Source organism: Hordeum vulgare, chromosome 4H (genome assembly GCF_904849725.1).
Source record: "Hordeum vulgare subsp. vulgare chromosome 4H, MorexV3_pseudomolecules_assembly, whole genome shotgun sequence".
In the NCBI taxonomy this organism is placed as follows: domain Eukaryota; kingdom Viridiplantae; phylum Streptophyta; class Magnoliopsida; order Poales; family Poaceae; genus Hordeum; species Hordeum vulgare.
In genome coordinates, this window is record NC_058521.1 from 297141976 (window position 1) to 297286154 (window position 144179).

The following is a 144179-nucleotide window of genomic DNA, read 5'->3' on the forward strand; positions in this document are numbered from 1 at the left end:
GGATTGGCCGGGTCGGTTATGAAGAAGCATTTTGTCACGTGCTTAGCGTGTACCCATGGCTTATTTTTGGCGAGGATGTTAACGTTCACGGGAGTGCTCTTCCTGTCGGGTATAAACATGGTGGTTAATTACTTGTTTTCTCTTACGACGTCTGATACGTCTCCAACGTATCAATAATTTGTTATGGTTTTATATATTTTTTGGGACTAACTTATTAACTCAGTGCCAAGTGGCAGTTCCTGTTTTTCCATGATTTTGACCCCTTTCAGAGGAGATTTTGAAACGGAGTCCAAACGAAAGAAAATCCCTGAAAAGATGTTTTTGGAACGAAAGAAGATCGGGGAGCTTGGGAGCCAAGGCAGGGAGCCCCAGCGGCCCCTCAAGCCCCCACCCCGCGGCCAAGGGGGGGCGCCATCCAGGCTTGTGGGCCCCCTGGACGTCCCCTGACCTAGGTCTTTCGCCTATATATTCCCGTAAATTCCAGAAAGAATTAGGAGATCATCGCAATCACTTTTCCGCCGTCGCAAGCTTCTGTCTCCGCAAGATCCCACCTGGGGCACGTTCTGGTGCCCTGCCGGAGGGGGGATTCAGACACGGAGGGCTTCTTCATCAACAGCATGACCTCTCTGATGATGCGTGAGTAGTTCACCATAGCCTACGGGTCCATAGCTAGTAGCTAGATGGCTTCTTCTCTCTCTTGGATCTTCAATGCAAAGTTCTCCATGATCTTCATGGAGATCTATCCGATGTAATCTTCTTTTGCGGTGTGTTTTTCAAGATCCGATGAATCATGGATTTATGATCAGATTATCTATGAGTCTTATTTGAGTTTCTTCTAATCTCTCTTATGCATGATTTCATATCCTTGTAATTCTCTTCGAGTTGTGGGTTTTGTGTGGCCAACTAGATCTATGATTCTTGCAATGGGAGAAGTGCTTGGTTTTGGGTTCATACCGTGTGGTGACCTCACCAAGTGACAGAAGGGGTAGCGAGGCACGCATCGTGTTGTTGCCATCAAGGGTAAAAGGATAGGATTTCCATCATTGGTTTGAGATTATCCTTCTACATCATGCCATCTTGCTTAAAGCGTTACTCTGTTCGTCATGAACTCAATACACTAGATGCATGCTGGATAGCGGTCGATGTGTGGAGTAATAGTAGTAGATGCAGAAAGTATCGGTCTACTTGTCTCGGACGTGATGCCTATATGCATGATCATTGCCTTAGATATCGTCATGACTTTGCGCGGTTCTATCAATTGCTTGACAGTAATTTGTTCACCCACCATGATACTTGCTATTTTGAGAGAAGCCTCTAGTGAACACTATGGACCCCAGGGTCTAATCCACACCATGTTTTCAGCCTTACACTTTATACTTCGTTGCACTTTCCGCCTTCAGATCTCACTTTGCAAACAATCTTGAAGGGATTGACAACCCCTTTGAAGCGTTGGGTGCAAGCTTGTTTGTGTTTGCGCAGGTACTCTGGACTTGACGAGACTCTCCTTCTGGATCGATACCTTGGTTCTCAAACTGAGGGAAATACTTACTGCTCCTGTACTGCATCACCCTTTCCTCTTCAAGGGGAGAACCAACGCAAGCCCAACCTCTGTCAACATGTCAATTTCTAGCGCTGTTGTCTGTGGGATAGTAGAAGAATTTCTGGTGCCGTTGCCGGGGAGGAAGATCAAGTCAAGAACTCATCCAAGTAGGTATCACATACTTATCTCTTGCATTTATGTTGTTTGCCAGTTGCCTCTCGTTTTCCTCTCCCCCACTTCACCAATTTGCCTTTTTTGTTCGCCTTTTCGTTCGCCCTTTTTCTCGCGTGCTCTTTGTTTGCTTGTGTGCTTTCTTGCTTGCTGAAGTCACCATGAACGAAAACACCAAACTTTGTGACTTCTTGAATACTAATAATAATGATTTTATTAGTACTCCGATTGCTCCCGCCACTAGTGCGGAGTCATACGAAATCAATGCCGCTTTGTTGAATCTTGTTATGAAAGAGCAATTCTCTGGCCTTCCTAGTGAAGATGCCCCTTCCCATCTCAATACCTTCATTGAGCTTTGCGATATGAAAAATAAAAAAGATGTGGATAATGACATGATTAAATTGAAGCTTTTTTCCTTTCTCGTTGCGAGATCGCGCAAAAACTTGGTTTTCTTCTTTGCCCAAAAATAGTATCGATTCTTGGGATAAGTGCAAAGATGCTTATATATCCAAGTATTTTCCGCCGGCTAAGATCATCTCTCTCCGTAATGATATCATGAATTTCAAGAAAACTGATCATGAACATGTTGCACAAGCTTGGGAGAGAATGAAATTAATGATTAGAAATTGTCCCGCTCATGGCTTGAGTCTTCGGATGATTATTCAAATCTTTTATGCTGGCTTGAATTTCGCTTCTAGAAATATCTTGGACTCCGCTTCAGGTGGAACGTTCATGGAAATCACGTTAGGGGAAGCCACAAATCTCTTAGACAACATCATGACAAACTACTCTCAATGGCACACTGAAAGGTCATCTACTAGTAAGAAGGAACACGCTATAGAAGAAATTAACTCGTTGAGTGCTAAGATGGATGAATTAATGAATTTGGTTGCTAGTAGAAGTGCTCCTTTGGATCCTAATGATATGCCCTTGTCTTCTTTGATTGAGAGTAGCAACGCTAGCTTGGACATTAATTTTGTTGGTAGGAATAACTTTGGCAACAACAACGCTTTTAGAGGAAACTATGTTCCTAGGACTTTTCCTAGTAACTCCTCTAATAACTTTGGCAACTCCTACAACAATACTCATGGAAATTACTATAGATTACCCTCTGATCTAGAGAGTAATATCAAAGAGTTCATCAACTCTCAAAAGATTTTCAATGCGTCCATAGAGGAAAAACTACTCAAAATTGACGATTTGGCTAAGTGCGTTGATAGGATTTCTTGTGATGTTGATGCTTTGAAAGTTAGATATGTTCCTACCAAAATCAACATGGATGAAACTTTGAAAGCTATGCGTGTTTCCATGATTGAGAGCCAAGAAAGAACCGCCCAAATTCGTGCTAGACATGAAAGGCTTAAAAAGGCGTGTTCTCATGATGAGAATCACGAAGATCTTAAAGTGCTTGGTGTGACTCCCATTGAATCTTTGTTTTCTTGTGTCAAACCTAATGATTATGGGGCTGGATATGAATCCACTTTGGTTGAAAAGTGCCCCAATTATTCGGAGTCCATCTATCTTGATTCTAAAAGCATTAAAAGTGGAGTAAAAGACGTTAAAACTTTGAGTAGTAATGAAATTACTACCGTGGATTTCAAAGAATTCAATTATGATAGTTGCTCCTTGATTGAATGCATTTCTTTGATGCAATCCATGTTAAACTCTCCACACGCTTATAGCCAAAACAAAGCCTTTACCGATCATATCGTCGAAGCTATGATAAAATCTCTTGAAGAGAAACTTGAATTGGATGTCTCTACCCCTAGAAAGCTTCATGATGAGTGCGAAACTACCATCAAAATCAAAATCAAAAACTATGAGTGCAATGGTTTGTGTGATTTGGGTGCTAGTGTTTCTGTGATTCCAAAGTCTTTATGTGATGTTGTGGGTTTTAATGAGATTGAAGAGTGTTCTCTTAATTTCTATCTTGCTGATTCTACGGTCAAGAAACCCATGGGAAGGATCAATGATGTTCTTATTATTGCAGATAGAAACTATGTACCCGTGGATTTCATTGTGCTTCACATTGATTGAAATCCTCCATGCCCCATTATTCTTGGTAGACCTTTCCTAAGGACTATCGGTGCTATCATCGATATGAAGGAAGGGAATATTAGATTTCAATTTCCTTTAAGGAAGGGCATGGAACACTTTCCTAGAAACAAAATAAGATTGCCTTATGAATCCATGATGAGGGCCACTTATGGTTTGAGCACCAAAGACGACGATACGTGATTCTATCGCTTATATGCCTAGCTAAGGGCATTAAACAATAGCGCTTGTTGGGAGGCAACCCAATGAATTTATCTTTTTCTTTCTGTTTAGTTGCGTCTACACTTCCATAATTCTGTTGTGATTGTGTTTTTTGTGTTTGAACCAAGCAAAGCCTTTATGACTAGTCTTGGTAATGGTTGTTTGATCCTGCTGGAAAAAGACAGAAACTTTTCGCTCACGAGATGATTTTTCATTTTTATTCAGAAAGATTTTTTGAGTTGATTATTTTTCTGCTGATTGATATGCTTTTTTCCCAGGCCTTCGTAATTTTTCAGAGTTTTTTATGTACCATAAGTATACGAAGTATAAAGATTGCTACAGACTGGTCTGTTTTTGACAGATTCTGTTTTTTGTTGAGTTGGTTGCTTGTTTTGATGAAACTATGGTTAGTATCGGGGGTAATAGCCATGGAAAAGTGAGAATACAGTAGCCCATCACCAATATAGATAGAATTCAAGTTTGCTACAGTACCAAAAGAAGTGGTAGTTTGTTTTCTTGTACTAATGTTATCACAAGTGTCTGTTTAAGTTTTGTGTTGTGAAGTTTTCAAGTTTTGGGTGATGTTCTCATGGACAAAGAGATAAGGAGTGGAAAGAGCTCAAGCTTGGGGATACCCAAGGCATCCCAAGACAAATTCAAGGACACCAAAAAGCCTAAGCTTTGGGATGCCCCGGGAAGGCATCCCCTCTTTCGTCTTCAATCCATCGGTAACATTACTTGGAGCTATATTTTTATTCACCACATGATATGTGTTTTACTTGGAGCGTCTTGTATCTTAGGAGTCTTTGCTTTTTGTCGTGTCAAGATCATCCTTGCTGCACACCTTTTTTAAAGAGAGACATGCACTTGTCGTGATTTTGCTAGAATGCTCATAGTGCTTCACTTATATCTTTTGTTCTAGATACTTTTGCTCTAGTGCTTCACTTATATCTTTTGAGGTAGATACTTTTGCTCTTGTGCTTCACTTATATCTTTAGAGCACGGCGGTGCATGACTTGGTAGTTGGCTTATGCTATGAAAGTAGTCCCAAATGTGCTAGGTACCCAAAGAGGATGCAAAAACCTCCATCTTCATGTGCATTGAGTAGAAAGAGAAGGTTCAATTCCTCTCAATTAGTTTTGAGACGTGGATTCGGTAATATTGAGAGTTATGTTAGTAGGGTATTGTGAATCTAGAGATATTTGTGTTGAAGTTTGTGATTCCTGCAGCATGCACGTATGGTGAACCGCTATGTTAGGAAGTCGGAGCATAATTGATCTACTGATAGTCATCCTTTGTGTTGAGGTCGGGATCGCACGATGGTTTACACCTACCAACCCTTCCCCTCAGAGTATGCGTTTAGCACTTTGTTTCGATTACTAATAAAAACTTTCGCAATAAGTATGTGAGTTCTTCATGACTAATGTGAGCCCACGGTATAGATGCACTTTCACCTTCCACCATTGCTAGCCTCTATAGTGCCGCGCAATTCTCGCCGGTGCACAAACCCACCAAATTCCTTCCTCAAAACAGCCACCATACCTACCTACTATGGCATTTTCATAGCCAGTTCGAGATATATTGCCATGCAACTCCCACCGTTCCGTCTCATGACTTGTGCCGTCACTCTCATATTGCCATTGCATGATCGTAAGATAGCTAGTGAGATGTTTCAACGTCATACGCCATGCTAGATCGTTGCACATCCCGGTACACTGCCGGAGGCATTTCCTATGGAGTCATCATCATTGTGATCTTTGAGCTGTGAGTAAATAAAAGTGTGATGATTGTCATTATTAGAGCATTGTCCCATGTGAGTAAATAAAAGTGTGATGATCGCCAAAGAGCCCAAACACACAAAAAAATAGAAAAAAAAGAAAAAAAAAGAGGCCTAAGAGCCCAAATGAAAAAAAGATAAAAGAGAGAAAAAGAGAGAAGGGACAATGCTACTATCTTTTTCCACACTTGTGCTTCATGTTAGCACCATGTGTTTCATGATTGAGAGCTTATTGCTTGGTCACTGCCATATGCTAGTGAGAATCTTAGTTTTATAACTTGGCTTGTATATTCCAATGATGGGCTTCCTCAAAATTGCCCTAGGTCTTCGTGAGCAAGCAAGTTGGATGCACACCCACTAGTTTTCCTCTTGAGATTTCACATACTTATAGCTCTAGTGCGTCTCTTGTATGGCAATCCTTACTCATTCACATTGATATCTATTAATGGGCATCTCCATAGCCTATTGATACGCCGAGTTAATGTGGCCATCTCCTCCTTTTTGTCTCACAACCACCCCACACTCTATTCCACCTATAGTGCTATATCCATGGCTCGCGCTCATGTATTGCATGATAGTTATAAAAGTTTTGAGGAAGTAAGAGTGCGAAAATAATTACTTGGCCAATTCCGGCGTTATGCATGATTTACATTAGTTGTCTGAGGATGATGGAGCATAGCCAGACTATATGATTCTGTAGGGATAACTTTCTTTGGCCTTGTTATTTTGAAAGTTCATGATTACTTTGCTAGTTTGCTTGAAGTATTACTGTTTTCATGTCAATACCAAACTATTGTTTTGAATCTTACGGATCTGAACATTCATGTCACATGAAAGAAGTTGCAAAGGACAACTATGCTAGGTAGCATTCCACATCAAAAATTCATTCTTTATCACTTCCCTACTCGAGGACGAGCAGGAGTTAAGCTTGGGGATGCTTGATACGTCTCCAGCGTATCTATAATTTTTGATGGTTTCATGCTATTATCTTGTCAAACTTTGGATGTTTTGCATCCCTTTTATATATTTTTTGGGACTAACTTATTAACTCAGTGCCAAGTGCCAGTTCCAGTTTTTTCCATGTTTTTGACCCCTTTCAGAGGAGATTTTGAAATGGAGTCCAAACGGAAGAAAATCCCCGAAAAGATTTTTTTTGGAACGGAAGAAGATCGGGGACCTTGGGAGCCAAGGCATGGGAGCCCGAGGGGCCCCACAAGCCCCCACCCTGCGGCCAGGGGGCCGCGCCATCCAGGCTTGTGGGCCCCCTAGATGTCCCCTGACCTAGGTCTTTCGCCTATATATTCCCATAAATTCCGGAAAAAATTAGGAGATCATCACAATCACTTTTCCGCCGCCGCAAGCTTCTTTCTCCGCAAGCTCCCATCTGGGGCACGTTCTGGTGCCCTGTCCGAGGGGGGATTCGGACACGGAGGGATTCTTCATCAACACCATGACCTCTCTGATGATGCGTGAGTAGTTCACCATAGCCTACGGGTCCATAGCTAGTAGCTAGATGGCTTCTTCTCTCTCTTGGATCTTCAATGCAAAGTTCTCCATGATCTTCATGGAGATCTATCCGATGTAATCTTCTTTTGCGGTGTGTTTGTCAAGATCCGATGAATTATGGATTTATGATAATATATGAATCTTATTTGAGTTTCTTCTGATCTCTCTTATGCATGATTTCATATCCTTGTAATTCTCTTCGAGTTGTGGGTTTTTTCTGGCCAACTAGATCTATGATTCTTGCAATGGGAGAAGTGCTTGGTTTTGGTTTCATACCATGTGGTGACCTCACCCAGTGACAGAAGGGGTAGCGAGGCACGCATCGTGTTGTTGCCATCAAGGGTAAAAATATGGGGTTTTCATCATTGGTTTGAGATTATCCCTCTACATCATGTCATCTTGCTTAAAGCGTTACTCTGTTCGTCATGAACTCAATACACTAGATGCATGCTGGATAGCAGTCGATGTGTGGAGTAATAGTAGTAGATGCAGAAAGTATCGGTCTACTTGTCTCGGACGTGATGCCTATATGCATGATCATTGCCTTAGATATCGTCATGACTTTGCGCAGTTCTATCAATTGCTCGATAGTAATTTGTTCACCCACCGTGATACTTGCTATTTTGAGAGAAGCCTCTAGTGAACACTATGGCCCCCAGGGTCTACTCCACACCATATTTTCAGCCTTACACTTTTTACTTCGTTGCACTTTTCGCCTACAGATCTCACTTTGCAAACAATCTTGAAGGGATTGACGACCCCTTTGAAGCGTTGGGTGCAAGCTTGTTTGTGTTTGCGCAGGTACTCTGGAATTGACGAGACCCTCCTTCTGGATCGATACCTTGGTTCTCAAACTGAGGGAAATACTTACTGCTCCTGTGCTGCATCACCCTTTCCTCTTGAAGGGTAGAACCAACGCAAGCCCAGCCTCTGTCAACGTGTCAATTTCTGGCGCTGTTGTCTGTGGGATAGCAACGTCCTTGGCCCATCGGACACGGAACATCGTCGTATCGTGCATTATAGCATAGTCAAGATCCCATATCTCTTCGACCCTTCCGTAGAATCTTTCAGTTGTGTCGTTGGCGTCGGTCACACATTGAATTGTCACACCGGAGTTCTGGTAATCACTGTCCATGTCTTTGGCCTCCGTATAAAATGTGCACCCATTGATATCGTAGGATTGATAGGTCGTGAGCTTGGACGCAGGGCCATGTGCTAAGGCGTGTATGAGCAATCCGGCTGAACTGCCCTCTTCGGGGGATTTTCAAGAACTTGATCTTTGTACCAACGCAAAAAATTAGCGTTGTGCTCTACAGTAACTTCGTCGTCCATCTTGAGCATCCCCTTATCACGGTTCTTCTTTGCGATGCTTTCTTTGTGTCGTGCCACATAATCATCTACCACGTCTAGGTGTTGTAGCACTACAAAGTTAGCCCTGTCAAAGTCATTCCGTCGTTTCGAGTTGTCCACGTGCAATTCCCTCCGGCCTCTGTTGTGACCATCTCCTTCGAGGTTCCCATCATGCTTTTTGATGGGAAAACCAACAACAGGGTCTCCGACGCTTATATAATTCTCGCAAAAGGATACACACTCATGCGTCAGATACCCCTCGACGATGCTCCCTTCAGGACGGGACTTGTTACGAACAAATCCTTTGATGACCCCATTCATCCTATCGAACGGCATCATGTTGTGAAGGAATGTCTGCCCGAGGTCGATGATGTCGTCCACGATGTGGACACACAGATGCACCATGACGTCAAAGAACGCGGGTGGGAAGTACATCTCAAGCTCACATAGTATGACAACGATCTCTTCCTGTAGCCTTCGGAGCTGCTTCACACTTATGGACTTTCGAGAGATAACGTCGAAGAACTTGCAGAGACAAATAAGCGTGTCACGGACGTGCTTGTCCATTATCCCTCTAATGGCAATTGGGAGTATCTGCGTCATCATCACGTGACAGTCATGAGACTTCATCCCGCTGAACCATTTCTTCTTGGGGTCTAGAAATCTGCTTATCTTCCCACGGTAACCGAAACTGACTTTGATTCCCATAAGGCACTTGATGAATTGATCGATCTCCTTCGGACTTAAGGTGAAGCAAGAAGGGGGCAATAATTCTCCTCCTTCTTCTTGACTATTCTGCCCCTTTCCCCCTCCTCTGTCTCAGTCTCCGTCTGCTCCATCAACGTTTTATGATGGATGTATTTCCCGATCTTCAAATCTTCAAAGTCTTTCCTTGCCTTCAGCCCATCCTTGGTCTTCTCCGGCATGATCATCAATGTGCCAAGCAAGATTTCGAGGACATTCTTCGTGATATGCATTTGATCAAGGCAATGAGGCGTATCGTGATTGGGCCAGTACTCCAAGTCCCAGAAAACAGACCTCGTTTTCCATACCTTCGACAGCGGCTCTGGCGCCTTTTTGATCTTTCCCAGCGTGGGGCTTTGTTCCCTGTTTCTCAACAGCTCGTCGATTTCGGCGTTGATCCTCTTACGTGGAGATCCTCGAAGCTCAGCCAACCCATTGAATAGATATCCATGCTTTCTCCACGGGTCATCCTTCTTGAGCCATCTACGATTCCCCATGTACACGATTTTCCCAGACCCGCCATCTCTCGTTGACGTAAGCTGCTGAGGCGTTGTATCATGCATGCACCTCGTGCGTCCGCAGTATCCATGGCACACCTGGCCTGAGGTGTATCCATAACCGAGATAGTCGTGCACCGTCGTCATCAGCGTGGCTATCATATGCAAATACTCTCCTTTGTTGGCGTCCCATGTCCATGTTCGTGATTTCTATAACGTGTCTAGCTCCTCTTGCAGAAGCCCCATATACAGGTTAATACTATTTCCCGGTTGTTTTGGCCCTTGAATTAGCATGCACATGTGTATGTACTTTGTCTTCATGCACTTTCATGGGGGTAGGTTATATATCCATACAAACACGGGCCATGTGTTGTGGTTGGTGTTCTGGTTTCCAAACAGATTCATGCCATCGGTACTCGCACCAAGCATGATGTTCCTTGGATCTTCTTTATCAAATCCATATACGGTGTTGAATGCTCTCCACTGGCTTCCATCTACGAGGTGTCTCAGCCTCGGATCTTCTCCATCGTCGGGCTTCTTCCTCTCCACGTGCCAGCGCATAAGCTTTGCTTCCTTGGGATCTACGAAATACCGCTGTAGATGGGGAGTGATCGGAAAGTACCATACAACTTTCTGAGGAGCTTTCTTTCCAGCCTTCTTGTATCGAGAAGCATTGCACACCGGACAGTTGGTTTTTTCCACGTGCTCCCCCTGATAAATGATGCAATCGTTGATGCATGTGTGGTACCTAATGTGCGGCAAATCAAAAGGTCAAATGATTTTCTTGGCCTCCTCGACACTACTAGGACACTCATTCCCAGTGGGAAGGATTTATTATGTAGATACTTCAAATGCTCATCGAGGATTTTGTCTGTCCATTTGTTTTTGTCCTTCGTCTTTAGAAGTTCAAGCCTGAAACTCAAGCGGGTCACCTCGGGATCGCAACCGTCATAAAATAGAGTCCTCGAGTCCACTTCAAGTTGAGCCAGCTTGGCCTCCTCTCTAGAAGAAGCTCTCTCGGTAGTTGTACTCTTGCGAAGGAGGTCTTGATCATGAGGGTCTTGCATGACTACACTTAGTACCATCGAATACTGCGGCGTGACCACCGCCTCTTCTCCGCCATGTCTGGACTCTTCTTCGCCGTGTCCGGAATCTACTCCGCTGCCGTCATTTCCAGACTCTTCATGACCGACTGCACAGTATAACAAGCAAAAGGGTTATAAAATAAATATTGCATAAATGCTTCAAAGTCATATAAAATTTTGGGATGACCTTGCCTAAAAATAGGACATATTGAGTTTGCTCGAAATTCAGCGAAACGGAAATAAATCGACATTTCGGCAAAACGTGAGCAACTCGATCGAATGGCATGTCACACTCGCACAAATATCTCCATATATATATCCCAAACACACATATTCCCATTCTTTAAGTGAACAAATTTTTACTCACCTTTATATATCTCCCGAGAGAGACCGATCGAGTGAGATGATGAGAGAGACCGATCGAAAGAGCACGCGTGGATGGCTAAATAGCTAGCAAGATATAGTTGTTGGGGAGGAGAGGTCAATCTAGCTATCTAACTAATGGAGAGGGAGTTATGGTGGAGGGGGGACATTAATATAATGGAGGGGGAGTTATGGTGGGGAGGAGATGTGAGAGAAGTCATTTTTGAAGGAGAGTTATGGTGGAGGGCGACATTAATGAGGAGAGAAGAGAGCTAGGAGGAAGAGAGAAGAAGAGCAACAATGGTGTGGAGAGTGTGGAGAGGGGAGAGGAGGGGGAGAGAGGTGAAAGTGGGGAGAGGAGGGTTTGGGGAGGGGGTAAAAAGGTGGCAGCCTCAACTAGCAGTAGCGCTAGATATCAGTGAGCGCTACTGCTATTCTATTATTAGTAGCGCCGTGTCACAGAGAGCGCTACTACTAAGTGCGGTCAACTAGCAGCAGTGGTGCTGCACAACAAAGCGCTACCGCTAAGCACTTAGCCGTAGCGCGGGACTTTGGGCAACGCTGCTACTGCAGCTACCGTCGGTGACATAGTCTCATCCCACATAGTAGTAGTGTGTTTTTACAAAGAAGCGCTAATGCTAAGGTGTTAGTAGTAGCGGTCAGCTGGAGACGCGCTACTGCTAATTAGCAGCAGTGTTTTTTGTTTTCCAGTGCTACTACTGAGGTCCTGCCTATAAGGTTTTTCCTAGTAGTGGACTAATGTGTTTGTGAGTGTACACAGGTTCTGTAAGTTGCTAAGGAGTTTGATATAACCGATGAATGTTGATCCCTAAAAATGAATTTCTTCAACTAAAGACTTTGATGCTTTCTTGAAGATTTGAAAATGAAGAAATTGGTGCGACCTTGAAGATATTGATGTGAGGACTATGAATCTTGAAGACTTTTGTTTTCGTAGTTTCTTTTTCTCCTTTTGAGTCATAGGAATCACCATACTATTAAAGGGGGTCGAGGTAATACTAAGGAAAAAGTTGCAAGTGATACTCATAGAAAAAGTCTATAGATACCCTATCCTTTGAGTGAAGTCTTTGGAATATCTTGCATTCAATCAAGTTCTTCAGTGACAGAGATGATGTTTTTTCTGGTTTGTGAGGAAATTGTTCTGACTAAGTATTTAGGATTTTGACAATGTGAATTGCCTACTGTGAGGAATATGGTATCCCTGAGGAATTTGAGAGTTTGAATTCTGAGTTGTGTTGTGCTTAACGCCAGCTATCCCAAAGAATCTTATCCTTAGAACAATCATATCATTAGGGGAATTTATGGGTTATCATGTCGGGTTTGACCCTCATTATAAATAGTCGCCCCAAAAACCACTAGCCGGTTGGGTGCTCTAAGAGAGAAATAGACAAGTGTCATTTCAAAGCAACCCATCCTTCGAGGACTTTGAGAGAAAATTGTCAGTGAGGAAAAACACAAAACCCAAACACCTAAAACCCAAAGTGATTGAGGATCACAAAATCGATTTTTCATATGTTGAACCGATGCTTGTTACCTTTCAAGATTGTCTATCTTCCACACGGTTAGGCATCATGATCTTGTACATCCAAGAGGAAATTGTCGATTTTTGGGTGATCAAGTTTGTGAAGGTTTGGAAGTCTACCTTCAAAACTTACCACGAGTGTTTGGGCATGGTTCGTGTTACCTTGGCTCAAGGAGAATACGGTAAGGACTGTGTGTCATGGGACTATGTGTCATTTGGTTTAAATTCCCAGCTGCTCTAAACCACACGTACAAGTGTCACAATATTTGGAACTGGATTAGCAAATAATTGTCTTCATCGAGCAAATAGTTCTATCTCCTCAACCTTTCATTAATTCGGATACTTGTTGATGAAATTGATTATTACTGTTTGAAGACTTTGACTGAAGACTTCCTCAAGAAGGGCCAATTTGGAAAATCATCAAGAGGTGATGACAAGAGATCAGATTTTTCATCTCGTGACCACAAGAAAAGGACTTGCCACAAATGCAAGAAGTCTGGTCACTACATTGTTTATTGTCCTCTCTAGGAAAAGGAATCAAAGAAGAAGAAGTTCAATGATGATAGTTCTAATGATAAGAAGAAGAATAAGAAGTCTTCAAAGTCCTTAACTCACAAGAAGAGTACTTCCAGAAAAGCACGGGCACTTATTGGAAAGGAAATGGATTCTGAAGAAGAATTTGAAGAATATGAGGAAGTGGACGAATCAGAGGAGGACACTCTGGTGTGGTGAGCCTAGACCTTGCTACATCTTTCGTTAGTAAGTACATCTTTAACATTGACGAAAATGGAAATGCCAACACCTGTGAAGTCAGCGACGACGGCTTTTATTCCACCTACTACTTCATGGTAAAAGGTGCCAAGGTACTCAAATATCCTTCCATCTCTGGATCAAGTGAAGGTGAATTTGATGAAAATTTGAAAGCTAGAAGTTCCAAACTTGCTAATATTGCTACTAAACAAAACAAAAAATGCCATCAAAAGGATTCAAAAACTGCTAGATAAAAGTGATGACCAGTCGAATGAGGAAATGGATTGAACTCAAACTCTTATAGACGACCTTCAAAGTCTTCGGTCTAAGTATGATGACCTTCAAAGTCATCATGAAATTCTCTTAGTCAATCATGGGAAGCTTTCTTATGAATTTCTTCAAAGAAAGCAAGATGTTGAGAAATTCAAGTTGTCTCGGATCTTCTTCAAAGGGAAAATATTATTTGTTTGCTCAACAAATTAGTTCTGCTCAGGAAGAATTCATTCCAGCTTGTTTGAAATGCATCAAATGCGAAACTGCTAATTATTCACCTAAAAGTTCAAATGCTTTTACTGCTGCAAATTCTTCAACTATCTATGAGGTCAAAAATTCGACATGTGAGGATACCACAAGTGTCACTAACAAAAATGTAGGGTTTAGAGGAAGCTCAATGAATAGGGATCCTACTAGAAACCTGAGCAGTATCCCAAAACCGCATGTGTTGCTGCAATAGTACCTCATGTAGACCCATACAGTTTATCTGACTTTACTTGTGAATCTTCACATTCCTGTGATGAGTCATTTTAATCCAACTATAAACTATTCAAAAAATAGAATCGTTAAGTATTTGCCACGTATGTGGGAACTAACTACACGAACGGTCCTCCTATATGGAAAATCTGGGTTCCAAAGAGCGGCGTGGAACGTCTTCATGTGAATGTCCTCATGACAACACCCATGAAGAAAAGGAACCCAGATGAAATTCCTGATATCGAGCAAATTCTTCACATGGAACTAATTCCTCATATGGTCAAAAGTCTAATCATTCTCGAGTTAATGCATTTGTTTCACAAGGAAAATCTAAGGGTCTAAGGGTCATGAATATGTGCATTATTCTTCAAACCATTTTTTCATAACTGGTGGAGAATTTTCTCTTCTTATTCATATGAGTACTCTAACCCCCTAATGTGAAACATAGTGCACTAGCTTCCGTACCAGCCTTCTCGTATGGAGGTCATAGAATGATGAACTCTTTTCCACCCCTCCAATTGTGGGTGGTGAATAAAATGAAGTAATTACTTATCCATATTTAGGTCTCCAAACAAGATGAAACATTTGACGAATTTGCTAGCGACTTGAGAAAATGCTTGAAAGGACGCAAGCTAATCATGAAGAAATGAATCACTCATTTTGCTCGTCCTCATGTTACTTTAACTACTATATTGTTTGATGAAATTCTGTCTGCCAAATTTGATATCATATTCTTTGCTCTTAAGTATATGAGTTTGTAAGTTGCACTATTTCATGTGCAGGATGAACCACCTAAAGCCACTGAGTGGGTCCTCAACAATGGATGCACTAATCACATAACTGGTGACAAGAACCTCTTGATGGACTCAAGAGTTTCTCCATCTCATATGAATCATATCACCTACGCTAACAAAGGAACAAGCAAGGTATTGGGTCTAGGTAGGGTTGCAATATCAAAGGATCAAATGGATAATGTGATGCTTGTGGAATCCATCAGATTCAACCTCATGTCACCCTCAATACTTTGTGATCTTGATATGGTTATCATCGTTGGAAAATATTGTTGTCTATTCGTCATGGAATCTAACAAATACATAGTCTTTGAAGGCTTTAGGAGAGGAGATTGTACATTGTTGATTTCTCTACAGGTCCAAAGCCGGCCACATGCCTACTTGCATGAGCTTCGGAAGGCTAGCTATGGCATCAACGACTCTGACATGTTGGCATGAGGAACCTGAACACTCTCACGAAGAAGAAGCGCATCATTAGCATTCAGGGTGTAAAATTCCTCAATGATCACCTATGTGGGGCTTGTGAGTACGGAAACATGACCAGATCCAAGCATCCCGCCATGACTATGTTAACTACCACTCATCCCTTTGAATTGCTTCACATGGATCTCTTTGGTCCCACTCATTATGCCACACTAACCAATGTTGCATCTTTATATGGCTTTGTCATTGTTGATGACTTCTCTCGTTACACTTGGGTGCATATTATCTCGTACAAAACTAAAGTGCAGGAAGTCTTCAGATGATTTTATTCAAGGAGCGTGATGAATTTCAGCGTCAAGATCAAGCACATTAGGATTGATAATGGGACCGAGTTCAAGAACACTGGTCTCGATGACTGTCTTGATGAACTTGGTATTACTCATGAGCTATCTTCCCCATATACTCCTCAGAAGAATGGCGTTGTGGAGTGCAAGAACAAGAATCTTGTTCGGATGGCTTGCACCATGCTTGATGAATACAAGACCCCTCATCTCTTCTAGCCCGAGAGTGTCAATATTGCCTATCGCATCATCAACCAGGTATATATTCACAAATTCCTCACGAAAACTTCATATAAACTCCTCACTAACAAGAAACCAAATATGAGTTATTTCAAAGTCATCGGTGCTAAATGCTGGACAAGAGATCTTTATGAGAGTTCTAAATTTGCACAAAAAGCATATGTAGGTTTTATGCTTGATTATGGAAAGGAATCACACAGCTACAATATATTCAACACCTATAACAACAAGGTTGATGAAAGAGTAGATGTGCAGTTTGATGAAACTAATGGATCAAAAGAGAGCACATGCCTCGTGTGCTAGATGAAATGCCTCCTGAGGAATCCATTAGGTTCAAGGCTACTAAAGATAACATACCCACTAAAGAACCTCTATCAACTATGGAAGTCATCCTGAACAATGAATACATTTATGCTAGTGCACATGAGGCAAATGGTGCTGAAGAGAATGTTGTGACCCAACAAAGTCATCATCATGGTCATCCTAGAGTGGCAAATGAAATGCAGATTGACAAAATCCTCGATGACATCAATGCACCGGGTCCCCTCACTCGCTGAAAAACTTCACATTTGACTAACTTTTGTGTTCACTTTGCTTTTGTCTCTATCTCAGAGCCCACCAAAGCAGATGAAGCATTTATGGAGCCTGAGTGGATTCAAGCTATGGAAGAGGAATTGCATCAATTCAAGCTCAACAATGTGTGGGAACTTGTCAAGTGGGAAGATCCTCACAAGCATAACATTATAGGTACCAAGTGGATCTACTTCAACAAACAGGACAAAAATGGTCAACTGGTGAGGAATAAGGCTCGTCTTGTAGCACATGGCTACACACAGGTTCAGGGAATTGAATTTAATGGAACTTTTGCACATGTTGCTACACTTGAAGCTATTAGCATATTGTTTGCTTATGCTAACCATCACAATATCAGCTTATATCAAATGGATGCGAAAAATGCATTCCAAAATAGTAAACTTAAGGAAGAAGTATAAGTTTCTCTACCACTAGGTTTTGAAGACCCTAAGAATCCTAACAAAGTCTTTAGACTCAAAAAGGCCCTCTATGGTCTCAAGTAGGCCCCTTAGGCGTGGTATGACTCTCTGAAGAAATTCCTCATGAATAAAGGATTCAAACGTGGTTCACTTGACCCAACTCTTTTCAAAATATCTTATGATGATGTGTTATTCATGTGCCAAATATATGTGGACGATATTATATGTGGTTGTATTGATAAAGGTTACAGTGAAAAATTTGCCTACATAATTAGTGAACAATATAAAAGGTATATGATGTGAGAGCTAGAATTCTTATTAGGCCTCAATATTCATCAACAACGCAATGGCATGTTCATATCTCAAGAGAAATACCTCAAGGATGTCCTGTAGAAATTCGGCATGCAAGATTGTAAGGGCGCCAAGATCCCTATGCCGACAAACAGCCACCTCTGCACTGACAAAAATGGTAAATATTTCAATTAGAAGGTATATCGCTCCATGATTGGATATATATTTTATCTATGTGCATCTAGTGTTTGCATGTGCGCCCCTTTCCAAGCAACATCAAAGAAATCAAACCATAATGTTGTGAATCGTGTTATTTGATATCTTGCTCACACTATAATGCTTGGATAATGGTACCCCAAGGGCTTTGATCTTGATCTTATTGGATATTCTGACTCTGACTATGTTGGAAATCGCGTGGATCGCAAGTCAACATCACGCACATGCTGGTCCTCGTAGAAGGAGAACTACATGTCACTATCTCTGCATGGATCGAATAGAGATCACATTTACATTTGTCATCATTTTCTTCATGATCATGTGTTGAAGGACGACATCTTCATCGACCACGTGAATACTGAAGAACACATGGCTGATATCTTCACTAACACCTTGGATTAAAACATATTTTGCAAGTTGTAGTGTGAGTTAAATATCTTAGAATCTTTGAATGTTCTTTGAAAGGATACATATTCTAACACTTATGAAAAACTGATTACTTAGATGTGCAACACACAAAGTAACGTTTTTCTTCAATCAATGAATACTACCCCTCTATGTGTGAGGAAATTACTGAAGAATTAGATTCTTAGAACCCTACGACAATAGTACACGGTATTTGAAATCATCACAAGTCTTATATAGTGGTCACACCACCAACCATAGTCGAAACCCTTCAAGATTGAGTTTTTCATCAGTTTTGTAAATTCTTCAAGATATTAGAACTCCTCATGTATGCAAATTCCTCACAATTTTCAAATTCTTCAAACTTTATAATATATGTTCTTCATTGACTATATTTATTATTGGTCACCCTGGATGAGCAATAGTGAATCTTCACCCCCGTCTATTTTAACATCAATGCACCATAATTTTATGTACGGTAAATTTTGTATTATTTACTACGTAAAAAGAGTTTGTTAGAAAGTATATAGGTGCTGTAAAAAATAGTTTAGGTTATGTAATATTAATAACATAATAAAAGAGTATAGAATATAAACAAAATGTAATTTTTATTGTCTTATGGCCTATATTTTTGTTTTCTTTTACCTATGAATAATATGAAAGTAATTGTATTCCAAATATAATTTATTTATGAAACAACCGTGAAATTACCTCGGGTGAAGAATAACTTATTCTGCACCCTTTGTGATAAATAGTCTGTATATATAGTGGGTCTATTCTAATAACACCCCTTAAGACATTATTCTCATCACACTTTTCTTATTCTATGAATACTTCTATACTGCTCCGTCCATCTCACACGGACCGCATGATAACCCGATAAAACTACAGTAATCCAAGCCCAACCGTCCCACTCCACCTTCAGCCCCGCACGAACCCATCCCTCGTTCCCACCCTTCTTCCCCCACCACCATCCATCCCATGGCGCCCCACCATCACCCACCTCCGACGCCCCACCGCCTCCACCATGAGGGCGTCCCAGCCTGGTCTCCAGCGCCACCATACACAGCCCCCACCCTCACGAGGATGGAGCTCCCACGACGGATCCAAGCGTGGCCATGCTGGAACTCGTGCTACCGCCGCCCCACCCCCATCGTCCTGCTCCCCCGCCCCGTGGCTTGTACCCCCACCGGCTTCTTCCCTCGCCAGCACCAGGGCCTCCACCTCCACCAGCTTCTTACTGGTACCAACATCGCTTGGCCTGCCTTCATTCCCACTCACCACCTCTGCCACACCAAGCCGCTGCTCGACCAACTACCACGGCCGACCCACTAACCACTCGATTCGGCGGCATCCTTCAATTCCCCATCTCACACCTGTCTGGGGACGGATCCGGCAGGACCCTCCTCCAACTCCCTCTTCCCGCACCTGCCTGACGATGGAACCGGTGGTATTCTCGTTTCTTGCATGCCGGCGAAGGTGTCGTGTTCTCCTCCACCTCCCTTATCTTGCGCTATCTTGGATTAGGTTTCACCTATTAAATTTTCCTAGGGATTATTGCTATTATGGTGATTATCATTGATCCAAGTCCTTTATGTATTCTCTTCGTGTAAGAAGTTTGGCCTTCTTGTTTCATCCAATCAATCCTTGTCTTTGTTAGTGGTTGGTTGTCACCTCATTGTTCATATGGTTTTCATAAGTCCACTACAAGCTTGTTCTTTTTGTTGTTGGTTTGCAAACAACTCCGTTCAATTCTTCTTTCTACGTTGCTTGTCAAATTCAATTGTGATAGTAGTTGTCATTATGTTCTTCATTCTTTGTTACCAATGATCTAGTTTCTATTCTGTTTTTCAGTGGCATTGTGAGGTTGCTTTTTTTATATCAATCATCTCGGGTTATCAAGATCATGTTATTTCCTTGCTTATAAGTTTAGTTGTTTTGTTGTGAATCTTGTCAAGCTCTTTCCATATAATCAAATTTTTGTCATCAATTTCCTACCGAAGTGCTCCCAGAATTTTGTGTGAATTCTTGCTTGTTTCTCATGTCATTCTTCATCTCTTTGCAACCTTCAAGGATCGTTGGTTTCACTTCATTTGTAAAGAAGCAAATAAGTTTTACCTATTGCTCTTTCTCTTCCTATACCCCCTATCATTCTTAGATCTCGGGGCGAGATCTCTTGTTAGTGTAGGAGAGTTGTAACAACCCCAATGCAATTCTTTCCCTTCCTGTAATCTTCGTGGTATGGAAACTTTGTGATGGTAATGAGTTCGTGGATGCACCCAATTGTGTCATAATTTAGTGTGCATCATGGCATCTTGCATCATCTTTTGTTTGGCATGCGGTTTGAATTGTGAGTGCTTCAAGTGCTTTATAAATCTCTAGTGCAATGGGAAAAACTCTTCTGTGCTCTCCTAATTCTTTTGAGGCAATTCTTGTTTTTGGTTTTGCCTAAATAAAAATGTTCCTCCTATTTTAGAAATATTCTTATTATTTATGGGGCAACCCTCTGATTTTATTTTTTTATTCTCCTTTTGGTTTTTTTTCAAAATAGAGTCATTTTATATAAAATGGTTTTATTTTTATTCTTCAAAAAATGCTCAATTTATTTTTATAAATTGGAGCATGTTTTAAGGAGCCCAGAAGTATTTTTTTATTTTTGTTTATTTCCTTTTCTTTTGCCTCTAGCGTATTTCAAATCAGCTTTATTTTTATTTTTTTTCCATAGCCTTTTCCTTTTTTTCTTTTGAGAGAGAGACCAACCCAGCCCAGTCCGTAGCCCAGCCGGCCCAAGGCCCAGCCTCCCCCACCACTGAAACCCTAGCAAGCCAGCCCTCTTCCCTCATCCCTCGTCTCTCCCTCTCGTTCTCCCGAGCGCCGCCACCTTCTCTCCCTCCCTCGCGCGTCTCACCAGCCTCCTTCTCCTGAGCTCATGTCATGGCTGCTCGTCCCCTGCATCCGCCTCGTGCCGTAGCTCGACGCTAGGGACCCCGTGCTGCCCCGCCAGGGATGCCCAACTCCACGCCCCTGTGCTCCATGCCGTCGCCGTGCTGCGCCCCTTCGCCAGTAGCCGCTGACCAGCGCCGCCTCGGCCGCCCTGCCATCGACTGGAGTCTCGAGCTCGTCGCCCTCACCTGCCCAACGCCTCCCCATAGCTCGTGCGACCCCACCCCCATTGCCTCCTCGCGTCGGTGGCTGCAACACGGGCAGAGCCGCCGCTTGCGCCGCACAGTTGCCGCTGGTTGCTGCGTGCAGCGCCTCGCGTCCCATCCTGCAGCCCTGGTGCGGCTCACCCCTTGCTGCCTTGCCGTTGTCCTCTCCCTTCTCCTCCATCGCAGCTCCTCTGCTAGTGCACCTTCACCACCTCCGTGCGCACACCTGCTTGTTGCTTCTGCGGCCTACTTTTGTTGTTGCCTGTTGTTGCGTCCGCTGCATGCAGTTGTTGTCGCCGACTGTTGTCGTGCCTCCTTGCTGCCTTGAGATGCTGCTAGTTGGGGTTGGCCATTGGGATGCGAAGGTCATAGTATGTTTTGCCCGTTGGATTGGATCACGAAAGTGCAAGAAAACCATGTGCCTCTGCTACCGTCGCTGATGTGGGGATCCTGAATTACAAGTCGAGATCGCCGTGCTCAGTGATCCCAGTGACCAATGCTCACCGAACACAGATACCAAACAAAAGAGTCTTACATCCAAGTACCGATTTATTACAACACGTGACCAAATGGTCAAGTTCACAAGGCAGGGCCTAAGGCCAAATCATACTGGTACAACTAATAGCGGAAATCACAGGGGCTAAGTGGGTGCCCATGCCATCAAGCCTACACCGACAAGCATTCTGACTCAGAAGCGTCCTAGTTCACAGGGGCGTCTCTGAAGACGTACTCATCTCCAAAATCCGGTACTTCCATGTCTGGCCAATGATATAACCTGTGGCAAGCCACGAGTACTTTTGAATGTACACGCAAACAGCCCATGGTATGAACAATGAAAGTGAAGGATAACAATAACATGCATCTGGTGGATGTCTCTTGGTGGTAAATAAACATGATCACAGGTATGCATCAAGTTAAAGAATTACTTTTGAAGAACAGGTTACATATATCAATATATCTGTCGAGGGCAGAACCATCCTAGTTCACCCTATATGCCAAGTCAGTAAACTTGATGATATCATTATTTTCATAATAACTCCTTTTTCAACACAACTCACACACACTTGGTTTATGCGGCAACAACTGGACGTAGTTTAAGCAGGATTACACAACTGTCCTTGACCGTGGACACGACTATTCGAATAGTTTTACACTCTGCAGAGGTAGTACGTTGGACCCACGAGATCCAGGAAACTTCCTTGTCATCCATGACTCGCGGTATATAACATACCCGAGGTAAGTACTTGATCAATGCCTTTCCCCTAACAATACTACACAAAGAGGTCCACTCGGTTGGTACCCAGCCCACATGTTTTGTGTCTTACGAGCACCAACTCTGGACAATATCAACCATGCGGGGACCAACAGTTTGACTGGAACTCATAAAAATGGCATAGTCGTCCTACCTGGCACGCCCCCATCACGAGAGTGACCACACATCACTCCCGCCACTAGTAATGTGGCTGTTTGCTAGCACCGACAAGAGTAATCAACATAGCCCCGTCCCATAAGGGGTAACGTGGTCGTACTAGTAAGGTTGGGATGGTCGGCACATCATAAATCTAATCCCATTTCCGAAACCATACTCACACAAATACCGGGTGCACCACTTCACCAGAAGTGGCCACCTATCTCATCATCACCCTCGGCCATTAGTGCCACCCGACGGGGTTTTCCTAAACTCTTGATTTAGGCCAACAACATACTCATGCTACTATTACTCTAGCTTTAATTGTCAACATGATAATAGCGTGATCCTCAAGGGGTAGGATCAAGCTCAGTGCATGTGCTCCGGAGGAGCCATCGGTAACATCACCTTAGTGATTTACCGACACTTATGATCATATGCAATGGATATACTTGCTATCTTAACATGCAATATAACATAGGCCCAGTCATGGTGAAAGGGTTGCTTGCCTTGGTCAGCTAGGTATCCGGGGTCTTCGAGGTCTTCCGCTCTGATTCCCTCGTCACACGGATTTTCTATCGACGATAAAAGAATAAATAAGAAATAGCTCACTCAGAAACAGATCACAAAGTTATTTTAAAAATGTTCTTTATTACTGATAAATCTAAGTTGTCATTTTGAAAAATATTTGCCTCAAATTCTCATGAAGGAACATTTTTAAATTAAATAAATAGAAGCAAAACTATTCCAATTTAGTCCTTTCTATTATTGCAAACAGAATAGTTGTTTGTAAAATTCATCCAATCATCTCATTAAATACTACATGTTTTCAGAAGAATAACAGTGGAAAAATTATATTTTTACACTGGTTAGATATTTTTATAAAAATCATTGAAATCAGATCTTTAAAAATAAAGAAAAATGGGCTAAGTCCCCGGGCCTGGCTCGGCCTGGAACTGGGCTGGCCCAAGGCCAGCCGACATCATGCCCAGGCGCGCGCGCCGTCAGGTTTGAACCTGACGCGCGGGGCTCTGCAGTCAGTGGTTGCGGGCAGCGCACGGGAGGAGGCTGGGCCACCGACAGGTGGGGCACACCTGTCAGGGTCGTCTCCTACCTCTGGCCAGAGAGGAGGAGGAGCACGCCGGCGAGGCTGCCGACGTTCTCAAGCCCCAACAAGGACATGAATGGGTTCGGCATGACGCCACCTACTTGGTGGTGGTCGAAACAGCTACAGAGAGGCAGGGGTTCGCCGACGACGATATGGCCGCGGCGGAGGAGTTTCAGGAGGTGGTTGAGGAGGTAGCTAGGGGCACGGAAATGCTCGATAAAGTTGAGGGAAAGCTTCGTGAGGTCGAGGGGATCAGTTTGGTGGGTCGGGGAACGGAGGAGCCGACGTGTAGCCGGAGATCTACCGGAGCTCCGAGGCGGAGGGGCCTCGTTCGATCTCAAGCACCGGGGCTCTGCTAGCTTGCTGGGGTGGCTAGGGAGGTGCTAGTGGTCATGGTGAAGCTATCTGAGGGTTGCCGGAGCGAGGGGGAGGGCTATAAATTGGCCCGCGATGGTGAGCCGATCCGAGAGCGCCGGTGACTCACCGTGGCGCGTATGGGGGTGCAGAGAGGGGTTGGGGTCGAAACCACGGTCTCAGGCCATTGTTTTGGACTACCAGTACCATCTACTACAGAGGGAGAGAGGAAGGAGTCGAGCGTCCGTCGCCACGCAACCTTGGTCGGTTCTGGTGCGCGAGGGCACCCGTCGCACGAGCTCTAGTGCGGTAGAGGAGGGGCCCTGATGGTTGCTCGATGCAGAGGAGTTGTCAGGGAAGAGGTTGGACACCTTAGGGTAGGCTGGAACTATCCGAGAGCGTCGCCCCACCTCGATGGCTTCCTGTAGCGCGCCAGAGCATAGTTTTGGCATGCCATGACATGCTGGTGTGCTCTGAGGCACTTTGGATGTGTCTAGCATGTCCTGGCACTGGTTGGAGTGTGGCTAGCCGTTTGGGTCTCATGGGAGCTTCGGCTGGTCAAGGGAGACAAGAAATACTTGTGTTGTCAGCTTTGAACTGAAGCTTAAATTGGGGTTTTTGGCCTTTCTAGTATGAACCAGTGAGGGGCCAGTTGACTGGGGTTGGGTATTGATACTGGACACCTAATCTCTAAGTTTGGAGCAAAGGGGTTGGGTTTAACTATGGCTCAGAGGGCTTTTACCCATCTATCAGAAGGTGCTCGACAGTGGTTTGAGGGGGTTGCACCCCACCACTGGTGCTGCAACTTAGCATGTATGGGTTTAGTGCTAAAACATGGGGTTTCACCAAGTTTAAGCTCCATTGGACAAGCTTAGCTTTATAAACTTGAAAACACCTCTATATGACCAGATATGTCCCTTCCAAAGAGAGTGTGGGCAAACTAAGTCCCACAAATCCCATTTTTGGTGTGGAACCCTCATTTGAGGTATTAGGCACTCCTTCAAAGTTTCATCATCATTGGACAAACTTTCTTATGTAGAGTTGCACTAACTTCAATCTAGACAGAAGGGGTTTTAGGGTTATTTGGGGTCCTTAATCACCTTGGATCAAGGTGAAACTTTATGTGGACACCAAATATGGCTTAAGGATACCACTAGAATTTTCTAGGATTTTATGGAGAATATTTCCTTTGGTTTAAAGATACCACAGAAATCGTTTCCACGGTTTTATTCAAATAATTATAATTTAAAATAGAGTTAAAAATCTTATGTATGGAAAATATATGCCCTTCTGATCATCACCAAATTGAATCAGATTTTTCTAAGACAGAAAAGTATTTTCCCATGAAGGAATACTATTTTTGGCCTCAGAAATAGACATGAAATTAAATTAGGAAAACAGTTCTAAAAATAAATATTTTGTGGTTTTGAAATACTACAACAAGTTCAAAATCAGATTACCAACTTTGGGTTTTTAGAAATAATTCAATATTCTGAAATGGGGGTTTTTATCATCACATGATCACACACACAAGCATACAATGAAAATCATCGCACTCACATTATTAGTTTTGAAAAAGTTTTAACAAGCTCAGATTTTTGCATTACAGAGAAGTGATAGTAAGAATAGGGTGTCACAGACCTATCCCCCTTACAAGAATCTCGTCTCCGAGATTCCTAAGCTAGGTGCTAAAAAGGTCTAGAAACTCCGATCGGAGATAGTCTTCACGCTCCCATGTTGCTTCTGCTTCGGTGTGGTTGCTACACTGAACTTTGAAATACTTGATGGTGCGACTTCTGGTGCAACGCTCGGCTTCATCCGGAATGTGGACCGGCTTCTCGTGGTAGGTGAGATCAGGTTGAAGGGCAATGGCCTGATGGTCAATGTCCTTGTAAAGATCGGGATGATCCGGCGCATGAAGACACTTCTGAAGTTGTTACACGTGGAAGACGTTGTGCACACCCGAAAGTTCCGGAGGTAGTTCCAACTGATAAGCAACTTCTCTATGCCTTGTCGTGATCTTAAAAGGTCCAATAAACCTCGGAGCGAGTTTCCCTTTAACGTGGAAACGCTTGGTTCCCTTGAGAGGTGTGACATGGAGGTACACCAGGTCTCCGGGAATGAACTCCACATCCCTGCGGCGAGAATCCGCATAGCTCTTTTGTCACGACTTGGCTGCCTTTATATTCTCTCAGACAAGTTACACCTTCTCTTCTGCCTTGTGCAAAACTTCAGGCCCAAAAATCAGCCCTTCACCTGTTTCAGACCAGTTGAGCTGGATGCGGCACTTTCGTCCGTACAACACTTCGAATGGGTCCATTTGGAGACAGGACTGGTAGTTGTTGTATGAAAACTCAGTGAACGACACACAGTCTTCCCATTTGGCACCATGCGCCAAGACGCATGCGCGGAGCATATCCTCGAGTATCTGATTCACTCTTTCCGTTTGTCCGCCTATTTGTGGGTGGAAAGCGGTGCTGAAAGAGACTTGGTTCCGAGGGCTTCTTGGAACTTTTTCCAAAATCTTGAGGTGAATTGCGTGCCTCGGTCAGATACAATCTCCTTGGGAAATCCATGAAGGCTTACAATATGCTCAATATAGAGACTAGCCAACTTGTTCCCATCATAAGTGGTGTTGACAGGAATGAAATGGGCCACCTTGGTCAGATGGCCGACAGTGAACCATATAGAGTCATGGCCTCTGCTAGACCTTGGTAAGCCGGTAACAAAGTCCATGCCTATCTTGTCCCACTTCCATTCTGGCACGTGGAGAGGTTGTAGCACTCCAGCAGGTCACTGATGCTCAGCCTTGACTTGCTGGCACACGTTGCACTTGGCCACATGAGACACTATTTGCCTCTTCATGCCATGCCACTAGAATCTTTCTCGGAGATCTTGATACATGTTGGTACCACCGGGGTGAATAGAGTAGGGTGTATCATGTGCTTCCTGTAGGATCAAGTCCTTGAGTTCAGCCTTGTTGGGTACGCATAAACGTTTCCCAAACCACACCACTCCTTGTACATCCACCAAGAATCCTGGGGCCTTGCTTTCTTGAATCTTCTTCTTGATGCCTTCAATGCTCTTATGACCCTTTTGGGCCTCCTTGATATCATCAAACAGCGTTGGTTTGATTTCGAGGTTATCCAGGAATCCTGATTCTACTCGCTTCAACACGAAGTTTTCCAGTTCTTCATATAAGGTGGGTTGCCTTTCCTTGAGCATGACATTCAAGTTGCTGGTCTTCCGGCTTAAGGCATCAGCCACTACATTGGCCTTACCGTGGTGATATTGAACGTTGAGGTCATAGTGTTTGATTAACTCCAACATCTTCGTTGCCTCATATTCAATTCCCTTTGGGTGAAGATATACTTCAGACTTTTGTGGTCAGTGTATATTTCAAATTGCTTCCCCAGAAGGTAATATCGCCATGTCTTCAGGGCATGCACTACCGCTGCCAACTCGAGATCATGGGTGGCATAGTTCCCCTCATGCGGGCACAGTTTCCGTGACAGATATGCTAAAACTCTGCCATCCTGTATTAGAACCCCACCGAGCCCGGTCCTGGAGGGATCACAATATATCACAAACTCCTTGCTCATATATGGAGTAGCCAATACCGGGGCGGTAGTTAATCTCTTCTTCAATTCTTGGAAGCTTGCTTCACACTCCGGCGTCCATTCGAACTTCTTGCCTTTCTTCAAGAGATGAGTCATAGGTCGAGCGATGCGAGAGAATCCTTCTACCAACTTGTTGTAATATCCCGCTAGTCCGAGGAAGCTCCTAACTTCCTTCACATCAATTGGTCATTCCCAGTTGGTTACCGTAGTAATCTTGGAGGGATCAACTGCCAATCCACTTGCTGTCATGGTATGACCCAAGAACCCAACTTCGTTCAGCCAGAATTGGCACTTGCTGAACTTGGCATAAAGTTGGTGCTCTCGAAGCTTCTCCAACACTAACCTCAAGTGTTGCTCATGCTCTTCTTCGGACTTGGAAAAGATTAATATGTCATCGATGAATACGACGACAAACTTGTCCACGTATTCCATGAAGACCTTGTTCGTGAGGTACATGAAGTAAGATGGGGCATTAGTCAACCCAAAAGATATGACCGTGCGTTCGTACAGAACATACCGGGTTACGAACGCAGTCTTGGGTATGTCTTCGGGTTGGACCTTCAGTTAGTAGTATCCAGATCGGAGGTCGATCTTGGCGAATACCTTAGCTCCATTTAGTTTATCAAACAAGTCTTCAATCTTGGGGAGTGGATACGTGTTCTTGATCGTGACCTCATTGAGAGAACGGTAATCGACGTAGAGTCTGATAGTCCCATCCTTCTTGGACACGAAGAGAACAGGCGATCCCCAAGGGGACGTACTCGGACGAATAAACCCTTTCCTGAGTTGCTCATCGAGCTGCTTCTTCAATTCTGCCAGCTCTTCGCATCCCATCCTATAAGGCTTCTTATAGATAGGCCTTGATCCGGGTATGAGCTCAATGATGAACTCGATGCCTCGGTCAGGAGGCATTCCCGGTAGCTCATCAGGAAAGACATCGAGGTACACACAGACTATTGGCACTTGATCGAGTTCTACCTCTGATAGGCTGTTAACCCGTGGTACTCGAGCGGGTACTGGCTCAGAGACATACTTGACTTTGACCCCTTGGTCGCTTGTCATGGTAATGGCCCTGTTGGCACATTCCAAGATGCTTCGATGCTTGGCCAACCAATCCATGCCGAGAATTACTTCTAGGACTTGCGACTTAAGCACAATGAGATCCGCTGAGAAGCCCGTCCCATTGATAACTACTGCGACCTTCCTTCATCCTAGGTTGGTCCTCACTACTGCTCCAAGGGTTTGAATTACCATTTGCCCATGGAGCAGGGTAGGTTTTAAACCACATTTTTTCGAAAACCTTTGTGTAACAAAAGAATGCGAAGCACCACAATCAAACAATATTGTTGCTGGGGTGGAGTTGACGAGGAACGTACCCAGAATGCAGTCTGGGTCTTCCTGTGCCTCTTCTACGGAGAGATGATTAATCCGCCCCCCGCTGTGATACTCCTGATTGTGGGGAGCCTGATTCTTGCTTGGTGCTCCTTGGCCTTGATTTGGTGCATTGGGGGCACGGTGCGTCGGGCTTATTATTGGGGCACTGCCTGGAATAGTGCCATGTTTGCCCGCATCCAAAACAGGTAACTTGCGCTGGAAGATTGGTCTTGACTCCACTGTTGTTCGGCGGATTGATTGTTGGCTTGGTGTTGACTTGCTGCCAAGGTTGGTAGTTCTGGCGAAATGTTGGATACTTGTACTGCTGTTGCTGATAGTTGGGTCTTGCTAGACTTGACTGCCATGGGCGTGGCTTCGGGTTACTTGGTCCTGCACTACCCATTAGATTGCACTTACGGGTATCTTCCATAGCACGAATCTTGTCTTCCAACATAAGGGCCTTATTAACCAGATCATCGAAGGTCCATCATTCACAAACAACCAGCTGATACTCGAGTGACTGTTGTAGTCTTTCCATAAAGTGTTCCACTTTGGCCGCCTCAGTGTTGACGTCGTCAGGTGCGTATCTTGACAGGAGGTTGAACTTGTGCAAATACTCCTTAACGGATCCACTGCCTTGCCTTAAGGCTCGGAATTCCCGCTTCTTAATGGTCATCAGTCCGGGAGGAATGTAAGCAGCGTAGAATCCATCTTTGAACATAGCCCAAGTGATTACTTGCCCTGCTCGCATGATCTAAAATCCATCCCACCAAGCTCAGGCTGTGCCACCGAGACAATGAGAAACATAGAGGACCTTCTCATGATCATCAGTGCATTTGACCAGCGCGAGGAGGTCTTCGATAGTACGGATCCAGTCATTGGCATCCAATGGTTCAGTCGTCTCCGTGAATATGGGTGGCGTAGTTCCCATGAACTCAGAGAGAGTAGAGCGACCATTGCCATTCCATTCTGCGGCGGGTTGTTCACCAAGGTTTGAGCCAGCTGCTGAATAGCGGCATTGTTGGCTTGACGCTCCTCTCGAAGAGCTTGAAAGAACTGAGCCATAGTCAAGCTTTCAGGAGGAGGCGGTGGCGGTGGAACATCGTCTTGCTGCTCGTGGTGATCTCCAGCTTGAGCTTCCCCTCTGGTTCCCTGCTGCTGACCTGAGGAGGCAGAGCCGGGGTTGCAGAAGGAGTTGTTGCGAGTTGCATTCACCATCCTGTCACGGGAGTAGACAGGTCAATTTGCCGAACTAGCTGAAACCATAAGGGATGATGTTCTAGTAAAGAGGGGGTCTGGTGTTGTGCTAGTGTGAAAATTTTAAACCAATGGTTTTGAAAGAGCTAACACATTAGATTAAAAACAAGCGATGTAGTCGGTTACAAGTTGCCTAAAGCAGAATGCAACTTGCATCCAACATGCTCACACAACACTCATGGTTCATACGAACTGATACAAGAACTCCTATGCTCGGGGAGTAACTCCTAATTGCCTACATCACTAATACTAAGCGGCAGACTGCACGGTCTCATAAGCGGGTTCTACGGGATCTTCCTCTTCATCTTCATCTTCATCTTCATCTTCATCAGTGCTTCCCCTCTTTGAAGGAGTAGGGGAAGGAAGCGGACCATCACGGCGTCTCTTGGTTGGCGAGGTAGCGAAAATTTGGTGTACTCTTCCGCGGTCAGGCGACGACTCTGAAGAGGAGTGGCCTAAAGCGGTAGTATTCCTCCTCGGAAAGCAAAGCTAGGTGGTCCTACGGGTTCTCCTTCCTTCTTCACCTTGCAGTTCTTCATCTTCTCCGTGCGAAGCAGATCCTTGACTTGGTGCAGCTCTTTGTGAATCCTTGTTGACTCTTTGATCAAAAGGTGCATCAAAGTGTCGGAGGAGAGACTGAAGTAGGTCTGAAACCTCAGTGGTGTCCCGTCCTCAGAAGATGGGTTGAGTGTCCAACTCCCGTCTATCCCTTCCTTAACGAAGGGTAGGTGACGAGTAGCTGGCTCGTCAACCATCTCGGGAAGGATGTCGCGGAGTCGCACGAGCGCCTCTCGTGTTGTTGTTCTCACTGCCATCATCAGATCCTCCATCTGTGGTCCTTCAAAGAATCAGCTAGTCGGGGAGTCGTTAGCCTTCACTATCACGTCCACCCATGCTCGTGGTAGATGAAGATGGGCGTGCGGCGTACTTGGCACTTCTCGAGGCTATCACTCAAAAGTAGAGGAAAGCCCGTCTCCAGAAGCATCTCAGGTATGGCGGCCATCTACAAGATGTAGAGGAGAGGGTCAGAAAGTTTGTAGTGGGTGCAGAATCTCACGTTAAGGTCCATGTGCACTAATCGTCTCGGCTATCGTCCATCCTACCTAAGGCTTCCTATAGTCAGCATGGCTCTAATACCAGCTCTGTGGGGAACCGACTTACGAGTCGAGATCGCCGTGCTCAGTAATCCTAGAAATCAATGCTCATCGAACACAGATACCGAATAAAAGAGTCTTACATCCAAGTACCGATTTATTACAACACGTGATCAAATGGTCAAGTTCGCAAGGCACAGCCTAAGGCCAAATCATACTGATACAACTAATAGCGTAAATCATAAGGGCTAACCAGGTGCCCATGCCATCAAGCCTACACCGACAGGCATTCTAACTCGGAAAAGTCCAAGTTCGCAGGGGCTCTCCGAAGACGTACTCATCTCCAAACTCCGGTCCTTCCATGTCTAGTCAATGATATAACCAGTGGCAAGCCATGATTAATTTTGAATGTACTCGCAAACAACCCATGACATGAACAATGAAAGTGAAGGATAACAATAACATGCATCTGGTGGATGTCTCTTGGTGGTAAATAAAAATGATCACAAGTATGCATCAAACTAAAGAATTACTTTTGAACAACAGGTTACAGATATCAATATATCTGTCGAGGGTTGAACCATCCGGGTTCACCCTATATGCCAAGACACCAAACTTGGTCATATCATTACTTTCATAATAACTAATTTTTCAACACAACTCACACACACTTGGTTTATGCGGAAACAACTGGACGTAGTTTAAGCAGGATTACCCAACTGTCCTTGACCATGGACATGGCTATTCAAATAGTTTAACACTCTACAGAGGTAGTACGCTGGACGCACGAGATCCGGGAAATTTCCGTGTCATCCACGACTCGCGAAATATAACATACCCGAGGTAAGTACCCAATCAATGTCTTTCCCCTAACGATACTAGACAAAGAGGTCCACTCGATTGGTACCCAGCCCACATGTTGTTCATCTTACGAGCACCGACTCTGGACAGTATCAACCATGCAGGGACCAACGGTGTGCCTGGAACTCATAAAAATGGCATAGTCGTCCTACCTGGCACGACCCCATCACGAGAGTGACCACACATCACTCCCGCCACTAGTAATCGACGTAGCCCCGTCCCATAAGGGCTAACATGGTCGTAGTGGTAAGGTTGGGACGGTCGACACATCATAAATCTAATCCCATTTCTGAAACCATACTCACACGAATACCGGGTGCACCACTTCACCAAAAGTGGCCACCTATCTCATCATCACCCTCGAGCATTAGTGGCACCCGACAGGGTTTTCATAAGCACTTGATTTACGACAACAACATACTCATGCTACTATTACTCTAGCTTTACTTGTCAACATGGTAATAGCGTGATCCTCAAGGGGTTGGATCAAGCTCAATGCATGTGCTTTCGAGGAGCTATCGGCAACATAACCTTAGTGATTTACCGACACTTATGATCATATATAACATATGCTCAGTCATGGTCACAGGGTTGCTTGCCTTGGTCAGCTAGGTATCCGGGGTCTTCGAGGTCTTCCGCTCTGATTCCCTCGTCACACGGATTTTCTATCGACGATAAAAGAATAAATAAGAAATAGCTCACTCAGAAACAGATCACAAAGTTATTTTAAAAATGTTCTTTATTACTGATAAATCTAAGTTGTCATTTTGAAAAATATTTGCCTCAAATTCTCACGAAGGAACATTCTTAAAATTAACTAAACAGAAGCAAAATTATTCCAATTTAGTCTTTTTTATTATTGGAAACAGAATAGTTGTTTGAAAAACTCATACAATCATCTCATTAAATACTACATATTTTTAGAAGAATAACAGTGGAAAAAATATATTTTTACACTGGTTAGATATTTTTATAAAATCATTGAAATCAGATTTTTCAAAATAAAGAAAATGGGCTAAGTCCCCTGGCATCGCTCGGCCTGGAACTAGGCTGGCCCAAGGCTAGCCGAGAGCATGCCCATGCGCACGCACCGTTAGGTTTGAACCTGACGCTCTGGGCCCTGCGGTCAGTGGCTGCGGGTAGCGCAGGGGAGGAGGTTGGGCCACCGACAGGTGGGGCACACCTGTCGGGGTCGTCACCTACCTGTGGCTAGAGAGGAGGAGGAGCACGCCGGCGAGGCTGCCGACGTTCTCAAGTCCCAACAAGGACAGGAATGGGTTCATCATGACGCCGCCTACCTGCCGGTGGTCGGAACAGCGACGGAGAGGCAGGGGTTCGCCGGCAACGAGATGGCCACGGCAGAGGAGTTTCGGGAGGTGGTCGAGGAGGTAGCTAGGGGCACGGAAATGCTTGCTAAAGTTGGGGGAAAGCTTCGTGAGGTCGAGGGGATCAGCTTGGTGGGTCGCCGAATGCAGGAGCCGACGTGTAGCCGGAGATCGACCGGAGCTCTAAGGCGGAGGGGCCTCGGTCGATCTCGAGCACCGGCGCTCTGCTAGCTTTTTGGAGTGGCTAGGGAGGTGCTAGTGGTCGTGGTGAAGCTGTCTGAGGTGTGCTGGAGCGAGGGGAGGGCTATAAATAGGCCCGGGATGGTGAGCCGATTAGGGATCGCCGGTTTCTCACCATGGCGCGCATGAGGGTGCAGAGAGGGGCTGGGGTCAAAATTACGGTCTGAGGACATGGTTTTGTACTTCCAGAACCATCTTCTACAGAGGGAGAGAGGAAGGAGACGAACATCCATGGCCGCGCAACCTTGGTCGGTTCTGGTGCGCGCGTGCACGCATCGCACGAGCTCTAGCGCGGGAGAGGAGGGGCCCTGATGCTTGCTCTATGCACATTGATTGTCGGGGAAGAGGTTGGACACCTCGGGGGAGGCTGGAACTGGCTGAGTGTGTCACCCCCACCTCGGTGACTTCTTGTAGTGCGCCAGAGCGCAGTTTTGGCATGCCACTGCATGTTGGTGTGCTCTGAGGCACTTTGGATGTGTCTAGCATGTCCTGGCACTGGCTGGGAGTGTGGCTAGCCGTTTGGGTCTCGTGGGAGCTTCGGTTGGTCAAGGGAGACAAGAAATACTGGTGTTGTCAGCTTTGAACTGAAGCTTAAATTGTGGTTTTTGGCCTCTCCACTTTGAACCAGGAGGGGCCAGTTGACTGGGGTTGGGTAATTATACTGGCCACCTAATCTATAAGTTTGGAGCAAAGGGGTTGGGTTTAACTGTGGCTAAGAGGGCTTTCGGTACAGGAATTAGCTTCTTTGCCGTCTGCCACCACAGATGGCAAAGAGTAAATCCCGGACCGCAAAGAGAATATAACAGACGGCAAAGAATCTCACGACCGGAAAAATTTCTGCGTCAGCCTACGACGGCATTGTAGCTTCTTTGCCGTCTGTCTCCCCAAAGCAGACGGCAAAGAGATTTGCCGTCAGCTTTTCATAGGATAAGTCAGCAAAGTGGTCGAGACGGGAGCCGACAGGTATTGCCTCTGTTAGGGGCTAACGGAGGCTTTGCCGTGTGCCTCCCCTCTTCTTTGCCGTCTGCCTCCCCCTCCTCCTCCCCCCATCTCTGTGTCGTCTGCCTCCCCCCTTCTTTACCGTCTGCCTCCCCCTCCTCCTCCCCCCATCTCTGTGTCATCTGCCTCCTCCCTTCTTTACCGTCTGCCTCCCCCCTCTTCTGTGTCGTCTGCCTACCCCTCCCCCCCTCCTCTGTGCCCTCTTCTTTGTCGTCTACCCCCCTGGAAGCAGACGGCAAAGATACTATATGGCCAGCTGCTACTGCCCAGGTTGCACAGCTGGGCGCCACGTGGCACCTTTGCCGTCAGCCAGCAGACGGCAAAGGCCTTTACCATCAGCTGGCAGACGACAAAGAGCCTATATTGTCACATTTTTGTTTATTTTTTCTATTTCAGAGCACATATACATATAATTCATAGCACATATATGATAAATAGGTCACAACACATATATGATATACATATAAAGCTCATCAATGCCATTTGTTCATCAACGTACATCCCAGATATCAAAAGAACCAACACATACAAAGTTTCATCCATATATACATACATATAGTTGGACATATATTGTTAATCCATATATACATATACATATAGTTCCACATTGTTCATCAACTCAAATAAAAACGGAAACTAAAGCACTCCAATGCCAGCTTCCATGCATGTAGTACATCCAATCTGCAAAATGGGAATAAGAAAGTCAGAAGAAGAAGAACAACAACATATATATGACAAATAAGCTAAATTGAAGAAGAAAGAGAAGAAGCAAGAAGAGAACTAGGAGAAGAAAAACAAGAAGGAGGAGGAGGAGGAGGGGAAGGGGAAGGAGAAGGAGAAGGAGGAGGAGAAGAAGAAAAAAGAAGAGAAGGAGAAGGAGAAGAAGGAGGAGAAGAAGGAGGAGAGAAGAAGAAGGAGAAGAAGGAGGGCTCCTTCTCCTTCTTATCCTCCTTCTCCTTCTTCTTCTTCTTCTTCCTTCTTTTCATTTCTCCTCTTCTCCTCTTCTTGGAGCTAAATTAGCTAACTATGTCTTTTTGGAGCTAAATGGGATAATTATGTCATTATAGAGGAAAACAAGCTAAGTATATAATATTAATGAGAAAACCAAGGTTCTTATGCCATTTTGAGCTTATAATGTCTTATAGGAGCTAAATTGGCTAATTATCTCATTGTTGGGAAAATTAAGGCAAGGAGAATATGAAAGAGGAGAAGAAAGAGGAGGAGGAGGAGAAGAATAAATAAAGAAGAAGGAGGAGAAGTAGGAGGAGGAGGAGAAGGACTAGAAGGTCCTTGGCCTTCTCCTCCTTCTCCTCCTCCTCTTCCTCCTCCTTCTCTTCTTCTTCTTCTTATTTCTTTTCATTTTTCCTATTTCTTCTCCTCTTCTCCTCTTCTTGGAGCCAAATTAGCTAACTATGTCTTTTTGGAGCTAAATGGGCTAATTATCCCATTTTGGAGGAAAACAAGCTAAGTATATAATACTAATGAGCTAACCAAGGTTCTTATGCCATTTTGAGGTTATTGTGGCATTTTGGAGCTAAATGGGCTAATTATGTCATTGTTGGGGAAATTAAGGCAATGAGAATATGAAAGGATCGATATGGTTGGCTAGAGGGGGGGTGAATAGACAACGACCACTTTTTAATTAATCTTAACAAGTTAAGGTAAACACTATACGGGTTCACAAATAATATGACAAAGAGGTGACCCCTATAGAAGCTATCAACAAGACCTATTAAGACAAGTAAGATATAGTCATAAGTAAAAGCAAATACAAAGTAAAGGTTAGAGATAACCACAAGTGGAACCGATGGAGACGAGGATGTGTTACCGAAGTTCCTTCCCTTTGACAGGAAGTACGTCTCCATTGGAGCGGTGTGGAGGCACAATGCTCCCCAAAAAGCCACTAAGGCCACCGTATTCTCCTCACGCCCTCGCACGATGCAAGGTACCGTGATTCCACTATAGGTGCCCTTGAAGGCGGCGACCGAACCTTTACAAACAAGGTTGGGGCAACTCCACACAAAGCTTGGAGGCTCCCAACAAGACCACGAAGCTTCACCACAATGGAATATGGCTTCGAGGTGACCTCAACCGTCTAGGATGCTCAAACACCCAAGAGTAACAAGATCCGCAAGGGATAGGTGGGGGAATCAACTTTTCTCTTGGTGGAAGTGTGGATCTAGGCCTTCTCAACCAATCCCTAAAGAATCAACAAGTTTGATTGGCTAGGGAGAGAGATCGGGCACTTTTAAGCTTGTGGAGCAACAATGGAGCTTAGAGAGGTAAGAGATAAGGTTCCTCAGCTAGAAGAACACTTTATATAGTGGGGGGAAAATTCAGACCGTTTTCCCACTCTCTGCCCGAGATCCAGCGGTACTACCGCTGGGAAGGAGCGGTACTACCGCTGCCTGGCGGTACTACCGCTTGGAGCAGCGGTACTACCGCCGGGGCTTCCAGCGGTACTACCGCTGGCACCAGCGGTACTACCGCTGGCCCTTGGTAGTGCAAAAGCACTACTACCGCCGAGAAAGTCTTCGCAAAAGGGTCCGTCCACGAACTACCGCTAGGTAGGTGGAACAGGGCACCTGGAGCGGTACTACCGCTAACCTGGGGCGGTACTACCGCTAGCCAGCGGTACTACCACTGACCAGGGGCGGTACTACTGCCAGCCAACGGTACTACCGCTGACCAGGGGCGGTACTACCGCCAGCCAGCGGTACTACCGCTGGGGACCATTTTGCAGAGAAGCTAAGAACAAACCGGCGAGGGACGCTCCAAAGATAAAGGAAAGGGAGAAAGAGAGGTGTGCGTGTGCAAAGATAGATTCCACCCAAACCATTCCACTACAGATCCCCTCTTAATAGTACGGCTTTCCTATGACTCAAATAAAGAGAATCTAGGAGGGCGCCGTGCTTCCGTTCGAGAAGAGAGGAGTCGTGTCGTCTTGTGCCGTTGACGAGTGTTGCCTGAAACCTTGACACACACGATTAGTCCTCTACGGTACTGTCATCAATCACCAAAATTACTTAGGCATAAACTATGCCTCAACAATCTCCCCCTTTTTGGTGGATTGATGACAATACCGGATTTGCATGGATAATAATATGAGAGTACAAAGATAGAGATATATGACATATGACTCACAGCATATGGTGGAAATAAATCTAATCTCACACAAGAAAGATCATGTCTCACACAAGATAGCAAACGAAGCACACCAAGTTCAAAGCAAATCAAACAAGATAAAGCAAAGCAATGCAAAGTTCGAATGAAATCAAATCCCTAGACTCTTTCCCCCTTTGGCACAAGACACCAAAAAGGGGGCACACCTAATGCCACAGGTAGCTACTCCTCGTCTTCAGGATCACCAGACTCGTCGGTCCCCTCCTGGTCAGTCTCCTCCTCCTCTTGCGCCTCATCACCCGACCACTGGTACCCCTGAGCCTGCATCCAAGTGGCCTCAGGCGTGATGTCGTCCTCTGAGCCACTGGAGATGTCCACATCCAAGGTCCTGAGAACACGCTTATGCCTCTGGCGGCTCTGCTTCTGAGCCACATGTGTCTGATACTGACCCTTGGCCTGCATACAGAAGAGAGTCTTCATCTTGTCCTGCAGCTTGATAGCCCAAGATGGCATGGCAGACGAGCGGGACTGAGAGGCAGGTCCTCTACCAGCAGCTGTCTCTATATCAGTGTCCATGTGCTGAGAAGATGAGGATGGGTTGGCCCACCTGTCCTTGACGCGTAGCTTGATTGGGTCATGCACAATGTAGTCAGACTATGCGTAGAGCACCTCATCTGGAAACGCCTGTTGCCACTTATGGCAGATGTATGCAAACAGGTAAGGCCCGTAGATAGGGACCTTATGGTTGATGATGCAGTTCCATAGTTCTGTGAACATCACATCTGCAATATCCAGTTGAGCAGACTCCGCAGACATAGCCTCCTCACACAGTAACAACATCTCAGCCAAGGAGCCATGGACCTCATCGAAGTTACCACTCCGAGGGAAGAGGGTGTTCCGAAAGATGCGGTGCATGATGTCCAGGTGCTTGGGAAGCACCCCCTTCCTCAGATATAGTGTCTGCAGTCTGTCCTTTGCGAGGCCCTTATCAGAGGGGACTGGAGCGTGAGGACGCAGCCCAAGAGGGGTGTCAGCACCCTGAAAATCAACGTGCAGGAACTGCATGAACTCTGTCCAGGAACCAGTCATCTTCTTTGACCCAGTCATCCATATCATGGAGCGCTGTTCATCATGGGAGAAGTGAACAGTGACATAGAACTGAGCAACTATCGTAGGATCAAAATCCGTCCTGAAGGTGATGATGTTTTTGAGGCCCATCTTGTCAATCAAAGCAAGGGCATCACCAAAGTACTCTGTGTGCCGCTGAAGGTGTGCCAGATCAATCCACTGGACAGAGACATAGTTCTTCTTGAAGTTTGCAATGACATCTCGATATATCCGGCAATGGTCCTTAACCCAGACATTTTCAACCCCATCGATCTTCTCCCTCTCCTGGAGATAGTGGTTCTTGGTGCGAAATTGCAGAAAGTCCTTGGGAGACATTGTGCGGATATTCACCCTCTTGTCCTTATGAGCGACCTTCTTGAAGGACTTCTTCTTAGGGGGGAGACCAGACGTGGCAGACCCCTCGGGCGCCTCTGTGTTGCGAAACTGTTTGGATGCCGTGTCCCGTGGGGGGTTCGAACGGCGAGCAGAGCCACCTGTGACACAGACCACAAAGCAAAAAAGAGGTGACAAGAAAAGTCAAGGCAATGGATCTTGAAAGAGCAGAAAACGAATACATGCATTGCTAAGCAAAAGAGAAATAGAACGTGAATGCTTCTGGTGGTAGTACCGCCACCCTGGCGGTAGTACCGCTGGGGGTCATAGCGGTAGTACCGCTACCCCTGGCGGTAGTACCGCTGGGGGTTTGACTTTCAGATCTACACATATAAAACTCGTTTTCGAGGGCATGGACTGAATATGAACATTAAGGCGTACACCCCAGCCCTAATGACAAGAGGAACACATAGTAATACGAGGTACAAACATGCCTAGGCAAGAGAGAGCACGTTTCAGATCTAATCCAAAAGTTCAAATATTCGATCTAAGACGGTGAAATCCTAAACCATGGCAGCAATCATAACAACAACCATTGAACCTATACTCCCCTCAAAAATTTCCTTCATGCCATCCAATAACTAACCATAGGATCAACAAGATGAATCCAATCCCCAATGCTCCTAACCCTAGAACACGAAGAACAACCAAATAGAAGAAGGGAGGAGCTTTTCTTACCGGGATTCATGGCTTTGGAGGAGGAAGAAGAAGTGAAGCAGCCTTTCCACACCAACGGGGAGAAAGAGCTCCACGAAGTGAGATCCAATCGGGGGGTTTTCGAGGTAGGGGAGGGAGGAGCCGCGAGGAAGAAGAAACAGATTGAAAATCGGGCTCCCCCTCCCTTTATATAGCCCAAGGGGTACGGACAGCGGTAGTACCGCTAGGGTGCAGCGGTAGTACCGCTGACCTGGCGGTAGTACCGCTGGAGTGCAGCGGTAGTACCGCTGGGGCCTGGCGGTAGTACCGCTCCCCCTGGCGGTAGTACCGCTCCCCCTCTAAACCCTAGAAATATTCCAGCCGGCCGAGTTAGATTTTGAGCTCTAGCGGTAGTACCGCTACCACTGGCGGTAGTACCGCTGGGGTCCTGGCGGTAGTACCGCTACCCCTGGCGGTAGTACCGCTGGGGTCCTGGCGGTAGTACCGCTACCCCTGGCGGTAGTACCGCTGCAAATGTCGCAGCGCGGCTTTAAGAAAAGAGAGGGACTTGGGCATATGACAAGTGAGTAAGAAGGGATGACTTCCAAGAAAATGTACTGACTTGTCATTGTATATCCTCTCCTTTATACGCACGAGAGGATGGAGGGGCGGTGGCCGTGGCCACCTATGTTTGAGACAATGGTATGACACCGCGAAGAATTATCCTTGGGTTCATGACCAATGCTCGTCTTTGAAGCACAAGTACCATTTGACAATGGCTAAAGTGAAAGACTAGATTGATTTACGCATAATAGGGGGAGGGAGAGTTTATTGAGAGAACAACACTCCCCCTATGTCCATGCCTACATCTAGACCAAGATGGAATGTGAAGTGAGGTGCAATATGCCTAGTTTCAATCCACATTACTTGAATCAATGATATTTAGCTCATGCCTTAACTCCCGGAACCTTGCTTCATCAAGTGGCTTGGTGAAAATATCTGCAAGTTGCTCTTCAGTGTGAATGAAGTGAACCTCAATATCACCTAGCTTGATATGTTCACGGATGAAGTGATGACGAATATCAATATGTTTGGTTTTGCTATGTTGCACTGGGTTGAGGGAAATCTTGATGGCGCTTTGATTGTCACATAGAAGAGGCACTTTGTCACAAGTGACACCATAATCCTTTAAAGTTTGCCTCATCCATCGCAATTGTGCACAACAACTTGCAGCTGCCACATACTCAGCTTCGGTGGATGATAAGGAGACACAGTTCTACTTCTTTGAAGACCAACTTACCAAAGAGCGACCAAGGAATTGGCACCCTCCAGATGTTGACTTCCTCTCCACACAATCTCCAGCCCAATCTGAGTCAGAATAGCCAACTAGATTGAAGTTTGCTCCTTTGGGATACCAGAGGCCAAAGTTTGGGGTATGAGCCAAATATCGAAAGATTCGTTTGACAGCCATGTAATGACTTTCCTTTGGTGCGGATTGAAACCGTGCACATATCCCTACACTCAACATAATATCCGGTCTAGATGCACAAAGGTAAAGGAGGGATCCAATCATGGAGCGGTATACCTTTTGATCCACTGCTTTACCATTGGGATCACTGTCAAGCTTGCATCTGGTTGGCATGGGAAACTTGACCGGTTTGAAATCTTCGAGCTCGAACCGTTTGAGCATGTCTTGAGTGTACTTGGCTTGTTTGATGAATGTCCCTTCTAGACCTTATTTAATCTCGAATCCGAGGAAAAACTTCAACTCTCCCATCATGGACATCTCAAACTTCTCAGTCATTAGCGCAGCAAATTCTTCATTGAATGAAATGTTAGGAGAGCCAAAGATAATATCATCAACATATAGTTGGCATATGAACAAATCCCCTTTAACCCTCTTAGTAAAAAGAGTGGGATCAATCTTCCCAATTTCAAACCCACGATCTTGTAACAACTCAGTAAGGTACTCATACCACGCGCGTGGGGCTTGTTTAAGACCATAGAGTGCCTTATTGAGTTTGTACACATGATTGGGGAGCTTGGGATGTTCGAATCCCGGGGGTTGTTTGACATATACCAACTCATTTAAAGGACCATTAAGAAATGCACTTTTCACATCCATTTGTTGTAGTTTGAAGTTATGATGAGAAGCAAAAGCAAGTAGCATGCGAATAGATTCTAGATGAGCAACAGGGGCAAAGATTTCACCGTAGTCGATACCTTCGACTTGGGAGTAGCCTTGAGCCACCAATCTTGCCTTGTTTCGAATCACAATTCCATTTGTATCTTGCTTGTTCTTAAATATCCATTTGGTCCCAATGACATTATGTTCCTTCGTTGGTCGTGGCACTAAATCCCATACTTGGTTGCGCTCGAAGTTGTTAAGTTCTTCGTGCATGGCCATAAGCCAATCCTCATCATCGAGCACTTCCTGTACCTGTTGAGGTTCATAATACGAGACAAACGCGTGATGCTCACAATAATTCCAAAGCTGTTGACGAGTAGATACTCCCCTTTTTAAACTGCCAAGAACATTCTTCATAAGATGTGATTTGACTCTCAGCTTGTTCGCATTCTTGGCTGCTCGACGCTCCAAGAGTTCTTCATTAGATAATGGAGGTGCGTCGCCTTGTTTTGCTTGTTTGTTCTTGCGTCTTGAGCCGGTTGTTGGAGCTCCAGACGGGAATTGTGAGGCAGTTTCCTGATCATCTTGTCCTTTGACTTGAGCAAGATCATTGGTTTGATCTTGTATTAGTGGTTGCTCTTGATCTTGATCTCGTGTTGGTTCAAGGTCTTGGGGTAGTGCTTGAGTGGGCATATCACCATTGTTAGGCAATTGATCTTGACCGAGAGCTTGATCAACTTGTTGAGAGTCTTCTCTTTGTTCGTCGGAAGCGTGTGGGGCTTGTGGGGGTGATGGCTCCACTCGAGTAGAGCATTGTCCTTCTCCTTCGGCCACAAGGGGTTCCTCAATGGGGAGTATTTGACCAATCCCCATTTTTCTTATGGCTTCGGAGGAATTTCATCACCTATATCACAAAGACCACTTTGCTCCACTTGGGAGCCATTATTTTCGTCAAACTCCACGTTACACGTCTCCTCAATTAGTCCGGTGGACTTGTTGAGGACACGGTAAGCATGAGAGTTTGTAGCATAACCAACAAAGGTACCCTCATGTGCTCTAGAATCAAATTTAGCTAACCGAGCTCCCTTTTTAAGAATGAAACACTTACAACCGAATACCCGGAAGTACTTGAGGTTGGGTTTGTTTCCAGTTAGAATCTCATACGGAGTCTTGTTCAAGCCTTTGCGGATGTAGAGCCGATTGGACGCATGACATGCTGTGTTGATGGCCTCTGCCCAGAAGTTGTATGGAGATTTGAATTCTGCCATCATTGTTCTTGCAGCGTCTATCAAGGTCCGGTTCTTCCTTTCTGCCACGCCGTTTTGCTGAGGGGTATATGGTGCAGAATATTGGTGCTTTATTCCCTCATCACCTAGAAACTCATCTAGGGTATAGTTCTTGAACTCGGTGCCGTTGTCACTCCTAATCATCAAGATCTTTGCTTCATGTTGACGTTGCGCTTCATTGGCAAATTTGATGACCGTTTGTTGAGTTTCACTCTTCCTTTTGAAGAAATATACCCAGGTATATCTTGAGTAATCGTCAACAATGACTAAGCAATACTTTCTGCCTCCAAGACTATCAAATGTTGGAGGACCAAACAGATCCATGTGAAGAAGTTCCAATGGCCTTTTAGTGTAGATAAGAGTTATTGGACGATGAGCAGTTTCAGGAATCTTTCCTTCAATGCAAGCACTGCAAACACGATCTTTAGCAAAGCTCACATTTGTTAGTCCACGAACATGGTCCCCTGTCAAAAGACTTTGCAAAGACCTCATATTGACATGAGCTAAACGGCGATGCCAAAGCCAGCCCACGTCAACTTTAGCCATTAGACATGTCGCAGTCTTAGTGGGTCGCTTTGAAAAGTTTACCACATAGAGACCATTTTCGACATGTCCAACATAGGCTACTTTAAAAGTCTTGCTCCTTAGGAGGACCACACTGTCAATATTAAAGAATGTGGAAAAACCCATGATTGCAAGTTGACGAACGGAAAGTAAATTGTAGGCAAGAGACTCAACAAGCATGACCTTCTCAATAGACAAATCTTGAGAGACGACAACCTTACCAAATCCCAATACCTTTGACGAGGATGCATCAGCGAATTGGACATGGGTGGGCATATATGGAGAAGGATGCACATCCACCACTAAGTCCTTGCTTCCGGTCATATGATTTGTTGCACCACTATCGAGCAACCATGACACCCCACCGGAAGCAAACTCCTGCAATAGATCAAGGCTTGGTTTTAGGTACCCATTTTTTAATGGGTCCTTTCATGTTAGAGACAAGGGTCTTAGGAACCCAGATAGCCCATTCAATATCTTCATCGTAGGAACCAATAAATCTGGCATAAACATGCCCATCACTAGCACAACATAACACATAAGAGGAACTGAGTTTGCCGGCTGTGTTAGTAGTAGCGGCTTTGCCCTTCTTGAGGTTCCCATAGTCCACCTTGTTCCTGTTCACCTTCTGAGTCCCCTCACCCTCCTTGACAAAGATGTCCATGAGGGTGAGAGATTGTTTGCTCTTGTTCTTTCTTTTACCTTTTCACTTGGAGGTAAGTCCAAGTCCTTCCTTTCCTACAACACCCTTTTGAGTGCTCAAGAGGTCGTTCAGACTCTTCTCACCTTGTCTGCATGACACAAGGCCCTTCTCAAGTTTCTCCTTTAACTTGGCATTTTCTTCCACAAGATGAACATGCTCACAACAGGGGTTAGTTGCACAAGTATTATCAATTAGCACAAAGGGAGGACAAGTAGAGATCTCCTTGGTAAGCTTTGCTTGGAGTTGATCATGAGACTCTTTCAGAGCGAAATGAGCACCTTTCAAGGCTTTGTGGGCCTTGTCAAGTATGTCAAACTCTTCTTTGAGTCTGTCACGGCCAACCTCAAGAGCACACTTTTCAGATTTAAGCATGCGAGTAAGAACAACATCATGATCTAGTTTCTTTTGCATTTTAGTGCAGTCATCGTTATATGACTCCTCAAGAGCCAAACGAAGAGTGCGCTCTTCTTCTAGAGTACTAGATAATTCGGCAATTTAATCGGCATAGTCACGACTATGTCCATGAAGCTCGGAGATGCTCTCCTCATGAGACTCAATAAGGTCAGTGGCCTCACCCAGTTGTTCCAAGAGAGCAACAAAATGCTTCTTGGTTTCTCCCTTAATAGTGCATAGAAACTTATCAAGATCATGCTCATTAAGTTCTCCAACATCACTATCTTCTACACAATTTAACAATGAAGGAGCAGAAGTAATGTTGGTCTTAATTATAGAAGTTACCTGATTGGTACCTTTTTCCATGAGGCACTTGGTGATGTGGTTCTCGTTGGGGGCGTTGAAGAGAGACACCTTCTGGGAAGGGGTAGTGGCTATAGCAACAGTTGCCGTTGCCACTGTATCATCATCATCATCATCATCAGAAGGATACTCCTCCAGGGCCACCATTCCTTTTGGGTGAGGTTTCTTCACAAAGTTGTTCTTGATTGGAAATGATTTGGTTTTGTCTTTGCGAATGAGCTTGCCTCCATTGTCTTCTCTCTTCTCATATGGACATTCTGCCACGAAGTGACTCACGTTGCCACAGTTATAACAAGTCCTTACTCGTTGTTTGGGTTTGAAACCACTTGAGTTGTTCTTGTTGAAGGTTGGTCCTGAGTTCCTTTTATTTCCCCAGAATTGCCTTGATGCAAGAGCCATGTGCTCATGATAGGCATACTTTGTGTCTTCCGGGCAGCTCTCCTCTTCCTCATCTTCTTCTTCTTCTTCAAGCATTACTCTTGCTTTCAACCCAAGTTTGGGTGAAGTGGTTTTTGATCGGACACGAGCAAGTGCATTGTCGGCTGTTTCGTTCATGATTGACATTGCAATGAACTCATCCAACACTTCACTGGAAGACAAAGAGTGAAAGTCTGGCCGCTGACGAATGACAGATGACATGGCTTTGTTGAAAGGCATGATGGCTTTTAGAAACTTGCGTTTGACCCAAGTGTCATCCACATCCTTACTTCCATGATCCTTTAGTGCCACAGCAATAGCAGTCACCCTCCGATAGAGATCACGAGGGTCCTCTTCTTCCTTCATCACAAACTCATCGGCCTGATCAAGTATCACTTCATAGTTGGATCGTTGAATACTTGAGCTTCCCTTATACAACACCATAATATGTTCCCAACAATCCTTGGCCAATGTGAAGGGACGTAAGTGGGGAAGATCTTCAGGTGGCACAGTAGACTGAAGGATAAACAGCGCAGAGTGATTATATTGATTGTCTGCATCTTCTCTTGGAGTGAGGTTGCTTGGGTCATGGGGGTAATATCCTTGCTCGATAATTCTCCACAAGTTTGTTGAGCTGTGATTCAAATGAGACTTAATAGAAAATACCCAGTTAGCAAAGTCACCTTTCACAAGTTTAGGAGGAGGACCAACAGGATTAAGACGAGGTGCGAGAACGGGTCCTCCATAAGTCATGGGAGGTGGAACAGAGGCATGTGTTCCAGTCCCATCCTTTTCGTGAGGTGAAGCAGGTTGCATACCTTTAGCCGCTTCCTTAGAGGAGTTGGCCTCCGAATCGGAAATGGTGGGTTTAACCACTAAAGCCGGTTCGGGTGAACTTTTAAGACCATCAATTAATTCCTTAAGCATGGTTTTGACTTCGCTCGTCAAGGACGTCTTGAGGGCTGCCATAGCCGTATTCAAGTCGTCCCTTGTGACCGAAGTCAAGTCCATGCCCTCGGGTTGCCCATGGTTCACTTCCTCTTCGCCTTCCATACTCTTCGGGTGGTTAAACCCTTAATAAAGAGACGTGGCTCTGATACCAATTGAAAGGATCGATATGGTTGGCTAGAGGGGGGGTGAATAGACAACGACCACTTTTTAATTAATCTTAACAAGTTAAGGTAAGCACTATACGGGTTCACAAATAATATGACAAAGAGGTGACCCCTATAGAAGCTATCAAAAAGACCTATTAAGACAAGTAAGATATAGTCACAAGTAAAAGCAAATACAAAGTAAAGGTTAGAGATAACCAAAAGTGGAACCGATGGAGAAGAGGATGTGTTACCGAAGTTCCTTCCCTTTGACAGGAAGTACGTCTCCGTTGGAGAGGTGTGGAGGCACAATGCTCCCCAAAAAGCCACTAAGGCCACCGTATTCTCCTCACGCCCTCGCACGATGCAAGGTACCGTGATTCCACTATAGGTGCCCTTGAAGGCGGCGACCGAACCTTTACAAACAAGGTTGGGGCAACTCCACACAAAGCTTGGAGGCTCCCAACAAGACCACGAAGCTTCACCACAATGGAATATGGCTACGAGGTGACCTCAGCCGTCTAGGATGCTCAAACACCCAAGATTAACAAGATCCGCAAGGGATAGGTGGGGGAATCAACTTTTCTCTTGGTGGAAGTGTGGATCTAGGCCTTCTCAACCAATCCCTAAAGAATCAACAAGTTTGATTGGCTAGGGAGAGAGATCGGGCACTTTTAAGCTTGTGGAGCAACAATGGAGCTTAGAGAGGTAAGAGATAAGGTTCCGCAGCTAGAAGAACACTTTATATAGTGGGGGGGGGGAATTCAGACCGTTTTCCCACTCTCTGCCCGAGATCCAGCGGTACTACCGCTGGGAAGGAGCGGTACTACCGCTGCCTGGCGGTACTACCGCTGGGAGCAGCGGTACTACCGCTGGGGCTTCCAGCGGTACTACCGCTGGCCCTTGCTAGTGCAAAAGCACTACTACCGCCGAGAAAGTCTTCGCAAAAGGGTCCGTCCACGAACTACTGCTAGGTAGGTGGAACAGGGCACCTGGAGCGGTACTACCGCTAACCTGGGGCGGTACTACCGCTAGCCAGCGGTACTACCGCTGACCAGGGGCGGTACTACCGCCAGCCAGCGGTACTACCGCTGACCAGGGGCGGTACTACCGCCAGCCAGCGGTACTACCGCTGGCCGCAGCGGTACTACCGCTGGCAGTCCAGCGGTACTACCGCTGGGACCAGCGGTACTACCGCTGGGGACCATTTTGCAGAGAAGCTAAGAACAAACCGGCGAGGGCCGCTCCAAAGATAAAGGAAAGGGAGAAAGAGAGATGTGCGTGTGCAAAGATAGATTCCACCCAAACCTTTCCACTACGGATCCCCTCTTAATAGTACAGCTTTCCTATGACTCAAATAAAGAGAATCTAGGAGGGCGCCGTGTTTCCGTTCCAGAAGAGAGGAGTCGTGTCGTCTTGTGCCGTTGACGAGTGTTGCCTGAAACCTTGACACACACGATTAGTCCTGTACGGTACTGTCATCAATCACCAAAATTACTTAGGCATAAACTATGCCTCAAAAGAATATGAAATAGGAGAAGCACGAGGAGGAGGAGAAGAAGAAGAAGAAATAAAGAAGAAGGAGGAGAAGGAGGAGAAGGACTATAAGGTCCTTGGCCTTCTCCTCCTCCTCCTCCTCCTTCTCCTTCTTCTCTTCTTCTTCTTCTGTCTTTTCATTTTTCCTATTTCTTCTCCTCTTCTCCTCTTCTTGGAGCTAAATTATCTAACTATGTCTTTTTGGAGCTAAATGGGCTAATTATCTCATTTTAGAGGAAAACAAGCTAAGTATATAATATTAATGAGCTAACCAAGGTTCTTATGCCATTTTGAGCTTATAATGGCATTTTGGAGCTAAATGGGCTAATTATGTCATTGTTGGGGAAATTAAGGCAAGGAGAATATGAAAGAGGAGAAGAAAGAGGAGGAGGAGGAGAAGAAGAATAAATAAAGAAGAAGGAGGAGAAGTAGGAGGAGGAGGAGAAGGACTAGAAGGTCCTTGGCCTTCTCCTCCTTCTCCTCCTCCTCTTCCTCCTCCTCCTCCTTCTCTTCTTCTTCTTCTTATTTCTTTTCATTTTTCCTATTTCTTCTCCTCTTCTCCTCTTCTTGGAGCTAAATTAGCTAACTATGTCTTTTTGGAGCTAAATGGGCTAATTATCCCATTTTGGAGGAAAACAAGCTAAGTATATAATATTAATGAGCTAACCAAGGTTCATATGCCATTTTGAGGTTATTATGGCATTTTGGAGCTAAATGGGCTAATTATGTCATTGTTGGGGAAATTAAGGCAATGAGAATATGAAATAGGAGAAGAAAGAGGAGGAGGAGGAGAAGAAGAAGAAATAAAGAAGAAGGAGGAGAAGTAGGAGGAGGAGGAGAAGGACTAGAAGGTCCTTGGCCTTCTCCTCCTTCTCCTCCTCCTCTTCCTCCTCCTCCTCCTTCTCTTCTTCTTCTTCTTATTTCTTTTCATTTTTCCTATTTCTTCTCCTCTTCTCCTCTTCTTGAAGATAAATTAGCTAACTATGTCTTTTTGGAGCTAAATGGGCTAATTATCCCATTTTGGAGAAAAACAAGCTAAGTATATAATATTAATGAGCTAACCAAGGTTCTTATGCCATTTTGAGGTTATTATGGTATTTTGGAGCTAAATGGGCTAATTATGTCATTGTTGGGGAAATTAAGGCAATGGGAATATGAAATAGGAGAAGAAAGAGGAGGAGGAGAAGAAGAAGAAGAAATAAAGAAGAAGGAGGACAAGGACTAGAAGGTCCTTGGGCTTCTCCTCCTTCTCCTCCTCCTCCTCCTCCTTCTCCTTCTTCTCTTCTTCTTCTTCTGTCTTTTCATTTTTCCTATTTCTTCTCCTCTTCTCCTCTTCTTGGAGCTAAATTATCTAACTATGTCTTTTTGGAGCTAAATGGGCTAATTATCCCATTTTGGAGGAAAACAAGCTAAGTATATAATATTAATGAGCTAACCAAGGTTCTTATGCCATTTTGAGCTTATAATGGCATTTTGGAGCTAAATGGGCTAATTATGTCATTGTTGGGGAAATTAAGGCAAGGAGAATATGAAAGAGGAGAAGAAAGAGGAGGAGGAGGAGAAGAAGAATAAATAAAGAAGAAGGAGGAGAAGTAGGAGGAGGAGGAGAAGGACTAGAAGGTCCTTGGCCTTCTCCTCCTTCTCCTCCTCCTCTTCCTCCTCCTCCTCCTTCTCTTCTACTTCTTCTTATTTCTTTTCATTTTTCCTATTTCTTCTCCTCTTCTCCTCTTCTTGGAGCTAAATTAGCTAACTATGTATTTTTGGAGCTAAATGGGCTAATTATCCCATTTTGGAGGAAAACAAGCTAAGTATATAATATTAATGAGCTAACCAAGGTTCTTATGCCATTTTGAGGTTATTATGGCATTTTGGAGCTAAATGGGCTAATTATGTCATTGTTGGGGAAATTAAGGCAATGAGAATATGAAATAGGAGAAGAAATAGGAGGAGGAGGAGAAGAAGAAGAAATAAAGAAGAAGGAGGAGAAGTAGGAGGAGGAGGAGAAGGACTAGAAAGTCCTTGGCCTTCTCCTCCTTCTCCTCCTCCTCTTCCTCCTCCTCCTCCTTCTCTTCTTCTTCTTCTTATTTCTTTTCATTATTCCTATTTCTTCTCCTCTTCTCCTCCTCTTGGAGCTAAATTAGCTAACTATGTCTTTTTGGAGCTAAATGGACTAATTATCCCATTTTGGAGGAAAACAAGCTAAGTATATAATATTAATGAACTAACCAAGGTTCTTATGCCATTTTGAGGTTATTATGGCATTTTGGAGTTAAATGGGCTAATTATGTCATTGTTGGGGAAATTAAGGCAATGAGAATATGAAATAGGATAAGAAAGAGGAGGAGGAGAAGAAGAAGAAGAAATAAAGAAGAAGGAGGAGAAGGAGGAGAAGGACTAGAACGTCCTTGGCCTTCTCCTCCTTCTCCTCCTCCTCCTCCTCCTTCTCCTTCTTCTCTTCTTCTTCTTCTGTCTTTTCATTTTTCCTATTTCTTCTCCTCTTCTCCTCTTCTTGGAGCTAAATTATCTAACTATGTCTTTTTGGAGCTAAATGGGCTAATTATCTCATTTTAGAAGAAAACAAGCTAAGTATATAATATTAATGAGCTAACCAAGGTTCTTATGCCATTTTGAGCTTATAATGGCATTTTGGAGCTAAATGTGCTAATTATGTCATTGTTGTGGAAATTAAGGCAAGGAGAATATGAAAGAGGAGAAGAAGGAGGAGGAGGAGGAGAAGAAGAATAAATAAAGAAGAAGGAGGAGAAGTAGGAGGAGGAGGAGAAGGACTAGAAGGTCCTTGGCCTTCTCCTCCTTCTCCTCCTCCTCTTCCTCCTCCTCCTCCTCCTCCTTCTCTTCTTCTTCTTCTTATTTCTTTTCATTTTTCCTATTTCTTCTCCTCTTCTTGGAGCTAAATTAGCTAACTATGTCTTTTTGGAGCTAAATGGGCTAATTATCCCATTTTGGAGGAAAACAAGCTAAGTATATAATATTAATGAGCTAACCCAGGTTCTTATGCCATTTTGAGGTTATTATGGCATTTTGGAGCAAAATGGGCTAATTATGTCATTGTTGGGGAAATTAAGGCAATGAGAATATGAAATAGGAGAAGAAAGAGGAGGAGGAGGATAAGAAGAAGAAATAAAGAAGAAGGAGGAGAAGTAGGAGGAGGAGGAGAAGGACTAGAAGGTCCTTGGCCTTCTCCTCCTTCTCCTCCTCCTCCTCCTCCTTCTCCTTCTTCTCTTCTTCTTCTTCTTCTTTCTTTTCATTTTTCCTATTTCTTCTCCTCTTCTCCTCTTCTTGGAGCTAAATTAGCTAACTATGTCTTTTTGGAGCTAAATGGGCTAATTATCTCGTTTTAGAGGAAAACAAGCTAAGTATATAATATTAATGAGCTAAACAAGGTTCTTATGCCATTTTGACCTTATTATGGCATTTTGGAGCTAAATGGGCTAATTATGTCATTGTTGGGGAAATTAAGGCAAGGAGAATATGAAAGAGGATAATAAAGAGGAGGAGGAGTAGAAGAAGAAGAAATAAAGAAGAAGGAGGAGAAGGAGGAGGAGGGGGAGAAGGACTACAAGGTCCTTGGCCTTCTCCTCCTTCTCCTCCTCCTCCTCCTTCTTGTCCTTCTCCTTCTCTTCTCTTTCTCTTCTTCTTTTTGTTCTTCCTTTTCATTTCTCCTCTTCTCCTCTTCTTGAAGATAAATTAGCTAACTATGTCTTTTCGGAGCTAAATGGGCCAATTATCCCATTTTAGAGGAAAACAAGCTAAGTATATAATATTAATGAGCTAACCAAGGTTCTTATGCCATTTTGAGGTTATTATGGCATTTTGGAGCTTAATGGGCTAATTATGTCATTGTTGGGGAAATTAAGGCAAGGAGAATATGAAATAGGAGAAGAAAGAGCAGGAGGAGAAAAAGAAGAAGAAGAAATAAAGAAGGAGGGGAAGGAGGAGGAGGAGGAGAAGGACTAGAAGGTCCTTGGCCTTCTCCTCCTTCTCCTCCTCCTCTTCCTCCTCCTCCTTCTCCTTCTTCTCTTCTTCTTCTTCTTCTTTCTTTTCATTTTTCCTATTTCTTCTCCTCTTCTCCTCTTCTTGGAGCTAAATTAGCTAACTATGTCTTTTTGGAGCTAAATGGGCTAATTATCTCATTTTAGAGGAAAACAAGCTAAGTATATAATATTAATGAGCTAACCAAGGTTCTTAGGCCATTTTGAGCTTATTATGGCATTTTGGAGCTAAATGGGCTAATTATGTCATTGTTGGGGAAATTAAGGCAAGGAGAATATGAAAGAGGAGAAGAAAGAGGAGGAGGAGGAGAAGAAGAAGAAATAAAGAAGGAGGAGAAGGAGGAGGAGGAGGAGAAGGACTAGAAGGTCTTTGGCCTTCTCCTCCTTCTCCTCCTCCTCCTCATACTACTACTACTACTTCTTCTCTTCTTCTTCTTCTTCTTCTTTCTTTTCATTTTTCCTATTTATTCTCCTCTTCTTGGAGCTAAATTAGCTAACTATGTCTTTTTGGAGCTAAATGGGCTAATTATGTCATTGTTGGGGAAATTAAGGCAAGGAGAATATGAAAGAGGAGAAGAGAAACTTACCATAGTGGTCATCAAGGAGGAGAAACTCCTGGAGAAGGGTCGTGCGATGCCGCTCGGGAGTTATTCTGCACAATAGATATTTTGCAATGTCTCAGTTAGCATGATGACACTCAATTATTAATACTAGTTTATAATGAAACTCACCGTGCCAATCAAAGAGAAGACGGGCATCGGCGGAGGGACTTGACCGCTCTTCTCGCACAGACCCTGAAGAGTGGGTCGTATTAGTTAGTAATGAAACAGACATTACACACATGATTTGGCTAATGTGAAAGAAAACTTACCACAAAAAGCTCGTACAAGGCCCGTTGACCCGCCTCATTCCGGGACCTCTCCTCCTCAGTCAATCGTGTCGTGGTTTGGTCCCTCTCATCAAGAGCAGCCGCACTTGCCAATCTCTCTTTCTCAAGAGCAGCCTCAAGAGAAGCCTGGCTTGCCAATCTCTCTTTCTCAAGAGCAGCCTGGTTTGCCAATCTCTCTTTCTGAAGAGCAGCCAGAAACACCATTCCTCGTTACCACAGAAATGATATATGGTGACACACATAATGAAATGGATGAAAGTGTTCTTAGTTCGTACAACTAACCTCGATGGCAAGATCGACTTTTCGTGGACGACGCATTATCTCAGGACAGCTGCTCGACCGACGCGCCTTGATCTCCGGGAGAGTGAGTGGACAACGTATTATCCCATCTCCAATGGCTATCGAGCCATGGGGCCTCCCGCCACCAGATATCATCACCAACTCTGGATCCAAAGGTTCCTGGCTAGGGTTAAAGTCATCCCCTTTCGTAGCCTTCCCCGCGTCCTTGTATGCCACGAGCTTCTGGTGGGATGATATGTTGGTGAAGTTATTGGGATCATCCAGGTCAGACTCAGACAATGCCTTCGCCTTCTTGTACGAGGCAGTATGGGCCATGCCATAAAGGTCGTACAAGTGTGGCATCTCCATCTTATTGTGATGCGCCTAAAAGAGAGGAACAAAATATTAGCATGAAGAATGAATTGCATGAATCATGAAGCAAATCACATACCCAGTTCCGTTTGAACTGAAGTAAGTTGGCGATGCCTTGATGGTGTGGCACACCAACCATTTGGCTACGCCGATCCTTCGCATTCTCGTGGACGGCTCGCTAGCTGCCTGTGCACCACTCATCAACCAACGCCTCCCAACAATCTATCTTATCCGCACACCATCTCGGGGGCACCTCTAAGTTATTAGAAAGAATTTTCAGCGCTACGCCTATGAATGAAATCAAAAAAACTACGTATAAGGACTTAAGAATAGGTAATTACCTTCATGTATTGCTCCTTGTTCAGAAACTTTCCGCGGCAATCCTTCTTCTGCTTCTTAATACCACGCGTGGCGTAGTAATCTCGAATAGCATGCGGCCGAGCCTCGTGGCGCAAGTTCTATAGTAACCGCCTACACTCGGCCTCGAGAACCCTGGCCGCCTCCTCCTCATATCCATCCTCACACCTATAGAAGGTCTGCAGTCAAACGTGAAAACACCGATTAGTACAATAATTAGCTATATTGTTAATTTTAGATTCTATAAAAGGATAATTTACCCAAAAGCTCTTGATCACCATCTCGACCCTCGTGTCGCACAAGACACCATCTATAATCTCCTCCGGCGGGGCCTGCACAGCCTGGTAGTGCTCCCAGGAAAATCCTATTGTAGGAACCTGACCCTCACCAGGCAACGTGACAAACCCCGGGAAATTTGTCCGTCAAAGCACACCAAGGACGGAGTTCGGCCTACGGACTCCAAGAGGGTGTACCCATCCCCTGCAGTATGATAAGGTCAACACATTAGATATTTGAACAAACTTGAAGGCAAAAGCTAAAAAAAGAGTAAATGTACTTACCTATCTCCTTCAGGTTTAATCACCGGCCTCTTCTCGCGGGTAGCCGGCGCGACCGGGAGACGTGTACTACCACGCTTGTAAACGGTGGCCCCGTCCACCTGCACATCGCACTCACTATCCGTAAGCTCATCCCCGCCATCCCCGCCCCCGGAGCCACCGGGACCCTCGGTCCAATCCGACAACTCGGTACGATCCGGCCAGGTCTCCCATCCGGGCCTCTCCATGTCAGGTGAAGCCTCCGGAACCATAGTCTCGTGGGCCGAATGCACCTCGACCCGAGGCTCCTCCTGGACGGAGTCTCATGGGACGAATGCCCGTCAACACCAGGCTCCTGGAACGGAGTCCCCGTAACCTCCTCCGCAAACGGGTCGACCATAGTAGTCCTATGCTTGGGTGAATGAGCTGGTGGTGGTGGCGAGGATGGCTCAACAGTCCTCCTGGATCTTCCGCGGCCACTACCTCTCCCTGTACCCTTCCCCTTCTTCCCTACCCGACCAGCACCTCTCCCAATGGGCAATGCCGCCGATGAAGAAGAACCCACGGGTGGTGTCGACAGACTGTCTGCCAAGGCTCTACGGAGAGATAGGGGTGGAAGGGAAGTACCACCCCTCGTGCGAGGCCCTTGGGAAGAGCCCGTTGAGCGATCTGGACCAGCGCCCACCATCTTTCCACACCTGGTGACCTGCCATGATAAAGATTAAAAGAAATTAGTACAACATAAAAAAATTGAATAACTGACATGAATAATAATATGTACATGAATAATAAAGATTAAAATATATATAATTTAAGTTGTGAATCTTACAAACTAATAATCATCATCAATAAATGTATCATCATCATCACTATCACGCATGTCTTCATGAATGACGTGCTCGTCGGGTTCAATGGCGTGAAGTTGTGAAAGGCCTTCCTTTAATCGTTGAAGCATTGACAAGTCATCCGCATCAGTAACCTCTACGAGTTCCAGATCTTCTGGTTCCGACTCAGGGATGGAGTCGGATTCATTGTCGCTGTCTACTTCCATGTTCTTGGATGAAGCACGGCGGTTCTTGAAACGTTTCTGGGAAAGACGTGTTTCTTGGAAGAATTCTCCATCATATGTGTCTGGGTTAATGTGAGGTTCATAATCATGTTCATTTGGGAGAGGTGGTCTGACATGTGGCGGCACTTCATAAACAACATAACAACCTTCCAGATTCTTATCCGTTTGGCATGCCCAGGGTAGATAGAAAACTTGTGTCCCCTGTTGAGCCGTAATATAGACATCCGGAACTTCTAAATGGGTGTTTGGATTGATTTCGACTAGTCCTATATGTTCATGAGTCCTTCTAGTCTTGTTCGGCTGGAACCAATAACATTTGAAGACTACGACGTTCAGTGGGTTTTCACCATAGAATTGTAGTTCATAAATTGCTTCAACTCTTCCATAATACTCGATAACACCTTCGCCGATAGCAGAGACACCACAATTTGTAGATTTCCGGTCGGGCATAGATAGCTCTTTGCCAAAGGTACGAAATAGATACCCGTTGATGTTGTATTTCTCAAATGAACGAACCTTATAGTCAAAACCATTAGCGACTTGTCTCAATTCGGCGTCCATAGACTCTGAATTAGCCTACAAGTTTAATATGAATCGATTGTTGCATTAGCCGCAAGTTAGACCAAGAAATGAAATGGTCCATTATTGCTTAATACCGTTTGCTTGAACCAAGAGATGAAACTGGGATAGCCGCCTCCTGTCTTTGACAGAAGCTCATACTCTTCGACGGAATCATTTTCGATCACCGCTCCATCTGAGAATTTGGCGACGTAACGGTTGTTTGAAATATCCAGGAATAAGAGCAGTTCAAATGAATTAGAAGTTACGGGAAAATGTGTCGAGAACTCACTCGATGTACGGCCGCACTTCTGTTAGGTTGTTGAAGATATACAACGAAATGTTTCGCCATTCTTCCACATCTAACGTTATTGGTTTCGAAGCACCGACTGCTGCGAGCTTCCCTTTGAATAGGCTGAGGTTGGACCCACCTTTTTTAGGGTCTGCATCATTGTGCCGAGGCTTCGGATTATGAAAATGATGATTTTTGGCTTCGTAGTGTGTTGTCACAAAGTTTGCCACCTCCTTAGTAATGAATGCCTCAGCCATCGATGCTTAAATTCTACGCTTATTTTTTACATTTAGCTCGAAGGGTCTTTTGCATCCTCTCAGTTGCATAGCACCAACGATCTTGCACGGGCCCACCCAATCTTGCCCCGGTCGGTAGATGTAAAATCAAATGCTGCATTGGATTAAAGAAGCCCAGTGGAAAGATCTTCTCTAACTTGCACAACAACTCTGGTGCAAACTCCTCCATGTCTTCTACCACGCCAGGCGACAATTCTTTCGCACAAAGAACACGGAAGCAATAGCTCAGCTCCGCCAGTACTAGGCATTCATCCTCAGGAATAAAGCCATGTAACATCACCGGCATTACCCGCTCTAGCCATATGTGCCAATCATTACTCTTGAGACCAAAGATTTTTAATTTTTCAAGACTCGCTCCCCTCTTTAGATTCGTTGCATACCCATCGGGGAACATCAAGTGCATTTTGACCCACAAGATAATTTCCCTCATAGCCGGCCTTCCAAGATTGAACCAAGCCTTTGGCTTCAACCACTTCTGCTTTCCTTTGCCTTCTCGCATGTTTTGTAACGGTCTATGACATAGTGTCCCTTGATCGACTCTAGCCTTAGTATTATCCTTTGTCTTCCCATCTATGTCGAACAATGTACCAAAAATAGCCTCTCCGATATTCTTTTCAGTGTGCATCATGTCGATATTGTGTGGAAGAAGGAGGTCTTTGAAGTAAGGCAGATCCCACAAGCATGGCTTGTGAGTCCATGCGTGTTTTGAATTATACCCCTTGAAATACCTTGGATGCTCTCGATTAGGCTCGAGGGCGTTTAACTGATCCAGGATCTGTTGGCCTATGAACGCAGGTGGTGCCAAGTTTTTGACAACTTTACCTTTGGTAAAGTTCTTCTTGTCTTTTCTGAACTGATGGTCAGGATCCAGGAACTGTCTATGCAAGTCAAAGTAAGAATACTTCCGACCCTCCTGCAACCAATGAGATTGAAGAGCTGCCTTGCATTGGGGGCTCGTGAACCTTCCATGCACACACCATCCAGAGAATAGCGCATACGCTGGCAAGTCATGCATAGAGTACATGTACCACACATGCATTTTGAAGTTTTCTTTTCTAGCGGCATCGTATGTCTTGACCCCATTATCCCAAGCTTCTTCCAATTCATCCTTAAGCGGTTGCAGGTACACATTCATATTCTTCCCCGGATAATTGGGCCCTGGAATTATCAACGTCAGAAATATGTCCTTTCTTTGCATAATCTGCCCGGGGGGAGATTGAGTGGAATGACAAATACATGCCAACAACTGTGTTGGGTTGCCGTCATGCCGAAGGGATTAAAACCATCTGTGGCGGCGCAGACTCGAGGATTCCTTGGATCTTCCGCTTTATCCTGATGCAACCGATCTAAATGTTTCCACGCTTCCCCATCCGATGTGTGTACCATCATCTTATTCCCATCCGCATCTAGTTCGGTTCTATTGCCCAATTTGTGCCATGTCATCTGTCTGGCTGTCTCTTCGACCATGAAAAGACGTTGAAGTCTTGGTACGATTGGCATATACCAAAGCACACTAACTGCGATTTTGGTCTGCCTCTTCTCACCCATACCGTTGTCTACCACAAGATACCTGCAAGACTCGCAATTGGGACAATAGTCCAAGTGTGCATACTCCTTCCTAAATAAGACACATCCTTTCTCACATGCATCTATCTTCTCATAGGGCATCTTAAGTACACGAAGTATTTTGTCCGACTAGTACAGGTTTGCAGGCATGACATGGCCTTTGGGTAGGAAGCGTCCAAATAGTGTCATCATCGCGTCGTAGCATTCTCTTCCCAAGTTGAACTGAGCCTTCAGAGCCATTACTTGTGCAATTGCATCCAGCTGATAGAGCTCAGTGTGCTCATGGAGAGGATGTTTTGAAGACTCCAACATTTCATAAAAGGCCTTTGCACATTCCTCCATCTCATCTTCTGAATCCCGAGCATCATCAAAATCTTGCACCATGTCTTCGATCCCAGTACCATGCTCGTGCGTGCGACGACGGACCACCTCAACTCTTGTGCGTTGTATAGACTCACCATGAAATGTCCACACCATATAATTAGGCTTAAAACCCCTCCTTTGCAGGTGTTTAATCATTACAGCCTCTGTCGTCTTTTTATAGTTGCCGCATCCAGGACAGGGGCAATAGTTTCTTTCCTGGCCATTTGCGAATGCGGCTTTCACAAATTCCTTTGTTTTTACAAACCATTGTTTCGTCATCTCTTTCTGACTAGGGTGACCGGTATACATCCATGCACGATCACTCATCTTGCGTAGCTACTAAAGACAGAAGAAATATATTTATATATAATTTAGCATTTATATTCATCGGTTAATCAGGTTCGCCATTTTTATTACGTCCAAGCAACCTACACGCTAATAGGTAAAGATAGGTCCTAATCCCACCCGAGTATGTGTAGATTGGGTTCGTTTTCCCATGCTCTGCTCCGGATCCAACGCAAAATTTTGGCAGCACCTCCCCGCTGTTCTCCTGATACACGTCTCCGCAATAAACAGAGAGGATATGCACCCGGAGAACAACAGGGAGGCACTGACTAAATTCCGCATCGGATCCAGACCACAGCATACGGGAAAACGAATCCAATCTACACATACTCGGGTTGTCCATGGATAATGTTGGACAATTCGAAAGGAGGGTGGTTATAAATATGCAAAGATATGCATATTTATAGATGTCGCCCTTTCGAACGGGAGACGCATACTGGTCACGCATACTGATAAGTTAATTTCATTACCTAAATCTAGAAAGTTTCATCCGGAAACCGAGCCACAGTAAATGAAGGGGCGGGGAGGAGATGAAATTTGTACTGACCCATGAATGCAGGGGCAGAGCTCATACAACGCACGGGCAGGTATTCGCACAGCAAACCTCACAGCGACGAGACAACTATCACATGTAAATCCACCCGATCAACACAAATATTCTAATTATGTCATTTTAGAGGAAAACAAGTTAAGAATATAATATTCATGAGCTAACCAGGGTTTTTATGCCATTTTGTAGCTAAATGGGCTAATTATCTCATTGTTGGGGAAAATAAGGTCAGGATAATAAGATAGAGGAGAAGAAAGAGGAGGAGGAGAAGAAGAAGAAGAAATCAAGAAGAAGGAGAAGGAGGAGGAGGAGAAGAAGGAGGAGAAGAAGGAGCGGGAGAAGGTATTCTTCTTCTCTTCTTCTCTTTTCTTTTCTTCTTCTTTTCTTCTTCTCCTTCTTATTTTTGTCTTCTCCTCCTCCTCCTCCTCCTCTTCTTCTTCTTCTTCTTCTTCTTCTTCTCCTCCTCTTCTCCTCTTCTCCTCCTCCTCCTCTTCTTCTTCTTCCTATTCTTTCTATTAAGCTAACTAACTAACTAACCTAACTAACCAAGCTAACTAAACCTATCGCTAAACCTAGATAGCACTAAACAGCAAAAAAACAGAATCTACCACTAAGTAAGTAAAAAAGAATCGAGCTACCACTAAATACCAAACAATAAAAAATCAACTTCTTCTTCTTTTTTCTCTTCTTTTCCTTCTTATTTTTTTCTTATTCTCTTCTTCTCTTCTTCTTTACTTCTTCTCCTTCTTATTTTTTCTTCTCTTCTTCTTCTTCTTCTTCTTCTTCTTCTTCTTCTCCTTCTTATTTTTTCTTCCCCTCTTCTTCTTCTTCTTTTTCTTTTTTAATCTACCACTAAGTAACTAAAAAAGAATCTAGGTACCACTAAGTACCAAACAATAAAAAATCAACTTCTTCTTCTTTTTTCTCTTCTTCTCCTTCTTATTTTTTTCTTGTTCTCTTCTTCTCTTCTTCTTTACTTATTCTCCTTCTTATTTTTTTCTTCTCTTCTTCTTCTTCTTCTTCTTCTTCTTTTTCTTCTCCTTCTTATTTTTTTCTTCTCTTCTTCTTCTTCTTCTTCTTCTTCTTCTTCTTCTGCTTCTTCTTCTTCTTCTTCTTCTTCTTCTTTTTCTTCTCCTCCTCCTCCTCCTACTCCTCTTGTTCTTCTCCTCTTCTCATCCTCCTCCTCCTCTTCTCCTCTTCTCCTCCTCCACCTAACTAACCAAGCTAACTAACTAACCTAACTAAAACTACTAACCTAACTAAATCTACCACTAAAACTACTAACAATAACAACTATTAAAACTACTAAAAAATAATGTGGGTGGGGGTGGGGTGTGGGGGCTCACCGGGAGGGGCGGCTGTGGAGGGGCCGGGGTGTTGGGGGTGGCGGGGCAGCGCCGGGGGAGCCAGGGGCGACAGCGCGACGGTGGTGGGGCATTGGCAGCGGGGGCGAGGTGGGCAGTGGCGGGACGGTGGTGGTGGCGCGATGGTGGCGGCGGGGGCGACAAGGGCGGCGGTGGGGGCGAGAGGGGTGGCGGCGGGGCCGAGAGGGGCGGCGGCGCGATGGGGGCGACGACGCGACGGTAGTGGCGGCGGCTGGTGGGCGTCGTGGATTGGGAGAGAGAGAGAGGGGCGCGCGGGGTGGCTGTTATAGAGAGAGAGGGGCGGGGTGGGGAGAAGGAGCCGTTAACGGAGTTAACGCTTTGCCGTCTGCCTCCGGTCTCTTTGTCGTCCGCTAGCACACGGCAAAGAAGGGACTCCAGTTTGACCTAACCACCCCGCGGTCAGGTGGGCCCATCTACATCTTTGTCGTCTGCCTCTGGACTCTTTGCCTTCCGCTAGGAGACGACAAAGATGTGACTGATGGCAAAAACTCTCTATGCCATCAGCCTGTGCTTTGCCGTCTGTTTGCTGAAGCTGACGGCAAAGACACTCTTTGCCATCAGCTAGCAGACGGCAAAGACTAGGCAGATGGCAAAAAACTGTTTTCCAGTAGTGTTTTACCCATATGTCAGAAGGTGCTCAACAATGGTTTGAGGGGGTTGCACCCCACCACTGGTGTTGCAACTTAACAGGTTTGGGTTTGGTGCTAAAACATGGGTTTCACCAAGTTTGAGCTCTATTGGACAAGTTTAGCTTTGTAAACTTGAAAACACCTCTATATGACCAGATATGTCCCTTCCAAAGAGAGTGTGGGCAAACTAAGTCCCACAAATCCCATTTTTGGTGTGGAACCCTCATTTGAGGTATTAGGCACTCCTACAAAGTTTCAGCATCATTGGACAAACTTTGTTATGTAGAGTTGCACTAACTTCAATCTGGACAGAAGGGGTTTTAGGGTTATTTGAGGTCCTTAATCACCTTGGATCAAGGTGAAACTTTATGTGGACACCAAATATGGCTTAGAGATACCACTGGAATTTTCCAGGATTTTATTGAGAATATTTCCTTTGGAAATATTTCAAAAGGTCAAAACAGATATAAGTGGTTTCCAGGGTTTTATTCAAATAATTATAATATAAATTAGAGTTAAAAATCTTCTGTATGGAAATATATGTCCTTGTGATCATCACCAAATTTAATCAGATTTTTCTTAGGCGAAAAAGTATTTTTCCCATGAAGGAATACTATTTCTAGCCTTAGAAATAGACGTGCAATTGAATTAGGAAAACAGTTCTAAAAATAAATATTTTGTGGTTTTGAAATACTACAATAAGTTAAAAATCAGATCACCAACTCTAGGTAGAAACCAACCTTGCCCTCAAGGACAAGTAGTGCTACTCAAAGTAGGGTTTTACCTTGATCAGAATCAAGTAAAGTTTTTCTGAAATAATTCAATATTGTGAAATGGGGTTTTTATCATCACATGATCACACACACAAGCATACAATGACAATCATGGCACTCACATTATTAGTTTTGAAAAAGTTTTAACAAGCTCATATTTTTGCATTACAGAGAAGTGGTAGTAAAAACAGGGTGTGACAGCTAAAGACCCGTGTACTACTACGCCAAGTGTACGACTACCATCGACAAGATCGCGAGTACCACTACTTCCATGACACCCATGACGACATGTGTACAGCTACTTCCCGCGATTACTCAAACCGCTCCGATATGCGCGCTTCGAAGGTATACCGTTGGGACGATGTCGTGGACCGTATGCATGTGATGTATGAGTTGAACTGTATGATTGCACCATATATGTTGCCCGTTGCACGTTGTCTCTCTTTTGCTGTGCACCCAACACATGGGAAACCGGTAACCGCGATCACCCCATTATCCTTTGGCATGACACGCACACGCTCCAATTCGTTGGCACCGGTATCTCATCGAGTTAACGGGATTGGAATTTCCTTGGCATCATTTCCGTTCTGCCGCCATGGTTCCCTTTCTTTCGCCATGGAGACACATGCTTCATATTCTTCTTGCCAGTGTTGTTATGAACTCGCATGCATGTCGCAGTCATGGTATAATTTCATGTGTTGCATGTTTCTTGTAACCGTAGCTCCGTTCAATGTTCCCGTGTTAACCGACTAGGATGACATGTAGAATCACCTGCTTCACCTCTTGCCATGTCTAACAACATTTAATATTGTCGTGTAAATAAATGGGACTAAACTAAATAATTAAACGTGGAGTTTCGTCGATACGCAACTCGTTGCATATCGAGGTTCACTTAATGTGTAGTGTTTGCGTGATGTGAATTGGCATGCCATGTCTTGCATAATTGAACTGGACATGCATCATATTAGGGTGTGCATCATATCGTGCTTGTATTGTGGTGAAATTGTGTGTTGATTCTCGTTGGAGCACCCCTGCAGGGTTAAATCTTTCAGAAAGCCATGCCCGCGGTTATGTGGCAACGTGGAAACTTTGTTTAACATCTGGTTCTAGATAACTCAAAGTAAGCTTAATTAAAATATGCCAACTCAGTGCGTAACCGTGGCTGTCTCTTTCACGAGCTCCTTCTCCAATCAAGGACATGGTGGGGTTATGTCTGACATAAGAAGGTGTTCAGGATCATTCATTTGATCATCAATAGTTCACGTTCGTTATGCGTAGATCATCCCCCTCTTTATTCTTGTACTCGTAAGTTAGCCACTAAATAAATGCTTAGTTGCTTGCGGCAGCCTCACCACTTTACCTTACCTCACCCATTAAGCTTTTCTAGTCTTGATACCTTTGGAAATCAGATTGCTGAGTCCCCTATGGCTCACATATTACTACAACACCATTTGCAGGTACATGTAAAGAGTTACTCGACGTGAGCATGATGATTGTTCTATTTGGAGTTTCTTCTTCTTCTTCTTCTTCATCAATCTAGGATGGGTTCCGGGCCGGCAGCCTGGGATAGCAAGGATGGACATCATTCTTTTATCGTTTGTTTTCATCTGTAGTTGGACCCTGCTCTTATTCATGATGATTATGTATGGTACTGATGTGACTCTGATGTAGCTTGTGGTGAGTGTAAGCCAATTCCATATACTCATGTTTTCAGTACATGTACTTGTAATGATATCCATTCTTGCGAAACGACGAGATGCGCTTCTATCCCTGTCGAGGTCCTAGTGCCAAAAATAAGGATAGGATCGCATTTTGGCCGTTACAAGTTGGTATTAGAGAAGTACCGACCTAGGAGCCCCCTTGATTGATCGAACTTGGCCGAGTCGAGTCTAGTAAAATCTTCTTTGAGTCTAGTTATATATCGGACAGTAGGATTCTTTTTTCTCCTCTTCTATGCTCTGGTGAAGAATTCCGGCGTAATAATTTTAGTTCTACTCCTCTTCTCACTCAAATTTTTTTAGGATCACGCGGATATTTTTGGATTCTATATGATGTTGATGTGAGAGAGTTCTGTCTTGGTGCCTCCTTTCTGACTTGATTTCTTCCGGGGAGTTGAGCTCCAGGGGATTCTCGAGCACATCGTTATCATTCAGATTTCTTAGTATCTCAGGACGAAGGATGTTCAAAATTGCTTCAATACTAGTAGTGGCGAGAGGAGTCCAGCTTCCCCAGTATTGGTGCAGATAGGTCCACATGTATCGCCCCACTTAGTATCGTTGTGATTACGAGGGTCTGAGATAGATGAAGTTCCGAGGTTCTGGTTATGTGTTGACGGATGTGATACACTAGACGGGTTAGTATAGGAGTTGTGTGGTATATTACTCCTTGTATCCGTGGACCAGATTGCATGACCAGAAATTTCAAGAGTTCTTAGGTGGGAATTAAAGTAGCTACTTATTGGATAATCTTCCAACAGAAGCATGATGTGAGGTTGGGGTTCGAAATCTAGTGGATTCGTTTGTTCATGGTCGTCTTACAGCGGTTCTCATTGTGTATTAAAGAGTACTTGTAACTTGCTACGACTCGGGGATGCTTCGTATGTTATGTGCACTGCCTTGTACATGATGTCTACTCTAGGATCGAGCCCGTGCGAATCTGACCATGAAAATATCGGGCAGAATCTCTGTCATGAATTTGTTCCGGCTTTTTTCGTAAGCCTCATCCTTTGTTTTGTTGGAGTATGGTAATTAGAGTTGCTTCGATGTCAAATGGTGATTTCATAACTTTCCAAGAGTTGTTCTCATATTTCTATGGGAGTGCTTATTAATTATGTTCCTCAATCAAGTTGTCTTATCAATTCTTTTGAACCAGAGTCGTCATGTCAATTCTTTTTCAACCGGTGTGCTTCTCTTCAAGTAAATTCAATCTTCTCCAATATTTGCAAGATCAGTCTCTCATTTCTTTCCGGAGTTCATCTCATCTGTCCCAAGTTGTCTTTGTTTTTCCCCACCGTCCCACCCCTTTTTGTCCAATGACTAAATTGTCATCCAAGTGTCTTCTTTTCATTGTTGCTTCCACTATATTTTATTTTCTTTGTTTCCGGCGATTCATTGTGAAGATTCTTAGGAGTTTGAATTCATCATTTCTTCATGTTGTTTTCTTACCCGGTGGATTCAATTCAAGCTTTCAGTGTTCATCATATCATGTTCTTTTGTTCATGAATCCTGTGTTTGAAATTCTTATTCAAGTCTTTCTTGTTTTTCATCTCTCCTTACTCTATCCGGAATGCTGAAGATGTCTCAGAAGTTTCTTGTTTTCAATCCTCTCAATTATTTCGAGGTGCTAACCTCATCAAGTTTTCTTTATATCGGTGTAATCTGCCTTTTCTAATCAGTTGTTTCAACGGTGGTTTCTTGTGAGTGGGCCCATAACCCACACGCTTTTCCCAGGATCTTATCTAGCTCTTGTAAACTTGGCGGGGTTCTCTAATTATATTCAACTATGATGTAAGTATGAATTTCATCAGTCATACTCCTTATTCAAGATCAATTTGAATTAATTCTCATATTTGGCTCAACCTTTCATTCTTCATTATTCCGGAGTGTCTCAGTTATTCTTGGTGGTGTTCTGCTCGTCATTTTAAGCTTGGAAGACCGAAGGAGTGTTTCTCTCAAATCTTGTCCATTCTTTGAAGTTTGTCATTCATCTTCATGCTATCTTCTAAATTGTTTCCACTAATGAGATTTAGCTTCAATATCTATCTGGTGCATTTTAGAGTTGTTTCGATTTCTTGATCCTCCGAAGGCCACCATTTTAGAAGACTTCTTTGTTCTCAGCTTTCAGCTTTTATCATTATTATTTTTCTCAATTGTTGACTATTTGATCGTCCCTCAATTATTCTGGTGCCTTATTCCAGTTTTCTCTCAGGTGGATCATGGTCTCTTCATTCTCATGTATCTCCATTCATTCTTGGTATTCCCATTCATTGCAATTCTTACCGGTGTTCTTCAAGACTTCTTCAAGTTTGTGCTCATATCTCTCCTCAATCTTTCCAAGAAGAATAAGTGGTATTCTAAATCCGTTGCTTGTCATCAATTTAACTTGATGAGGGGAAAGCATAACATAATTCTTATGCTTGTTACATCAAGTGATTTCAATTCTTTTTCTGGAGTGGCTGATGATATAAATTATTTTCCCATTTGCTCCATCTTTTCTTTTCCTTTATCCTTTGAGGTGGTGTTATACGTTGTTGTTAGTGCAGGACTCTCGAAGAGAAGTTGTTTCAAGAATTAATTATGTAAACCGACCAAATCCTTTGATCATGAGATATTTTGACCCATGGTCTCTTCATTGAGTTATCTTGGATTAGATTTCACCTAAAAACTTTTCCTAGGGATTGTTGCTATTATGGTGATTATCATTGATCCAAGTCCATTATGTATTCTCTTCGTGTAAGAAGTTTGGCCTTGTTGTTTCATCCAATCAATCCTTGTCTCTGTTAGTGGCTGGTTGTCACCTCATTGTTCAGATGGTTTTCATAAGTCCACTACAAGCTTCCTCTTTTCGTTGTTGGTTTGCAAACAACTCCGTTCAATTCTTATTTCTAGGTTGCTTGTAAAATTAAATTGTGATAGTAGTTGTCATTCTCTTCTTCATTCTTTCTTACCAATGATCTAGTTTCTTTTCTGTATTCCGGTGGCATTGTGAGGTTGCTTTTTTTATATCAATCATCTCGGGTTCTCAAGATCATGTTTTTTCCTTGATTATGATTTTAGTTGTTTTTTTGTGAATCTTGTCAAGTTCTTTCCATCTTATCAAATTTTTGTATCAATTTCCTAGCGAAGTGCTGTCAAAATTTTGTGTGAATTCTTGCTTGTTTCTCATGCCATTCTTCATCTCTTTGCAACCTTCAAGGATCATTGGTTCCACTTCATTTGTAAAGAAGCAACTAAGTTTTACCTATTGCTCTTTCTCTTCCTATCCCCCTATCATTCTTAGATCTCAGGGCGAGATCTCTTGTTAGTGTAGGAGAGTTGTAACAGCCCCAATGCAATTCTTTCCCTTCCTGTAATCTTTCCTGGTATGGCAACTTTGTGATGGTAATGAGTTCGTGGTTGCACCCAATTGTGTCATCATTTAGTGTGCATCATGGCATCTTGCATCATCTTTTGCGTGGCGTGTGGTTTGAATTGTGAGTGCTTCAAGTGCTTTAAAAATCTCTAGTGCAATGGGAAAAACTCTTCTCTCCTCTCCTAATTCTTTTGAGGCAAATATAGTTTCTGGTTTTGCCTAAATAAAAATGTTCCTCCTATTTTAAAAATATTCTGATTATTTATGGGCCAACCCTATGATTTTATTTTTTTATTCTCCTTTTTTTTAAATAGAGTCTCATTTTATGTGAAAGGGTTTTATTTTTATTCTTGAAAAAATGCCCAATCTATTTTTATAAATTGGAGCATGTTTTAAGGAGCCCAAAAGTATTTTTTATTTTTATTTTTATTTCCTTTTATTTTGCCTCTCGCGTATTTAAAATCCGCTTTATTTTTATTTTTTCACGTAGCCTTTTCCTTTTTTTCTTTTGAGAGAGAGACCAGCCCAGCCCAGTCTGTAGCCCAGTGGGCCCAAGGCCCACGGGCCGCCACCACTGAAACCCTAGCGAGCTAGCCCTCTTCCCTCGTCCCTCGTCTCCCCCTCATATTCTCCCGAGCGCCACCACCACCTCTCTCCCTCGCGCGCCTCGCCAGCCATCTTCCCCCGAGCTCCTGACATGGCTGCTCGCCCTTGCATCCGCCCCGCGCCGGAGCTTGACGCTAGCGACCCCGTGCCGCCCCGCCAGGGATGCCTAGCTCCGCGCCCCTGTGCTCCATGTCGTCGCCATGCTACGCCCCTTCGCTAGCAGCCGCCGACCAGCACCGCCTCGCCCGCCCTACCATCAGCCGGAGTCTCGAGCTCATCACCCTCGCCTGCCCAATGCCTCCCCACATCTCGCGCGACGCCACCTCCCTAGCATCCTCGCGCCGGTGGCCGCAACACTGTCAGAGCCGTTGCTTGCGCCGCACAGCTCCCGCTGGTTGCTGCATGCAGCGCCTCGCGCCCCATCCTGCAGCCCCGATGCGGCTCACCCCTTGCTATCTTGCTGCCTTGCCGCTATCCTCTCCCTTCTCCTCCATCACAGCTCCTCTGCTGCTGCACCTTCACCACGTCCACCCGGGACACAGGCCACCACCAACGTTCCTTCGACCCTCATCCGAAAGGCGGGAGTGCCACGAGTCCATTTTGGCACTCGCCCGTCCTCAACATCGCCGAGCTGCTGCCGGCGAGCCTCCTCTCCTCTCTGTCCTGAGGTAGGAGACGACCCCGACAGGAGGGCCCCACCTGTCGGCGGGTGTCTATCTCCCTCTCCCCTCTCTCAGTCGCTCGCCGTAGGGCCCCGCCCGTCAGGTTAGAACCTCACGACGCGCGTGCGTGGGCTGGCTGGCTCGCTCGCTCGTCGGTTGACTAGTTAGGCCGGCCCAGGTGTTGGCCAAACATGGCTAGTGAGCATCCCCCTTTTCTTTATTATTTTATGGTTTTCAAAATAAATTCCACAAGATTAAATATCCACTCAAATCCAAATATTTTTCCACCATAATTCTTGTAAAATTATGTAGTATTTTAGCCTTTGTTGAAAATACATTTAAAAAGAAAATTCCACTCCAAAACCACAAACAAATATTTTTAGAAATAATGTTTGTACAAAATAGGTTAATATTTTAGATGTGAGTTTGTGCTTTGTTTTGGTTGTGGTTCTTATTATTGCTGCTACCATTGCAATGATAAATCACTTGTTTGACGAAGAACTTGGACCCGAACACCTCGAAGACCCGGGATACCTTGCTGACCAAGGCAACCAACCCTTTGACCATGTCTGAGAAAATACTTTTATGCATGCCATGTTGATTACTTTATTCCGATGCATATGATCATGATTTAATCAGTAACCCCTCAGTATGGTGTTTCCGATAGCTCCTCGAGAGCACTTGCAGTTGAGCATGACCTTACCACCTATGAGGGTCATGCAGATGAAATAGATAGGTTGATAGTAGTGCTACGCATAGGTGAGCATATGCATGGTGATGGTAACACGGAGGTGATTACAAAGATTATTCCGAAAACCCCGTCGGATGCCACTAATGTCCGAGGGTGATGGTTTTGATATGGATAACCACTTGGGAAAATAAGTAGTGTACCAAGAAAGATTTGGTGTGTGTGTGGTTTAGAAAACAAGGAGAGATTTAAGATGTGTCGACTGTCCAAACCTTACATGTGCGACCATGATACTCCTTTATGGGACAAGGCTTTGTTGATTACTTTGGTCGGTGTTAGCAAAGAGCCCACATTACTAGTGGCAGGAGAGATATGGTCACTCTCGTGTCGGAGTTGTGCCAGGTAGGACGACTATGCAGTTTTTACATGTGCAGGGCACACCGTTGGTCCCCGCATGGATGATACGATCTAGAGTTTGTGCTCGTAAGACGTACATCATGTGGGCTTGGTACCAATCGATTAGACTCTTTGTCCAGTGTTGCTAGAAGAAAGGCAATGATCAGGTACTTATCTCGGGTATGTTATATACCGCGAGTCATGGACAACACGAAAGTTTCTCGAATCTCGTGGGTACAGTGTGCAACCTCTGCAGATTGTAAAACTATTGGAATAATCATGTCCATGGTCAAGGACAGTTGGGTAATCCTGCTTAAACTATGTCCAATCATTTTCGCGTAAACCAAGTGTGCATGAGTATAAAGGTGTTACATGAGAAAGAGATTAAATAGGTCAAGTCCAGTGACTTGGCATGGAGGGTGAACATGAAGTGTTCAGCCCTCAAGACATATATGTTGATATCTGTAACATGTTCTTATGGTTACCGTCTACCCTGTAATGCATGATCATATAAACACTTGACCATGTTACCGCATTTAAGGAAAAACCTTCTTTCCGCAAAGGCTGCATACTAAAGATATGTCATCTTGCATTATTGTCTTGTTCCAAATCATGGGTTGCTTGCGAGTACATTCAAAGTATTCATTGGCTTGCCACTGGTTATTTTATTTGACTAGGCACGGAAGGACCAGAGTATGGAGAAGAATTTGTCGTCGAAGATGGATATGCGAACTAGGACACTTCGCAGTCAGAATGCGTGTAGGTTAAGGTCGATGGCATGGGTTCACGTTTTCAACCAAGATTTCCGCTATTAGTTGAGTTGGTGTGATTGGCCTTTATGGCCCTATCTATGTAAGACTTGACCATAATGGTCATTATGTGTATGAGACGTTATTCATGGATGTAAGACTCTTGTTATTCAGTATATGTGTGTTCAATGAGCATTGATATCTGGGATCACTGTACACGTTCATTTGGTGGTCTCGACTCGTAAGTCGGGGTCCCCACAGAGCTGGTATTAGAGCCATCCTGATTGTAGGAAGCCTTAGGTAGCATGGACATCAGCTGGGATGAATATCACACCTAGTCCTTACACTCAGGGTTTTATACACACTTACCGCTTTCCTATACCATTCAAACCTTTTTCTTGCACCTCTCCCAAAACCTTGTAGATGGCCGTCGTACCTGAGACCCTTGTGGAATCCGGCTTTCCCCTACTTCTGGAGGATAGCTTGGAGAAGTGTCGAGTGCGTCGAACGCCGGTTTACCTCTACCACGAGCACTAGGTCAATGCCACCACAAAGGAATACCATGTGGATGTGGATGTGAAGCCAAATGACTCTCCGACTAGCTGGTTCTTTGAAGGGCCACAGATGGATACTTCGGTGTTGGCGGTTGAGAAGGCAGCGCGAAAGGCGCTCATTCACCTTCGCGACATCCTCCCTCAAATGGCCAACGAGCCGGCTACCTGCCACTTGCCTTTTGTTAAGGACGAGGTTGGCTAAAGTTGGATGTTGACCCCATCCTCGGAGAAGGGAACACCGCTCGGGTTCCAAACCTACTTCAGCATCTCTGCTGGCAGCCTGGCTCACAACCTGATCGAGGAGTCATTGATGCTTCGCCAAGAACTCCATCATGTCCACGAACTACTCCGCCAATCGAAGATGAAGACGGTCAAGATCAAGAAGGATGGATCACCCGGAGGGCAACCTGCTATTGCATATAGAGGAGGAAAACCACCACTTAAGATCACCCCTATTCTGAGTCGTCGCATGAGCGCCAAAGAGTTTAGAGATCTCTTCACCGCTCCTCCGACGAAGCGTTGTCGTGATGAACCTCCTCATTCCCCCACACCCTTGACGGGAGATGATGCCCGCACAGACGATGACCAGGAGGAAGACCCCGAGGATCCTGAGTACGAGACCGAGTAATCCGCACTTAAGTACCAGAACCTTAAGATAGGACAAGCTAGGTGTCCCATCCGAAGTCGTGTCCATGTAATGGTTCATATGAAACCATGTGTGCTTGTTGTCTACTTTTTTGTTTGTGTCTCGATGTAAGCCGCATTTTTGCCTTATGCAACCTTTAAACGACTACATCACTTATCTTATTCAATGAAATTGCATAGGGTTCTTCGACCCTTCTTGTTTGACACACATTCACCATACCCCCCCCCCTTATATATGCACGTTGCTCCCTTATGCTAATATCTCGACCATTCCAGTATATTGACTTGGATGCTCCAAACAGGATGGTGGCTGCTACCCGCACTAGTATCTTTGACCACCCCAGCACTGGCGACTCTAGCCAACAGCCAGGAGTCGGTGGGTCTACTCAAGCTGGAGCTCACCAGGAGCAGCCACAGGGCGACATTCCCCCGCCACCGCCTCCTCCTGAGAACCTGACCATGGCTCAATTCCTCCAGGCTCTCCTAGAGGAACGCCAAGCCAACAACGTCGCTATCCAGTAGATAGCTCGGGTCTTGGTGAACAACCCATAACAGGGCGGGAGTGGCAATGGTCGTTCCTCTCTGTCAGAGTTCATGAGGACTTCTCCTTCGATTTTCACTCAGAAAACATAGCCCCTGGATGTCGATGACTAGGTCCGCACCATTGAGGACCTCCTCGCACTGCTGAGCTGCACCGATGATCGTGAAAAGGTTCTGTATGCTTCTCACTGTCTCGGGGGCACCGCTAGAGCTTGGTGGGATGGATTCAAGATCATGCAGGGCGAGCTGGTTATCACCTGGACCGCCTTCAAGGATGGATTTTGTGCTCTCCTCATTACCCCAGGAATGATGGCTATGAAGAAGCGGCAGTTCCATGCACTGAAGCAAGGCAGTGGCTCAGTGAAGGAATACCTGCAGAAGTTTAGCCTCTTGGCAAGGTATACGCCTGATGATGTCAGCACTGAGGCCGCAAAGGTGGAGCGCTTCATGGAAGGGCTTCAGCAGTCACTGCAATACCAACTTGTTGTTTGTGACTGTCGGATCTTCTGTGATCTGGTGAATAAAGCTTCCATGCTTCAAGCCAAGCGTCGTGCTATGGATGACACTCGCAAGCGCAAGCTGATAGGAAACGGTGGTTCGAGCCACCAGAGGGCTCGTCCGTGGCAATCAGCCCCAATCAGCACCAGCAGTACAAGACTCCTGCACCTCGACCAAGCTACCAGCCTCAGCCGTATGCCAACCTAAGCTGGCATACAGCCCTCCAAGCAACAACAATGGGGGCAAGCCAAACACCCTGGGCAGGTCACCTAGTTTGGGTGTGGTCAGCATGGGCACTACTCCAGGATGTGCCCCAATAAGAAGCCCGATGCACTGCACCCCAGTGCGCAAAATCAAGGACAAGGTCATGGAGCACCAAACAAGAATCAAGCTCCTCGCAACCAGCACTGCAACAGTGGGGGCGCGTGAATCACGTATCCACAGAAGAAGCCTAGGAAGACCCGGACTGCATACTGGGTACGTTCCTCGTCAACTCCACTCCAGCAACAATATTGTTTGATAGTGGTGCCTCGCATTCTTTTTTCACTCAAAAGTTTGCAACAAAGAGTGGTTCGAAACCTACATTCCTAAATGTTCACATGGCGGTACAAACCTCGGGTGCAGTGTTAAGGACCAATATAGGATGTAGGGGAGTTGGGATCAGTATTAACGGGGGAGACTTCGTAAGAGATCTCATCGTTCTTAAGTCGCAAGGCTTGGACGTCATTCTTGGAATGGACCGGTTAGCCAAGCACCAGAGCATATTGGATTGTGCCAAGAGGGCTATTACCATGACCAGTGATCAAGGAATCAAAGTGAAATATACTTCTGAGCCTACCTCCACTCAAGCCCCTCAGGTTAACTACCTTTCAGGAAATGAGTTTGACCAAGTACCAGTGGTATGTGAGTACCCGGACGTCTTTCCTAATGAACTACCTGGGATGCCTCCTGACCGAGACATCGAGTTCATCATTGAGATCATGCCCACATCAAGGCCTATCTGTAAGAATCCCTATAGAATGGGATCCGAGGAATTGGCCGAGTTGAAGAAACAACTAGCCGAGTAGCTGAGGAAAGGATTCATTTGTCCTAGTGCCTCTCCTTGGGGATCACCTGTTCTATTCGTGTCCAAGAAAGATGGGACTATCAGGATCTGCATTGACTACCGTTCCCTCAATGAAGTCATGATAAACAACAAGTATCCACTCCCCAAGATAGAAGACATATTCGACCAGTTGAATGGTGCCAAGGTATTCCCCAAGATCGATCTTAGGTCTCAATACTACTAACTAAAGATTCGGCCTGAAGACATACCACAGTGGGCATTCGTGACCAAGTAAGGCATGTATGAGTGCACAATCATGTCGTTTGGGTTGACCAATGCCCCAACCTACTTCATGTACCTCATGAACAAAGTCTTCATGGAGTATCTGGACAAGTTTGTCGTTGTCTTCATTGACGACATACTCATCTTATCCAAATCCGAAGAAGAACATGAGCATCACTTGAGGATGGTGTTGGAAAAAGTCGAGAGCACCAACTTTATGCCAAGTTTAGCAAATGCGAATTTTGTCTGCATGAGGTCGGATTCTTGGGTCATACCATGACGGCAGATGGATTGGTAGTCGACCCCACCAAGATTACTACAGTAATAAATTGGGAATCATCAATCGACGTGAAGGAAGTTAAAAGCTTCCTCGGACTCACGGGATATTACTGCAAGTTTGTGGAAGGATTCTCCCGCATAGCCCGACCAATGATAGAGATTTTTAAGAAGGGCAAGAAATTCGAATGGACGCTGGAGTGCAAAGAAAGCTTCCAAGAACTGAAGAACAGGTTGACCACCGCCCTACTACTGGCCACTCCTGATATCAAAAAAGAATTTGTGATATACCGTGATACGTCAAGGACCGGGCTCACTGGTGTTTTGATGCAGGATGGCAGAGTTGTCTCTTATCTGTCAGGACCCCGATCCTAAGTCATAAAAACCCAGCATGTAACACATCACATCACTTTGCGGCCTCACGCACGGTAAACCCCATGGCTACCACCTTACCTTGGCCGGGACCGTTTGCGTCTTTTGGCTCACGTATATGAATGTGTCTCTAGCATTCGAACAACAAGGAACCCGGGTCGACATGACTAGTTATAAACCCAAGTGGCACATCCATACAGGGACAGGCATACATAACCCAACAACGCAGGTGTCGGTCAACAGTCTGTAGACGAGTCGTAGCAAGCTACAGGAACTCCATTACACCGCGTGACATTTCCCCGAGGGGACAGATACAACAGCAAAGAAGGATACATGCCAATCAATCAATGCGTCTGGAGCAATAGCAAGCTACCAAGGCTCGGTGGAAGCACAGGAGGCATTTCCCCGCAAAGAGTACTACTAAAGGCACACAACTAGCTGTCGAATCCCACACATACCAACGCATTTCAAGCATACACGCAATATGCACTATATGTGTAGATACAACATGGCATCACAACATAACACTACAACATGTCATTTATTTAGAAGGCTCCAAAGAGACAACATAGTATAATGTTACAAACAGAGGGGGTCAAACAACCCAACATTCAGAGCATACAAACATCAAGCGGAAGTTAATGTCTGCGTACAGACATCTACTAAAACCGGCTAGAAGAGCCTGAAAAGCTACAACAACCCTACCAAAGTAGCCAGACCTTTGTGTGGGATTCGCAAGCTATTCCGGTCAACGTCAAACTCATCTCGTAGAAACCTTTAACGAGACTAAGGTCTCCTCTGCAAATACATAATTAAGCAATCGTGAGTACAAAGGTACTCAGCAAGAGTTGCATCAGAACTATCTACATGTGCATCATTGTCAACAAAGGGGGTTGTGGAGTTTATTTGCACCAAGCCAACTTTGACTCTTGGCTAACCTGTACTACAACCAGAAACACTTTATTTGAGGTGGGCTAGCGCACACGAGTCCACATATTCACCAAATCAATACACCACTATGAATCCACTCTTATCTCCCTACGAGAAGGCCATCCATAGCGCACTTATCTTGCATGTTTTAGAGTATCCATTCCAAGTTGTCTATGTACCACATAATGTTTCCAAGTAGTCCATATCAGACGATGCGGCTATTCGAACAGATTAATTCACCCTGCAGGGGTATACTTGTTCACACACGCTCTCACCACTTATCACCATGTGCACGTCATGCATCTCATCAACCTTCAAGTTGAAGCACTGGCATGGGTGTCGGCCACGACCGTTAACCACGCTAGACCCTAGTCCAGGTTTATCGCCTATTTGAGACTGAACCCGCAAGGAAGTCCAGCCGAAGTTTCCTATACGGCCCGAAACGATGTGCGCAGGGTTCCACAAGCCCACCATCTGGGTGCCACTTGGTACACCGTGCCACTGTGTATCTACCGCACTTAAGCCTACCCCATCGGGCAGAGCTAAACAGGGCCGCCAACAGTTTTCCTACAAACACCAGAAACTAGTTGCAACTCATGGACAAAGATCTAGGCAATTAATAAGCCGAGAGGGTTCATTGGTTTCGGGTCCAATGCATGCTAGTATCTTGTCTTGGATAACATACATAGAACTCAGTACTTAAGGACGGTCCAAATGATACAACCCACCATGTACTTCTACATGGCCTCTCATCGCTACCTTTACCAAATCGGATTCACACACTTTACTTTCACACAATAGAACATGAACCCAACCATTCTGATTCATCGTTCAGATGGATCAAACCCGACACGACTCTAAGCATAGCAGGCATAGTAAGCAAGCATGGATGAGTATGAACAACAAGGCTAAAACAGTTGCTACTCATGCTAAGTGGTTTCCAATATTTACTGTGGCAAAAACAGGTCATGCAGAGGAATGGGTTCAACTACCGAAACATGTAGCAATTGGAGAGCAGGAGCGAGAGAGTTGGTTTATATCAGTATGCTCAAGGGGGGTTTGCTTGCCTGACAGTTCTGAAGATAGCAATGAGTCTTCATCAATGTCAACGATCACATCATCGGAACCATTGTCTACCGAGAGGTAACAACACCGGGAAACAAAAAAGAATAACATTTACTTCATACAAATGCAACACTATGATGCATGATCATGTCATGGAAATATGTTGTTTATTGAGCTAATGCATCTAGCAACAACATTAAATGAAGTTGGTATGAACCAAGTTAAAATTTAAACTTCATATGTGATTATTTAAATGGCATATATTTGATTTTCCCAAAACAAAGGACATATGTTGTTCTAACATGCATGAAAATGCCATAAATAGAATCCTTGCATTTTTCTGATAATTTTTCATATATAACTTATTTTGATTGGAGTCATAGATTATTTTCTATGATTTTTAGAAGTTTTGGGAATTTTCTGGAATTTCCTGAGTTTTAATTAATCCAGAAAATCATTAATGTGTCAGCATCACAACAGGCTGAGGTCAGCACGTCATTTGTCCTGGTCAAAGTCAAACCTAACGTGTGGGGTCCACACGTTAGTGTCATAGTTAATTAACAGAGTTTATTTAACCCACTAATCAAATTAGTTAGTTGTGGGTCCCGTCTTTCATTGGATGTGGGCCTAACTAACTAGGTGATTAACACCTAATGACGGTGCCACGTCATTCTCACCGGAGTTGGTCGACGAAGACCAGTCGAACGGCGGCTTTGCGTTTGAGTTTCTCCTCCGGCCATCATTTGGCACGCAGGGAGGTGCTACGGGTTGTTGAGGCTCGGCTGCATCAAGAGGAGGAGGAGCTGGACCAAATGGCCACCAGAATCCACATCGACGATCAGGTCAGCGGCGACAACAGCTTGGACTTGGTCAGGCACGGGATTGAAGGCACAAGCGAGCTGGGTGAGAGGCTCTACGGCATTTAGGGAGCTCCAGGAGCTCGTTTCCGAGCTTGGACTCACCGGTGGTGGACTACAACAATGGCGGTGAGAAGGTCAGTGGCGGCAAGTTTCGGGCGACATGGAAACAGCGGCTAGAACGAGTGGTAGGCCACGGGCCTAGGGGAAAATAGCATCAGAGCTCACAGTGGACCGGGAGAGGGACTCAGCTCGGTCGGGAAGGCGTCGAAGGCGACGAATTTGACGATGGCGGCTATCGGATCTGAGGATGAAGGCGAGCTCAAGGAGGGGGTGAGATAGGCTAGAGAAGGAGGGAATGGAAGGAAGAAGCTCCAAGGCATCTCCTCGCGAGGAGATAGGCTCAGGGGCGCGTGCGCCAGCGTGAAGCAGGAGGTGGCCGCGGTCACTGTGCTCCTGCCACGCAGCTGCTCGGGCAAGACGACGACCACGAGAGGCTGATAGTGGGTTGGGCTGGTGAGCGCCAGGTAACTACAGGTTTGTTCTTTCTTATTTTTTTCTGTTTTCTATTTCTGCAGTTTGCTTTGATTTATTAAAATACCAAATAAATTTGTAAAATTTTGATAATTTATATGTGGTATGTTATAATATATCCAAAGCGACTCACAGGTTTTTAGAATTATTGGAGCTAGTAAATTTTTATAGAATTTTGATAACTCTGATTCAAATAATATTTGGATTAACTCAAATGCCCAAGATAATATTTCTTCGACTCCAAAAATACTGGTTTTAATTTAAACCCTTGCCAATTATTTCACAAAATACAAGGAACATTTTCTTGGGGTTATCTGAGGAAATTTTTATATGGCTTATATAACAAATTTTCTTTGTGAGGCTTGATCATTCCTCAATTCAAATTCAGAAGAAATAAAAATTCATGCATCAAATTCAATGACAAACAAGTCTAAATATAGGGCTATGACAACTCACCCCCACTAAACGAGAATCTCGTCTCGAGATTCAGGTGTAGGGTAAGAGGAAGAGGGGCACTAACTATCACAATCTTCACCATCCAATTCCCCTTCTCGAAGTTGTTGATTCATTGCATCATGTTGATCTTAACATATTTGCCTTTGAGGTCTTCACCTAAGCATCACGACAAAAGGAAACAAAAAGCTCTACAGAAATCGATACTCATGGAGATTGAACAACTCATGATCAACTCCTAGAATGAGACGTAAGAACGTCCCCTGAGCTGAGACACGAAACACATAACAGGAATGAGGAAATGAGGCATATGACAGAGGTACGATTGGTATGCAACAATTTCACGCTTAAAATAGATGGTGACAGGGTTTGATAGTAGCGAGGAGTTAAATTGCACTTCATACGTTAACGGGGCACCTTAGGAAGGTGACTCATAGAGTTATTCCCTTAAGTGGCAAACAGAATTACTTTTGATCCAAAGATCATCGAAAATATTTATACCATGTTAAGGCAATTTACAATTGATTTGTTTGAAGGAGTTCAAGGAAATGTCATACTCAACTTGGAAAAGGAACTAGAGTTATAAAACAACTCGGTAAACGGAAGGCACATTCCAATTGATACCGAGGATATAACCCAGTGTCTGAGCATGCTCTCAATGACTTGAGCAATTCCATATTCATCAAGGTTTTACCAACATACATGCCATGAATCCTGGCAACAAATCATACTACCATGATGAATAGCGATGGAGAATGCAGATGCAAAGCAAGACAACACCTTCTCAGATTTCACCTTAGTTATGCCAAAGTAACGAAATCTGGATGATCGACCGAGAGACATTTAGCACTCCGCTTCTAATGTTCTCCTTGATGTACTAGCACAACCCAATTATAGGTAATGCTTGATATCTAGCACATCGAGTATAGGTCGGACTTCGAGGCCTCAAATGGGGTCCATGAGGAACTACTTGCAGATCAAGTCATAAAAAGTCCTCAAAGGGAAATGGCTAAGGTTGTTGATAAAAGATATTATAGTACCAGGTCTCCAGGCTAGACGTGTTAGCCACAACATCACTTTACCGGGTTATAGAGAGACCAATATTATAATCCTTGCGAAGCGCTCCAACCATCATATCTGCGTGAGATTCGGATCTGATTGGAGACAGAATATTCCAGACTCAGCATGTCTGAGAAGGAAGGTTTGCAACACAAATCGATGATATAACGTTGCGAGATTCTCCGGAAATGAACCACGGAAGCCAACACCAAAACATGATCTGGATTGCAAGACCCACGTGAACACACTGTCCAAGACAAGCATGATCATGTAAAAGCCTTACAACAAAACACTACCGATTTCTGGGTTGGAACCATCATTGCAGATAACAAAGCCATGTGCAAATCCGTCTGGGCCCTTCGGGAATAACACTTAACTTTTTTTGCTTGAACAAATCAATCAATGGCTTGGTGTGCTAGGAATTACATATGGAGTGAAGATGATCAGTCTATCAAACCATAGAATACTTCGCACATGTGTGACTAACTTGGGATGATTCTAGAGGAAGCAAAATAACTTCTCTCGAATTCATGGCGGCAACTTGCATCAAATGCACATGAATTAGAGGAATTCACTCCTTACACCTAACAAATACTTCATGTACGGAACACGAAGATATTGCCTACAAAAGTTTTCAAAACTGGCTTGATGTTCCACAAATCATTGAGAGGATAAACAATGTTATCAATGGGCTCAAGAACAGTTCTTCAAGGTTTCCATATATAAAGAAAAATCCTCTACTATGTGAACAATGTGGTAGTATTGGCCAGACCAAAAGATATAATGGTGTATGCCCGAGGAAAGCAACCACAAGTAAGACAATATTAAGAAGATCCTTGCTTCTGGTTTTGATTTGATGATAGCACACACTCAAATAAAAAATAGGTAAGACAATAAAACAACAATTGAGCACAAGGGTCAACCGATGAGGATATCATCTGTCTTCAACACACACACAAACACACACACACACACACACACACACACACACACCAGGATATCCCTCTGGTATGAACTAAGTCAGGCAAATCTTTTATCTTCCAACTCTCCAAGTTGTTATTTTTCTTAACCAACTAGCTTAGGGGTATCCAACACGGATTCTTGGAGAAGAGGTGGTTTATAGTAAAACCAACTTGATCACGAGCTCAACATAATGGTCAGGGAACAACCCGATAGTACTTCCGAGAAGATATTTGGAAAATCACGAACCACCGATATGTTATTAAGCTCGAGTACAATCTCGCTGTTCAAGGCAAGATGATATGATCAATAGAGCAAGGGATTGACACAATCCTACCTCATTGATCGAAAAGTGCACCGGGAAAATGGACTAGGTAGCACGATCAATCTCAGAATGGTGATTCGATAACCAGCACACTAAGAATGGAGTTATTGTCCATTAACTCTAATCAATAGGATTGCTAGAAGTATTGATTTCACACATCATGGTTCACTTGTCGATATTCCGGCTAAAACCAACAGGGAAACCGAGGAATGAATAATGATCGCAAGAAGTATCACTACATCAAGAGTTCATTAGAGATTGTGCAATTCTCACGACATTCTTGACATAAGAGGGTAATAATCCAAGGTAGAATAGAACAAAAGTTGGATTGGCATTTTGTTCTGCGGAATACAACTGCTTTGACCCAATCGAAGAAATGGATGAAGTATTGGAGTTTTCTTCTCCCAGTCATTCTGAAATAGAATGGCTCTACAGACCACAAGAATAATAGGCATCAAGGAACACAATGCACAACTACTCTTGACTATCCACTGATAGATGAAGGTCAGAATACAATTAAAGAGGTACAACTCAAGAGCACCTCATTTTTCCTGGGTTGCAGATGCATAGGTTGTACACGTCAAATAAGTTCAACATAATTCTTCCAGATAACCCATGCAGAAAGGTTGGACGGGCAGAGTCCTAAATATGGAATGGAGAACTCACCACGAGCACTCTTTTTGTGATCTTTAGTTCAAGAAGAACTTCTGCCATGATGGTTCATGGTAGTGGAAGAATGATGTACCACAAACCTTGAGACCTAGAGCAAGGTTACTAACCATTCTAAAGGAACGAGAAATTACTATTAACATGAGTGAGCAGAATGAATCATGGATTCAAATACCCAAAAATATAATACCTACCAAATAAATAACATCACGTGATGTTTTTGATAATGAGGGCCAGAATTGTCACACTGGAAGCACAAAACACAACTAGACTATTGAGTGGTTTCCCAAGGTAACATGGTTTCCTAATACTTCACAAATACATCGAGGTAATAGGGTACCTCAAAACAATAATTGGTGTGCTTTGTCTGGCCAAAAAGACATCGGGAATAGGAGGAAGGAATTTGCAATTGCATCAGATTTATAGCCCTTGGATAACTCGGACAGCATAACGGCTCTATGACATAAAATATGAGCCAGCCTGCATGAAAACTAACAACATAACAATGAATTCCTATGGAGACAACGATCCAGGAAGACAACAACTTTCCTATAGGTCTTCAGCATAGTACTCGTCATCCTGATAGATAGATGAGAAAGCCTAATTCTTAAACCCCATAGAATAAAGAAGAGGGTGACTCAGGATAAGAATCACACAAGGAAAGGAGTAAAAGAGCCTTATGTTCCTGTAAGATTTTGGGCTCCACAAAACCCTAAGGATTCGAACTCAGGGGCATGTATGAAGATCTTTCCCAGCTCAGCCTCGCCTAGCTCACTACTTGATGGAAATGATGAAGGACTCACTCGATGGTGAGGGGAACACAGAACACAACAGTTTACCCAGGTCCGGGCCGCTGCGAAGCGTGAAACCCTACTCCTGCTTTCGGTGGATTGGCTCTCGCGGAGGTTGGTGGATGAACTAGTACAGTGCTCTCGAGCCTCCAGAGGTTGGGTGGCTTTGTGTGTTGCTCCAGGTTTAGAATGAATTGATCCCTCTACCAAGTTTTCTACCCTTTCTATTTATAGCGGAGGCCCGGGTCCTCTTCCCTCATAGCTACAGCGAGAAGGGATCCCACAGCGGCCAATTTTGAAGGGGAACAGGGGAACATCCTCCCCTACACAAAGGTGGTCTTCGCCTGCAAAGTAACTTCCCGCGCTGTAGGGACGAGCCCGAGAATGAAGTTTGCCCTACTGGCTGGCGGCGGCTTCGTTGCACCAGAAGGGAAACCTTTGGAAGATCCCTTTGGAACCATGGTACCTCCCGCCCCCTTTTGCACTAAAGGGGTAACGGCTCCGTCCTGCCATCTGCTGCTCGCCTGTCCTTCCCTCGCGTCACCCTTGACTCTTGAGGGTCGGCCTTGCCTCTGAATATCCGCCGCTCCGGAGGGGTCCTAAGGAGCCCCCCCCTGCGGGTATTGACGCTGCTCCTCCTCGTGAGGCTTGGCCCCTCACAAGGGCCATTCCTTTAACGGTGTCGGGCCCGTTAGTTCCTTTTGATGAGGTGAGCCTGCCCTGGGCCATAGGCAGGCAGCTCTCGGTACCCCCATTCCCAGAATGCCGGCAATAGCCCCCGGGCCCGCGGCATGCTCGGTTTGGCCTTTGCGCGAAGCCTCGGGAGGCATCCTGTGGCGCCGCAAGCCCCCAAATACATGTGGGCTAGGCCGGCGCACGTCACGCGTCTGGTGTCGGGTCCTCCTTGTCTTGTTTATTTACCCAAGTTATTTGGTTCCCTGCTCGTTGCGTCGGAGCCTTATTGCTTTCCTTCTTCCCCACTCGCTCTTCCTCCTTGGTCCCTGACTGCAACCTGCGTCACCCAGATCCAGTGCCGCGTTGTTCCCCTGCCGGCCCAGCGATGGCGCCTGCCGGCAAGCAGAAGCCAGAGGCGCAAGGTCCGGCCCCGGTTTACCTCCTCCTCGAGTGCGCCCTTTCCAAGGACATGGATCTCATCCCCGTGCTTCATTGGACCATGGTCAAGTCCAATGAGCTTGGTTGAACCCTAATCTGGCATGGTGCCGTAGAGGAGCGGCCCGCATCAGAGGTGGTATACCCCTTCTTCCTGCAAAGTATCTACGCTGGGCTGGTGTCGCCTTTCTCCCAGTTCTTCACCGCCGTCTTGGACCACTATGGGGTCCAAGCACTTCATCTCCAGCGCAACTCCATCTTGCTTTTGTCCGTCTTTGCATTCTACTGCAAGGCTTTCGTTGGCGTGCAGCCTTCGAATGCCCTCCTCCGCTATTTCTTCAAATTGCGCCTGCACGACGGCGCTCATTTGTTGGCGTGTGTTTCCTTCGTGGCGGCCCAGAGCGGCAATGTGCTCTTGAAGGTCGGGAAGAAGGTGGTGAACTTCAGGCACCGCTGGGTCCTTATGAGTCTCAAGGATGCCAACCCTCGGCTGGAGGAGCTGAAGAAGACTTCTGCGTGGATCTCAGCGAAGCTCTTCGACCCTCGGGTTGTGCCTGTGCTGGAGCGCTTTTCCCACAATCTGAGCGCCAAGAGGTTGATTGGGGGAATGATAGTGAAGGAGTTCCTCGCGCAGCGCCTGGCTCCTCTGTGGGCACACTCCAGGCCCCTATTGGAGTACCGGGCTGGTGACGATGAGCTCCGGCTCCGGTCCCGGGACCTCCCCACTAAGGACGTGAGCAGGACTGTTGCTATCTTGTTGGGCGGTGACACTGGTGACCTGCCTGAGGCCGTGGGTCCGTTATACTGTCGCGATGATCGGGCCGACCTGGTCGCTGCAATACCTGTCTTCAACGAGCGGGGGCTCCTCCCGGCTGAGGGCTCCGGTCTGGTGGAGGTGTCATCCGGCGACTCCTCCGGTGAAGGGGACCCAGAGAAGATCATCGACGACCGCCTGATGAGCCTGCCTCTCTCGTCGCAATCCTTCCTTCTGCGCGAGCTTGAGGATGATGATGCCACCGGTGTTACCCCCGCTGGGAACTCCTCGCGCCTGGCCAGGGCCTCCAGGGGGGCCATGTCGACCTCGCGCGCCACGCGGTCCGCGTGCGTGTTGTTAGAAATATGCCCTAGAGGAAAAAATAAAATAGTTATTATTAAATTTCATGTTTTAAGATATTCGTTTATTATCCATGCTATAATTGTATTGAATGGAAACATAAATGCATGTGTGGATATATAGACAAAACTATGTCCCTAGTAAGCCTCTACTTGACTAGCCTCTTGATCAAGGATGGTTAAGGTTTCCTAACCATAGACAAGTGTTGTCACTTGATGACGGGATCACATCATTGGGAGAATGATGTGATGGACGAGACCCAAACTATAAACGTAGCATGTGATCGTGTCATTTTGTTGATATTGTTTTCTGCATGTCAAGTATTCATTCCTATGACCATGAGATCAAGTAACTCACTGACACTGGAGGAATGCCTTGTGTGTATCAAAACTCGCAACGTTACTGGGTGACTATAAAGGTACTCTACAGGCATCTCCGAAGGTGTCCGTTGAGTTAGCATGGATCAAGACTGGGATTTGTCACTTCGTGTGACGGAGACGTATCTCGGGGCCCACTCGGTAATACAACATCACATATAATCCTTGCAAGCAATGTGACAAAGAGTTAGTCACGGGATCTTGTATTACAGAACGACTAAAAAGACTTGCCGGTAACGAGGTTGAAATAGGTATAGAGATACCGACGATCAAATCTCGGGCAAGTAACATACCGAAAGACAAAGGGAATGGTATACGGGATTATATGAATCCTTGGCATAGAGGTTCAACCGATAAGATATTTGTAAATATGTAGGATCCAATATGGACATCCACGTCCCGCTATTGGATATTGACCAGAGAGTGTCTCAGGTCATGTCTACATAGTTCTCAAACCCACAGGGTGTGCACACTTAAGGTTCGGTATAGTTGAGAGGGTGCTTGGATACGTTTTAGTCCCATGACTAAAAGTAATGAGACTAAAACTTGCTAGCCTCACCCATTCTTGGATCCAAGTACTAAAGAGACTAAAATCAAGTTAATGAGCATTTATTATCCTCCAAACCCTCCAATCCAGAACTTGCATGAGGAGTTAAATGAGGAGAGAGAGGACTAATGCACATTTTAGTAGGGGTACCCTTGACTAAAAGATTTTAGTCTCAAGACTAGTTTTAGCCTCTCTTTAGTCACGGGCACTTGGAACTTTAGCCTCTTAAAGAGACTAGTTTTAGTCTTTTGGATCCAAGCACCCTCTGAGTTATACGTGCTGGTGACCGAAGTTTTGTTCGGAGTCCCGGATGAGATCCCGAACGTCACGAAGGTTCGGGAATGGTCCGAAAATGAAGATTGATATATAGGAAGTTGGTATTTGGATTCCAGATGATTTTCGGGCATTGCCGGCAATGTAACGGGAGTGACGAATGGGTTCCGGGGGCCCACCTAGTGGGCCCACCATGCCCCAAGGGGTCCACATGTGTTTACGGATGCACAATAAGTCTTAATTGGATGACAAATAATCCAAGGAAAGCCCATGAGGAAAACTGTGGAAAATCCAAATGAGGTGGACAATTTTGGAAGGAGTCCTAATCCAAGTGGGGTTGGAGAAGGAATCCTCCCTCCTCCACTTCGACCAAGGCAAGGAGGCTCTCCTTGAGCCTCAAACCTAGCCCCTCCCTCCTCCTATATATACTAGAGGGTATAGGGTTTTGGAGACACAACTTTGCCACGTGCAACCCTAAACCTCTACTTCATAGTTCTTCCTCTAGATCGGATTTCTGTGGTGCTTAGGCGAAGCCCTACAGGAATAGATCACCACCACCACCGGCGCGTCGTCAGGCTACTGGAGAACTCATCTACTTCCCCGTCTCTCTTGCTGGATCAAGAAGGCGGAGATCGTCATTGAGATGTACGTGTGCTGAACGCGGACGTGTCGTCCATTCGGTACTATATCAGGACGGATCGTGCGACGGCGGTGATTTGGATTGCGAAGACGTTCCACTACATCAACCGCATTTCTTAATACTTCCCGCTTAGCGATCTACAAGGGTATGTAGATCTGACCTCCCTCTCATAGATGATCATCACCATGATAGGTATTCGTGTGCATAGGGAAAAAAATCCCATGCAACATTCCCCAACACGTGCTTGCTTCTCGGAAGTTCGGGGCTGAGCCATTCCCGGCGCACCCCGCCTGTACCGGCGGGAGGTCCAAGGCGCCGAGCTCACCCCCTCCGTGGGGGCCATGTCACCTCTGCTGTCGCTGGGGCTGAGAGGAGGAAGAGATGGCGCGACACCGAAGAGTAAGTTACTTGCTTTGGCATGCCTTGGGCGTCTATTGACCGTGCTTGGCCGATCCCCCCTTTTTACTTGACATCCACGGATGTGTCCTCGTCGGGGGTGAAAAGGAAGAAGACGGCCTTCAAGCCAAAGGCGACTCCCGATGCCCGGCCTACTCTCGTCGGCGCATCGGCGCCTGCAGGTGGGGAAGAGGAGGCTCGTGGGGCGGTCTCCCTGGCCTTGGTCGTCGAGCCCCTCGAGCCCCCGAAGCATCCTGAAGCGACCAGCGGGATGCCGCTGCCTGGGGGGGCAGGCCCGCGAGGGCCCTAAGGCTCCTGAGGCATCAATGCTCGCGATCGTTGAGCATTCTTCGGGACCCCCTGTTCTTCACGGCAGTGCCCCTCTGGCGGCACCACCCACGCCTGCACCGGAGGCTCTTCAGGAGGAGGTCCAGAAGACCTCGGTGTTCACCCAAGGTGTCTTGAAGGCGGCCTTCACCGCCTTGAGCAATGTCGCAGTAGAGATGGGGAAGGCCGAGAGGGAGGCCGAGGCCGCCTGTGTCGCATGTGAGAAGGCGCTGAAGGAAGCCAAGGGGGTTGTGGAACGTTGTGAAGAGGTGGAAGCTCGCCTGAACATCCTCCAAGGAGAACAAGCCAACTTGGCCGAGCAGCGTCGCCTACAGGGGGGGACTTAAGGCCCACGAGACCAGGCTTGCCGCCTGGGAGGGAGAGCTGTCCCAGGAGGCGAGTAGCCTGAGCATGAAGCAGGCGTGCTTGGAAGAGCAGGAGAAGGCAGCCGCCTCGAGGGAGGCCCTCCTTGACGCCCAGGAGAAAGCTCTCGCCTTGGCCGAGGAGAAGAAAACCGCGGAGCTGGCCTGCTTCCCTGACGTTGAGCTCAGGCTTCGCACGGCGCTCCTCTCCCTCTACCGGCACAGGTCGATGAGACTCCGGCCACCCCGGAGGATGGCTTCACCGCGCTCGTGAAGGGGCTCGCCGCGGTGCTGGAGGTTGTCTTCGTGAAGGTGGACAGGATCTTGGACAACGAGTGTCGCGACCTCTTCTTCACGGCTGTGACTCGTGTCTTCAGCCACCTTCATCTCCGTGAGTCGGGATTCAATCTCACCTCTGTGACCCTGTCGGTCCTTGCCGAGGCCCGCGACCGCGCCACGGAGGTGGTGAAGGGCCCCGTGGAGGCGTTGGTGAGGAGGTTCACCCGTGTCGCACCTCCTTCGTCTCCAGGTGCCGCTGGTGCCGATGATGGGCAAGTCGATGCCTCTAATGTCAATGACCAGCCCCCTGTGGAGGGGGCGACCGGCGGAGGCTCCTCGTGACTTCTTATCCCTATTAGTTTCCTGCAATGCACATTGTGCCTTGTGGAGGCGTTAAACTTATTTGTATTTTTATGAACTTGGTCATGGTTTGTAATAATAAATGGTTGAATGTTTTCCCGGCCTTGTTCCTGTCATGTTTATTGTGTTACTCTACGTCGGCAGGGCCCGCCCCGCACGTACCTCCCCGCGGTTAAACCGACCGGAAACCAAGGACGGCCCAAAGGAGGAAGGGGCTACGAGCGCAGTTAGGCCCCTGAGTCGTGATGCTTAGGGGTCTCCCTTGACGTGGAGCGACTCCAATGCTCCTCCTAAGAAGTCGATGATTTAATACTCTCAAACTCCTTCGGCACTCTACATCGACAGGGCCCGCCCCGTTCATACCTCCCCGCGGTTGAACCGACCGGAAACCGAGGACGGCCCAAAAGGGGAAGGGGCTACGGGCACAGTTCAGGCTCCTGAGTCGCAATGCTCAGGAGTCCCCCTTGACGTACGAGTGACTCCAGCATTCTTACAAGGGATCCGAAGTGGTTTGTCGACCGCACTAGGCTCTGCGTCGATAGGTCCCGCCCCGCGCGTACCTTCCCACGATTTAATCGACCGGAAACCAAGGGCGTCCTAAAGGGGGAAGGGGCTACAAGCATAGTTAGGCCCGTGAGCCATGATGCTCAGGGGTCCCCCTTGACGTGCGAGCGGCCCCATACCTCATGTTGTGTGTCCCACACACAGGGAGTGAGTGTAGTCGCAGGTGGATTGAGTTGGCTTCCTTGCTAGCTGAGGGCTTAGCCATTGGTGGGCTGTGTTGGTGCCACCTGCGGGCAAAGTCATTGGCGGACTAGGTTGGTGCCAGCTGCGGGGGTAGTCATTGGCAGACTTTGTTGATTGCCGCCATCTTCTCCCTAGCGTGGAGCATAGGGCTGCCACTAGGCGTGGGATGGACCCCTCCGCGTCCTCGGGGGGCCCTGAGTGTATACAGCCTTGGCTCGTTATTACGTGAGAGTGTCACGGTGGGGGTGTATATTGGAGGTCGCGAGGATGCTTTGGCCTCGCGAGTGTCCCTACCCCCAAGTGATTGGTGGACTGAGCTTCTCCCCAGCGTGGAGCATAGGGCTTCCACTAGGCATGGGATGGACCCCTCCGCGTCCTCGGGGGGACCTGGTCGTATACAACCTCAGCTCGTTATTACGTGAGAGTGTCACGGTGGGGGTGTATATGGGAAGTCACGAGGACGATATATCCCCGCGAGTATCCCTACCCCTGAGTCATTGGTGGACTGAGTTGATTTTGTTTGGGTCATTGGCAAACCCGGCTGACTTCTTCTTCTTTGGGAATGAGGTTGTGTATTTGCTGCCTCGGGAGGACTAGATGGACAAACTTCGGCCAGAGCCCCCAAGCGAGAGGTCGACCGCCCAACAATATAAGCAAAGTGGAATGTTAGAGTTCGAAATGGGTGAGACTGAAACAGCCAAAAGATGCATAAATGAAAGTATCAGTCGAGGGAGTGTCCTGAGCTGAGGGAGGCCACTTGGCTTTGGGGCGCCCTCGGACTGAGTGAGCCAAAAATTTACCTGGCAGCAGCCAACAAATAGTCACCTGGCGGCCATGCCGCTGAAGTGCCGAAGGCGCCGTCGTCGCTTGATCTCCTGTCTCCACGGTCGCGACCCTCACGGGTCCGCCGCCTCTCGAGGCTCGGGGCCTTCGGTTGGCCCGAGTGTCTCCTCATCTTCCTCACGGCACCCCAGCAGGCGAGGTACAAGCATGGCCCGCTGGAGCCTTTGGTAGGTGGTAGCCGCATTCCTCAGGCCAAAGGGCATGAAGGCATTGGTGTCCGGGTACACCCACCAATAGTCAGCGAGCGTAGGCCATAAGGGGCTATGTTGGTTGCAGGCGCGTTGATGCAGATGCAGGGCCGATCAACCGTGCCGACGACGGCGACTATGATTGCTCGTGCAAGGAACTCACCACGTCGCACGGCTTGGGTCTCTCGAAGTTCCTGGATTTCTCTAATGACGGACTCACGGGAGCTGGGTGGACGCGCTATGGAGTGCACCCTTGGGATGTGCTCTAATGCCACCCCCGCCTCACTGGTCAGGCCAGGGACCTCCCCGGCAGGAGCCCCCAGCCCTGACCCTAGGGGGGCGCCGAGCGAGCCTTCCTATGCGATGGGGAGCATGGGCCCATCCCCCGGCATGGAGCCCGAAGCCCCCATGTGCTCCGTGGGGAGGGGTTCCTTCTTCTTCTTGCGCGGGTCCTCGCGAGGGAGGACATCTTCTTCGTCGTCCGAGCGCTCAGCCTCCGCCGCGTGATAGGCGCGCTCTAGTGTATATACGACATCCTTCTCATTGAAGGGGATGGTGATGACGCCGCCGCTCCCTGGTATCTTGAGGACATTGTAACCATAGTTGATCACTGTCATGAACTTAGCGAGTGGCGGGTATCCAAGGATCGCTTTGTATGGTAAGTGAATGTGCGCGATGTCAAAGACGATGATCTCAGTGTGGTAGTTCTTGCACTCGCCGAAGGTGATGGGCAGATGCACTTTCCCAATGGGAACGATGGACCCCTCCGTGACTCCTCAGAAGTGCTTGGTTCGCATGAGTTGTTCGTACGACGACTAGAGTTTCTCAATGGTCTCAACCGAGAGGACACTGAGCCCTGCTCCACAGTCGATGAGGGTCTTGGTGATGAGGACGTTGCTGATGGTCGGGGTGCACATCGTTGGGAGTTTGCCTGCCATGAACGAGCACCTAAGCTGGTCGCTTGGGTCGAAGGCGATGGTGGTCTGGGACCAGTTGAGGGGGCGCATTGCTTCAGGCCTCAGAGGGCGGCGTTCACCTCCCTAGCAAAATGCTTGAAGGCGCGGTTGGAGGCTAGGGTCTGGGCACCGCCCAGGATGGAAGCCACCGCCCTGACCTCCTGGAAGCCCCCAGCACCATTGTCATGCCTGTCTTCATCCCTCCTCCTGGGTGGCAGAGGCATCGAGGGCAGCCCAGCCTCACGAGGGCGAGCCTCACGACGCTGACCGCGTCGTTGTCCCTCCTAAGGGTTATCGCGCCACCAGTCCTCCTGAGGCTAGCCATGCCAGGGGTCCTCCTGAGGCTATTCATGCCACCCCTCACGTGTCTCACGGTCATCCCAGCGGCTCGCACTGCAGCCTCCTTCGCGCATGCGGCCTCTTTTGAACCGTCCAGGGCGCATGCTGAACTGTTCGGTACGGACCAGGCGGAGTTCTTGACACTTGGAGGTATCATGGCTGCTGGTGGCATGGAAGATGCACGTTGGCCCCCCTCCGGACGGGCGCTCTCCCCCTCAAATATGCTTCGCCTCGGGATCGGCGGTGAGCACCACCGAAGCCTTGCGTTTCACCTCCTTGGCCCTAGCCTTCTTCTCCTCTGGGTCCGCTGCGTGGGGCCCAAGGAGTGACAAGCGCCCTTCTTCAACCTTGGCGTACTTGCTTGCTAAGTTGAACATCTCCAGTGCAGTGCTCATTTCATCATTCATGGCGAGCTCCTCCTTCATCTTGAGGTTGGTGAGTCCGTCCGAGAAAGCCGAGATGACGGCTTCTTCCGACGCCTTGGGGATCTTAAGGCACATGACCGTGAAGCGTTGTATGAACTTTAGAAGGGTCTCTCCCTCCTTCTGCTTGACGCGTCGTAGGTCGTTCATGGTAGGAGCGCGGTCATGGGTGCCCTCGAAGTTCGCGATAAAAAGCTCGCGTAGGTCGTCCCAGGAGGTGATGGATGTCTTCGGGAGGTTGAGGAGCCAGGAGAGTGCGCCGCCCTTGAGCGCCATGGGGAACCAACACGCCATGACCTTGTCGCCTCCTCCTGTCGCCCTGATGCTCAGCGTCTAAAGCTGCAGGAACTCTGCCGGGTCTAGGGTGCCCTCGTAGTGGGGGGTCCATGCGGTTGGGTAGAGTTCACAGGCGATGGCGAGGCACCCCACTGGCCCGACGGGTTCGACGCGCGAGGGAGCGGCTGCATCTTGTTGCTCCACGGGGCCAGCTTCGAGTGGGCCGTGCTCACGACACGGGGGTTGCAGCTGGGAGCGCGTGCACGTAAGCGCGGGGCCGAGGGACCACCTGACAGCTGGCTTCATATCCTGGCCCCGCCCTGGGCTCGTGAGGTTGATCGCGAGGCGTGCTTCATGTCTGGGCTCGGGGCGCACATCTCGCTGCGGTGGTGGGGGCGGTGCATCTTGTTCTTCGTCGTTTGCTTCGGATGGTTGGGGTCGAAATGAACAAGAGAGTGTCGCGGAGTCGGTGGCAGCAGCGACGAGCTCCTCGATGCACTGGAGTCTGTCGTGGTGGCGGTCAGGAGCGGGCCGGTAGTAGAGCAGCTCGGTGGCCATGTCGAGCGCGTGTCGGCCGTGTGGAATCTCCGATCGGGCGTGCGAGGTCCCCCCGAAGCCCCGAACGAGCGACGGAGTGGCGGTGCGGCCGTCACGACGCTCAGTAACCGGCTGGGAGGAACCTTGTTGCTCTTGAACTTTGGGGTCGGTGGCAGCGTTCACCACGAGTGACGGCGACCGGTGTGCGCCGGCGGCACGGACGGGCGTTGTCTGAGCAACGCGGATGGCGCGGCGCTCTATGCGAGCCCGGTGAGCGTCAGCCATCGGAGTGTCGGAGCTTGGAGAAGGCGGAGCTTGCAGGAAACCCTGACACACCCCCTACCTGGCGCGCCAAATGTCAGATTTCGGGCTCCGTAAAACCCTAAGGATTCGAACTCAGGGGCATGTACGAAGATCTCTCCCTGCTCAGCCTCGCCTAGCTCACTACTAGATGGAAACGACAAAGGACTCACTTGATGGTGAGGGGAACATAGAACACAATAGTTTACCCAGGTTCGGGCCATTGCAAAGCGTAAAACCCTACTCCTGCTTTTGGTGGATTGCCTCTCACAGAGGTTAGTGGATGAACTAGTACAGTGCTCTCGAGCCTCTGGTGGTTGGGTGGCTTTGTGTGTTGCTCTAGGGTGAGAATGAATTGATCCCTCTACCAAGTGTTCTACCCTTTCTATTTGTAGCAGAGGCCCTGGTCCTATTCCCTCATAGCATCAGCGGGAAGGGAACCCACAGCGGCCAATTTTGAAGGGGGACAAGGGAACATGCTCCCCTGCACAAAGGTGGTCTTCGCGTGCAAAGTAACTGCCCGTGCTACAGGAACAGGCTCGAGGATGACGTTTGCCCTATTGGCGGGCGGCGGCAGCTTCGTTGCAGCAAAAGGGAAACCTTCGGAAGATGCCTTTGTGACCCCGGTACGCTCCCGCCTCCTTTGCACTAAAGGGGAAACTGCTCCGTCCTGCCATCTGCTGCTCACCTATCCTTCCCTAGCGTTACCCTTGACTCCTCAGGCCCGGCCTTGCCTCGGAATATCCGCCGCTCCGGAGGGGTCCTGAGGAGGCCGCCCTGCGGGTCTTGACGTTGCTCCTCCTCGTGAGGCTTGGCCCCTCACAAGGGCCTTTCCTTGAACGGTGTCGGGCCCATTAGTTCGTTTCGAAGAGGTCAGTCTGCTCTGGGCCACAAGCAGGTAGGTCTAGGTACCCCCATTCCCAAAACACCGACAGTTCCCTTCCACAAGCAATTCCCTTATATAATTAAAGAGTTACAAAACTCAACATCGGCCAGTTTGTCTTGGTAGTCCTACAGGCAGTCAAGCTCTGATACCAAAGCTGTCGGGACCTTGATCATAAGTCATAAGAACCTAGTCTGTAACACATCACATCACTTTGCGGCCTCACGCATGGTAAACCCCACGGCTGCCACCTTACCTTGGCCGGGACCATTTGCGTCTTTTGGCTCACGTATATGAATGTGTCGCAAGCATTCGAACGACAAAGAACCCGGGTTGACATGACTAGTTATAAACCCAAGTGGCACATCCGTAAAGGGACAAACATACATAACCCAGTGAAGCAGGTGTCGGTCAAAGCGTGTGTAGACGAGTCATAGGAAGCTAGACAGACTCCATTACACCACGTGACATTTCCTCGAGGGGACAGACAGAGTAGAAAAGAAGGATACATGACGGTCAATCAATGTGTCCGGAGCAGTAGCAAGCTACCAAGGCTCGGTGGAAGCACAATAGGCATTTCCCCGTAAAGAGTACTACTAAAGGCACACAACTAGGTGTCGAATCCCACACATACGAACGCATTTCAAGCATACACACAATATGCATGATATGTGTAGATACAACATGGCATCCCAACATAACTCAACAACATTGTAGAAGGCTCCGAAGAGACAACATAGTATAATGTTACAAACAGAGGGGGTCAAATGACCCAACATTCAAAGCACAGAAACATCGAGCGTAAGTTACATGTCTGGGTAAAGACATCTACTAAAAGTGGCTGGAAGAGCCTAAAAAAGCTACAACGACCCTACCAAAGGAGCCAGACCTCTGTTTGGGATTCCCAAGCTATTCTGATCAACAACAAAATCATCGCATAGAAACCTTTAACAACACTAAGGTCTCTTCTGCAAATACATAATTAAGAAACCGTGAGTACAAAGGTACTCAACAAGACTTACATCAGAACTATCTACATATGCATCATTGTAAACAAAGGGGGTTGTGGAGTTTATTTGCAGCAAGCCAGCTTTGACTCTTGGCTAACCTGTACTACGACCACAAACACTTTCTTTGAGGTGGGGTAGCACACACGAGTCCACATATTCACCAAATCAATACACCCCTATGGATCCACTCTCGTCTCCCTACGAGAAGGCCATCCACAGCACTCACACTTATCTTGCATGTTTTAAAGTATCCATTCCAAGTTGTCTATGTACTACATAATGATTCCAAGTAGTCCATATCCGAGGTTGAGGCTATTCGAACAGATTAATTCACCCTGCATGGGTATACTTCTTCACACATGCTCTCATCACTTATCACCATGTGCACGTCATGCGTCTTGGTAACCTTCAAGCGGAAGCACTGGCGTGGGTTTCGGCCACAACCGTTAACCACACAAGACCCTAGTCCAGGTTTATCGCCTGTTTGAGACTGAACACGCAAGGAAGTCCGGCCCAAGTTTCCTATACGGCACCAAACGATGTGCGCAGGGTTCCACAAGCCCACCATCCGGGTGCCACTTGGTACATCATGCCACTGTGTATCTACCGCACTAAAGCCTACCCCGTCGGGCAGAGCTAAACACGACCGCCAACACTTCTACTACAAACACAAGAAACTAGTTGCAACTTTTGGACGAAGATCTAGGCGATTAATAAGCCGAGTGGGTCCATTGGTTTCGGGCCCAATGCGTGGTTGTATCTTGTTTTGGATAACATACACAGAACTTAGTACTTAAGGACGGTCCCAATGAGACAAGCCACCATGTACTCCTACATGGCCTCTCATCGCTACCTTTACCAAACCTGATTCACACACTTTACTTTCACACAGTAGGACATGAACCCAACCATTCTGATTCATCGTTCAGATGGATCAGACCCGACACGACTCTAAGCATAACAGGCATAGTAAGAAAGCATGGATGAGTAAGAACAACAAGGCTCAAATAGTTGTTACTCATGCTAAGTGGTTTCAACTATTCAGTGTGGGAAAAACAGGTCATGCAGAGGAATGGGTTCAACTACCGAAACATGTAGCAATTGGATTGTTGTTGTCCTAATGCAATAAAAGAGAGCAGGAGCGCGAGAGTGGGTTTATATCAGTATGCTCAAGGGGGGTTTGCTTGCCTGACAGTTCTGAAGATAGCAATGAGTCATCATCAATGTCAACGATCACATCGTCGGAACCATTGTCTACCGAGAGGGAACAACACCGGCAAACAGTAAAGAATAACATTTACTTCATAGAAATACAACACTATGATGCATGATCATGTCATGGAAATATGATGTTTATTGAGATAATGCATCTAGCAACAACATTAAATGGAGTTGGTATGAACCAAGGTTCAAATTTAAACTTCATATGTGATTATTTAAATGGCATATATTTCATTTGTCCAAAGCAGAGGACATATGTTGTTCTAACATGCATGAAAATGCCATAAACAGATTCCTTGCATTTTTCTGGTACTTTTTCATACATAATTTATTTTCATTGGAGTTATTGATTATTTTGTATGATTTTAGAAGTTTTAGGCATTTTCTGGAATTTCCTGAGTTTTTATTAATCCAGAAAATCATTAATGCGTCAGCACGACATCAGGGTGAGGTCAGCAGGTCAACTATACTGGTCAAAGTCAAACCTGACGTGTGGACCTTGTCACATGTAATTAACATAGTTTATTTAAACCACTAATCAAATTAGTCACATGTGGGTCCCGTCTATCATTGGCTGTGGGGCTAACTAACTAGGTGATTAAAACCTAATGACGGTGCCATGTCATTATCATCGGAGTTGGCCGGCGAAGACCAGTCCGATGGCGGCTTTGCACCGGAGTTGCTCCTTCGGCCATCACTTGGCACGCACGGAGGTGCTACGGGTAGTTGAGGCTCGGCCGCATCAAGATGAGGAGGAGCTGGACCAAATGGTCACCGGAATCCACACTACTATGAGGTCAGCGGCGGCAGCGGCTTGGACTTGGTCAAGCATGGTATTGCGGACACAAGTGAGATTTGTGAGAAGCTCTACGGCATCTACGGAGCTCCACGAGCTCGTTCCCGAGCTTGGACTCACCACTGGTGAACTACAACGACGACGGTGAGAAGGTCAGCGGCGGTGAGCTTCGGGCGACATGGAGACGACGGCTAGAACGAGAGGTAGGCCACGGGGCTAAGAGAAAATGGCGGCGGAGCTCATAGTGGACTTGAAGAGGGACTCGGCTCGGTCGGGGAGGCGTCGGAGGCGATGAATTTGACGACGACGGCTGTCAGATCCGAGGACGAAGGCGAGCTCGAGGAGGGGATGAGAGAGGCTAGAGGAGGAGGGAATGGAAGGAAGAAGTTCGAGGGCGTCTCCTCGCGAGGAGGTAGGCTTGGGGGCGCGTGCGCCAGCGCGAAGCAAGAGGTGGCCGCGGTCGCTGTGATGCCACCCAGCAGCTGCTAGGGGAAGACGACGACCAGGGGAGCGTGATGGTGGGCTGGGCCGGTGAGCGCTAGGTAAGTGGAGGTTTGTTCTTTCTTAATTTTTTCTCTTTTCTATTTTGTGCAGTTTGTTCTAATTTGATAAAAATACCAAATCAATATAGAAAATTCTGATAATTTATATGTGGCCTGTTATAAAATATCCAAAGCCACTCACAGGTTTTCAGAATTATTTGAGCGAGTACATATTTATAGAATCTTGATAACTCCACTTCAAATAATATTTGGATTAACTCAAATGCCCAAGATAATATTTCTGTGACTCCAAAAATATTGGTTTTAATTTAAACGCTTGCCAATATTTTCACAGAATATAAGAAAATTTTCTTGTGGTTATTTGAGGAAATTTTTATACGGTTTTTTGACAAAAATTCTTTGTGAGGCTTGATCATTCCTCAATTAAAATTCAAAAGAAAATAAAAATGCATGCATGAAATGCAATGACAAACAATTCTAAATCTAGGGTTGTGACATTATCTGTCACGGAAAATACGCCCTCATGAGGAGAACTACCACACTCATGACCTCGAGTTGGCGGTAGTAGTTCATGCCTTGGAGACATGGCGGCATTACCTTCTGGGCAAGCGATGTGAGATATACACCGACCATAAGAGTCTGAAGTATATTTTTACCCAGAAGGGATTGAATATGAGGCGGCAGAGATGGTTGGAGTTAATTAAAGACTACGACCTCAGCATTCAATACCACCCTGGTAAGGCCAAAATTGTGGCAAACGCCTTGAACCGGAAGGCTTGCACCTTGAATGCTATAATCAAGGAAAGGCTAACTGCCCTATATGAGGAGCTAGAAAGGTTTGGGTTGGAGCTAGTCAAACAAGGATTGCTGGCAAACCTCGAAGCCAAACCCACGCTGTTGGACGACACTAAAGATGTCAGATTTCGGGCTTCGCAAAACCCTAAGGATTCGAACACTCGGGTGTGTACGAAGATCTCCCCTCCTTCGCCTCGCCTAACTCAGTACTCCATGGAAACGATGAAGGACTCACTCGATGGCAAGGAGAACAAAGAACACCCAGGTTCGGGCCGCTGTGAAGCGTAAAACCCTACTTTTGCTCTCGGTGGATTGCCTCTCGCGGAGGTGATGGATGAATTAGTACAATGTTCTTGAGTCTCCGGCGGCTGAGCGACTAACTGTGGTGTTCTACTGTCCGAATGAACTCTACCTTCTCAAGTATCCTACCCTATCTATTTATAACGGAGGCTCGGGTCCTCTTTCCTCATAGCTTCGGCGGGAAGGGATCCCACAGCGGCCAATTTTTAAGGGGAACATGGGAACATGCTCCCCTGCCCAAAGATGGTCTTCGCTTGCAAAGTAACTGTACGCCCTCCAAAGATGGGCCCATGGATGACGTTTGCCCTACTAGCGGGAGACTGCGGCTTTGTTGCACCAGAAGGGAAACCTTTGGAGGATGCCTTTAGGAAGCCTGTGCGCCCCCGCCTTCTTTGCACCAAAGGGAAAACTGCTCGTCCTGCCATCTGCTGCTCGCCCGTCCTTTCCTGGCGTCACCCTTGACTCCTGAGGCCTGGCCCTGCCTCGGAATATCCGCCGCTCCAGAGGGGTCCTGAGAAGGCCCCGTGCGGGTCTTGACGCTGATACGTCCCAAACGTGTCTATAATTTATGCTTGCTCCATGATCTTTTGGGTGACATTGTTATATGTTTTGCTACACTTTTATATCTTTTACACATATTTGGACTAACCTACTAAGTTAGTGCACCTAGTGCCAGTTTCTATCTGCTGATGTCTTTTTTGGAGGGGCTTTTATCCAAATTTCCAGAGCTCCAAAAATCCCAAGAAAAATATATAAAAATCAGCGTGACGGAAGCTTCCACATCACCGAAGATGGGCTAGAGGGGAGCCAGGGGCTGCCTAGGCGGCCACCCTGTGCGGCCTGGCCCCTCGTTGCGCCCACGGGTCGCCTGGGTGGGCCCCACCTCCTGTGACACCCTCCTTTGTCCTATATTTACCCCTCCGGTCGGAAACCCTTGCAGCATATTCAGAATCGCGAATTTCTCCATCGTTTCACCGCCGTAGCGCTTCCGAGATCGGGAGCGTCAGGAGAAATCTTCCCGGCACCCAGACGGAGGGAGGATTAACCTCCGGGAGCTTCTCCACCACCATGGACGCTTCCCGGACGTCTCGTGAGTACTCCTCATTGGACCATGAGTCCATGACCATTAGCTATGTGATGTCTTCTCTCCAATCTTGTGCTTCCATCATTAACCCTTGTGAGCTGCCCTACATGATCAAGGAATCTATGTAATTTTCCTGCTATTGCTATGCTCAGTTTGCTGGGATCCGATGGATTATGAGATTATGTTCAGATTGTGATGAGTTATATATTTGATTATCCTTTTATATTATGTTCTTTAGTGATTCATGCATGTTCCCCATTGCTCTTCATTGCTTTGGTCGAGTAGTAGATTGTAACTCCAAGAGGGAGCGTTATGCATGATTGTGGGTTCATGGCCCCTGATGTCTAGCTTGAGTGATAGAAACATGAGAATAGGGGAACGTTCTATTGCCACCAGGGAGAAAGCAATGGTGCTTGTGACCATGGTTGCAACGATTGTTTACCTTACGCACAGTTCATTAATGCAGTTGTCTGTTGCTTTGAGTTTACACTTTGGGTGGGGCTCGTAACTTAATACCAGTGAGATGTTCTGGATAGATATCTCAAGGTGGATGGTTAGTAAGTAGATGTTGATGAACAAACGGTCTACTTGTCTTGGCGTACTGCCCATTACTTTTGAGCCTCTAACTTTCAAGTAGCATTGTGGTGCGTTCATAATTCTGTCAATTGCCCAGCTGTAATTTGTTTACCCAAGCATAGTTTTTTATCATCTTTTGGGAGAGAGACATCACTAGTGAACATCATGTGATTCAGGTCCATATCACCACCATTGCTTACACCTCCACCATTTACTGCTTTTATTTACTTTTCCGTTGCAATCACTATCACTATTCTCGCTTGTATTTTGATCCCTTGCAAGCTACAAGGCCGAAGAGATTGACAACCTCTCTGTACTCGTTGGGAGCAAAGTTATTTGTTGTGTGTGCAGGTCCAGGTCTTCTGCTAGCGCCAGAGAAGCGGACACATACTTGTTGATCCTCGGAGTCTTCCTGGTTTGATAAACCTTACAGTCTCCGTGTAAGGGAAACTTGCTGCTGACAACATCTCCACCTTCCACTTGGGGTAACAAACGAGGGGCGAGAAGTATATTCATCAACTCGTCATCAAGCAAGTTTCTGGCGCCGTTGCCGGGGACTCCAGTCTTCAAGATAGGGGAGTTGCACGCTATCTTTTACCTTTGTTTTTTAGTCTTGTTAGTTTACTTTCTAGTTTTTGCTTTACACTCTTATACCAAAAAACACACAAAAAAATAGTTACTTTCCTTTTGGTTGTTCTTTCTGCTTAGTCCAACATGTTAGGGTTTGATGCTTTGAGGGAATGTGAGGTCCTAGATTTCCATGAAAGGAATGGAGAAAAAATGAAGCAGGCTTGGTATAGAATTTCTGAAGCACATAAAAGAATTATGCCTTGGATACCTATTAAAATTGTGCTTAGAAATTTTTATTATGGTTTTTTTGTTTGGTGTAAACACACTCTTGATATTATAGCTAGAGGAGATGTTTTAGAGTGTGAAGAGGCTAGAGCTCTTGATATTATACATGGTTTATCTAAATACCTTGTTTATGGTCGTGGATATGACACTATTATAGATGGACTTGCTACCATTGAAAGGAAAATAGGTGCTCTAGACTTAAGAGAAAGAGATAAACCCATGGTTGATAAGAAAAAGGTTTTGACAATAGATGATGACTGGGAGCCTTTTGTTAGAATTAGCATCTCTAACCAAGATTTCCTTGCTTATTGTGATACTAGATCCATGGTTTCTACAATGTCAAAAGTTGTTTATGATTCTCTAAGCTTTTTATACATGGAAATTTTTTCATCTTATCATGAACATGCTAATGGTGATATTTCTGAAATCCGGGGAAAGGTAAAAGATGTCCTGGTTACATTCTTTAAAAGGAATGCAACGATGGATTTCTTCATCATGAGGCCAAACCAAGGAAACATACTGCTTGGAAGGGACTTCCGAGCCACGAAGGGCTTCATTGATATAGGTAAAGGACACATACTCTTACGTGGGAAAGCGAAAGGTGCGTACCCGTTCCCTAGGAAAAATAAGGATGAACTTGTTGAGGATCCATTTGAAGGTTTTGATGACGCCAATGACTTTGGTGAATTTTGATCCTCCTTTTTGCATCATGCCTAGCTCAAAGGCATAAAAGAAAGCGCTTGTTGGGAGGCAACCCAGAGCAGCGGACACCTACTTGTTGATCCTTGGAGTCCTCCTGGTTTGATAAACCTTTCAGTCTCCGTGTAAGGGAAACTTGTTGCTGACTACATCTCCACCTTCCACTTGGGGTAACCAACAAGGGGCGAGAAGTATATTCATCAACTCGTCATCAGACACTGCTCCTCCTCGTGAGGCTTGGCCCCTCACGAGGGCCTTCCCTCAAGCTGTGTCGGGCTTGTTGCTTTGCTCCGGTGAAGCGGGCCCGCCCGGGGACTTAGGTAGGCAGGTCTGGGTACCCCCAATCCCAAAACGCCGATAATAGCCCTCGGGCCCGCGGTGTGCTCGGGTTGGCTTCAAGGCAGGGCCTTGAGTGGCAGAATGAGACACCATGGGCCCTCAAAAGCCTGTGGGCCAGGCCAACGCGCGTCACGCGGACGGTGTCTGATCCTCCTTGTCCTCTATCTCTGCCCCCCTTTATTAGGTGTCCTGCTTGTTGCTTCGGTGCCTTATTGATTTCCTTTTTTCCCACTCGTCTTCCTTCTTAAGCCTTTGACTCCAATCGGCGCCTCCAAGATCTAGCGCCGCATAGTTCCTTGCGAGTCCAGAAATGGTGCCCGCCGGCAAGCAGAGGCCGAAGGGGCATGGCCTGGCCCCGGCTTCTCCTCTTCTGGACTGTGCCCTCTCCAAGGATGCGGATCTCGTCCTAGTGCTTCCATGGACCGCGGCTGACTCCAATGAGCATGGGCGAACCTTCATTTGGCCCGAAGCCGTAGAGGAGCGGCCCGCGACTAGGGTGGTGTACCCCTTCTTCCTTCACAGTATTTACGCTGGGCTGGTGCCACCTTTCTCTCGATTCTTCTCCGCCGTTTTGGACCACTATGGGGTCCAAGCCCTTCATATCCAACCCAACTCCATCTTGCTTCTATCAGTCTTTGCCTTTTACTGCGAGGCTTTCGTTCGCGTGCATCCTTCGGTTGCCCTCCATCGCCACTTCTTCAGCCTCCGCCCGCACGACGGTGCTCACTTGTCGGCGTGTGTTTCGTTCGTGGCGGCCCAAACCGGCAACATGCTCTTGAAGGTCGGGAAGAAGTTGGAGAACTTCCGGCACCGTTTGGTCCTCATGTCTCTCAAGGATGCCAAACCCCGACTAGAAGAGCCGAAGGGGTTGCCGGAGAAGACCTCCGCATGGAGATCGGCAAAGCTTTCCGACCCTCGGGTTGTGCCCGTGCTGGAGCGCTTTTCCCGTGACCTCAGCGCCAAGAGGCTAACCGGGGGAATGATAGTGAAGGAGTTCCTAGCGCAGCGCTTGGCGCCCCTCCACGCACATTCCAGGCCCTTGTGGGAGTATCGGGCTGGCGATGACGAACTCAGGCTTTGGTCTCGGGACCTTCCCTCAGAGGACCTGAACAGGGTCCTGTCGATTCTGTTGGGCGAGCCAGCGTGGGCCAGAAGGGGTCATGCGACGCGACTATGTTCGCTGCGGACGCATTGATGCAGATGCAGGGTCGGTCAACCGTTCCGACGACGGCGACTGTGATGGGTGCTACAGGGCACTCGCCGAGTCAAGTGCTCTGGGCCTCGTGAATTTCTCGGATTGCTCTGATGACGGACTCGCGAGAGCTGGTCGGACGTGCTCCGGAGTGTGCCCTCGGGATGTGCTCGGACACCGCCTCCGCCTCACTGATCAGGCTATGGGCCTCCCCGGTGGGAGCCCCCAGTTCTGACCCAAGAGGGGTGCTGAGCGCAAATCCTTATGTGATAGGGGGCAGGGCTCCATCCCCGGGCATGGAGCCCGAAGACCCGGTGCACTCCGCGGGGAGGAGCTCCTTCTTCTTCTTGCGTGGGTCCTCATGAGGCAGCTCGTCGTCTTCATCGTCTGAGCGTTCCGCCGCCATCGGGCGGTACGCTCGCTCAAGTGCACAGACGGCATCCTTCTCATGACAGGGAATAGTGTTGACGCTGCCACTTCCTGGCATCTTGAGGACATTGTATCCATGGTGGACTACTGTCATGAACTTGGCAAGCGCTGGGTACCCAAGGATGGCATTGTATGACGGGTGGATGTGCGCGATGTCGAAGATGATGACCTAAGTGTGGTAGTTTTGCCGCTCGCCAAAGCTGTCGGGCAGGTGCACTTGCCCAATGGGTAATGGATCCCTATTTGACCCCTGAGAAGGGCTTGGTCAGCGTGAGCTGCTCATACGGTAGCTGGAGCTTCTTGAAGGTCTCGACTGAGAGGACGTTGAGCCCAACTCCACTGTCAATGAGGGTCTTGATGACGAGGACGTAGCTGATAGTTGGGATGAACATCATTGGGAGCTTGCCGGCCATGAACGAGCAACTGAGCTAGTCATTTGGGTCGAAATCAATGGTGGTCTGGGACCAGTTGAGGGGACGCATCGCTTCAGGCCTCAGGAGAACGGCATACACCTCCCGGGAGAACTACTTGAAGGCGCAGTTGGAGGCTGGGGTCTGGGCGCCGCCCAGGATGAAAGCCACTGCCCTGGCCTCCTGGAAGCCTCCCACCGGCAGGGTGTCGGGAAGAGGTCTCGTGACGCTCCCGATCTTTGAAGCGCTGCGGCGGCGGAACGATGGAGAAATTCGTGATTCCAGAAATTCTGCAGGGTTTCCTCGTGGAACACTAAATATAGGCCCAAGCAAGGCACCGGAGGAGGTGCGGCCCACCCAGGCGACCTCGTGGCGCGGCCCGGGGCCTGGCCGTGCTAGCAGGCCGCCTGGCAGGCCCCTGGCCCCCCCTCTGGCCCTCCTTCGGTGATCCCGAAGCTTCTATTTTGCTGATTTTTTTTATATTTTTTTGGATTTTTTTTGGGCTTTGGAAAATTGGGTAAAAGCACCTGCAAAAAAGACATCAGCAGACAGAAAAAGGCACTGGGTGCACTGAGTTAGTAGGTTAGTCCAAATATGTGTAAAATGATATAAAAGTGTAGCAAAACATACAGGGGCGGAGCTGGGCCCCGGGCACCCATGCCCGGGGCATAGAAATTTGAACAACCTATTATAGATACATGTTTTTCTGTAGGCCCGGGGCATGGAAAAGAAGAAGGCCCAAAACCTGATGATTTGGCTGATTTGAAACGCTGAAACGTACGCACGAGGCAACACCTCCACTCCCCACGATCTAACTCCAAGACAGAGCATACGTATCTATGTAGGCACAGAAACGTTTAGTGCTCACGACCGTCGCCGATCTAACTCGTATCACACATGATCAGTCTCCACAGTTCATACTCGAGCGTACGTATGAATGTAGGCATAGAAACTTTTTCTATTTTGTTGTATTGTTAAGCATTGAGTTAAATTAACTTTTGTATGGGGTACCTTTAGTGGTAGCTAAAAGCCTTATTAACGTTAAGTTTACCCCTCACGGTGAAAACATTTTTTAGGCCCGAGGCTTGCTACAATCCTTGCTCCGCCACTAAAAACATATAATAATGTCACCCAAAAGATCATGGAACAAGCAGAAATTATAGATACTTTTGGGATGTATCAATGTTCCACCCGCGAGATGTGGGAAAGGAGGCGTAGACTAAACGCCCGCTTGGAGGCCCCATATAAGGGCAAGGGGAAGGAGTCATTGCCTTTTGTTCTCGCTCATCGTTGCCGTCGTGATGGCACTACTGGAGAGTTCCTCCACCATTGAGAATGAGACAACAAAAAAGAGGGGAGCGGGAGTGCGACGGCTAGCGAGGGGAAGAGTTCGTCCCCCCACGCATGTCTCCACACTCGAAGCACCTCTCGAGGGCCACGGGTGCTCCCTGCCGGTGGACCATGCTGGCCTGAGCAACCGCGGGAGGGGTTCCGTTCGTGGGTGCGCTGGACGAGGCAACCTCCAACGTGGCCGGTAGGGCAGCGCAAGCACCCGGACTGCCAGGTCGCGAAGTCACTCGGTCGACGCAGCCCGTGAGTTCATTGTATGGATGGAATATAGGCCTAGCACCTGTCTCTGGCTGCAGGATTCTTTCGCGGAGGAGATGGAAGAGCTTGTGCCCCTAGGCCTATGGCTACAGCCACATAGCTGCTGCGACGAGTCTACCTGGGCGGTGACGGAGTTCAACTCCCTCGGCTTCATGTTCCTGGGGCGCGGGCGGAAGTCGGACGCCCTTCCTCAAGGCCTGCAGGAAGGGCACATCCTCCACTTCAAGTTCGACAAGGCCGCCATGCTCTCTGTGAAGGCCTTCGATAGCGCCGGCGGTCGCGTGCACTGCTGCATGGAAGGTGACAACAGTGGCAGCAGCAGCCCCTCCGACGGCAGCGGCAGCTCTCCCTCTGGGGGGAGCGGGGGCGTGAGCAACTCTGATGGCTCTTCGAGCGCTCGCGTCAAGGAGGAAGAGGACTCCGACTAAGCACGCGTGACAAGGCATTGAGGACCCCGGTGGTGGTGCTTCGAGAGCCCGATCTTCCTTCTTTTGTGTCGCCTTCTTTTTCCTGTAATGCAACATTTTGGCCCCATTTGGGCGAGTAAAAGGGGTTATGTCCTTTGTGCTTCAAATTGATTTGAATGCTATTTTAGTTCAAAAATAAACTTCTCCTTAGTACTCCGTGTGGATCTTGCACCAACTCCCTGATCGTTTCGACGCTTCACAGTGTTAAGGCCCAGCCCCCGAGCGTGGGTATAGGGACTCCTCAGGCACAGTGCACAGGGCTTGCCTTCTTCGCGCGAGCGGCTCAAGCGAGTGCTTGCTTCTTGTGGGGACCGCCTCACAAGCCCCCTTGAGGGAAGTCCCGCAGAGAGGATGCCCTGTCGTGATGGTGCGCGCTTGTCTGTTTAAATCTGGGTGTTGCGGGAGAAGTATAGGCCCCCTAGGAACTAGATGAGGTCACGCGCGCATGGAGTGTGCCCGCGAGCCAGAACACAGTTCTCTAGGTTCACAGCGCCGCCAAGGAGGACCCAGGCCAAGGCACCATGCCGATCCCCCACGAGTGTCAGGCCCATGATAAAGCTAGCACGTGAGCACCACGGGGGGAGACCTTCGTCGTCTCCCCCCCCCCCAGCATGATGCATGGGGCTTCCACTTGGTGCGGGCGTGTTAAGGAGAGAGAAAACCAAGGAAAATCTATGAAAACCAGACGTCCTAGACTTTCAAGAAAAGTCCGAGGCTAACTTGTTCGTGAGCCCAAAAAGGGGAGGTGTGGCTGTCGTGTCCAGCACGGGTTAGCCTGGTGAGCTCGTTCACAAGTCCAAGGAAGGAAGGAATAAAATTGGCGGCCGTATCAAGAACGGGTCTACCTAGAAAGAAATGTGCCTTCCGTATCTAGCACGGGTCAACCTAAAAAAATGCGGCTCACGAGGCATCTATTTCGATCATTCCCTAGGCGCGATGGAAGGGGCTTCCACTATGGCGTGGGCATAGTCGTGATTCGACAGTCATTTCGCCAGCGCGGAGCATAGCGACTTCCACTTGGGCGTCGGTGGGGGGCATCCACCGAGGCCATGACGTGGGTCGTCGTGGGCTTCCACTTAGGGGGGCCCCGAGGCGTGTATAGCCCGAAAACTCATTATTACATGAGAGTGTAACGGGCGGCGATAGTTGGGCGGAAACCCAGGCACAAGGATCAGGAGTTCCTAACACGGTCTTCAGGTGCGCTCCTGCGTCCCAAATATGAGCGTCGTTTGCGCCCCGCGTATCCACAAGAGCGTTTTTGCAGCCCCTACAGCCTAGGCATGGGCGTCATCCACGCCCCCCCCCCCCCCAACCGTAAGAGCAAGCCATTAGGAGAGTCACCATGTGAGGCGGCATGGCACCCGTCTAGCAGTCACGCTAGCCGAGTCATGTCGGCTTCATCTATTTGCGATGGCTAGTCAAGAGGGTGCGACACTAAGGACCTTGGTGAGAAGGCTAGCATGGGTGGCCATCTCGCGAGCCAAAGCTCGGCCACTTAGATTTCTCGGTGTTGTGAGGGCAATTCCTGCATAGACGCCATGTCTAACCCCTCACCGTGGATTCATCCCTGGGCGGTTCCAGGGCCACGTCAGCCCCTAGTGGTAGTGGAACACCAAAGCTTAAAATTTAGACAAACTACACAATCTCAAGTGAAGGTTAATCGGGTTCGTTACACATCCAGAAAGCACTCGCTCGGGCGACACAAAATACAGGATATTGCCTTATTCGAACAACCAAAATAGTCACCTCGCGGCCATGTTGCCGCAGGAGCGTCAGGCCGCTCAACGACGCATGACGTCAAGGGCTACCTCTACGGGAGGGGAGGGTGGCTGGCTCTGGAGGCTTCAATACCTCGCAAGGATGGCTCCTCGGGCCTCAAGGGCCCGCGAGATCCCGCCACCTTACGAGGCATGCATGACCCACATCTCTTGCAGCTTGCCTGTCTCTTGAGCGATGAACTCCCACATCCTGGCACTCGGCGCCACACTTCCGGCCCCTGGGGGCATGGGCCGAGGTGTGACACCACATGCTTCCCGACCGCCCATATGATATTCCGACCAGGCCAGGCGACTCCCAGGCGGGAGCCCCCAAGCCCGGCCTGACATGGGCACTAGGCGTAGCCTCCTATGCTAGAGGGAGGTGGGCACCGGCTGGAGGCGCGAGGCTCGCGGTACTGGCGCCAGCCGCGGCACCCCGACCTATGAGCGTTAAAGCAGGCCCTACACCAAATGTCGTGCTCGACTTGGGAACACCCGCCTGCCCGACAGTCCTCCGTGTTGTGAGCGCGCACATTGTGGAGAGCACAGAACATCCCACCAAATCCTTCGGACGCGCTTCCGCGATGTCGGAGATATAACCCCAGGATGTAACCCGCCCGAAAGGGTCGGGTCAAACCAAAATAAGAGGTAAGGAGATGGTTCAAAGACTTATCCATTAAGTCCTCCTAGAGTTTGTCACTAAGAGACTGTAACTCAAGGCACTGAAGGGAGGAGACGTCAGAGACTTTCCTAACTTGGGTAGCAAGATGAAGTAGAATTGTAGTAGGTCACGGGTGCTTTTTCACCCGGACTCTGTTGTAAGCTCGAAGCCGCTACCTATATATAAACGAGAGCCCTCGATTCACAAAGATCAAGTAAGAAACTCTAGAAGTCTAGGTTAGCGATTCTGCATCCTTGTAATCGAGATCCCCATCAATATAGAAACAAAAGCAGGACATATGCTTTTACCTCCATTGGAGGGGCCGAACCTCGGTAAATCTGTCTCTCATCCCCAATCAACCCCTTCGAGTCCCCACACCATGACGATGGCCTCACCGCTAAGTCTGTTCACAAGGACATATGAAGTGACAAAACCACGACAATTGGCGCCCACCGTGGGGCTATTGCAAGGTGGAGTTGAGTTCTCGGAGGGAGCTCTTCCGGGATTCAGGAGATACGTGGCGGGTTGAGGCCCTAACGCCGACTAAATTGAGTATGGGTATCGAGTCCCCTTCGGCAAGATCCACATCTTCGACGCCAAGATTAACGAAACAGTGCCTGAGCCGGACATCCGCACCAACATCATCGAGCCGGCTCGTCGCACTCACTCCAGCTTGAGTAGGACTGATCGAAGCCGTGGCATGGTGAAGAGCGCTAGTTTAGCCCATCATCACAAAGATAATAACGTTGAAGGGCAAAGCAATAACAAGCGAAAGCGATTCAAATCTGGGTCAGAATCCGTGGTTAGTACCAACGCTCGTTCTAAAAACCAACAGCGGAGCAGCTGCCCTAAGGATCATCAGACCAGCAAGGCACCCGATTCTGAGGCCGCACTCAAGGCACCTTGCCCCAAACACGGGACTTAGTACAAGATAGCCAAACATTCATGGGAAGACTGCTATGTCATGCAAGAGTACCAGAAGTGGATTCTCGAGAGGCACGTAGAGAAACGTCCAGGTCAGGATACCCCTGTCGAGTCATCTCGAGACCTTTAACAGCCAAGCAACGGTCAGTATCATGTATTCACCACCAATGATTGCCAGCAAGACTCCAAGGCAAAAAGGAGAGATATTGGCCTGGTTGAGCTGGCGAGCACCGAATATGTCCATTGGTTTGAGCAGCAAATCACTTGGAGCCGACAGGATCACCCTCCCTATGTCCACAACCCCGGGGAGCTGGCGCTGGTGGTGGCGCCTCGGGTGGGTGGCTACAACCTTTCAAGGGTCCCTATGGACGGAGGAAGTAGCATCAATATATTATATTATGACACCTTTCGGCACATGAGTCTCCCAGACAACAATTTGGAGACTTCGGCTACTATTTTCCACGGCGTCTTGCCCGGGAAGTCGGCATATCCGGTTGGGCGAATTAAAATTGATGTGGTTTTTGGACACGAACACAACTACAGGATCGAGCCCTTAACTTTAGAAGTGGTGAAGATACAAAGCCCTTATCACGCTCTTTTCGGAAGATCGGCTTATGCACGTTTCATGGCTCGCCCATGTTATGTTTATCTAAAGCTTAAAATGTCAGACCCCAATGGCCCTATCATAATAAAGGGAGGTAGAATGACGGCTCAAGAGTGTTAGGAGGGGTACGCAACCTATGGTGAGTCGGCCTGTGCCACCGAGGAACTAAAGTTTAATACGCCTAATGTCGACCCGACAGATATGAATCCTCTCAAGAAGCCGACTATTGAGTCTGAAGAACCTCTCAAGTTTAAGCCGGCTGAAGATACGAAACATATCGATTTCTTCCTAGGCGACTCATCCAAGCAGTTCACTATTGGGACCGGTATGGATCCCAAATAGGAAAGTGCGCTCATCGAGTTCATCCGTGAGAATGGGGACATCTTTGCATGGAAACCCTCTGACATGCCTCGAGTACCAACGGAACGCGCGAAGCACCATATTAATGTGGATCCAAAAAAGAAACCAGTACAGCAATACCTTTGTTGTTTTAACAAAGAGAGATGTGATGCTATTGGCGAAGAGGTGGCCTGACTCCTAGCTGCCGGGTTCATCGTTGAATATTTCCATCATGAATAGGTTGCTAACCCGGTGCTTGTTTTCTAGAAAAACTACACCTCACGCATGTGTTTAGATAACACGGACCTCACCAAAGCATGTCCCAAGGACCCTTTCGCCCTCCCGTGCATCAACCAGATTATTGACTCTACGGCGGGTTCCAAGCGGTGTTGGTTTTTGGATGCATACTCAGGTTATCATCAGATCAAAATGGCTAAGGAGGACCAGGAGAAAACAGCTTTCTTAACCCCCTTTGGTGCATTCTTCTATGTTTTTATGCCTTTTGGGCTTAAAAGTGCGGGTGCGACTTACCAGCGATGCGTATAAAATTTTCTTCATTCATAGATTGGGCGCAACGTTCATGCTTATGTTGATGACATCATGGTGGAGTCTAGGAAGAAGGAAACACTCCTGAATGATCTCAAAGAAACTTTCGATAACCTTTGAGTGTACCAAATGAAGCTTAACCCGGCAAAGTGTGTCTTTGGGGTGCCTGCTGGCAAACTACTGGGTTTCTTAGTCTTTGAAAGAGGCATTAAAGCCAACCATGATAAGATCAGGGTCGTAACCTCTCTGGGTAAGCCGGTTAACATAAACCAGGTTCAACGCCTGGCGGGCCGCATCGCACCATTGAGCCGGTTTATAAGCCGCCAGGGGGAGAAGGCGGTCTCTCTCTGTCAGTTCCTAAGGAAAACGGATAATTTTTTGGACTAACGCAGCTAACGAAGCCTTCGAAGCAATCAAGAAGTAGTTGTCTGAACCACCTGTTCTAGCTGCCCCAATTAACAAAGAGCCCATGCTCCTGTAAATTGTTGCAAAATCCAAATCGGTAAGTTTTGCACTTGTCGTCGAAAGAAAGGAGGAAGGAAAGGGATATTTAGTCCAACGGCCGGTTTATTTCATTAGTGAGGTCTTCACCCTATCCAAGCAACGATACCCACATTGGCAAAAGTTTGTCTTTGGGGTCTTTATGGCAAGCTAGAAGCTGAAACATTACTTTCAGGAGCACCCAATAACTATAGTCTGTCAGCACCCCTTGGTAATATCATACAAAATCGACAGGCGACTGTGCAGATTGCTAAGTGGGCGATTAAGGTTAGTCCACATCACGTGAACTACATGCCTCGAACGGCTATCAAATCCCAAACATTGGTAGATTTAATCAATGACTAGACAAAGTTGCAAATTCCGGAGGACAGGCCTTACAACATATACAAGACTATGCACTTTGATGGGTCGAGACAGCTAGAAGGATCCGGGGCTAGGGTCATTTTAACTTCACCACGAGGTGACAAATTTTGCTACATTCTACGTGTCATGTTTCCCTCCACCAATAATGTGGATGAATACGAGGCCTTGTTACACAACCTAAAAATGGATAAGGAAATGAGCCTTAGTCGGGTCAGGTATCTAGGCGACTCACACTTGGTGGCATAGCTGGTTTCAGGGACATGGGATTATAAATATTGCCTAACGGCGGCATGTCAACGAGCGGTCACCGAGGTGGTGGGCTACTTTCATCGATACCAAGTCGATAATATAGATCGCCGGCTCAATCAGGCGATGGACGCCCTGTCACGGCTTGGTTCTCAGCAGAAGTCGGTCCCTCCCAATTTTTTTGTGGATGTTATTCACAACCCCTCGGTGAAATTATCATCTGAAGAGGACATGGAAATTCCGGATCCATAATCACAACTGGTGAAGGCTCTTTGTGCGACCCCTGATTGGATAGTGCCATATTTAGCATATCTAATGGCGGTGTTAGCAAAGATCTCGCATTACTAGTGGCGGGAGTGATATGGTCACTCTCGTGTCAGGGTCGTGCCAGGTAGGATGACTATGTTATTTTTACATGTGTCAGACACACCATTGGTCCCCGCATAGATGATACGATCTAAAGATGGTGCTCGTAATACGTACATCATGTGGGGTGGGTAGAAATTGGATGGACTCTTTGTCTAGTGCCGCCACGGGAAAGGCAATGATTGTGTACTTACCTCTGGTATGTTATATACCGTGAGTCGTGGATCACACGGAAGTTTCCTGAATCTCGTGGGTACAGTGTGCATCCTCTGCAGAGTGTAAAACTATTCGAATAGCCATGTCTACGGTTAAGGACATTTGGGTAATCCTGCTTAAACTACGTCGAGTCATTTTAGCATAAACCAAGTGTGCGTGAGTATAAAGGTGTTACACGAGAAAGATATTAAATAGGTCAAGTGAGGTGACTGTGTTCAGCCCTCGAGACATATATGTTGATATCTATAACATGTTCTTATAGTTACCGTCTACCCTATGATGCATGATCATATAAACACTTGACTATGTTACTACATTTAAGGAAAAACCTGCTTTCCGCAAAGGCTGCATACTAAAGATATATCATGTTGCATTATTGCCTTGTTCCACATCATGGGTTGCTTGCGAGTACATTCAAGGTACTCATTGTGTTGCCACTGGTTATTTTATTTGACCAGCCATGAAAGGGCGGATTATGGAGAAGAATTCATTGTCGGAGACAGACATGCGAACTAGGACGCTTACCAGTCAGAATGCGTGTAGGTTAAGGCCGATGGCATGATATCACGTTTTTGTTGGGGATCGTAGTAATTTCAAAATTTTCCTACGCCATACAAGGATCTACCTATGGAGAAACCAGCAACAAGAGAGGTTTTAGAGCATCTTCATACCTTTCAAGATCGCTAAGCGGAAGCGTTACTATGAACACGGTTGATGGAGTCGTACTTGTTGCGATTCAGATCACGGTGGATTCCTATCTATGTGCCGAACTACGGCACCTCCGTGTTCAACACACGTGCATCCCGGTGACGTCTCCAACACCTTGAACCAGCAAGGAGGAAGGAGAGGTTGAGGGAGAGAGCTCCGACAGCACGATGATGTGGTGGTGGTGGAGCTACGTGGTTCTCCGGCAGAGCTTCGCTAAGCTATGCGGAGGACGAGGATAGAGAGAGGAAGGGTTGCGCCGAGAGAGAGAGAGTTTTCCTGTCTCAAATCAGACCCAAACCTTGAGTATATATAGGAGGGAGGGAGAGAGGGTGCGGACCCCTAGGGTTCCCTCCCTAGGGGTGGCGGCAGCCCTAGATGGGGCAGGGAGGTCCGACTACCAAGGTGGAGAGGAGAGCGGCGCCCTAGGTGAGCCTTGCGCCCCTTTGCGGCTAGAGTTTGCCCCCTCCACCTCTCCTTGCGCCTTGGGCTGAGAGGGGAGGGCGCACGAGCCCACTTTGGGCTAGTCCCCTTCCACCTTTTGGCCCATGAAGCCTCTTGGGTGTGGTGGGCCCTCTCGGTGGACCCCCGGAACCCTTCCGGTGGTCCCGGTACGTTACCAGTGATGTCCGAAACACTTCCGGTGTCCAAAACCACACATCCTATATATTAATATTTACCTCCGGACCATTCCGGAGCTCCTCATGACGTTCGTGATCTCATCCGTGACTCCGAACAACCTTCGGTAACCACATATACTATTTCCCTATAAACCTAGCGTCATCGAACCTTAAGTGTGTAGACCCTACGAGTTCGGGAGACATGCAGACATGACCGAGACATTTCTCCGGCCAATAACCAACAGAGGGATCTGGATATCCATGTTGGTTCCCACATGTTCCACGATGATCTCATCGGATGAACCACGATGTAAAGGATTCAATCAATCCTGTATGCAATTCCCTTTGTCTATCGGTATGATACTTGCCTAACATTCGATCGTCGGTATCCCTATACCTTGTTCAATATCGTTACCGGCAAGTCTCTTTACTTGTTCTGTAATGCATCATCTCGTGACTAACTCCTTAGTGATACTGGGCTCATTATGATGATGGATTACCGAGTGGGCCCAGATATACCTCTCCATCTCACGGAGTGACAAATCCCGGTCTCGATTCGTACAACTCAACAGACACTTTCGGAGATACCTATAGAGCACCTTTATAATCACCCAGTTATGTTGTGACGTTTGGTACACCCAAAGCACTCCTACGGTACCCGGGAGTTGCACAATCTCACGGTCTAAGGAAATGATACTTGACATTATAAAAGCTTTAGCAGCCGAACAACACGATCTAATGCTACGCTTAGGATTGGGTCTTGTCCATCACATCATTCCCCAATGATGTGATGCCGTTATCAATGACATCCAATGTCCATGATCATCTATTGATCAACGACCTAGCCAAATAGAGGCTCACTAGGGACACATTGTGATCTATATATTCACACATGTATTACGGTTTCTGGTCAATACAATTATAGCATGAATAATAGACAATTAACATGAACTGGAAATATAATAATAACCACTTTTATTATTGCCTCTAGGGCATATTTTCAACAGTCTCCCACTTGCACTAGAGTCAATAATCTAGTTACATTGTGATGAATCGAACACCCATAGAGTTCTGGTGTTGATCATGCTTTGCCCGTGGAAGAGGTTTAGTCAATGGGTCTGCGACATTCAGATCCGTATGTACTTTACAAATATCTATATCTCCATCCTAGATGTATCCACAAATGGACTTGAAGCGGCGCTTGATGTGGTTGGTCTTCTTGTGAAACCTGGGCTCCTTTGCAATAGCAATAGCTCCAATGATGTAACAGAACAGATTCATCGGGCCCGACACACTGGGAATCACTCCAAGGTCGGTGATGAACTCCTTCATCCAGACTCCTTCATGTGTTGCTTCCGAAGCAGCTATGTACTCCACTTCACATGTAGAGGCCACCACGATGCTTTGCTTGCAACTGCACTAGCTAACTGTCCCATTATTCAAAACATACATGTAACCCTTTATGACGAGCTCTTCGGCACCTCCATAAATGAGAAACATACCTTTAGTCCTTTTCACGTACTTAAGGATGTTCTTGACCATTGTCCAGTGATCCACTCCTGGATCACTCTGGTACCTCCCTACCAAACTTATGGCAAGGTTCACATAGGTTTGGTACACAACATGGTATACATGATAGAGCCTATGGCTGAAGCATAGGGGACGGTACTCATCTTTTCTTTATCTTCCGCCGTGGTCGGTCGTTGAGTCGCACTCAACCTCACACCTTGCAATACAAGCCAGAACCCCTTCTTAGCCTTCTTCATATTGAACTTCTTCAATATCTTTTCAAGGTATGTGCTTTGTGAAAGACCTATGAGGCGTCTCGATCTATCTCTATAGATCTTGATGCCTAATATGTATGCAGCTTCTCCACGGTCCTGTATTGGAAAACTCTTATTCAAATAGGCCTTGAAGCTTTGCAATAGTTCTATATCATTTCCCATCAACAATATGTAATCCACATATAATATGAGAAATGCTATAGAGCTCCCACTCACTTTCTTGTAAATACAGGCTTCTCCACAAGTCTGTATAAACCCAAACGCTTTGATCACCTCATCAAAGCGAATGTTCCAACTCCGAGATGCTTGCACCAGCCCATAGATGGAGCGCTGGAGCTTGCATACTTTGTTAGCATTGCTAGGATCGACAAAACCTTCCGGGTGTATCATATACAATTCTTCTTTAAGAAAGCCGTTTAGGAATGTTGTTTTGACGTCCATTTGCCTGATTTCATAATCATAAAATGCGGCAATTGCTAACATGATTCGGACTGACTCCAGCATCGCTACGGGTGACAAGGTCTCATCGTAGTCAATCCCTTGAACTTGTCGATAACCCTTAGCGACAAGTCGAGCCTTATAGATGGTCACATTACCATCCGCGCCAGTCTTCTTCTTAAAGATCCATTTATTTTCTATGGATCGTCGACCATCGGGCAAGTCCACCAAAGTCCATACTTTGTTCTCATACATGGATCCTATCTCGGATTTCATGGCCTCAAGCCATTTGTTGGAATCCAGGCCCGCCATCACTTTTTAATAGTTCGAAGGTTCACTGTTGTCCAACAAGATGATTTCCATGACAGGGTTGCCGTACCATTCTGGTGCGAAAGGTACCCTTGTCGACCTTCGAGGTTCAATAACAACTTGATCCGAAGTGTCATGATCATCATCATTAACTTCATCTCTATCTAGTGTAGGCGCCTCAGAAACATTTTCTTGCACTGCGCTACTCTCCGGTTCGTGAGGAGGTAGAATTACCTCATCAAGTTTTATTTTCCTCCCACTTACTTCTCTCGAGAGAAACTCTTTCTCTAGAAAGGATTGCAACAAAGATCTTGCCTTTGGATCTACGATAGAAGGTGTACCCAATAGTTTCCTTAGGGTATCCTATGAAGACGCATTTTCCGCTTCGGGTTCCAGCTTCTCTGGTTGAAGTTTCTTCACGTAAGCATCGCATCCCCAAACTTTAAGAAACGATAGCTTAGGTTTGTTTCCAAACCATAAATCATACGGTGTTGTCTCAACGGATTTAGATGATGCCCTATTTAAAGTGAATGCGGCAGTTTCCAATGCATATCCGCAAAATGATAGCGGTAAATCGGTAAGAGACATCATAGATCGCACCATATCCAATAAAGTGTGACTATGACGTTCAGACACATCGTTACGCTGCGGTGTGCCAGGCGCCGTGAGTTGTGAAACAATTCCACATTTCTGTAGGTGTGTGCCAAACTCATGACTCAAATATTCTCCACCTCACTCTAAAATTCCTTGAACTTTTCAAAGGTTTCAGACTTGTGTTTCATTAAGTAGACATATCCATATCTATTTAAATCATCAGTGAGGGTGAGAATATAACGATAACCATTGCGAGCTTCAACGCTCATCGGACCGCATACATCGGTATGTATTATTTCCAATAAGTTAGTTGCTCGCTCCATTGTTCTGAAGAACGGGGTCTTCGTCATCTTTCCCATGTGGCAGGGTTCGCATGTGTCCAATGATTCAAAATCAAGTGACTCCAAAAGTCCATCTGTATGGAGTTTCTTCATGCGCTTTACGCCGATATGACCAAGGTGGCAGTGCCACAAGCATGTGGGACTATCATTATCAACCTTGCATCTTTTAGCACTCACGCTATGAATATGTGTATCATCATGATCAAGATTCATTAGGAATAAACCATTAACCAGCGGGGCATGACCATAAAACATACCGCTCATATAAATAGAACAACCATTATTCTCAAATTTAAATGAGTAGCCATCTTGCATCAAGCGAGATCCCGATACAATGTCCATGCTTAAAGTTGGTACTAAATAACAATTATTAAGGTTTATAACTAATTTCGAAGGTAGATGTAGAGGTAGCGTGCCGACGGCGATCACATCGACCTTGGAACCATTCCCGACGCGCATCGTCACCTCATCCTTAGCCAGCTGCTACGGCAACAAAAGTCCTTCCCCAACAATGGCGCCATAAATTCTTCTTGCTACTTCTCAAACAACAGCGCCAGAAATTGACACGTTGACGAAGACTTGTTTGCGCTGGTTTTTTCCCTTGAAGAGGAAAGGGTGATGCAGCACAGGAGCAGTAAGTATTTCCCTCAGTTTGAGAACCAAGGTATCGATCCAGAAGGAGGGTCTCGTCAAGTCCAGAGTACCTGCGCAAACACAAACAAGCTTGCACCCAATGCTTCAAAGGGGTTGTCAATCCCTTCAAGATTGTTTGCAAAGTGAGATCTGAAGGCGGAAAGTGCAACAAAGTAAAAAGTGTAAGGCTGAAAATATGGTGTGGAGTAGACCTGGGGGCCATAGTGTTCACTAGAGGCTTCTCTCAAAATAGCAAATATCACGGTGGGTGAACAAATTACTGTCGAGCAATTGATAGAACCGCGCAAAGTCATGACGATATCTAAGGCAATGATCATACATGTATGCATCACGTCTGAGACAAATAAACCGATACTTTCTACATCTACTACTATTACTCCACACATCGACCGCTATCCAGCATGCATCTAGTGTATTGAGTTCATGATGAACAGAGTAACGCATTAAGTAATATAAAATGATGTAGAGGGATAATCTCAAACCAATGATGAAAACCCCATCTTTTTACCCTTGATGGCAACAACACGATGCGTGCCTCGCTACCCCTTCTGTCACTGGTTGAGGTCACCGCATGGTATGAACCCAAAACCGAGCACTTCTCGCATTGCAAGAATCATAGATCTAGTTGGCCAGACAAAACCCACAACTCGAAGAGAATTACAAGGATATGAAATCATGCATAACAGAGATCATAAGAAACTCAAATAAGATTCATAGATAATCTGATCATAAATCCACAATTCATCGGATCTCGACAAACACACCGCAAAAGAAGATTACATCGGATAGATCTCCATGAAGATCATGGATAACTTTGTATTGAAGATCCAAGAGAGAGAAGAAGCCATCCAGATACTAACTATGGACCCGTAGGTCTATGGTGAACTACTCATGCATCATCGGAGAGGTCATGGTGTTGATGAAGAAGCCCTCCGTATCCGAATCCCCCCTCCGACAGGGCACCAGAACGTGCCCCAGATGGGATCTTGCGGAGACAGAAGCTTGTGGTGGTGGAAAAGTATTTTCGATGATTTCCTGATTTTTTTGGGATTTTTAGGGAATATATAGGCGCAACCCCTAGCGCAGAGGGCGTCCAGGGGGGCCGCGGCCTCCCCCCTGGCCGCGGGGTGAGGGCTTGTGGGGCCCCTAGGGCTCCCCTGCCTTGGCTCTCAAGCTTCCCGATCTTCTTCCGTTACGGAAAAAACCTTTTCGGGGATTTTCTTCCGTTTGGACTCCGTTTCAAAATCTCCTCTGAAAGGGGTCAAAAACATGGAAAAACAGGAACTGGCACTTGGCACTGAGTTAATAAGTTAGTCCCAAAAAATATATAAAAGGCATGCATAACATCCAAAGTTTGACAAGATAATAGCATGAAACCATCAAAAATTATAGATACGTTGGAGATGTATCAAGCATCCCCAAGCTTAACTCCTGCTCGTCCTCGAGTAGGGAAGTGATAAAGAATGAATTTTTGATGTGGAATGCTACCTAGCATAGTTGTCCTTTGCAACTTCTTTCACGTGACATGAATGTTCAGATCCGTAAGATTCAAAACAATAGTTTGCTATTGACATGAAAACAATAATACTTCAAGCAAACTAGCAAGGTAATCATGAACTTTCAAAATAACAAGGCCAAGGAAAGTTATCCCTACAAAATCATATAGTCTGGCTATGATCCATCATCCTCACACAACTAATGTAAATCATGCACAACCCCGGTATTGGCCAAGTAATTGTTTTCGCACTCTTACCTTCTCAAACTTTTTATAACTATCACGCAATACATGAGCGCGAGCCATGGATATAGCACTATAAGTGGAATAGAGTGTGGTGGTGGTTGTGAGACCAAAAGGAGGAGATGGTCACATTGACTCGGTGTATCAAAAGGCTATGGAGATGCCCATTAATAGATATCAATGTGAATGAGTAGGGATTGCCATACAAGAGATGCACTAGAGCTATAAGTATGTGAAAGCTCAAAAGGAAAACTAGTGGGTGTGCATCCGACTTGCGTGCTCACGAAGACCTAGGGCAATTTTGGGGAAGCCCATCATTGGAATATACAAGCCAAGTTATATAATGAAGATTCCCACTAGCATATGGTAGTGGAAAAGCAAGAAGCTCTTAATCATGAAGAACATGGTGCTATTATGAAGCACAAGTGTGGAAAAAGATATTAGCATTGTCCCTTCTCTCTCTTTTCTCTCTTTTTTTCATTTGGGCTCTTAGGCCTCTTTTTTTATTTTCTTTTATTTTCTCCTTTTTTTGTTTTTTGGGCTCTTTGGCCTCTCTTTTTTTCCTCACATGGGACAATGCTCTAATAATGATGATCATCACAATTTTATTTACTCACAGCTCAAAGCTCACAATGATGATGACTCCATAGGAAATGCCTCCGGCAGTGTACTGGGATGTGCAACGATCTAGCATGGCGTATGACGTTGAAACATCTCGCTAGCTATCTTACAATCATGCAATGGCAATATGAGAGTGACGACACAAGTCATGAGACGGAACGGTGGGAGCTGCATGGTAATATACCTCGGAATGGCTATGAAAATGTCATAGTAGGTAGGTATGGTGGTTGTTTTGAGGAAGGAATATGGTGGGTTTGTGCACGGGGAGAATTGCGCGGCACTAGAGAGGCTAGCAATGGTGGAAGGTGAAAGTGCATCTATACCATGGACTCACATTAGTCATGAAGAACTCACATACTTGTTGCGAAAGGTTTTATTAGCAATGGTGGGTTGGTAGGTGTTAACCATCGCGCGATCCCGACCTCAACACAAAGGATGAAAATCAATAGATCAATTACGCTCTGACTTCCTAACATAGCGGTTCACCATACGTGCATGCTACGAGAATCACTAACTTCAACACAAGTATTTCTAGATTCACAACACCCTACTAACATAGCTCTTAATATTACCAAATCCACGTCCCAAAACTATTTGAGACGAATCAACACTTCTCTTTCTATTCAATGCACATGAAGATGGAAGTTTTGGCATCCTCTTTGGGTACCTATCACATTTGGGACTACTTTCATGGTAAGCCAACTACCAAGTCACGCACCGCCGTGCTCTAAGAGATATAAGTGAAGCACATAGAGCAAAAGTATCCAGCTCAAAAGATATAAGTGAAGCACTATGAGCATTCTAGCAAAATCACGATGAGTGCATGTATCTCTCTCTCAAAAAGGTGTGCAGAAAGGATGATTGTGACACAACAAAAATAAAAGACTCCTAAGATACAAGACGCTCCAAGCAAAACACATATCATGTGGTGAATAAAAATATAGCTCCAAGTAATGTTACCGATGTATTGAAGACGAAAGAGGGGATGCCTTCCCGGGGCATCCCCAAGCTTAGGCTTTTTGGTGTCCTTGAATTTGGCTTGGGATGCCTTGGGCATCCCCAAGCTTGAGCTCTTTCCACTCCTTATCTCTTTGTCCATGAGAACATCACCCAAAACTTGAAAACTTCACAACACAAAACTTAAACAGAAACTCGTGATAACATTAGCACAAGAAAAAAAACTACCACTTCTTTTGGTACTGTAGCAAACTTGAATTCTATCTATATTGGTGTTGGGATATTGTATTCTCACTTTCCCATGGCTAGTACCCCCGATACTAACCATAGTTTTATCAAAACAAGCAACCAACTCAACAAAAACAGAATCTGTCAAAAACAGACCAGTCTGTAGAAATTTGTATACTTCGTATACTTATGGTACCTCAAAAAATATGCAAAACTTACTACGGCCTGGGCAAAAAGCATATCAACCAGCAGCACAAAGAATCAACTCAAAAGCTCTTTCTGAATAAAAATAAAAAATCATCTCGTGAGCGAAAAGTTTCTGTCTTTTTTCAACAGGATCAAACAACCATCACCAAGACTAGTCATAAAGGTTTTGCTTGGATCAAACACAAAAAGAAACACAAAAAACACAATCATAACAGAATTATGATGGTGTGGACACAACAAAATAGAAAGCAAAAGATAAATTCATTGGGTTTCCTCCCAACAAGCGCTATTGTTTAACGCCCTTAGCTAGGCATTGATAATTCAATGATGCTCACACAAAAGACAAGAATTGAAGCACAACGAGAGCATCATGAAACATGTGAAAATCACATCTAAGTATAACATACTTCCTATGCATAGGCATTTTATAGGAAAACAGATTGTCAAGACAACCAATAGTTACCATATGCAAGGAAGAAGAAAGAGACAATATCAACCTGAACATAACGAGAGGTAATTTGGAAACATGAAAGTTTCTACCACAATATTTTCCTCTCTCATAGCAATTACATGTGGGATCATATTCGAATTCAACAATGTAATTATCACATAGGATATTCTTTTCATGATCCACATGCATGCAAAGTTGACGCTCTTCAAAAATAGTGGGATTATCATCAACTAAAGTCATGACTTCTCCAAACCCACTTTCAATAATATTGCAAATATCATATTCATCATGAGGCTTAAAAAAAATTTCAAGATCATAAGAAAAATCATCGCCCCACTCGTGATCATTGCAACAAGTTGTGGACATAGCAAAACTAGCATCCCCAAGCTTAAGGTTTGGCATATTTTTAGCATGATTGTCACTAATAGAATTTATAGTGAAACCATTGCAATCATGCTTTTCATCCAAGGAGTCCTCATGAATCACTTCATAAATTTCTTCCTCACAATTTTTAGATTCACGCATCTCAAGCAAAACTCCATAAAGATAGTCAAGTGCACTCAACTCACTAGCAATTGGATCAACATAATTGGATCTCTTAAAGAGATTAGCAAGTGAATGAGGATCCATATCACTAGATTTTCAGCAAGCGAAGATGCAAGCATATTGAAGGCACATGGCACACAAGCGAACAGAAAGCAAGCGAGAGAAAAGGGCAAATGAAAAAGGCAAACGAAAAAGGCAAATTGTGGAGTGGGGAAAAGAAAACGAGAGGCAACTCGCAAACAAAGTAAATGCAAGAGATGAGTTTGCGACACCTACTTGGATGAGTTCTTGACTTGATCTTCCTCCCCGGCAACGGCGCCAGAAATTCTTCTGCTACGGCAACAAAAGTCCTTCCCCGGCAACGGCGCTAGAAATTCTTCTTGCCACTTCTCAAACAACAACGCTAGAAATTGACACGTTGACGGAGACTTGCTTGCGTTGGTTTTTTCCCTTGAAGAGGAAAGGGTGATGCAGCATAGGAGCAGTAAGTATTTCCCTTAGTTTGAGAACCAAGGTATCGATCGAGAAGGAGGGTCTCGTCAAGTCCAGAGTACCTGCGCAAACACAAACAAGCTTGCACCCAACGCTTCAAAGGGGTTGTCAATCCCTTCAAGATTGTTTGCAAAGTGAAATTTGAAGGCGGAGAGTGCAACGAAGTAAAAAGTGTAAGGCTGAAAATATGGTGTGGAGTAGACCCGGGGGCCATGGTGCTCACTAGAGGCTTCTCTCAAAATAGCAAATATCACGGTGGGTGAACAAATTATTGTCGAGCAATTGATAGAATCGCGCAAAGTCATGACGATATCTAAGGCAATGATCGTACATAGGCATCACGTTCGAGACAAGTAGACCGATACTTTCTGCATCTACTACTATTACTCCACACATCGACCACTATCCAGCATGCATCTAGTGTATTGAGTTCATGACGAACAGAGTAACGCCTTAAGCAAGATGACATGATGTAGAGGGATAATCTCAAACCAATGATGAAAAACCCATCTTTTTACCCTTGATGGCAACAACATGATGCGTGCCTCGCTACCCCTTCTGTCACTGGGTGAGGTCACCGCACGGTATGAACCCAAAACCAAGCACTTCTCCCATTGCAAGAATCATAGATCTAGTTGGCCAGAAAAAACCCACAACTCGAAGAGAATTACAAGGATATGAAATCATGCATAAGAGAGATCAGAAGAAACTCAAATAAGATTCATAGATAATCTGATCAAAAATCCACAATTCATCGGATCTCGACAAGCACACCGCAAAAGAAGATTACATTGGATAGATCTCCATGAAGATCATGGAGAACTTTGTATTGAAGATCCAAGAGAGAGAAGTAGCCATCTAGATACTAACTATCGACCCGTACGTCTATGGTGAACTACTCACGCATCATCATAGAGGTCATGGTGTTGATGAAGAAGCCCTCCGTATCCGAATCCCCCCTCCGGCAGGGCACCAGAACGTGCCCCAGATGGGATCTTGCGGAGACAGAAGCTTGCGGCGGCGGAAAAGTATTTTCGATGATCTCCTGATTTTTTTGGGATTTTTAGGGAATATATAGGCGCAACCCCTAGCGAAGAGGGCGTCCAGGGTGCCCACGAGCCTGTGGGCCGTGGCCTCCCCCCTTGGCCACGGGGCGAGGGCTTGTGGGGCCCCTGGGGCTCCCCTGCCTTGGCTCTCAAGCTTTCCGATCTTCTTCCGTTATGGAAAAAAACTTTTCGGGGATTTTCTTCCGTTTGGACTCCGTTTCAAAATCTCCTCTGAAAGGGGTCAAAAACATGGAAAAAACAGGAACTCGCACTTGTCACTGAGTTAATAAGTTAGTCCCAAAAAATATATAAAAGGCATGCATAACATCCAAAGTTTGACAAGATAATAGCATGAAACCATCAAAAATTATAGATACGTTGGAGACGTATCACCAGCCTACGGTTGTTCCGTAGTTCCTTCTTAGAGTTGCAAATATGAGCAACAATATCGTTATCAAAAACCCAGGAGCTACTACGAGCGCTCGTAAGGTACACATCAATAACAAGTATATCACATATACCTTTGACGTTGTCGGCCTTCTTGTCCGCTAAGTACATGGGGCAATTCCGGTTCCAGTGACCGGGCGTCGGTATCCCTATACCTTGTTCAATCTCGTTACCGGCAAGTCTCTTTACTTGTTTCGTAATGCATCATCCCGTGACTAACTCCTTAGTCACACTAAGATCATTATGATGATGGATTACCGAGTGGGCCCAGAGATACCTCTCCGTCACACGGAGTGACAAATCCCGGTCTCGATTCATACAACTCAACAGACACTTTCAGAGATACCCGAAGTGCACCTTTATAATCACCCAGTTACGTTGTAACGTTTGGTACACCCAAATCACTCCTACGGTATCCGGGAGTTGCACAATCTCACGGTCTAAGGAAATGATACTTGACATTAGAAAAGCTTTAGCAGCCGAACAACATGATCTAGTGCTACGATTAGGATTGGGTCTTGTCCATCACATCATTCCCCAATGATGTGATCCCGTTATCAATGACATCCAATGTCCATGATCAGGTAACCATGATCATATATTGATCAACGAGCCAGCCAACTAGAGGCTCACTAGGGACACATTGTGATCTATATATTCACACATGTATTACGGTTTCCGGTCAATACAATTATAGCATGAATAATAGACAATTGTCATGAACTAGAAATATAATAATAACTACTTTTATTATTGCATCTAGGGCATATTTCGAACAGCTTTCAACCAAGATTTCCGCTATTAGTTGAGTTGGTGTGATTGGCCTTTATGGCCCTATCTATGTAAGACTTGACCATAATGGTCATTATCTGTATCAGACGTTATTCATGGATGTGAGACTCTTGTTATTTTAGTATCTCTCTGTTCAGTGAGCATTGATCTCTCAGATCACTATACATGTTCATTCGATGGTCTCGAATCGTAAGTCGGGGTCCCCACACCTACTCTCCGATATATAACTAGACTCAAAGTAATTTTCACTAGACTCGACTTAGTGAGGTTCGATCAAACAAGGGGGCTCATAGGTCGGTACTGCTCTGATACCAACTTGTAATGCCCACATGTGATCATATCCTTATTTTAGCACAAGGGCCTCGATGTGGATAGAAGCACATCTCGATGTTTTGCAAGAATGGATATCGTTACAAGTACATGTACATAAGAGATGAGTATATGGAATTGGCTTACACTGGCCACAAGCTACAACATGAACAAGACAATACAACAATATTTTCAATCACCATGTAGAAGAGAAGAGTTCGACTACGGATGAAATCAAATGATAACAGAATGACGTCCATCCGTCCTATCCTAGGCTGTCGGCCCGGAACCCATCCTAGATATACAAATAAGAAGAAGAAACTCCAAATAGAACAATCATCGCTCCTTGTTAAAGCTTTTCTAATGTCAAGTATCATTTTTATGGCTCATAGGGACTCAACAATCTCATTTCCAAAGGCATCAAGACTGCAAAGCTTAATGGGTGAGGTATGGTTAAGTGGTGAGGCTGCAGCAAGCAACTAAGCATTTATTTGAGGTGTCTAACTTACGAGTACAAGAAATAGAGGGGGGTGATCTACGCATAAACATACCTGAACTAATAACTATCATGAAGTGATCCTGAACAAATACTTACGTCAAACATAACCCCACTGTGTCCTCTCTTAGATCAGGAACTCACGAGAAGAGATAGTCATGGTTAAGCACACAGTTGGCATATTTTAATTAAGTTTACTTCAAGTTGGCTATGACCGGGTGTTAAACAAAATATCGAAGTTGCCACATAACCGCAGGCACAATTTTCAGAAAGATTTAACCCTGCAGGGGTGCTGTAACTAGTCCATCACAAACTACCACAAGCTGCGTCAGAAACCTCGGCCATGGAAAACCTGTGATCTCCTTGGATTCCTAGTGGAAAACCTTAACTTCGAGATAGCCCAAAGTATCCTTGGAATCCCTCGCACAAGACGTCCGAGAAAGGTAAAACAAATCCAGCAAGGCCGCCCGACGTGTCAACGATCCCAATAGGAGCCGCGTATCTCGTTCTTAGGACACGACAGATTAGCATAGCGTACAGTAACATGATAGACATCACCCGAGTTGCCCTGGGTTGGCCCCGCACACAACTCTGTTTAGGACCAGCATCATCAGCACTAGCCCTCCGTGTATTATGTTGAATTACCCCTCGGGTTCATGACGCCCTATGTTTTAATAAAGATGTTCAATATGATTATTTGGGGCAAATATGGTACCAATGTTGGGCCTTGCGAGAGGACTTTTATCCCAAAAATAAAGTCAAGGGGTCCCAATAACACCCCAATCATATTAGGAGCACTCAATTATGGAACATAATACCGATACACGAGTAACTAGGGTGTCAAAGATGGAACAAAAGACCAGGCTAGAAAGCCAAGCCTTCCACCTTTTACCAAGTATATAGGTGCATTAAAGTAATTAGCAATAATATGGTGATATAACAAGGAATTCATGTTGTCACATGGAAAGAATCTGCACCTGCAACTAGCAATGCTATAAGAAGGCTGAGCAAACTACAACATAGCCAAACAATGGTTTGCTGGGTTACGGAAGGGTTGGAGGCTTTTCATGGCAATGTTGGGAGGTTGACATTTAAGTGGTAGCCAGCAATACATAGTGAAAGAAACTAGCATGTCAATGATAGTAATGGTATCTAGGGAAATGATCATCTTGTGTGTGATCACGCTTGAAAGAAGAACGAATCCGTGAAGAACAGAACCAACGTAGTTGAACGAATCCTCACACTCCGACTCACTTGTGGAACTTTATCGAGAAGAAGCAATCCCGAAACAACAACCAACACACAATAAACAACACAACATATGCAAAACATGATGTGCAAGCAATTATGATGCATGTTCGTTTGTTTATGCACGACACGACAAAGCACAACAATTTATTACTACACATTAAATGAAGTTCAATATGAAACTCGTTGCATATTGACGAAACTCCAAATTTAAATTATTTAGTTCACTCCCGTTTATGTACACGACAAGTTTCAATATTGTTAAACATGGCAAGAGGTGAAGCATAAATAAACTAACTATCTAGGCATATTAGATGATGTGGGAAACAACTTATAATATCTCCGAAATGACCCATGTGTTAATTTTGAAATTGGTCCAGATTTAAACTAAACACATTTTATATTATTAAACAACAAAATAAAAGTGGACCATGCAATTCTACATGTCATTCTAGTCGATTTACATATATTAATCATTTAAAACGCACCTACGATCTAAAAGATATGAGCAACACAGATAATATGTCTTGAATGCGAAATGTATGCAAATGACTGCCACAACATGTTAAATCATGGATGCACAAGATATTATGAAGCTACATGAAATTCTAGGCAAGTTTAAATGAGACCGGAATAACAAACAACAATTTCCGAAAAGTCCCCATATGCAAATTAAGATTCGATATTATTCTACATATACATAATTTTAGAGTTTTTTAAACAGCAAAATAAATGTCACCATGTTATTCTACACATTGTTCTAGCCAAGTTACATATATAAAACACTTTAATCGGAGCTACGGTTAATTAGTTATGAAATAAATCGTTTTAACACGACACTATGCAAATTAAAAACAAACAACAGGTTAAACATTTTAAACATGGATAAAAGTGGGTATTGCGAAAATACACATAATTCTAAATAGATTTCATGTATGAAGTTTTTAAATCCGATGCACAATTGTTTTACTATGAATTAAGTCATTTTAATATGACATCATGCAAATCACTGCAAACAGCATGTTGAAGAACTTTAAACATGTATGAAAGTTGCAAATTATTAATCTACACGAAATTCTACACATTTAACATATCGAAATTATTTTCGTATGATGCACAGTTAATTAGTTATTAATATTTTAAAAATATGCATTTTTCTGTAAACATTAAATGCACTGGTGGATAATAGCTAAATTCGTCAAACCGGAAAATATATACACAAGCTAAATCTGACTAGGGCCCGAAACATGGCATCGAGCGGCGGATAACTATGAGACGCCTAAGGCGAGGAACCGGGGCGGTTGTCGCTGGTTCACCTGACTGAACCAGGCCGAGTCAAGGAGCAGGCCACACTGAGACGCCTAAGGCGAGGAACCGGGGCGGTTGACGCTAGTTCACCTGGCTGAACCGGGCCGAGTGAAGGAGCAGGCCAAGCTGGGCTGGTCGCTCGCGGCCGAGGCGATGTGGAGGGGGCTGGATCGGCCTTGGCTGGTGCTGCCGCTGAGCTAGGCCAGGCCAGCTGGGCTGGGCGACACACTGGTTGGCTGGGGCGGCGGCACTAGACTGGGCCGGCTGGACGCTGGGGAGGGATCGATCTGGCGACGGCGCTCGTCTCCCTCGCTCCAGACGAGGACGCGCTGGCTCTGTGCTCGATTCTCTGAAGAACAAAGGAAACAGCAGGTCCACAACGATGCAGAAGACGTTTAATGGGAGGTCATGGCGACGGGGTCGGCGGGAACCCGCCGGAACGGTTCGGATCTCGAGTGGGCGCTGAGGATCCGGTGAGGGGCTGCGGTCTGTGGCGAAGACATGCTCGATCCAGAGCTTGACGTCCATGGCGGCTGGGCTTCGAGGTGCTCAAGAGAGAGAGAGAGAGAGAGAAAACTGAGATAGAGAGGGAGGAAGAGAAACAGAGACATGGGAAGAGGCCAAGGGGCAGGGGAAACCACGAGGTTGACCTGCTGTTGGTTCAGTCGTCGGAGGCGGCCGGTCCGACGAGCCATGACGGACGAAGGCGAGGTGCACAGGAGGAGGACGTGCATCGGAGCAGAGGAGCGAAGGGCACAAGAGGTAGCTCCTCGATCCATTCGTGATCGAGCGCTCGGGTTGGCTACGGCACTAGGGACGCTGGATCCAGGACGGATGCGGTAGGAGCAGGGCTGGTACGGCCCACACACAGAGGAGAGACACGGTGGCGACTGCTTCGAGATTGGGAAGGAATGGATGGGACAGCCTAGGTTTTAGGGTTTTGTCTACTAAACTATGCAGTGTGCATGGGACGGCTTTAAGATTAGAAAGGAATGGATGGAACAGCCTAGGTTTTAGGGTTTTGTCTATTAAACTACGCAGTGTGCAGAGTGGCTAGGCTGAAATGAGAGAAAAATGGACAGCCCGGCATCAGGTTTTAAAATAACGAAAACGTTCGATGTTTGAACGACTATAGTGCCTCTATATTTTTTACGGTTCGAATATCAAACGAACTCCGATTGCGATGAAATTTGGCAGGCAACCTATCTATACTATATTAAGACCGCACACCAAATTTTAATCCCAATCCGAGGAGGTTATATACACACTTTTTAAAAACCAAGATTTTAATGATGTCGCAAGCACATGCGTTTGTGGTTGGTTCTGAAACGGTCAACGAAAAAAACGGAGAGACCCGGCAACTAACAACGAATGCAAGTTCTAAAAACTGACGGCAACGGAATGTCGATGCTATATAGATGGTGTGCATGATGCGATGATGAATGCGACAAACAAAATAATCACACGGCGACAACAAAATTAAAAGGGGAATCTTCTGAAGCATCGGTTCCGAGCTGTTATAGGTTCGTCCATGCTGCACCTTCCGAGAAGAGAGGCAGCCTTGGTGCTCGGGCCTCCCGGGCCCCGACAAGGACAACGCCTTCACCGCGTAGGCTGTTGTCACACCCTGTTTTCACTACCACTTTTTCTGTAATTCAAAAATATGAGTTTATTAAAACTTTTTCAAAACTAATGTTGTGAGTGACATGATTTTCATTGTATGCTTGTATGCTTGATCATGTGATGATAAGTACCACATTTCTCAAGATCAAATTATTTTCAAAACCCTTTTCTTATTTCTGGTTAAAGTAAAACCCTACTTTGAGTTGCACTACATGCCCTTGATGGCAAGGAGTGTTCTCACCCAAAGTTGGTGATCTGATTCTAGCACCATTTTAGTGCACCAAAACCACAAAATAATTATTTTATGAATTTTTTTTCTATTTTATTTGCATGTCCATTTCTTAGGCCAGAAATAGTATTCCTATATGGAAAAATACTTTTCTGCCTTAGAAAAATCAGATTAAATTTGGAGATGATTAGAAGGACATATATTTTTCATACATAAGATTTTTAACCCTGATTTACATTATTATTATTTGAGTAAAACCCTGAAAACCATTTTTGTCTGTTTTGACCTTTTGAAATATTTTCAATAAAATCCTAGAAAATTCCAGTGGTATCCCTAAGACATATTTGATGTCCACATAAAGTTTCACCTTGATCCAAGGTGATTAAGGACCCCAAATAACTACAAAACCCCTTCTGTCCAGATTGAAGTTAGAGCAACTCTACATAGCAAAGTTTGTCCAATGGAGTTGACGTTGGGTGACGTAGCATAAATTCAAAAAAATTCCTACGCATATTCAGATCTTTCTATGGAGAGACCAGCAACGAGAGAGGGGTGAGAGCATCTTCATACCTTTGAAGATCGCTAAGCGGAACCGTTGCTAGAACGCGGTTGATGGAGCCGTACTCGCGGCGATTCAGATCGCGGTGTGATTCCGATCTAGTGCCGAACCACGGCACCTCCGTGTTCAACACACGTGTAGCCGGTGACGTCTCCTGCACCTTGATCCAGCAAGGAGGAGGGAGAGGTTGGGGAAGATCTCCGGCAGCACAACGGCATGGTGTCGATGGAGAGACGAGGTCTCCCGGCAGGGCTTCGCCAAGCACCGACAGAGAGGAGGAGAAAGAAGAGCAGGGCTGCACCGAGGGAGAGATAAAACTATGTCTCAAAACAGCCCCAAACCTCAACTATATATATGGGAGAGGGAGGGGGCGCAGCCCTTAGGGTTCCCACCCCCAAGGGGTGCGACAGCCCCCATCTGCGCCTGGAGGTGGCGGCCAGGAGGGGAGGAGGGGTGTGGCGCACCCCTGGTGGGCCTTAGGCCCACCTGGCTTAGGGTTTGCATTGGGCCCCTAGTGGGAGGCGCACCAGCCCACTCTGGGTTGGTTCCCTTCCACCTTTTGGCCCATGTCACCTTTTGGGGCTGGTGGCCCCTCCCGGTGGACCTCCGGAACCCTTTCCGGTGGTCCCGGTACGTTACCGGTGACGCCCGAAACACTTCCGGTGTCCGAAACCATCCGTCCTATATATCAATCTTTACCTCCGGACCATTCCGGAGCTCCTCGTGACATCCGGGATCTCATCCGAGACTCCGAACAACTTTCGACAACCTCATATAACAATTCCCTATAACCCTAGCGTCATCGAACCTTAAGTGTGTAGACCCTACGGGTTCGGGAGACAGGTAGACATGACCGAGACACCTCTCTGGCCAATAACCATCAGCGGGGTCTGGATACCCATGGTGGCTCCCACTTGCTCCATGATGATCTCATCGGATGAACCACGATGTCAAGGATTCAATCAATCCCGTATACAATTCCCTTTGTCTGTCGGTATAGAACTTGCCCAAGATTCGATCATCGGTATACCTATACCTTGTTCAATCTTGTTACCGGTAAGTCCCTTTACTCGTTCTGTAGCACGTCATCGTGTGACTAACTCCTTAGTCACATTGAGCTCATGATGATGTTCTACCGAGTGGGCCCAGAGATACCTCTCCGTCACACGGAGTGACAAATCCCGATCTCGATCCGTACCAACCCAACATACACTTTCAGAGGTACCCGTAGTGCACCTTTATAGTCACCCAGTTACGTTGTGACGTTTGATACACCCAAAGCACTCCTACGGTATCTGGGATTTGCATAATCTCACGGTTGAAGTAAAAGACACTTGACATTAGAAAAGCTTTAGCATACGAACAATACGATCTAGTGCTACGCTTAGGATTGAGTCTTGTCCATCACATCATTCTCCCAATGATGTGATCCTATTATCAATGACATCTAATGCCCATGACCAGGAAACCATGATCATCTATTGACTAACGAGCTAGCCAACTAGAGGCTTGCTAGGGACACATTGTGATCTATTTATTCACACATGTATCACTGTTTCCTGTTAATACAATTATAGCATGAACAATAGACGATTATCATGAACAAGGAAATATGATAATAACCATTTTATTATTGCCTCTAGGGCATATTTCCAACAGTCTCCCACTTGCACTAGAGTCAATAATCTAGTTACATTGTGATGTATCGAACACCCATAACATTATGGTGTTGATCATGTTTTGCTCGTGGAAGAGGTTTAGTCAACTGGTCTGTGACATTCAGATCCGTGTGTACTTTACAAATCTCTATTACTCCACTATCGACATGGTCCTGGATGGAGTTGTAGCGGCGTTTGATGTGCTTCGTCTTCCGGTGAAACCTGGGCTCCTTGGCTATGGCAATGGACCCAGTGTTATCACAGAAGAGTGTCATTGGACCCGACGCGCTTGGAACCACTCCAAGGTCGGTGATGAGCTCCTTCATCCAAATTCCTTCATGAGCCACTTCTGAAGCAGCTATGTACTCCGCTTCACATGTAGATGCTGCCACGACTTCTTGCTTGCTGCCGCACCAGCTCACTGGCCCACCATTCAAAACATATACGTATCCGGTCTGTGACTTAGAGTCATCCGGATCTGTGTCGAAGCTAGCGTCGACGTAACCCTTTATGACGAGCTCTTCGTCACCTCCATAAACGAGAAACATTTCCTTAGTCCTTTTCAGGTACTTAAGGATATTCTTGACCGTTGTCCAGTGTTCCATACCAGGATCACTTTGGTACCTCCCTACCAAACTTATGGCAAGGTTTATATCAGGTCTGGTACACAACATGGCATACATAAGAGAGCCTACGGTTGAAGCGAAGGGGACATAACTCATCTTCTCTCTGTCTGCTGCCGTGGTCGGCGACTGAGTCTTACTCAATCTCATACCTTGCAAAACTGGCAAGAACCCTTTCTTTGAGTTTTCCATATTGAACTTCTTCAATATCTTGTCAAGGTATGTACTTTGCGAAAGACCTATGAGGTGTCTCGATCTATCTCTATAGATCTTGATGCCTAATATGTATGCAGCTTCTCCAAGATCCTTCATTGAAAAACTCTTGTTCAAATAGGCCTTTATGCTCTCCAACATCTCTATATTATTCCCCATCAATAATATGTCATCCACATACAATATGAGGAAAGCTACAGAGCTCCCACTCACTTTCTTGTACAGACAGGCTTCTCCATAAACCAGTATGAACCCAAACGTTTTAATCACCTCATTAAAGCGAATGTTCCAACTCCGAGATGCTTGCACCAGCCCATAGATGGAGTGCTGGAGCTTGCACACTTTGTTAGCACCCTTAGGGTCGACAAAACCTTCTGGTTGCATCATATACAACTCTTCCTTAAGGTTCCTGTTAAGGAACGCTGTTTTGACGTCCATTTGCCAAATTTCATAATCATAAAAGGCGGCAATTGCTAACATGATTTGGACTGATTTCAACTTCGCTACGGGAGAGAAAGTCTCTTCGTAGTCAATCCCTTGAATTTGTCGAAAACCCTTTGCGACAAGTCGAGCTTTGTAAACGGTTACATTACCGTTCGCATCAGTCTTCTTCTTGAAGATCCATTTATTTTTATGGCTCGCCGGTCATCGGGCAAGTCCACCAAAGTCCATACTTTGTTCTCATACATGGATCCTATCTCAGATTTCATAGCTTCAAGCCATTTGTTGGAATCCGGGCCCGCCATCGCTTCTTCATGGTTCGAAGGTTCACCGTTGTCTAACAACATGATTTCCATCACAGGGTTGCCGTACCACTCTGGTGCGGAGCGTACCCTTGTGGACCTTCGTGGCTCAGTAGTAACTTGATCTGAAGCTTCATGATCATTATCATTAACTTCCTCTTCAGTTGGTGTAGGCGCCACAGGAACAATTTTTCGCGTTGTGCTACTATCCTGTTCGAGCGGGGGTGTAATTACCTCATCAAGTTCTACCTTCCTCCCACTTACTTCTTTCGAGAGAAACTCTTTCTCTAGAAAGGATCCGTTCTTGGCAACAAAGGTTTTACCTTCGGATCTAAGATAGAAGGTATACCCAATAGTTTCCTTAGGGTATCCTATGAATACACATTTCTCCGCTTTTGGTTCGAGATTTTCTAGTTGAAGTTTCTTCACATAAGCATCGCAACCCCAAACTTTAAGAAACGACAACTTAGATTTCTTGCCAAACCACAGTTCATACGGTGTCGTCTCAATGGATTTAGACGGTGCCCTATTTAAAGTGAATGTTGCAGTTTCTAATGTGTATCCCCAAAATGATAGCGGTAAGTCGATAAGAGACATCATATATCGTACCATATCTAATAAAGTGCGATTACGACGTTCAGACACTCCGTTGCGTTGCGGTGTGCCAGGCGGCGTCAGTTGTGAAACGATTCCACACTTCCTTAGGTGTGTTCCAAACTCGTGACTCAAATATTCTCCTCCACGATCAGATTGTAGACACTTAATTTTTCTGTCACGTTGATTCTCGACCTCACTCTGAAATTCCTTGAACTTTTCAAACGTCTCAGATTTGTGCTTCATCAAGTAGATATACCCATACCTACTCAAATCATCGGTGAGAGTGAGAAGATAACGATAGCCACCGCGAGCTTCAACGTTCATTGGACCACACACATCAGTATGTATTATTTACAATAAGTCGGTTGCTCTCTCCATTATTCCTGAGAATGGAGTCTTAGTCATCTTGCCCATGAGGCACGGTTCGCATGTGTCAAATGATTCAAAGTCAAGAGACTCTAATAGTCCATCAGTATGGAGCTTCTTCATTCGCTTAACGCCGATATGACCAAGGCAGCAGTGCCACAAGTATGTGGGACTATCATTATCAACTTTACATCTTTTGGTACTCACGCTATAAATATGCCTAACATCATCATCGAGATTCATCAAGAATAAAGCATTCACCAGTGGAGCATGACCATAAAACATAACACTCATATAAATAGAACAACCATTATTCTCTCACTTAAATGAGTAGCCGTCTCGCATTAAGCAAGACTCTGATACAATGTTCATGCTCAAAGCTGGTACTAAATAACAGTTATTAAGGTTTAAAACTAATCCCGACGGTAGATTAAGAGGTAGCGTGCCGACGGCGATCACATAAACCTTGGAGCCATTCCCGACGCGCATCGTCACCTCGTCCTTGGCCAGTCTCCGCTTATTCCGCAGTTCCTGCTTTGAGTTGCAAATGTGAGCAACAACACCGGTATCAAATACCCAGGAGCTACTACGAGCGCTGGTAAGGTACACATCAATAACATGTATATGACATATACCTTTAACGTTGTCGGCCTTCTTGTCCGCTAAGTATTTGGGGCAGTTCCGCTTCCAGTGACCCTTTCCCTTGCAATAGAAGCACTTAGTCTCAGGCTTGGGTCCATTCTTTTTCTTCTTCCCGGCATTTGGCTTACCGGGCGCGGCAACGGCTTTGCCGTCTTGCTTGAAGTTCTTCTTACCCTTGCGCTTCTTGAAACTAATGGTCTTGTTGACCATCAACACTTGATGCTCTTTCTTGATTTCTACTTCTGCAGACTTGAGCATCGAGTACAACTCGGGAATGGTCTTCTCCATCCCTTGCATGTTGTAGTTCAGCACAAAACCTTTGTAGCTTGGTGGGAAATACTGGGGGATTCTGTCAATTATAGCATCATCTGGAAGTTCGACTCCAAGTGAAGTCAGACGACCGTGTAACCGAGACATTTTGAGTATGTGCTCACTGACATAACTGTTCTCCTCCATCTTACAGCTAAAGAACTTGTCAGAGACTTCATATCTCTCGACATGGGCATGAGCTTGAAAAACTAGCTTCAGCTCTTGGAACATCTCATATGCACCGTGTTGCTCAAAACGCCTTTGGATCCCCATTTCTAAACTGTATAGCATGCCACTCCTAACCAGAGAGTAGTCATCACTCCGCATTTGTTAGACGTTCAGAATGTCCTGAGCTGCTGCGGGGGAGGGAGGGTCACCTAGCGGCGCATCAAGGACATAAGCCTTTTTAGCTGCTTCAAGGATGAGCTTCAAGTTGCGAACCCAGTCCGCATAGTTGCTACCATCATCTTTCAGCTTGTTTTTCTCTAGGAATGCGTTGAAATTGAGGTTGACGTTGGCCATCTACAATATTTATAAAGACAACTTTTAGACTAAGTTCATTACAACTAAGTTCATTTAATCAAATTAAGTATGAACTCCCACCTAAATCGACATCCCTCTAGTCATCTAAGTGATACATGATCCATGTTGACTAACCCGTGTCCGATCATCACGTGAGACGGACTAGTCACCATGGTGAGCAACTTCATGCTGATCGTATTCAACCATACGACTCATGTTCGACCTTTAGGTCTCTTGTATTCGAGGTCATGTCTGTACATGCTAAGCTCGTCGAGTCAACCTAGGTGTTTCGCGTGTGTAAATCTGGCTTACACCCGTTGTATGCGAACGTTAGAATCTATCACACCCGATCATCACGTGGTGCTTCGAGACAACGATCCTTCGCAACGGTGCACACTTAGGGGAATATGTTCTCGAAATTTTAAGAGGGGTCATCTTATTATGCTACCTCGTTCTAAGCAATAAGATGAAAAACATGATAAACATCACAATGCAATCATTATAGTGACATTATATTGCCGTTATCATCTTTGCTCTTTCGATCTCCATCTTCAGGCATCGCATAATCATCATCGTCACCGGCGTGACACCATGATCTCCATTATCATGATCTCCATCATCGTGTCTCCGTGAAGTCGTCACCCCAACTACTACTAACACTACTACTATAGCTAACTGTTAGCAATGAAGTAAAAATAGTAAGCACATGGTGTTGCATCTCATACAATAAATTAAGACAACTCCTATGGCTCCTGCCGGTTGTCATACTCATCGACATGCAAGTCGTGAAACCTATTACAATAACATGATCATCTCATACATCATACATGCAACATTACAACTTTGGCCATTCACATCACATGTCAAACCCTGCAAAAACAAGTTAGACGTCCTCTAATTGTTGTTGCAAGTTTTACGTGGCCGATTTGGGTTTCTAGCAAGAACGCCTTCTTAGCTACGTGACAACCACAACGATGATATGCCAAAGCTATTTACCCTTCGTAAGGACACTTTTCATCAAATCCAATCCGATTAGAGTGGGAGAGACAGACACCCGCTAGCCACCTTTATGCACGGTGTGCATGTCTGTCGGTGGAACCAGTCTCACGTAAGCGTACGTGTAAGGTCGGTCCGGGCCGCTTCATCCCACAATACTGCCAGAAAAGAATAAGACTAGTAACGGCAAGCAATTGACAAATCATCGCCCACAACCTTTTGTGTTCTACTCGTGCATAGAATCTACGCATAGAAAACCTGGCTCGGATGCCACTGTTGGGTGACGTAGCATAAATTCAAAAAATTTCCTACGCATATTCAGATCTTCCTATGGAGAGACCAGCAACGAGAGAGGGGTGAGAGCATATTCATACCTTTGAAGATCGCTAAGCGGAAGCGTTGCTAGAACGCGGTTGATGGAGTCGTACTCGCGGCGATTCAGATCGCGGTGTGATTCCGATCTAGTGTCGAACCACGGCACCTCCGCGTTCAACACACGTGCAGCCCGGTGACGTCTCCCGCACCTTGATCCAGCAAGGAGGAGGGAGAGGTTGGGGAAGATCTCGGGTAGCACGACGCCGTGGTGTCAATGGAGAGACGAGGTCTCCCGGCAGGGCTTCGCCAAGCACCGGTAGAGAGGAGTAGAAAGAAGAGGAGGGCTGCGCCGAGGGAGAGATAAAACTATGTCTCAAAAGAGCCCCAAACCTCAACTATATATAGGGGGAGAGGGAGGGGGCGCAGCCCTTAGGGTTCCCACCCCCAAGGGGTGCGACAGCCCCCATCTGCGCCAGGAGGTGGCGGCCAGGAGGGGAGGAGGGGTGTGGCGCACCCCTGGTGGGCCTTAGGCCCACCTGGCTTAGGGTTTGCCCCCCTTCCCTCTCCCCTGCGCCTTGGGCCCCTGGTGGGAGGCGCACCGGCCCACTCTGGGTTGGTTCCCTTCCACCTTTTGGCCCATGTCACCTTTTGGGGCTGGTGGCCCCTCCCGGTGGACCTCCGGAACCTTTTCCGATGGTCCCGGTACGTTACCGGTGACGCCCGAAACACTTCCGGTGTCCGAAACCATGCGTCCTATTTATCAATCTTTACCTCCGGAGCTCCTCGTGACGTCCGGGATCTCATCCGGGACTCCGAACAACTTTCGATAACCTCGTATAACAATTCCCTATAACCCTAGCGTCATCGAACCTTAAGTGTGTAGACCCTACGGGTTCGGGAGACAGGTAGACATGACCGAGACACCTCTCTGGCCAATAACCATGAGCGGGGTCTGGATATGCATGGTGGCTCCCACTTGCTCCACGATGATATCATCGGATGAACCACGATGTCAAGGATTCTATCAATCCCGTATACAATTCCCTTTGTCTGTCGGTATAGAACTTGCCCAAGATTCGATCGTCGGTATACCTATACCTTGTTCAATCTCGTTACCGGTAAGTCTCTTTACTCGTTCCGTAGCACGTCATCATGTGACTAACTCCTTAGTCACATTGATCTCATGATGATGTTCTACCGAGTGGGCCCAGAGATACCTCTCCATCACACGGAGTGACAAATCCCGATCTCGATCCGTACCAACCCAACAGACACTTTCAGAGGTACCCGTAGTGCACCTTTATAGTCACCCAGTTACATTGTGACATTTGATACACCCAAAGCACTCCTACGGTATCCAGGAGTTGCACAATCTCACGGTCGAAGGAAAAGACACTTGACATTAGAAAAGCTTTAGCATACGAACAATACGATCTAGTGCTACGCTTAGGATTGGGTCTTGTCCATCACATCATTCTCCCAATGATGTGATCCCGTTATCAATGACATCTAATGCCCATGACCAGGAAACCATGATCATCTATTGACTAACGAGCTAGCCAACTAGAGGCTTGCTAGGGACACATTGTGATCTATTTATTCACACATGTATCACTGTTTCCTGTTAATACAATTATAGCATGAACAATAGACGATTATCATGAACTAGGAAATATGATAATAACCATTTTATTATTGCCTCTAGGGTATATTTCCAACAGTTGAAACTTTCCAGGAGTGCCTAATACCTCGAATGAGGGTTCCATACCAAAATGGGATTTGTGGGACTTAATTTGCCCACACTCTCTTTGGAAGGGACAGATCTGGTCATTTGGTGAAGTTTTCAAGGTCACAAAGCGAAACTTGTCCAATGGAGCTCAAACTTGGTGAAACCCCTTGTTTTAGCACCAAACCCAATCCTGTTAAGTTGCAGAACCAGTGGTGGGGTGCAACCACCCCAAACCACTGTCGAGCACCTTCTGGCAGATGGGTAAAAGCCCCCCTAACCTTAGCTAAACCCCAACCCTTTTCCCCAAACTCTCAGATTAGGTGGCCAACATCAATGCCCAACCCCAGTCAACTGGACCCTCTCTGGTTCAAAGTAGAAATGACAAAATCCCCATTCTAAGCTTCAGCTCAAGGCTGACAACACTTGTTTTTCTTGTCTCCCTTGACCAGCCGAAGCTCCCACGGGTCTTCAACGGCTAGCCATATCCCAGTCAGTGCCCAGGACATGCTAGACACGTCCAAGGCACCCCAGGGCGCGTCAGCATGCCGTGGCATGCCAAAGCTGCGATCTGCGCGCGCTACAGGAAGCCACCGAGGTGGGGGCGACACTCTCGGCCAGTTCTAGCCTCCCCCGAGGTCTCTAACCTCTTCCCCGACAGCCCCTCTGCATCAGGCGACCATCACGACCCCTCCTCTCCCACGCTAAGAGCTGGTGCGATGCGTGCCCGCGCGCACCAGAACTGGCCAGAGATGCGCAGCCACTGATGCTCGTCTCTCCTCTCTGTCCCTTCCTTGCAGTGGGTTTTGGCAGTCCAAAACCACATCCTGAGACCGTGGTTTCGACCCCAGCTCTTCTCTACACCCCCATGCGTGCCACGGTGAATTACCGGCTCTCCCAAGTCGGCTCACTGTCGCGAGCCTATATATAGCCCTCCCCCTCGCTCCAGCACCCCTCAAACCTCATCGCAGCAACCTCTAGCACCTCCCTAGCCACCCCAGCAAGCCAGCAGAGCCCCGATGCTCGAGATCGACCGAGGCACCTCTGCCTCGGAGCTCCAGTCGATCTCCGGCTACACGACAGCTCCTGCGTCCCTCTGCCCCCAAACCACTCCTCGTGACACCAAGGATCTTTTCCCGCTCTTTCCCTAGCTAATCCGTGCCCCTAGCTACCACCTCCACCTTCGCCCGAAACTCCTCCGCCGTGGCTTCCTCGTCGCCGGTGAACCTGAGCCTCTCCGTCATTGTCTCGACCACCATCAGGTAGGCAACGACGAACCGGACCCATTTCCGTCTACGTTGGGGCCCGAGGACGTCGGTAGCCACGCCGGCGTGCTCCTCCTCCTCTCTGGCCAGAGGTAGGAGACGACCCCGACAGGTGTGCCCCACCTATCGGTGGCCCATCTCTCTCTCCCTCGCTGCCCGCCGGCACTGACCGCAGGGGCCCGCGCGTCAGCTTCAAACCTGACGATGCGCGCGCCTGGGAAGGCTAGCCGGCTCGCCTTTGGGCCAGCCCAGTCCCAGGCCAAGCCAGGCGAGGGGCTGTAGCCCTTTTAACTTTTATTTTAAAACTTTTTTTCAATTTTTTTATAAAAAAATTTAACAAGTGTAAAAATATATTTTTTCCACTGTTATTCTTCTTAATATGTGTAGTATAATAGAACCATTGGTTGAATTTTTGCAGCAACTATTCTGTTTTATAATAATAAAAAAGATTAATTTGGAATGGTTTTGCTTCTGTTAAGTTGATTTTAAAAATATTCCTTCATTAGAAACAGAAGCAAATATTTTTGAAAATAACAACCTAGATTTATCAGTAATAACCAACGTTTTTAAAATGACTTTGTGATCTGTTTGAGAGTGAGCTACTTATTGTATTATATTTATACGACTATAGAAAACCCGTGTGACGAAGGAGTCGGAGCGGAAGACCTCGAAGACCCCGGATACCTAGCTGACCAAGGCAAGCATCCCTTTGACCATGACTGAGCATATATTATATTGCATGCTAGTGTAGCAAATATTTCCATTGCATATGATCATAAGTGCCAGTAAATCATTGAAGTGATGTTACCGATGGCTCCTTTGGAGCACATGCATTGAGCTTGATCCTACCACCTATGAGGGTCATGCTAATATCATGTTGACAAGTAAAGTTAGAGTAATATTAGCATGAGCATGTTGTTAGTATAAATCAAAGATTTATGAAAGCCCCGTCGGGTGCCACTAATGCCCGGGGGTGATGATGAGTTAGGTGGCCACTTTTGGTGAAGTGGTGCACCGGGTATTTTGAGCGAGTATGGTTTCGGAAATGGGAATAGATTTATGATGTGTCGACCGTCCCAACCTTACATGTACGACCACGTTACCCCTTATGGGACGAGGCTGTGTTGATTAGTTTGGTCGGTGCTAGCAAAGAGCCACATTACTAGTGGCGGGAGTGATGTGTGGTCACTCTCGTGATGGGGTCGTGCCAGGTAGGGCGACTATGCCGTTTTTACTTGTTCCAGGCACACCGTTGGTCCCTGCATGGTTGATACAGTCCAGAGTCAGTCCTCGTAAGACGTACAACATGTGGGCTGGGTACCAATCGAGTGGACCTCTTTGGTTAGTATCGTTTGGGGAAAGGCATTGATCGGGTACTTACCTTGGGTATGTTATATACCGCGATTCGTGGATGACACGGAAGTTTCCCGGATCTCGTGGGTCTAGCGTACTACCTCTGTAGAGTGTAAAATTATTCGAATAGCCGTGTCCACGGTCAAGGACAGTTGGATAATCCTGCTTAAACTACGTCCAGTCGTTTCCGCATAAACCAAGTGTGTGTGAGTATGTGGGAAATGGAGTTAATATGAAAGAGATGATATGACCAAGTTTGGTGAATCCGGAGTGTTCAGCCCCCGAGAGATATATTGATATATGTAACCTGTTCTTCAAATCAACATCTAGCTTATGTTGCATACCCATGCTCATGTTTAATACAACAAGTTGTTGTCCACCAAAGATGCATATTATTGTTATCCTTCACTTGCATTGTTCATATCATGGGCTGTTTGCGAGTACATTCAAAAGTACTCATTAGCTTGCCCCTGGTTATATTATTGACCAAACATGGAAGGACCGGAGTTTGGAGATGAGTACGTCTTCGGAGACGCCCCTGCGAACTAGGACGCTTCCCAGTCAGAATGCCTGTTGGTGTAGGCTGATGGTATGGGCACCCGCTTAGCCCTAAGATTTCTGCTACTAGTTGTATCAATGTGATTTGGCCTTATAGGCCCTACCTTGTGAACTTGACCATTCCATCACGTGATGTAAGAATTCGGTATTTGGATGTGAGACTCTTAATATTCAGTATGTGTGTGTTCGGTGAGCATCGATCTCTGGGATCACTGAGCACGTTCATTCGGCGATCTCGACTCGTAAGTCGGGGTCCCCATAGCTATTTATCTCTTTCCTATTCCATCAAGAACCGCTTGGCCCTTGGAGGGCGTTAGACATTATGTAATATACTTTTGCTTTATGTAGTGGTTGCCTATTATGCTTGGGGTGCCTGTGTTCCTTCCGTAAGGTCCTCCACTTCCCTTCGTGTGTTTCCTGTGCCCTGGACAGAGGGGTCCCATAGCACACGGCTCCCGAAGCCCTCTCCCTTGACGTGCGATGCGGGCCTCGGGGCAACAACCCCCTTGCGCCTCTTAGTACTCACTCTTACCTGGCAAGCTGTAGATTCACGTTCCTTTGGCCATCCGACCCCACGGAGACCTCGGGGGTAGCTTCTCGACACGTCCCCATG